Source organism: Antedon bifida, chromosome 6, assembly GCF_963402885.1.
Source record: "Antedon bifida chromosome 6, ecAntBifi1.1, whole genome shotgun sequence".
NCBI lineage: Eukaryota > Metazoa > Echinodermata > Crinoidea > Comatulida > Antedonidae > Antedon > Antedon bifida.
In genome coordinates this window covers 16,935,423-17,050,576 of record NC_136231.1, presented here as the reverse complement: position 1 = coordinate 17,050,576, position 115,154 = coordinate 16,935,423, and the positions used below count along the sequence as shown (strand labels likewise).

General features: G+C 35.2%; 10 protein-coding genes across 10 annotated transcripts; 5 read left to right on the top strand and 5 right to left on the bottom strand.

Moving 5' to 3' along the window:
• Positions 1-586: 586 nt before the first annotated feature.
• LOC144844600 (vesicle transport through interaction with t-SNAREs homolog 1A-like) lies at positions 587-7,023 on the bottom strand. Its single transcript, XM_078701579.1, has 8 exons — positions 6,887-7,023; positions 5,624-5,682; positions 5,327-5,437; positions 4,191-4,277; positions 3,831-3,915; positions 3,275-3,345; positions 3,059-3,120; positions 587-2,433 (listed from the first exon to the last, which is right to left on the bottom strand). The coding sequence occupies exons 1-8, from the start codon at positions 6,987-6,989 to the stop codon at positions 2,337-2,339; spliced, it is 675 nt and encodes a 224-aa protein (XP_078557705.1). The 5' UTR covers positions 6,990-7,023; the 3' UTR covers positions 587-2,336.
• A 906-nt stretch (positions 7,024-7,929) lies between these two features.
• Positions 7,930-16,400, bottom strand: LOC144844643 (dnaJ homolog subfamily B member 12-like). Its single transcript, XM_078701649.1, has 9 exons — positions 16,269-16,400; positions 15,481-15,673; positions 14,676-14,821; positions 14,161-14,301; positions 13,869-13,993; positions 13,616-13,725; positions 13,285-13,339; positions 12,615-12,723; positions 7,930-11,513 (listed from the first exon to the last, which is right to left on the bottom strand). Exons 1-9 carry the CDS (start codon positions 16,393-16,395, stop codon positions 11,395-11,397), a joined length of 1,125 nt encoding a protein of 374 aa, XP_078557775.1. The 5' UTR covers positions 16,396-16,400; the 3' UTR covers positions 7,930-11,394.
• Positions 16,401-21,413: 5,013 nt separating this feature from the next.
• Positions 21,414-22,893, bottom strand: LOC144845400 (uncharacterized). Its single transcript, XM_078702699.1, has 2 exons — positions 22,705-22,893; positions 21,414-22,341 (listed from the first exon to the last, which is right to left on the bottom strand). The coding sequence occupies exons 1-2, from the start codon at positions 22,842-22,844 to the stop codon at positions 22,041-22,043; spliced, it is 441 nt and encodes a 146-aa protein (XP_078558825.1). The 5' UTR covers positions 22,845-22,893; the 3' UTR covers positions 21,414-22,040.
• Positions 22,894-24,970: 2,077 nt separating this feature from the next.
• Positions 24,971-40,426, top strand: LOC144845371 (uncharacterized). Its single transcript, XM_078702655.1, has 17 exons — positions 24,971-25,099; positions 27,008-27,111; positions 27,262-27,390; positions 27,859-28,125; positions 28,282-28,560; positions 28,791-29,035; positions 29,714-29,866; positions 30,067-30,149; positions 30,441-30,567; positions 33,173-33,280; positions 33,726-33,965; positions 34,140-34,247; positions 34,791-35,069; positions 35,211-35,255; positions 35,376-35,420; positions 35,683-35,801; positions 38,840-40,426. Exons 2-17 carry the CDS (start codon positions 27,012-27,014, stop codon positions 38,910-38,912), a joined length of 2,400 nt encoding a protein of 799 aa, XP_078558781.1. The 5' UTR covers positions 24,971-25,099; positions 27,008-27,011; the 3' UTR covers positions 38,913-40,426.
• A 316-nt stretch (positions 40,427-40,742) lies between these two features.
• Positions 40,743-45,805, top strand: LOC144845385 (alcohol dehydrogenase class-3 chain L-like). Its single transcript, XM_078702677.1, has 10 exons — positions 40,743-40,917; positions 41,648-41,749; positions 41,940-42,169; positions 42,579-42,711; positions 42,835-42,921; positions 43,876-44,005; positions 44,500-44,630; positions 44,902-45,037; positions 45,225-45,363; positions 45,561-45,805. The coding sequence occupies exons 1-10, from the start codon at positions 40,897-40,899 to the stop codon at positions 45,583-45,585; spliced, it is 1,134 nt and encodes a 377-aa protein (XP_078558803.1). The 5' UTR covers positions 40,743-40,896; the 3' UTR covers positions 45,586-45,805.
• Positions 45,806-46,819: 1,014 nt separating this feature from the next.
• Positions 46,820-55,884, top strand: LOC144845827 (broad substrate specificity ATP-binding cassette transporter ABCG2-like). The gene is made up of 17 exons (XM_078703274.1): positions 46,820-46,945; positions 48,735-48,946; positions 49,176-49,235; positions 49,547-49,661; positions 49,951-50,103; positions 50,463-50,620; positions 50,880-51,031; positions 51,236-51,307; positions 51,624-51,781; positions 52,007-52,072; positions 52,413-52,498; positions 52,642-52,731; positions 53,003-53,127; positions 53,366-53,520; positions 53,835-53,924; positions 54,366-54,451; positions 54,705-55,884. The coding sequence occupies exons 1-17, from the start codon at positions 46,931-46,933 to the stop codon at positions 54,850-54,852; spliced, it is 1,941 nt and encodes a 646-aa protein (XP_078559400.1). The 5' UTR covers positions 46,820-46,930; the 3' UTR covers positions 54,853-55,884.
• Positions 55,885-56,838: 954 nt separating this feature from the next.
• Positions 56,839-59,714, top strand: LOC144845515 (prostate stem cell antigen-like). Its single transcript, XM_078702903.1, has 3 exons — positions 56,839-57,049; positions 58,795-58,925; positions 59,404-59,714. The coding sequence occupies exons 1-3, from the start codon at positions 56,992-56,994 to the stop codon at positions 59,632-59,634; spliced, it is 420 nt and encodes a 139-aa protein (XP_078559029.1). The 5' UTR covers positions 56,839-56,991; the 3' UTR covers positions 59,635-59,714.
• A 2,391-nt stretch (positions 59,715-62,105) lies between these two features.
• On the bottom strand, positions 62,106-73,226 carry LOC144845358 (dynactin subunit 4-like). The gene is made up of 12 exons (XM_078702628.1): positions 73,093-73,226; positions 72,186-72,256; positions 71,655-71,833; positions 71,520-71,563; positions 70,673-70,836; positions 70,283-70,398; positions 69,874-69,983; positions 64,505-64,578; positions 63,867-64,023; positions 63,387-63,487; positions 62,850-62,928; positions 62,106-62,476 (listed from the first exon to the last, which is right to left on the bottom strand). The coding sequence occupies exons 1-12, from the start codon at positions 73,219-73,221 to the stop codon at positions 62,348-62,350; spliced, it is 1,353 nt and encodes a 450-aa protein (XP_078558754.1). The 5' UTR covers positions 73,222-73,226; the 3' UTR covers positions 62,106-62,347.
• A 188-nt stretch (positions 73,227-73,414) lies between these two features.
• Positions 73,415-77,536, top strand: LOC144845360 (eukaryotic translation initiation factor 4E-like). The gene is made up of 7 exons (XM_078702631.1): positions 73,415-73,544; positions 74,281-74,486; positions 74,888-74,951; positions 75,273-75,386; positions 75,509-75,645; positions 75,880-75,934; positions 76,164-77,536. Exons 1-7 carry the CDS (start codon positions 73,509-73,511, stop codon positions 76,221-76,223), a joined length of 672 nt encoding a protein of 223 aa, XP_078558757.1. The 5' UTR covers positions 73,415-73,508; the 3' UTR covers positions 76,224-77,536.
• Positions 77,537-77,696: 160 nt separating this feature from the next.
• On the bottom strand, positions 77,697-85,899 carry LOC144845359 (uncharacterized). The gene is made up of 4 exons (XM_078702630.1): positions 85,886-85,899; positions 83,681-83,830; positions 82,246-82,348; positions 77,697-81,803 (listed from the first exon to the last, which is right to left on the bottom strand). The coding sequence occupies exons 2-4, from the start codon at positions 83,791-83,793 to the stop codon at positions 81,279-81,281; spliced, it is 741 nt and encodes a 246-aa protein (XP_078558756.1). The 5' UTR covers positions 83,794-83,830; positions 85,886-85,899; the 3' UTR covers positions 77,697-81,278.
• Between the last annotated feature and the right edge of the window lie 29,255 nt (positions 85,900-115,154).

The window sequence follows — 115,154 nt, the reverse complement described above, 5'->3', positions numbered from 1 at the left end:
GAAAATCACCCAAAATATAGACTTCTTAAAATTATGCGCTAATATTGCCATAAGAGCACGGATATTTCCCTATTACATCTTATGGTGTCATAGGACCACTTTAGGTCAAGGAATAAAAAGGTCAAAGTTCAACCATTTTCAATAAGATCCCTGTACTATAGTACAGGGATTATTTGGAAAATCACCCAAAATATAGAATTTTTAAAACTATGCGCTAATATTTACATAAGAGCACAGATATTGCCCTATTACATCTTATGGTGTCATATACCACTTTAGGTCAAGGAATAAAAAGGTCAAACCATTTTTCAACAAAATTCCTGTACTATAGTACAGGGATTATTTGGAAAATCACCCAAAATATAGATTTTTAAAATTATGTTATTGCTATATGAGCACGGATATTGTCCTATTACATCTTATGGTGTCATAGGATTGACTTACGATCATTGAAGAACTTATATAAATATGATGCATGTTTAAGGTAAATACAAAATGTGAGGAAGAAGCCACAAAAAATATTATAAAATCTTATTTAATATTTTATACACTCTAAACACATATATAGATATACTTTTTACAGCTAAATACATATAAAATAATGGGTCATACTATTAATATACCATCCAGCAGGGTTTTTATGATATTAAATGTCATACACGATGTTATTGTTAGCATGTACATTTTTAAAATCGTAAAAGCTACCAGGCTTGGTTAGTATGACCAGAATAATACACTATGTTATCATATTATCACACAATGCTGTATAATATTGGGTAGTATATCATACAATGTATAACCCACCTAGGGTATAAATACACCTGATTTACTGTAGGTGGGCCTAGAAAAATCTACAAAGTAGCCCAATTGGCTAGTTTCAAATACAAACAGGGTTTTTAACGGGGAGCGGCAGCATAATAATACAGTAATAATATTACTGTATAGTCTCTCTAAAGTAGATATCAAAAAGTAGTACAGTAGTAATTTTAGCTGTCAAAGGGGGAACATGACTTCCCCTGACAAACTTAATTTGTGTAGTATCATTGTATCTTGCAGTACATATTAAATCACATTCTACAACATACCACACTATCTTCATGTTATTGTTTAAGCAATAAAATAAAGTAGAGTATCGATTGTTGAAATAAATTAAAAAACACAAAGGTAACTAAATCAGACATGTACATTATACAGTATTATTACCCAATTAAATGCAATAAAAAAAATTATTTAAAATTGACCAACTCATTTTAACTACAGATTGTGGAAGTAACCAGAACCGTTTAAATACATAGTTGGTGGGATTTAATGAACATTTACAAATGAAATAACAAAGAATGTTAATGGAACAAAGTACTATAGCCATAAGTAGACACATTTCCAAAACAAACATTTAAAAAGACAAAAATCAAAATCATCAATAAACCAAATAATTCAATAAAGATCAAAATCATTAATAAAATCTAACTTTTAAACTTCTATAGTTTAATTTAACAAGGAAACTAATTCTGTTAAACATCACGTATAAAGTAAATATAATAACACTTGGTTACATGATTTGATAAAGCACTTTGTAGAGATAATATCTGCAACAACAAGTAAAGATTCACAGAGAACAAACTAAGAATACACCATACATACTAAAATGTGAATATTGCACATGTTATTTATATCTAAGACAAAACACACAGGCAGGAATAAGGCTTAACTTGTAGATTATTATGGTTATATTTGCTCTTTAATACTTGATTATTTTAGTGTAAAGGTAAAGAATGTTTTAAAGTTTATTATCCTGTAGAAACAAAATTTGTTTAAGATAAGTTTTCTACAACATAATAAATACAAACAAAAAACTGATACATACAGCATATTCTTACTATTTTATAGTACTGGAATTAAAGTAATTTAGTCCTTATAATCATGTTTCAAAAATTTTTAATTTTTATGGCCACATTTTAGGCATTGAGTATTGAAAATTCCTACTCTTGGTTCAGAAAAATGTATTAATATAACAAAATAAATAATAGAGCTAATTTTCATTCCTTACAATTATTATTTGAAATATTTATATTTATATTTATTTATACGAAGGGGCTGTATATCTCGATCACGTATACACATCATTGCTACGAAAAAGTATGACGTCACCTAGAAACAATAACAACAGATTTCCAGGAAGTAGCAGTGGACCGGATCACTTGTGATCAAGCCATCAGACAAGATGGCGAAAGCTAAAGAATGTGAGTAATTTCTTTTGGATTTGTCAAACAAAATTATTTATTTATATTTGTTATTCATTTCTTTTAGATTTAAATAGTTTTATGAACTAATAATATCTATTTATGTTTTTTAACTGAGAAGTAGATTCCTATAATAATCACAGACACTACTACCATTCCAAGGAAGATCATCAGAACTCGATTTTGAACAATTCTGCAGAATAAAAAAATATTGTTTAGTTAATTGTGTGGTAATGATTACATTAATAGGTTTGGTTTCGTAGCAATTTCACCCAAGGTCCACTGAATACTCAGTGCAATAAATTACCAATAACATGAGAAACATTTTTCCCAAGCACAGCATCAATTTGAAAACATTTAAAATGATTACTATTAGTTAGTTGATTCCTTTTAATAACATAAATATAAATTATTACTATTTCTACTAGGCCAAAATCTAAAACAAAAATAGGAGAATGTATAGAAAAATCAGTGATGCATGCAAGTTAAAAAAAAGGCGATTTTACTGGTCATTCTCGATGAGCTAACTCCCACTACTGTTATATAAACAGCAAATAGTTTGATAAGTTATACCTACTGATTATCTGATCAAAACAACCCAGTACAAATACGTCTATAAGGACATTGTCAATGAGGCCTAGGTTTAGTGATTAGTATTTGCTTTTTCTTTGTAAATGTTTTCTTGAATGCTTAATTACCAAAAACACTCTCAGAAACTAGATTTTCTTGGATTTTGGGATGGCTGGCCCATACACTAGCTCCTTGTATATAAAAGAATTATTTATTATTTAACCCTCTATAAAATGTTTAAGCATTACCTTCTTAACATTGCATTTAATACTCTTGAACTCTGACCTATCGTAGAATCCATATCTCTTAACTGAAATTCAAAAAAATTAATGAATTATTAAGGCTCCACTTTTTTTGTATACAGTACAATTTCTTTTATTACCAAATTACATTTTTACTTTATACTGCCTTGTTAGTACAATAAGATACACAGACAATTGTAGAAAAAGGGCATTTCAACTAACCCTTTGACGAGACTTGTTGATTTTCTCTCTATCGCCATGTAAATTATCTAAAATATCTTGACCGATTTGTTCTACAAGGACAAAGAAAATTTGAAATGCAATACTATATATTATTATTAATAGTAGATTTAATCATGGAGAAATAAGTTGAGACTCTATGATTTAACATTGAACGAATGAACAAAACAATTTTTATGTACAAATATTGTCTAGTACAAAGCAATAGTTATAGTATAACAGTAACAGGTGTTGGTTATAAAGTGTTTTATGAATAATAATAAAGTATTTTATTACTAATAACAAAGAACTAATTATTTTCTTTGTCACAAATTGTATCATATAGTTTAGTATATAATAACGCCACTTCATAAGCTTGCTTGTAAGCATCAGGTAGAAGGTTCTAATCCCATCATACAGATTTCTTATCTTTTTAATTACAAAAATGCATTGAGTATCCAATATTAATTATGTCATATTATTTTGTTTACTTATCATTTTAATATTTCAGAATTATTATTTAATACTGTTTCATTTGTTTTTTTTCTCGGATACTTACCGGTTTCTACAGTCATTCTATACCCTGCCTCTAATTTACGACCTGATCTTTCCAACCTCTCTGTATTATCTAATAATCTTGTTCTCTGGAAAAATAAATATTAATATCAATGTAAATGTAAACAAAGGTTACTTTAATGCATCATCATTCCAGTAATAGTTGATAATAATCATGCAGAAAGATGATTACATGATTGATTAATAAGTGATTATGATTTAACCAAATCAAAGTAAATACAGAATTGACGTATAAGATAAGCCTACTCCTCTTGAAAGAATCACATCCGGTTTTGGGCAGAAGGGGGTGGTCTTTAATATACCCACATCAATATGGTAGTGATACGATTGTGATAAGACTAACCTGATCTTCTGAACTTTGTACATCTTCTAATCCAAATAATTCATCTCTTCCAGTTTCTAAATCAGTAAATGCTATCTTAGATCTCCTCTAGCAAAAATGTAAAATTCAAACAATTATAAACAATTTTAAAAATCATGAAAACAGATAATTCATTAAAAAAAATAGATATTATCAGACACAAGAAGAACACTTCTAAGGGACCATGTCAACACTAGTTTCACTCTTTAAAGCTCTTTCTACACTATCAAAATAGTTTGACAAAAAAGTGTGATGTGCCCAAATATGGTATTGATATCATCATTTCCATATTCAGTGATATGGGCAAATTACAATTTTTTTGTCAATCTAGTTTGATAGTGTAGACAGAGGTTTAAAGAGTGAAAATACTTTTGAAAGCTTTATTGGGGGTCTTCATATGCATTCCTTTATTGCAGTAACTAATAAATTTCTACATTGGAACAAATCATACATTATTGCAGTAAAAATAGTAGTTACTGCACAGAAACAATACAAAAGATAATTTTAAAGCTCTATCTACACTATCAAACTTTATGTGACCAAAAAATGTGATGTGCCCATATATGAACATGATGATCACATCACACATAGCTTTATAGTGTAGACAGAGCTTAAGTCTGACCAAAACCATCAAATCTAAATGACGAATACCTTTTCAATACAATCATAATTTTGCAACATTAAGGATTTGCACAATCAACAGTTGTATTTACAATTCAGTATACAGTAAAGTTTGAAGGGTTTCACATTACAATATTTTCCATGTGTGCAAATAAGTCCAGATGGCTATTGTTAGCCAACATCACACCTAATTTGAAAATCTGTATTCTTTATCTTAATACATATTTTCAAAAAAAACAATTTAAAAATAATGATTTAAACATATTCTTTTTAGCAAGCAAGGTAACCATACTGCACAACTAAATATAACTAACTATTTTCTACGATTTTTCACTAGGTAACTACTGTAACATTAATTACTTTATTGTTAGAACGTCATACCTGAATGATAAATACAAAAACAATATTTAACTGAACAAACAAGAGTATTAAACACCTGTATATCTATTTGCACATGTTTTACCATCGTTTAAGTTCAGTTCTGTTGTTGTACTTACAAGGTCTTTTTCTAAACGTGTTAGTTCAGTCTGATAGCTTTTGACACGTGTACTGTATTTCTGGCGATCTTTTGCTGGAATCCCCCTAACTTCTAGGTCCATTTGCTCGAGCTATAAGATTAAGATATAAGATACCATGACACCAAAGTCCCTGTCACCAGGATATTTGTTTAATTAAATTTAATGAGTAATTAAGATGAAATTAATGGCCAGGGACATGCACCTTAAACAAAATCATTACTAGGTATTATTACATTATTGTTAACTTGTTAATGAATAATAATTTATTAATTTTACCAGTTCTTGAGCCTCATCCATCTGTTTTTCAGCTGAATTAACCAAAATTTTTTTTTCATCTGCAAAATAATTAAAGAGGGTCTAATAAATGGTTACCAAAAATAAAAGCTTAAATATGCCCAGTAGGGACTAGGCCTACCTAGGCAACATTATGATCCAAATTTAAATAAATTTGTATTATTGGTCTGTAGGCCTAGGACCAGGAAGGGTAGGCCTGGTTAGACACTCCCCCCCCCCCCCCTATTTTTTACAGTACTTCAGAATCTTCAGATTCTAAAATAATAATATTACTTAAAGATGTATTTTCCCTTGAAACACAAAAAAATGAAGGTCAAAATATTCTAAATTTAAATTGGCCATATCAAAGTAATATTAAAGTTATTCACTTTAAGTCGAAAATTCGAGCCAAAAACAACAAGTTTACGTAATTAACAGGTAAATTAGTTTGATTACATTTCGTCTGGAAAATCGTCGCGAGCGAAAGTAAACAAAGATTTCAAACCACTAGTACGCATTATGCATATGCTAATTAGGATTGTTTACAACTCGTCACAGTTGAGAAGGTATTTTCACACAGATCGTGAGAAAGTTTTATGAAATATGCATACAGAGTAGCCAAACAAGCGCGTTTCATTATGGGATATGTTTTGATCGAAAACTTTGACTGGAAGTCAAAGTTATTTTTTAAACAAAAAAAACGTCTGTATTTCAGTTAAATGATTTTTTTTTTCGACAAATTTTTGGTGAAAGTTAATAACTATTATGAATGATACTTCAAAATGACCCACCTTTTTTGAAATCTTTTATTTTTTTATTTTTTTAAAATTAGTCAAAGGGACAATACATCTTTAATTATACTATTAGCATATTATAGGCCTAACTAGCCTAGGCCCTAGGCCTATTTTTAGTATACAAACTAACTAAATAGAATAGGCCTAAATGTTACATTTCAATGTAGGCCTAGGGCTAGGCCTATCTAGGCTAGGCCTAGCCTTTTAATTAATGTAAAATATTAAATTGATTCAGTCAATGACATAACCAGGCATTACAAACCTTGCACATATTCAGATATCCTGGTATAAGACACGGGAAAGGTCACCCAGGCTAGGCCTAGCTGCTCCGTGCTCTCTGTGTTTGAGAGGCGTCCTAGCTAGCCTCCAACAGGCACAGTGCCCAGTACAGTGGCTTAATACTAGCCTAAATGTACAGGCCTAGGGTAGACCGCATTATTATGGTTATTATCACGAACAATTGAAAACTTACTTCCATGTTTTTTTGGTATATCGTTGATTTTACTTGTTATATCTGCCGATAAAGTGGCAAATTGATGTTCGAACTCCTCCATCGCTGTCATATCTGACATCATTTTGGCTGTTTGATGTTAAAAACTGTTCGCTCTCCCCGCGATCATATCATTCGGGAACACACACGGAGTTAAATTCGGCATACCAAAATGGATTTAAGACATGTTCGACAACTGGGCGCGGCAGAAACATGATTACAATAGTTATTTAATATTTTACACCTTTATAATAAAAAGTTCTAATAAAAAATTGTACTAGATCTGTAGATATATTAAATACTTACTTAACAATACATTTCCCAGAAATGAGACAATCAAGATTAATGAAATGAATGTACGACGACAATGCTCAGATCTGGACCAATAGAGACTATTTATAGGCCTTCTCAATGTAGCCTATTTGGGTGGGATTATAAGTTGCCTATTTTAAAGGGAGACTCCGGGTATTCATTAGTTATATTCTAATATCTTATTGAATATGCATTAGCTGTAAGTAAAAATTAACCTGACTCATCAAGGGGTGTAGGGGCATGTGGCGTAGTGGGTTGGACGTTGGATTACTGATCATGAGATGACTCATGCCGCATTGCTTGTATCCTTAGGCAAAACACTTTACTTACATTTGCCTCTCTCCACCCAGGTGTATAAATGGGTACCGGTTAGATCAAGACACAACCTTGTGCTGATTACTTGCTGCATTATTATGGGAGTGCTATGCTATATGAGAATGAACTATTTGTTAAGCGCCTTTGAGCATGTTTATTCATGAAAAGGGCGCTATATAAATGTGGTATATTATTATTATTATTATCAAAGAATATCACTTACCATAGAGCCGAGCCATCTGTGTAAACTAAAAAAGTGAGGCTAACTTTGAAGAGACAAATTTGGAAGACTGGTATCCTATCAACTCTCAGTGTATCTCAGCAACAGTAATGACACCTACAATAAAGGACATTCACTTATTGTCTAACATAATGATATATCAACAAAAACACAACTGTTCCCAGAGCTGATTAATTTTAATAAACCTTTAAAAGAAACATAAATCATATACATACAAATATAATGATATACAATACTACAGTAACTAAAACTACATTATCATTATTACATTAATAAATATCGCATGTATCATACACATGTTGTTATACAGTAAACTTTCATTTCTTATTAGTACCTATTTCAAATGTACTTCAACAAACATTTTGTATGTATAGTTCTAACATTTATATCCCAGCCCATCTTGCATTCTACCTAAGAATGACTCATTATTTTCACAATGTGCTAAAACTGTCTTTAAAATATTTCAACATGGGCTGTAGCCAACTAGTGATATGTTATATCTCCCATGGCTTTTCATATATAATTTGCAATTTAACTAGATAACATTCAGTTAAAAACCTAGCTTACAATCTTTTCAGGGAAGTGTGAAAGCATCACTTTTTCCTGGTCTATTCTACGGCAAATTTATAGCATTTTTATTTTACCGTACAACCAACATAACAATTTCATTTAAACTGTTATTGACAAAAGTATCAATTGTTTCAGTACTTTCCAAATATGCGTCAACATTCAATTGTGACATAATGCAAGTTAGGAAATAAAATAATTAGTAATACTAATTGATAGTATGGAATTTGTTCACTATTAAAAACACAGCAAATTTACGAGGAAACAGAAATAAAAAAGTGTATTTAAAAATTGCTAATTAACATTACAATAGATAGGTAGTTCCCAAGTCATTGTTTTCAATATTTACAACCCATAACAATACAAAAGATGTTATGTTAACACATAGAACAGTAATTGTTTTTTTGCCTGTGTAATAAAAATCTTGAAACATAAAAACTGAATACATCTAATAGAAATTACACCATTTTTCAAGTTGGGAATACTGTATACATAAATCAATACATTTGTTGTACATTTGTGGTAAAACTTTATATATATTCAATTTCTGTTAATGAATTTTATTCTTCATTCAGTAATTTGAATCATCATCATGCACCATGATAGTTAGTGGTGATGAGGATTGTAAAGCTATGTTTACACTATCAAACTTTATGTGACAAAAAAATGTGATGTGCCTATATATGGTTATATCACTAGCATATTTGGTCATATCACTACCATATTTGGGCACATCACTAGTTTGATAATGTAGACCGAGATTAAGGAACGTGATGTTGTTAACATTGGTTATATTCACCCTTGCAATTTAAAAAATCTCCTACGTAAATGCCACTTGACCTTTGACTTAAGTGAAATACTGACAAAATATCTTAACGTGATTCGGTGAATATAGCAACATCATTTAAAGCAAGTCCATATTTTCAATGAACTTTATGCAAATGTTGGACTTATTTTTGCACTGCAGTCCTACTCACCACACCAAACCAGCTTATCTTACCACTTTACAAATGGAATATAATGATACCTAAAAACATCACATAATAACCTCTTATATATACATGTTAATAATCACTTCAAAATATTATTAAAATATGATTGCACTGGTCTTATAGAATCTTATGCATCATCAATCAAAAAATAAATATTAATAATTCTAATAATCTGACAATATACACAAACAAATATTTAAGTAATAAATTTACCATTCACTGTATTGTAAAGTTAAAAATGTTGATGTGATGGGCGCGGTATATAAAAGAAATATGTTTAGAGTTCAGATTGGTAATCTTTGTAAATTTACACTACATGTAAATATTAACACATATCTCCACTCTTTCAAGGCCATAGCGAGATGTTAAAAACAGACGAGACAAAAATGCTTTAAATATAATTATTAATATAAAATATGACGATCTCTACTGGGGAATTTGGATGGGTAGTGAAAATGAACAAGCCCCTTGTTTTCTCTCATGCTGGCTATGGCCCTGTCTTTAAATAAGTTTGTAATATAGAGCAATTAAATATGGCCAATGAACAACAACCTTTGGTACCAAAAATATGTTATCATATCTTCTGACTCGTGAACAAAAATAGTTGTGGAATGTAACCCCATCAAATGTTATATTTACACAACAAATAAACATTTCTAATGCACAGTAGTAACAATGAGTGAATGTACTGTTAACTGCTTTTAAAAAATAAAACTTTACTTAGAGTAGCTTTTTGACATAAACTGGAAATTGTAATAATATTATAAAATGATATACTGTACATGTGCTGATAATTACATACATAGCTGGTATTTCAAATCTCATGGGATCTGAAATAACAGCTAAAAAGATACAATTTAGAAATTTGAATTTTAGGGAAAAAATAAATATTTCCTTTTCATGATTTATATCAATATAATATTTCATTCACATGCCTTTGCATAATATATAAACAGTCATGAAAGAAGCAAAATATGAATGAATGTAGTAGGTCATATCTAATACCCCTTTTCACATCTGCAAAATGTAACAACTTGTAACCAGGTTTGCATAGTGTGAAGACAATTTTCTTGGTTTTTTTTTCACACCAACAAGAGGCCTGTGTTTTTGTTCCGAGATGTTCTGAGTTCTTACTGCGCGCGCATGTATTGCTCTGGTATTAACTGACCAATCATAGCAATTAAATAGCGCGCAACTATTCTTTTTCTCCCGAGATCATGTATGAAAACATGTAATAAGTCAGGAGATCAAACCTGATTACAACTTGTTTCAAGTTGTAACAATTTTTAGAGATGTGAAAAGGGTATTAGACTTTGAAAGTATCTCATCTCTTGAAATTAAAGAATACCTTAAATAAATAATATTAATTAATATAGGTAATAATAATTATCAGTAAGACATATCATATAACTACTCTTATTTATCAGATGTACAATAAACAAATGCATGTGGTAAAGCATATGGATAAATAAGTTGACATCAATAACTGAATTACAGTAGATCCGCTATGAAGAGGATGCCTGCAGGACCAAACAAAGTGTCCCCTGAATAGGTGTTGGCAGTAGTGTTGAAACAAAGACAACATAGATTGCCTGTTCGTTTCATAGGAAAGTGTCCACTGAGTGTCTCAAACAGGGTAAGTTTCAATGTGCGTAAGCGTGGTTCCCACTTGGAAGCAATGCAAGGACCTAGACACAACGCAAGCAAGTTGACAAATGACAAGGGACAATTCAAATAATCCATCGTTTGTGATTGGTCAACCTTACATTACGTTGTGGTGTTGCGTCTCTAGTTGGAAACAAGCATTATAATACATATCCTCATTCAAGTTTAAACATTTGTAGTGAGTATTCATAAATTGTGAGGGAGTGGAGTATGTGTGTGCCATCTTTATGACAACACTTGTCATATTGCATAATTAGATAATCCTAGGCACAACATAATTCTAACCGCAGGACCAATAATCTTAAGGAGAAAGTTGACGTTATCCCCATATGCATGTATAATAATTAATATAAACAAGATTTTAAATGCAATAAAAGATACTATTCAATGATAGTGTATTATCTATTATTTTCCATATAGCTGTTGAACTTTGTGCAGCTTGGTGTTGTCTTACTTTGTGCTTGCTCATAAAGTTTCCTATCTCCGAAATATCTGGCTTTTGACATTAATCCTTCCCCTGGAAAAACAAAACATAAAATTATCACAATACATTAGGCAGTTCTCAAAAACATGTTGGGCAGAGTGGCAAAGTCAGGGTGCTATTTATAAAAACCTTCTCCTCTACCATTGTTCTGGAACAGGTACAGTCTAGTGTACATTTCTCGCTTTAAAGAACCCAGTGCATTTTAAAAAAAAAGAGAAGGGGCTAGTTCGGTGTATTGGTTCATATCGATCCCTGTCTTTCATAGAAATAAATCATGAAAAATGGTGGACCAGGTTGTTAGCCTGGTGTGGTTTTCACTAGGTAACACAAGGTTAGAAATATATCAAGGCAAATGGTGGACCAGGTTGTTAGTCTGGTATGGTTTTCACTAGGTAACACCAGACTAGGAATCTATCAAGGCAAGTGGTGGACCAGGTTGTTAGGCTGGTATGGTTTTCACTAGGTAACACCAGACTAGGAATCTATCAAGGCAAGTGGTGGACCAGGTTGTTAGCCTGGTGTGGTTTTCACTAGGTAACACCAGGCTAGACATATATTAAGGTAAGTGGTGGACCAGGTTGTTAGCCTGGTGTGGTTTTCACTAGGTAACACCAGGCTAGACATATATTAAGGTAAGTGGTGGACCAGGTTGTTAGTCTGGTGTGGTTTTCACTAGGTAACACAAGGCTAGACATATATCAAGGCAAGTGGTGGACCAGGTTGTTAGGCTGGTATGGTTTTCACTAGGTAACACAAGGCTAGACATATATCAAGGCAAGTGGTGGACCAGGTTGTTAGCCTGGTATGGTTTTCACTACGTAACACAAGGTTAGAAATATATCAAGGCAAGTGGTGGACCAGGTTGTTAGTCTGGTGTGGTTTTCACTAGGTAACACCAGCCAGACATATATCAAGGCAAGTGGTAGACCAGGTTGTTAGCCTGGTGTGGTTTTCACTAGGTAACACAAGACTAGAAATATATCAAGGCAAGTGGTGGACCAGGTTGTTAGTCTGGTGTGGTTTTCACTAGGTAACACAAGGTTAGAAATATATCAAGGCAAAAGGTGGACCAGGTTGGTTCTCAACTAGAAAACTGCATAAATAATTGGCAAATATAAGCAAATATACACATACTGTGAGACTTTTCTCGTATACACGCAGTCCGTAGATTCTGCAGAAAGTGTTCTTCAACAGACCTCTCAACATGATGAATACGCCCTGAGTATGTTTTAGAAAAATCCTCCTACAGATAGAAAATATAAATTGACCAATTTTACTATAAACCATAAATGATGATGTTTGTTTCCTAACTCAATTCTAAGCAAAGGGTGTCCATACAAACATTTATTATAGTTTTTTTCTATTAATTTATGCAACAAAATTATTATACTATGTTCTTTGTTATTTATATCACTTACATCACTAACTTGATCTTAAATTTATTTTCATAAAATTAACCACATATTTCATTAATTAATGAAATCAATGCTACAATCAATTACACATTTTTTGTTGTTGAGCAATTGAAAACAGGAAAATCTTTAGCATACTCTGCCAATAAGAATAGCATTTGGCAGGATACATGCCATTGTCAATTGGAATTACATATTATAATTGCATAAACAGTTACAAATTTTTACAAAAAATCCGTCCATTGAAGATTTACAATTAAATATTCTTTATTTATTAATCAAGATTACTTAATTTTATTGAATATAACATTGGTACTTCGTTCCATAACAATATTGAAACATGTCAAATAAAAACAATTCAATAAAAATTAAATAGTTTAAATATTGTTTACCTTAACATAATAAGTAACTTCAATGTCAGCAGTTTTACGCCTCATTGAGTATGGACTGTGAAAAAAAAGTAAAATGTAACAATTTTAAAATTTTATTTTCTAGCTAAACGTTTAGGCTAGGTAACTATATACTTTAATAGCCCATATACTATTTTTCTGGATGGGGAAAACATAGCTTAAAAATAGGTTAAATGTACATTATTTAGTACATTTTGCATAGTTTTGTTATTCGAGCTTGGTGGCCACAAATTAGAAAATTAAAATACATTCAATATACAGTGTGGTTGTTAATAACCTTCTAAAATATCAAATTATTATTAGCATTACTTACCCATGTCTTGTTAAACTGTATGGACTGTCATTGAGAAAATTTGCAGACAACAGAGACATTAACACTAACACCAAAATGGGCAAAACTTGTGTAAGAACACCATACTGTGTCTGAAACAAATACATGGTAAGGTAAATAACAATCAATTAATTTTTATCAATTCAATACGAGTTGACATATATATAAGTGAACTTTCTTAAGTCCTGTTTTCAGCAAATGACCCATAAATATAGTTGTATTATTCAGGACTTACATCTGAATGACCTGTTCTCCTTGTATGCCTTTCAAATTGTCGACCATTAGAATATACACGTACGTTACCATTTGGAAATCCTCCACCAAAAAACATATTAAATAGATCATCAGGTGAAAAGTCCTCTGAAAATCAAATAATTAATGAATTTATGTAAATATTTTGTAAAACCTCTTTTAACCAATGAGGGGCAACATATGTTTTAACACTATAATAAGGGGACACTGCATTTAAATTTAAATTAGTGTCATGCTACAGAATACTTAAACTGATTTACAGATTTTAAACTTACCATCAAAACCCCTTGCATCATAGTAAAACCCATTGTGACTATGACGTGTCCTCCGGGAAACGTTTTGCGTTTCTTCTCCATATAAGTCATATTTTTTTCGTTTTTCTGGATCACGGAGTACAGCAAATGCTTTTCCAATCACTAAAGAAAACATAAAAACCAGTTTTACTGCAGTACCAACTGTATGTACAGTTTTTCTTTATACTGTATATTATATAATTGTTAATGTTTCCAGACTAAGAGTAAAGGATTAAACAACCACACAGTTGTAAACTGGATCACAATACTATGTAAATCACAACGCATGATGAAAATTGTTTCCCTTGCTGAGTGACTTAGTAAATTGTACATTATGTAAGTTTAGTACCATGCTGACATAGACATAATTACACAAGAATAAGCTTACACTCCTCCACCATAAAAAGGAAAGAAAGTTGACCAACTACAATTGATTCATTGAAAAACATCTCTCAATTTCAGACCTAAATCAAATTCTGAAATGGCAGTATAATTACCTTTAAATGCCTCATCAGCACCAGGTGCATAGTTCTTATCAGGGTGAAACTTTAATGCTAACTTTCTATATGCTTTTTTTATTTCCATTTCTTCTGCATCTTGTGCAACACCAAGTATTTCATAAAAATTACTACATTTTTTAATTCTATAAGAAAACAAATTATTATTGGTACTATCATAGCTTCAAAGTACTTTTATTTTATTTTTTACATCATTAAAGCCTTATTATCCTACAGTAATATGTTGTTATCAAGTTAGGTTGCAAACTACAGTACTAGCTCTTTTATGTTTTGTCCACTAGCTTTCATTTCCATTTAAGGCCAATTTACACAGACGAGCGGTAATGGTAATACAAATATAGAATCTATGTTATTTCTTATGACCATTTATACACAGCGCAGAGCAGACAAGCAGTTTTGTCAGGATAGATACAGATTCTAAGTGGGACAAGCTACGCGTTTTTTTTGCTTACCGTTACCGCTCGTCTGTGTAAATTGACCTTTATGCTTTAAATAATCATTGTCATCACAATCTTGAAACATTTTTTTCTAAGTCCGTAAGCATACTAATCATCTAAATTGTTTGTTCTTAATCTTATTCAGAAATGGAAATAAATATTATGCTCACCACTCAATCCATTTATCTATTTTAATAAAATGTAATCATTAACATATATACTTTTATAGCACATATTTCTATAACATTTTATGTTAGTGGTGAAGTGGTGCTTCTATCAATCATCATAATAATAATAAATGAAAACTTGTATAGCGCCGGTGTCCCCCACCCATGTGAAGCTCATACCTATTTACACCTTCTGTCTGCTCCTTTGTATACGTCTTCTCCCCTGAAAACATTCTCTGTCTTTGTCTCGTCGTACTTTGTGATTCTTCTTGTGTGTGGTTTGCATCTGTTTCTTCTTCTTCTGTCTGTGTCCATCCATTTGGTGTTTCTTCTTTTGCTTTATTTATTAAATCATCAAGATCAACCAATAATTCTGTGAAAGTAAAAAGTACATACATACGCTGTAATTTAAGTGATTTCTATTGTTTTCCAAATTAACAGAAAACCAGCCGCCCGTGTGGGGTGGGTCGTGTTACATATTTCTGTAAGATTTTGTTATTGCTGGTAAATAATGAAGTCTATTTCATTTGACTAAATAATAATATACATTACTTAAGTTAAGTGATACTAATTTTAATAATGTAGTCTGACAAATGTTAAAATCTATTTTATCACATGACCTGACCGGCTGGATCTAGCCACTAAAAAAATATTTTTTTATTTACATTTATTTAATATAAAACCAACTCTGTGCTCTGTACTGTGAGACTAGGCCTAGTAGTACTATAGTAGTATTTAGTATCAGTGATTAGAATAAATTTATTTGGTTTAAGTCTAGAAAAATAAAACAAAAATCAAGCATAAAGTAGTCACTTCCTATGATTCAAACTTGGTCGGACCTAGGCCTAGTAGGCCAACTCCATCGGCATACCCAAACCTCAACGATGCGGGCAGACAAGCCTGACGAGCAGAAAAGTACTGTAGTTCGTTAGACGCAAGTAAGGCTTAGAAAACTGATAAATACTCACGTTTTGCTTCATCTGATTCATAAAGCTTTTCTGCTTTAAGAAGAAATTTTCTAGCCCTTTCATAATCCCCCTCTTTTATATAATTTTTAGACCTTTGTAAGCAAATTTCACTTTGCTCTTTATTCATGTTGATTTTATAATACGATGACGGAATAAAGAATCACGCCCTCAAGATTTTTTTAGCGCATGCGCAATTTCTCATTATGTATTGTTTACACAATTTTCTTAATCACCAGCCTCTGTCATGATCATCTTCAATTTTATTCTCTTCTCATATTATTGGTGCATTTATAACCAGAGTTTGTTCTGTCGTGTCTCTGATCCTCCTTGATCAATAATAATGTCAAGTAGCCTACAAACTCCGTTAACATATTTAAAAATTTCGGTTACTACCATGGAGTTGGATTTTAGAAACGGTCTGTTGCCGTGAGATGTGCAAAAAGTCACATTTGTGCAAACATTTTGCCCTCAAATGTGCAAACAACACCATTTGTGCACACATGTGCAAATCTGTATACATTCTAATTCACTTATAACATCACGCCGTTATATGTAAAAACGATCTTTGACGTGTGCAAAGGAAATTCTAAACGGTGCAAATCCTTTTTTAAGAAAAATCAGTTTAATCAACATCAAGAAAATCTTTTCTCAATTTTAATAACATGTTAATCTTTTACTTGCATTTTTTATGCGTAACAGATTATACTTTGCTTTTATCAAATACATTTAATGTAGGCCTAACTCATTTCATTATATTGTACATTTTATTTAAAATAAGAGAACCGTGTGGAAGTACTGTCATCTACAGCTATCACGTGTAGGCCTACGTACCAGTCTTCATCCCGGAACATCTTTGTGGTTTTTTTTTAACAAAACAGATTATTTCAGCCTGTAGAGGCTATAGGCCTATATCAAAAACATTATGTTGGAAAAACCCGTGGATATTTAGAATTAGGTTATCACTTTATTTTAAACTAAACTGATTTTAGTTGAAGGAAATGAGTTGAACATTTGTATAATTTTGTTTCTACATTAACGTTGGGTGTTTACATGTACATATTATTATAGTGGATTATGAATTTCTACAGATTTGTACATTAAGGGTTTGCACAATTTTGGTTGTTTGCACATTGAGTGCAAAATGTTTTGCACAAATGTAACTTTTTCACATTTCACGGCTTTCAAGGCCTATTGCGCAATAAATGTTCAAATAACACCGTGACATTAAATGTATCAGTAAAAATATATCATATAAAAATGGGGAACTTTTGGAAAGATTTTTAGTTTAGGCCTAAACCGCTTTTAAATTTCTATTCCATTGGGGTTTTTTTTAATATTATTATTATCATTACTATTATTCATTATTTATAAAGCGCCTTTCGAGATGATCAAAGAGCTACAGATTAACAGAAACAACAATAAACAAATCATTATAAGATACAAATAAATTTTTAGCAATTAAAAGTCATTAACATGGCCCTGTCGCACATACAAATAAAAAAAAACCGCAAGGGTGACTGGTGTAATTAACTTGGGTGTTCATTTTGTATCCATCATCTCTTGTCCAGTGCATTTGTTTATTTATGGGTATACATTTATTTATGAATAACTCACATTCATTCAATCAAAACAGCCACTAGTGAATTATACCACGCATTGATAATTAATACAATTGCTTTTTTTATTTTTAAATAAATAGGGCATCTCGCATCCGATGAATTTTATCGTGATGATCATCCATGTATGGATAATATTTATTATTATGTCTAAAAGTAAAAATAGACGCTGAATAATCTATAAATAGATGGGCCTTAATTGAGGAAAACAACTCACAACTGTTTAGATCAGCTTACGAGTTTCGTTTCCTCCTAATTAAAACACTGTATTTTCATTGGATTGACAACAAAGCAAAGCATTTAATTAAAACATAATCAAAATAATTTTGTCAAGTTAAGCGGTAATAGATGTAGGAAAATCCATTTTATAATCAGGGATTTTGTATTGTACATTCCTTGCTGCTCATGTGCATAACAGGCCTACTAACACAGGCCTCTGAAAATATTTAATAAAGTAATCAATTCTTCTTTACTTAAATTTATTGTCAATAACTATAATTTCTTAATCTAAAAAAAAATCTATCAAACATCATAAATACCAACAAGTATAATAACTTTCGTACCTTTTAACAATGGATGCCATACACCGCATTACAATGAAAGTGGATATGATTGGATCATTACTTGTTTGTTAGAACTTTGGGAATTTCCAATTCGTCATATAGGCCAATTACAATGAAACTACAAACTGCAAACACCATTTATCTGTTTAGGCCTATACATGGTATTCGCAACATTAAATCCCATTCTATTTCTCTAATTCAGTTATTTTTGGTAAGTTGTTTTAAAGTTATATTTTCAAAAAGGTATTGTGTTTTGTTCATTAGTTTTAATTCAAATTATCTATTAAACATTTTTACAGAAAATATTGTTTTTAATATAAAGATTTAAAATATCATAAAGCGCCGCGCTGTTATAGAAAAACATTTATTAAACATTTTGATGATCTGACTTTATCATTAGAAAATGATGTGTGTTATAATAAATAGACAGATTCATTGTCATCACCAACCAATTCTCTCATTAGCAGCTGTAAAAAACAAGGCCATATACATGGCTGCAGGCGCGTGCTCAAATTTAAGTTAGTGTTTACCGACCAACCGACCGACCGACATAATGAGCTGTAGAGACTAAAAATGTGCATACATTTCATTTTATTTCCACACAACTTTAAAGTTGTCTCTCCTATTAAATTGTGCGACGAGTGCATTGTGTGACGATGATCATTCATAATATCAACCAACGTCCAAATCGGCTACCCTAATTTTGGAAATAGGTCTCTACTAATCCATTTTTGTGTACTTTATAACTGTAAACTACAATCCATGATAAAATAACGGGTTCAGAATCGGATGAATAATTCTACCTGACATTTTTTGTCTAAAATATTTGTTATGCCTAAATGTAAAAAAAAATGCAATAGGCCTATATACGATATCTATATCTTTATAGTTATTACGAGAATACGATTAAAAAACAAATGATTTCTTGGCCTGCAAAGCCATGCGACATTTATTGTTTAACAAACTTTGGCAAAAAGACCCGCCGATGTATCTATAATATCCACTTGCACTGATGAAGGGCCTAAGTGTTGCCCAAAGGCTCTGATAATTTGTTTACTTATCATTTTGTTGATTTACTTCTCCATTGAAATCCAAGCACTGATACCCACAGCATTGTCATTTTTTCAGTAATTTGTCCTTGGATTTATACTTATAATATCCAAGAGTTTTATATCATCGTATTCGGAAATGCAGCTGATTTTTTCAGATCATTGCGATTGACAAAATAGAAGTATTTTTATAAAAAGTCTGTGCTTTATACCAAATCACGTTAAGTTTAAAAATCATTTTAGATTTTTATTTATTTATTAGGTCTACCAGGACCTAGGTCTAATATTTCCATTTTGCATGGTCCTAGACTTCTATTGATTCATTTCACTTCTACAGAATTTTCGATAGGCCTATTAATACAGGTAGTAGTTCGATTTTATTGTACAGTAAAATCTCTGGGAAATTCCAAGTTCTTCTAAAAATAGGCAAACAACTGAACGACATAAATGTATTGTAGAATAATGCGGGTGAGCAAGTACAGTACATTACGGAAAGTGTGACGCTTACCACCTGCTGGACTGCAATCTTTTTTGTTCAATAATCTAAAATGAATTTGTGGTTTTTGGTCAAATCCAGTCATTGCAACAAACGTTGCGAGCACGAGACACATTTTAATACTACATTTAAGGCAGAGAATATCTATATATTTAGCTAATTTTGCATGATAATGACCGGTTTTATATTTCATATAGTGTTTTGCTGCGTTTTATTAGAACTGTACTGCTAATGATATTTCTGTCTGCTGAAGCTATATTTCGTTTTGCTTAGTAGGATGATTGCTATGTCAGCATCATTGCTAATTTAACTCATGCTTTGCTATTTTTGCTTATTCTGCTAAAACTGTTTTATCGCGAGAGTGCTGTTAACTGTTATTTTCTTTTAGCAATGCTTAATTTCTGCTAAATGTTATATATATTACCTTTTCATTGATAGTTATCTCACTTTTTGCCTTCTGGACTACAGCAGATCAACAACTCCTATTAATAAAAGATGTATAAGCGTGATGTTTTTTGACTTTAATAAGTGTATTAATACAATACTAAAACCACATCATCTAATCTAATTTTATATAAATATTGTAATGTAATGATATATAGTTATAATCTTTAAGTTCACCAATTTGCCCTAGAATCGTCCAGTAAGAAATTGACCAGATGTTTTTGTTACGACTATTTACCTCCCTAAAAAAAACAGAACTTTCACATCGTAAAACAATTAGAGATTGACACATGTTTAGGTACAGATTTGACGACCATATCCATCATTGCAATACCTTCAGAAACCCTCCTAAAAAGTATCTGGATCAACCAATAGTTAAGCTCAGAGATGATGTAATGACATATGCTAATCAACATAAGCCGATACCCCAGTTTCAGCAGAGCCCAGACACACCTCACAGACACTTCTTCAAGCAAACACCTACGAAACTTCCTCAGAAGCACATCTACAGAGACACAGCTCGATTACAGCACCATTTATCCTCTGTTCCTGTATACTCCTGTGTATTATCTGGTGATATCCTGTAGTATAATTAAGCACGAATCAGAATAAATAACTCTGATATTGCAACCAAGCGAGTAGAGTCTCAATACAGCTAAAATTCTCGCACATTATATTACAATATTTTCAAACAATAGTAGGCTACAATCTTTATTATATTTAATCATTATATTGCAGAGGTTTGTGCTTTATTACTGACCATGCCCGTTTGTTGTCATTACTTGTCAGTGGCCCTTTACATACATGGATTACTATATTAACAAAACTTACTTACAACACCTACTTACACAGTAATAATGCGAGTTAGTTTTTAGGTATTAGAAAAAAGATTAAAATTAACATAGGCCTACTTTACTGTTGAAGTCGATCTTATAATAATAAATATGGAAAAAATGATATTGCTTTTTATTTACTACTATTTAGTTCATTTTTTTATACAGTATTTACAAATTTGTGCAGAATGTTATCATTTTAACTAAAAATATTTTAATGTAGTATAAAAAGTAAGCCTAGTGCTTGAATTGTACTATAGTCACAGTCATGCTCATCATGGTATATTTGTGCCAAGTTGATAATTATAAATATGGAAAATATGATATTGCAGTTTATCTACTACTATTTAGTTCATTTTTTTGTTTCATTATACACTATGTACAAATTTGTGCAGTATGTTATCATTTTAACTAATATTTTAATTATAGCATACAAAAAAATAAGCCTAGTTCTTGAAATTGTACTAGAGACATGTTCATCATTCTACTGTATATTTGTGCCAAGTTGAAGCATCATGTTCACACTTGATCATGATCAACTTGCTCATGACATTTCCATGGCAGTGTGGTTATTGGCAATCCCCCTCCATCTGACCATCTGCACAAAATATTATGTAATATTATTATATATCTTCATCATCAAAACTCAATTTTCTTTACTATGATTCCTAAATCAATCAACTACACCATATCAAAACCACAACCAAAGAAGGGAAGCCAATTGCTTATTTTGATTTGCTCCATTCATACCATTACCAGTGGTACAGTACTTCATCGGTATCTTGTATCTATAAAATCAAAGAACTGCTTAGCTACAGCCATGTAGCATAGGCTAGATGAAACAGCATATAAAACACTAATCAATTTGTCTGTTATTAATAACTGACGGACGGTGCCGCAGATTAGAATGGTTCCAAAATTAAACATTGCGCTCCCATAAACACTCCAAAGTAAACGATAAGTGTACGGCGCTGCTTTGAAACACTTCCTGTTGTAAAGGTAAAGACCAACGCCTAGGTGAGAATTGAACAGAAGTGCATTTGCAATGCCGAAGTGCCATGTTGGAAAAACTCTGCAAGTAAAACAAAATAGTGTTAATGTTAACAGATTCATTTAGGCAGGCAGATATAAATTTAATATTTTTAAAACACACAGCCTTAAAAGGCTTTTTTTTCTACCGTTATTTATTAGGCCTAGGCCTACCCATATTAATAAATTAATACTAATAGTAGAGTAGGCCGGCCAAGATAGAGCCTCTATTTATTAGAGGGCCATCTCTCTCTGTTAATGTTATGCAGACCGTACCACAATACTAAATAGTCTATAGAGAACAGTTAGTAGCTAGCCTACGACTAGGCCAAGACCCTACTCTAGGCCGAATCACCGCTAGGCCTAGCCTAGTAGGCTTATTTTATTTTAGGCCGCGCCTACTTACGCTGGTAAAAATTCTCTATTAAGTATATGTACAGAAAACGACATGTGGCTAACTACTCCTACGATTGGAAGATAAACATAGTTGATATCATCCAATGTTTCCTTCGTCGGGAAATTCCTGATCGATTTTGGAACAGCCATTTCTGTAGTAGGCCTATCGGATTAGCCAGCTCCCAGCTCTCTCCCCTTCGATATCTCTGGAATATCTCTCTATCGAGAGCTGCTCTGTTTAATTTTATAAATAATACGGCACGCCCTCTACGTTCGGATCAGGTGCCGGGCCGTTTTCGGCCACCTCGACTATACCATTATTATGATAGGGGTGTAGTGTATTATGTTTCATGTAGAGAAGGGGACGTGTCTATGGAATGGGAAGACAATAGTGTTCAGTTATGTAACCTACAGTACAAACTAAAACAAGGAACAATACAGAACAAAACTAGCAAGCATGTACTTTTTATAAGGCATGTTATTATTAGGTACATGTAGGTACTGTGTTACGGAATGCCAAGATTGTGTAACAAACAATATTACTATATAATATACTTACTTACATATAAGTAAGTGTAATTTGAACTATCCCCCCACTGATAAGAAAGTGCTTATTTTCAACAAGAATGTTGGCAAATGCCTCTTCACTTGATTTACCATCACCTTACTTGCAATTAATTTACATTTTTAACAAAATGGTAAACGAACTACAGTACTGTAATTTCTTATCTTCCTTTACACCAAGAAAAAAATCATTCGTAATCGTATATGTGGAATAGAAAGTTCTTATAAGAGGGGCCGATGTGTTTTGTACGTTGTAAATAAATCATATTTTTTATTTGTAAGGGATAAATCCCAACAACATGGATGAACCAAAATACCTGGCATCCGCGGTAGACGAGCATAATTGAAGATTCATTGACATTATAAAAAAGAAATAAGGATTGATTTTTGAAAACATTGGTCTGACAGTATATACGTTGTTCAATTAGAACATGTATTTCTACACAGAAACGTTTAAAAACGTTTTAGAAAGACCAAACCTAAAAACACGCAATTTCAAACGTTTCGATTACGTGCTTAAACAACGTTCTGTGTTTGCTGGGAACAAAATGGTACAGATTCATCATTGACATAATTATAATGTTTATTTGTTTTACTGATTACCAATAATCAGTATGTGATAGATCCTATTAAATGTACTACTGCCATCTATATTGAATGTGCTACTGTGTTATCGTTAGATAAATTATATTTTTTATTTCTGGAATAAAAACTAATTTCTTTATATACTTTCTATATCAATCAATCAAAATCAACATTTATTTCCAAAATGGTGGCGTCACCAAAAAACCAAAAGCTTGTGTCAGGGACGCCAAAACAAAACAAAAACATCCAAAAGCAAAAAGCATCTATAAATCCGTAAAAATTAAGGAATCCACCTAATATCCATATTATTATTAAAGATGTATTGTCCCTTGAAACACAAAAAAATGAAGGTCAAAATATTCTAAATTTAAAGTGGCCATATCAAAGTAATATCAAAGTTTTTCACTTTAAGTCGAAAATTCGAGCCAAAAACAACAAGTTTACGTAATTAACACGTAAATTAGTTTGATTACATTTCATCTGGAAAATCGTCACGAGCGAAAGTAAGCAAAGATTTCAAACCATGAGTACGCATTATGCATATGCTAAATTAGGATTGTTTACAACTCGTCACGGTTAAGAAGGTATTTTCACACAGATCGTGAGGAAGTTTTATGATTATGCATACAGAGTAGCCAAACAAGCGCGTTTCATTATGGGATATGTTTTGATTGAAAACTTTGACTGGAAGTCAAAGTTATTTTTTTAACAAAAAACGTCTGTATTACAGTTAAATTATTTTTTTTTCGAAAAATTTGTGGTGATTGTTAATAACTATTATGATACTTCAAAATGACCCACCTTTTTTCGAAATCTTTAATTTTTTATTTTTTTGGAATTAGTCAAAGGGACAATACATCTTTAAAGAAGGATACCTAAAAATATATAGAAATAAAGAGCCATAATAATATACTGTGTATTAACTCGAAACTGCAATTAATTCTGCAGCGTGCAGGGCGTAGTTGTTTTCCCTTTGTTGCTGAAACATAATGCGCTAAACAAAAGAATAAAAGCAGCAGTATTTTAACACATTAGCACACTAAATTAATAAATGGGGCACCCCTATTTTTCCATCTTTTTATAATGGTATAGTCCATACAAGTCAAGGCGGCCGAAAACGGCACCTGATCCATTTGACCAATAGAGAAGCTTTCTCAGGGGGAATCCCCTCTCTTCATTTTACCAGTTCATGACGACAAGCCTCATTCTGTGACTATTCACGTACAAAATTTGTGGAAAAACGACATATAAAGATGGTAAGTAAATACTAAATTAAACGCTACTGTGTCTTTTAAACTTTAAAGTAACTAAAATGTTAGATAAAATATTAAAATAAATGAAAATAAAGCGAGAATAACGTGTTTGCCTTCCCAACGCACAGCTGTCTAACAGTAACACCTACGTGTAACCTACACAAACCTGCACAAACAAAGCACTCATTTGTATTAATAATAGGCCTGATATAGTGACGGCGGGGATTTTCCATTTAAGTTATTTTGGCGGAATAGCATAACGGCTTTTTAATTTTATGACTAAACATCCAATAAAAAGTCAGCTGTATTGAATTGAAACATACAAAACACACAATGATTTACGTAAATGCAATTTTTTTGTTCAATTCAATATCTTAATATACATTCCATGAAATAAATATTAGTACTTTTTAGCATATATTTTAGTATTTTTTATATTGTCTTCCAAAGTTGATTTAATTTGTTTATTGTTGTAACTTTCTTGTAATTGTGATCCTGAGCTTGTACACATCTTTATGAGTGTGGCACTGTGCCATTGATGTCAAAGAGAAACAATAAAGTTCACATGATCACACACTATATTTTTTGTTTATTTCATAATAACTAGAACATTAAACCTGGAAGTACCCTATAAACTTTAATATTTCAATTGTTTGTATAGATATTGCAGCAGGATTCAAAGGTTGTTGCCCTAGTATCCTAACATAACAGATATCCTGGAGATTAAATTTCGTAACATGCTTTCTCCATTAGTCATTTTCAAGGATTTTCTAGAACTCAGAAAAAAAATGTACTTGATTGAAATTTGAAAAAATTAAATGATTGGTGATTTATTAAAATTTTTTTAAATTAAACCTAAATTTTGATACTGTCTCAATAAAACTGTACAATTATTTATATTATTTAATAGATACAAACTAATCTACAACTGTTATGCCGTTATTTGTACTTTACACTTACAGTTACTCATTAGTTAAACTTAACAACATAAAGAGGATACAGTCAAATTTATTATTTATTATTGTTTAGATTAACAATACAATCCCGGCACAACAGTACACTCATTCATTGTCAGTGTTTATATATATATTATGATTAAAACCAAACACCTACACCTACACCTAACACCTCTAACTATGACTGTCCCAGTATTTAAAGTTCTGTCACATAATTTTATCCTCCATTTTTACTACTGGAGGAGTTCAATCAAACCAGTGCTTATCCTTTGGCTTTCTGTTGCGAAATATTAAGCAATAACTGTGTGTATTTAGATTATTGTGAAAGGGGTCTGTTTTTTTTTTCATTATTTTATAATCATTATTATTTTATCATTGAATTTAAATTTTTGTTATCAAATAGAATACAAATTTCTATTTTGATGATGAAATCCATGACATTTCTAGATATTTCTTTTGATATGGTATTAACTTAAAACCAAATTAAACCAATTATGTCACAAATAAAAATAGAAATGTGACAATGACAGTATTCTGGTATTTTATCATATGATGAGTGAACACATGCTTGTCGCCCTGTAGTAAATCAAGAGGGGTTAACCCCTTCCTGCTATTTCTTATGTCTGTACTTTCACTTTGTTTTTTATTTGTAAGTATGTGATTTTAAAATTTCTAATTAATAATTTTTAAAAATTAAGTTTTAGTAATATTATTTTTTTATTAGATAATGATTATTTCACAATGATTGTTTTGTTACTTTTAAAATAAGTGAGTTTTTTTTTATTGATATGTTATTATTATCGACCAGAGATACCCATTAAATGATGATTTCAAATTACACAGTACAAAAATACTTTTGTATATAATATTGTGTTATACCATTAAAAAATGATTATAGTTACCTGTTATGCAATGCACCATAAGATCAAAGTTTAATTTCATATAAATTAAATAGAATTATGAGTAACCTAACATATCAAGAAGTCTTAGCAGAAAACAGAATACTGAAGAATGAAAATGAAAAACTTAAAAGATCCAGCGAAGGAATACATGTCATCAGTAAGTAAGATCCATTGTTGATACTATGCAATAATAAGAACAATACAAAATGGGCTTATTATAGCTTTGCATGAATGCATTTATATAGATACCGGCAATTCAATTTCACAACCTTTTAAACTCGCAAAAACTACTACTTTATATTTTTAGGTGAGGCATTGGTGGAGTCAAGAAAGGAAGGAGAGAAACTAAAAGGCACTATCCGAATTTTGACTCAGCAGTTGTCCTCTGTTTCATCATCAGAATCATGTAGTAATAGCATTTCAATGCATACCATTGGTAAGAATATTTATTGTTTTGTAGTATGGTTAATAATTGTCAATTATATCATTCTTCAAGATTATGTATTCCTTTAAAATGATTCTAATCTTTTGTATTCATAAAGTTTTGATAAAATGGGTTATTATTGATTAGGTATTCAGGATAGATTTATTTACAAATTTATGCCTGCATCAAATTAAAAATGTATATGTAAAATGAATGTAGTAGAACCCCTAATACTGTAAGTGTCCGTTGGTCGCAGTGTTTAAACATTTATTGTCCCGTTCATGTCACAAAAAAGTATCATTTTAATATGATTGTCCTAAAAGAGGGGTTCAAGTGTATTCCAACCCACTAAATTTGATTTCTTGAGGTAAGCCCGTCAAACATGATACATTTTGTGTTAAAAAAAGTGGCCATAAATCTTAAATCAGTATTTTGTTCTTAATAGTGAACCAAGTATTATTTAACCACTTAACATTTTAGATCGACAACCATCAATATCAGATCAAACTCTACTGGGTCTTGCTGATAAGTTTGGCTCCAATTGGAGAAGCCTTGCCTTCCGGCTCGACATCAAGACTGAAGATGTTGACAGAGTTCAAGAAGAGTACGAATCTGCCAAGGAACAGATCTTTCAAATTCTTCTCTTGTGGAAACAGAAACAAACTCCATCCTCAGATGTTCATGCTAAACTTGTGTCTGTGCTGGAAAGAACTGGACGTATAGATCTTGCACAAATGCTTCAAACAGGTATGGAGATAATGTAATAACAGATGGATCAGGTTTAACAATCCAATCATTATAAAATATCCTGACATCATAGACAACCAATAACACTATTGGTTGGGGTAAAGCAGATACAGTGTATTCCTTATAAAGATTTAAATTGATGACTTTATATTTTAGGTTTTTTTGAAAGAAATGAAACAACAAATTATGATTTGCCCTGGTTTGTTGATGCTGTCAGCTTTGAGTGCAACGATGAATGGCTGGAACTTGCAGAACAATTTGGTTTAACTTCAGAACAGATTGCTGTGAACTCAAAATTACCACCAGCAGAGAGGATATATGGACTCTTTGACATTTGGTTGAATACTCTGAAGCATGGAGATAATGTTATCCAGCTGCTTGCGACTGCATTGAAACACATTGGAAGAGAAGATGTAGCAGATAAAATCATTGAAGGTTTGCAGTCATTGTTAATCTGAATTAGTATCCCAAAGAATCATAATATCAGAATGCCATCCATTGTTCCATTTATGTTCTAGACTAGGCTTTTCTAATTTAAGTTGCATTTGCGAAACAATTTTTAAACTTCTAAAATTGTGTATAATTGTAAATGATTCACCAAGGGAAGTTTTGATTAAACTGTCATAGATGGCTACATAAGTAATACGCTATATTTACGTTTACAGCATCTAAACTCAGACCTAAATATGTGGAAGAGTGGAGTATGAAACATCAGGGGACATCAACAACATCAGATCTAAAGCCTAAATCATCTGAGTGTGACACAATGTCAGGAATTCCATCACTGAAGAACTCAAGTATTCATTCTACAGAGTCTACTGGTATTCAATCTATTGAGTCTAATGTTACCAAGCAAGAGTCTGTGAGAAGCTTTGGTGTTCAAGAAAGAATGGATTCTACTAACTCAATGGTAATATGCAAATCTTTTTCTGGATCTGGATCTTTATACTCCAATAAAGCGGGAAAACTGCATCACACTAGAGTTTATGACCCGACCTTTAGTTGTTGTTATGACTGGGTTGATTGTGGGTTGCGATATTTTCGTTATCTGTTATGCCGAAGTCCATTTTTAAATTGAGAAATTTTAACAGAATCCAATATGTTGTGTGGTAATTCATTCCAATGTTTCACTGTCCATGGGAAAAAACTATATTTGAGCAGAGTTGTTCTTGTTTGTTGGCGCTGGTATGTTAGTTCATGGGGTTTTTTTTGTTGACGCAGAGGTTTTTTCAAATAATTTTTCCAATCGATGTCCACCAATGAGTGACTTATTTTAAACATCATGGTTAACCACGTGATAATACATCTTGTCTCAAGGCTTTGCCATTTAAGATCATGTAGCATTGATTAACACTTGATTCCCGGGAATAGTCATTTTTACATAATCTCGCTGCTGACCTTTGGATCATATCTAAGCGGTATCTTTCCTTGTTCGTACTTGTACTTTTCATTTTATGCTTTCTTTCCTTAAAAAACCAATATACTTCATTACATATATTTCCAACAAATTAGTGAGCACAACATTAATACAAAATGTGGAAAATGTTACAGCAATTAAGATCATAGTACTATTCCATGTGTTTAATAGAGTGAGCAAGAACATGACACAAGTCTCTCATTGCAAATCAAAGACATTGAAAAGATTTGCAGAACACAGTTTGGGACCTCTGAGTTAACTAATGGATTGGCCAAGATGTTACCAAAAAGCATAGAACAGGACAAGCAATTGAAACAGCTAAAAGTAAGCATAAGATAATACTTGTTAGTGTTTTCTTCTCTCCTCCAAAGATGCTTATTATCCAAAAATAAACTCCACAGAAAGCTTCTCAAAATGAATTTCTTCTGTTATATTCTTCTTGAGTTAGGCATGGCAAATCTTTGATCTTCTTGTAAAGGTGTCTTCTGTGCATCATTATACATACATACCATATTTTTCTTTAGACACTCAGGCATGCAACAATTGAACAAAACCAGCGATTGAAGGAAGATCTTGAAGACAAGAACCAAACCATCAATGATCTCAGGTAAGTCTACCTGGCAACAGGTTAAGTTGGCATCTTTAACATTACTCAGTCATTTTAGTGACATAATGTGTTTCATCAAATTCTACAGACAAACTTCCATCACGTTCAGACATTGTGCTTTGATGCATACAGTAATGCTCTAATTAAGTAGAAATTATTAAAATAATATTTTTGTTTCTGTGTATAGTGATTCATTTGACCAAGATTTTGTCATGTGTTCCCTAATTTCAAAGTAATTTACTTTAAAACAGGTTTGTTAATATCTACTAATTTTTTGTAATGTAATTTCAGATTGGAAACAAGACGTCTAAAAAATGAACTTGAAGATTTGAAGAAAGTGAAAGAGGATGAAAACTTATATAGTTTTGAAGTTGTTACAACAGGTGATGCACATGCATTGAGAAAGGAAGAAAAACTGGTAAGTGAAGTTTATTTTACTGCCAACCAATGTCATGTGGTGTTGTCAACCTTTCACTGCAGTATATTTGCAGTTTCCCCTTTCAGGTTTTCATAGAAATGTATGCCTGACATATTATTAAAAAGATAGTAGTGTTTACAGTCACAATGTATTTGCACTGTACATATAATCAATAATCAGTAAAACGTGTTGATCTCAGAAATACGTTTACATACATTTCCGGCATAAGAAATGAATGGTGTTATACACAGAAGTGTACATTCCCAGGGTTCCTATTTTAGATTTTACATGTACAGTCATGATGGCTGTCTTTTATTATTGTGGCTATTTCTTGAAATACAACCATCTTAATCTGCTTAAAAGTTTAAAACAATTTAAGTGTGACAACACGCCATCCGAGACAGAATAAAAAAATACCAATCAATTCATACATGGTCATTCGCCCGTGAAGTGGTCGATTTAGTTTAGATAAAAGTTAGATTCTTAAAAGTTAAATGTATTTTTAGATAAAAAATGTTGATTTATTATAAAGCAAAATCTATTTATAAGCACCTGTACATTTTATTCCATTAAATTTAAAACACCTATTATTTCCTGCATCAAATTATAATATTTATGTTGATTATATCAACCAAACAGAACTATTCAGTAATATATATAGTAGTAAAATTCCCCTGAATTCTTATCAGATGTACAAACAATAGCAATCAATAAATAAATAATAAAGGTCAACTTTACTTATTTGCAATACAGGTAGGTAAAATTTAACTACAAAATATATTTATGTAAAGTAAATTTATAGTACTGTAAGTAATGAATTGTGATTTTCCAAATCATCTACCATGTCATTTATTATGTTTGCAGTGTAAATATTATTTTTTCATTATGATAAAGAAGAGAAAATGAAACATACCAATGGTTTGTTAGGTACATTATTTATTTGTTTCTCCTCAATTAATTTCTTTACACTGAACATCCTTTCAATGCAAATTTTAATTAAATTCACTAGATTGAGTTTTCTTTGTTAAGCTGTGTCTACAATATCAAACTAGTTCGACAATTGTCTCAAAATATGGTTCTGGTAGTGATATGCTTAAATATGGTAGTGATATGACATCATCATGTCCACATATGGACATATCACATTTTTTTGTCACATAAAGAGCTTTATAATTCTATACTAAGCTCAAGTGTAATATCCAAAACAATGTACTTACTGTAGGCAATATGTAACAAAAGCATGTTTTTGTTCTTATATCTACTAAAAATATCCGCTACATCATATATTTACTAAAGAGGAAGGAACTATTGAAACTTCCCTTTACAGGAATTACAGTGTACCACAAACATAATTTACTAGCTTCTAATATTAGTAATACTAATATTACTAATATAATCTTCTAACAGTATTGTATTATATTATTGATTGAAAATCAAATAACCAAAGTTTAAAACTTGGAAAAAACATAACCCATTATAAATTTGAATCTCAGGTTATACTTAAGCTCTGTCTACACTATCAAACTTTATGTGATAAAAAATATGATGTGCCCATATATGGAGATGATGATGTCATATCACTACCATATTTGGGCACATCACACTTTTTGATAGTGTAGACAGAGCTTAAGTAAACAAGAAAATATAATTAATATCAACAAGGAAATGAAGCCAAAACATTTGGGACTTTTCTGTTAAATTCCTTTTTTTCCTCTATTTAGATCAACGCTGATAGTTAGATCACTTGAACCTTGTACAGAACTGTTAGTACATCCTCTAGGAAATGGCTTTGTCAAAACATGATAAATACATTTTTGCACTTTATTATCATAAATTAACATATTTTATGTTCAGGCTAGGTTAAAGACAATGATCTAGATATTTTCACTTCTAATTTGATTCCTAAAAAAAGTAGTCTATATAATTTACCTTATATTAATCGTTAAATTTACAAAATTTTAAATTTTTAGTAAGAATAAATATTGAATGAAATGAATTAATATATGGAGCAAGGATTTATTTTAATTAGTTCTGTCAGTGGCATGTATTGTAGTTTTGCTTTCCAGTGACAAGGTCCTGGTTTTAAATCCTGTCTTTGTCACAGTACCAGTATTGTTTACTGCCAAAAAGTGCTAAGTAATATTATAATAATAATGATACTTAATTTATATTGCACATATAAGCAGGTACTCAGTTAAAAATAATAAAAACAAAAAAATCCCGGAATAAATAAATAAATAAATGATCTTAATATGGTATTAATTATGATCAAACTATATTAAATAATTATCAAATATCAATATGTTAAATATAATCAAATTCAAAGCTTTATATTAAATAAAGATTGGTTCTCACTTGGACTCAACAAAACAACATACGCAAAGAAACAACGTACACGTAACACAAGAGACCAATCACAAGTGACAGTTTCGGATGATCTGTCACATGATTGGTCAAATTACTTATCACAGTGCATTGCATCCAAGAAAGAATACATTTCTGGTTTTGGGAGAATTTTTCTTTTTTTAGTCCCAAGAGATAGTTGACTAATACACATAAATTATTATTAATATCATAAATAATATAATAATGATATACTTCACAGGATGTGGAGACAAAGCAAGGAGCATCTTCAGACGACAAACCACAAGACAACCTTGTTATTGTGAATCTAAGGAAGGAAAATGCATCATTGAAAAAACAGGTTGACGAGGTAGGAATAATATCAATATAACATAAAGAAAAACAAAAACGGCACCATAAAGGAATATGCGATACTCCCATTGCTCGGTGATACTTACAGGCACATTTATGTTAAAAATTAAGTTTTGATGGATTTGGAACTATATGAAAAGCATTTCTATATATGTCACAACAATAAATCTAGTTTGTATAATATTAAAACATGCATTGCCTTCTAAAAGTAAACAATTGTTTAAAACATTTTTTTGCACTATCTGTGGTTTATGAAGAATGTATTCTGCTAGTTTTAAGAAAATGGTTGGATTAAACAATCTTTAATATTTAAGGCCTTATTTTAATTTTAACGTTCTGACATATTTATCACACTCTAAATGGTTTTGAGCCACAAAGATTGTAATGACACAATAAAGTAGTAGAAATCCTGAAATTAATTTATTAAAATATAAAATTGTAAGATTCTAAAAGTGAACAATGAGTGGGACCAACATTATGCTGGAATGAAGTCCAGTTATGAAGCAAAGCTTAAAAAAGCTGAAGAAGTCAAACAACAATTCAAGCAAGATCTCGACCAAAAGCTGCAAGAAAGCATGCAACGGATGGCAGTAGAAAATAAACAAGAGTCAATTCTGGACAAAAAACAAAGAGAATTTGATCAGATGTTGACTCAAGCTAAAACAAGAATTGATGCCATTGAGGTAAGCTCTAACTTTTGTCATCGAGTCAACTTCAACATAACAAGTGTAACAAATAAATGCTATTATTTCATTTGTATTCATAACAATTGCTAGCCAGGAGTGAATATATATATATATGAATGTTTTTCCACAAAATGTTTTGATTATCTTAATTAAATAACATTATTTTTAAAGATTGAACGAGATGAACATCGAGACAGATCAGCAAGACTTGAGAAATGGGTTCACATGTTACTCAGCAAGAAAACTGAAAATGAAGGGGAAATCAGCAGATTGAATCAGGTTGGTATTCTGAAAGATCAGATGATTTAAATATATGGATAAGAGTGGGACACATCAGTATTGCTTGCTTGTCTAAGTTGAGGATTTTTTATTACCAAAATGCTGTACCATAATAGGAATAATGCACACTAAAATACATTGTGTTCTTATGTGAAGTGTATGAGTAACAGCTTGTGCTTTTAGTAACATCTTTGTTGGACGTAAAGATAATCTCCAGTTATTATTATTATAATATATGATACAGTAAATTTCTTGAGAATCTGCATAATTTGGTTGTTACCATTTTCTAATCAAATTGTTTAGGGTTTGGAACTTGAACAAAGCATGCAACAACATCGGGAGTTTGAAATTCACCATGGAGCAGCAGCGGCTGTTGGAGTTTTTTTCTATTTTCTTTTAATCAAATTGTTTGGGGTTTATTAACAGGAACTTGAACAAAGCATGCAACAACACCGGGAGTTTGAAATTCACCATGGAGCAGCAGCGGCTGTTGGAGTTTTTTTCTATTTTCTTTTAATCAAATTGTTTGGGGTTTATTAACAGGAACTTGAACAAAGCATGCAGCAACCTCGTGAGTTTGAAATTCACCGTGGAGCAGCAGCAGCTGTTGGAATTGATGAGATGAGGATTCCAAGAGGAGCAGACGATGATGTATCACAGAGAATGAAAGAACAAGTGGATCTGCTTCAGCAGCAGAATATGGCATTCCAGTCGGATTTCAACCAGGAACGGAGAGATCGTCAGCACACCGCCGGTCAACTTGCAGAAGCTAAAGAGGAGTTGCAAAATTTGAGGAAAATTGCAAAAGATCTGCAAGAACAGGTGCCTACTGATTTTGTGTTTTTTACACTTTAGCTTTTTAACTTTCTAATGTATAAAATATTTCATTGGATTGATTTTTCCATTTGTTGCATTCACCTAGTAATATTAAACCAGCCTAATCCTAATATTATTTATATTCAGGTGAATTACTATGAAGGTGACAGAAGAATCAAACAGCCACCACCGGTTAGTATGGAGTTGACACTACTTTATATTCCATCATATCTATTAACGATTAATAATAAAATAATCTATCAGGTATTGAGGTATAAATATTGACAGTTTTCAATATGCTTCCTCTTTCAGGGATACAAAAGTTATTACATTCATGAACTTCCTCCTCGGGGCAAGGTATGTGTTTATGCTTTCTCAAAACTTTTGTTTATAATTTATTTTAGTACTTTGGTGGTTATTAGCAGCAATATTTCACTTGACTTTCCCCTTCTCTTTACTTTTTGTTTTGTTAGAAGAAAGCTTTATAAATATGCCGCTAGTAAAAACATAATATTTCTGAAAAAATTGTATTAATACAGTATGTAGCTAAGTATATGTTTTATGTTTACATTTAAATGAAAACAAATCTTGACTCTATTTTGTGTTTTTTTTCTGTCAGATGATCAGACGTGGTGTAAACTATGGTGGTAATGATATGTTCATTGATGGTGATCTTGAAATTGATGGTGTGGATGCTTCTGGCCCTGTGTTGAAAAACGCTGACTCTGAATGTCCAATGTAAGTTGTTTTACAGCACTTGTTGCAAGACTGACCGATTGTGCTGTGTGCTGAACCGTAACATTCAGGTGTGGTTTGGTCTGAGAAAATGTTTGTAAGTTAGGTTACTTACCATCAATGCTTGTTTGTGGTTATACGAGTTTGAATATTATTTCAGAGTGTGTATGTTAAGTCATTGGTCGTGCATGAATGTACATAATGCAAACATCTAATGATGATACTGTAGTTGATAGAGATATATATTGAGTTTAACTAAGATTTGAATAATTGTAACTAATGTATGTATGTTTGTCAAACAGGCCACAACTTTGTGAAGGAATGTGCCTGTTCTATGTTTATGCAAAGAGCCAATAGAAAAGTATTAATATTTGATAGTTACAAGAACTTGTAGAGGCAATTTGCATATCAATTAGCAGGTGTTATGTACGGCATGCAAACCTTTTTTCTTGGTCTGTCTCTCAACTACTGACCATCGAACAAGCAGGACGTACATTTTTTATACCTACCGTTGTTTGTTTAACTTAAGAAACTTTGCGTATCCTGTACATGTACACAAGAAACATTATTATTACCAGAATATATGTGTATATAATTACGGAGCTAAATAAGAAGCTATTGACGATATTTGGACCCAACACAGTCTCTCACAACACAGTATAGTGGGTAAGTTAGATCTCACTAAAGTGGTGACCCCGACGTGATACAATGAGCGTGCTTGGAATATTTAAATATTTCTTTTTGTCATTGTTGCAAGATTACTTTGATTTGTCGTTGTTTGATACATGAATTGAATAATGACGAAACCTTCTCCGGGAAAAGCTACACCGATCAAAATGGCCGCTAGAATGGATGAGGCACCACCTGTGGCAGCTGCCGTAAGTTTAAAATTGCCGCCATTTTGGCCGAAGTGGAGGCTCAGTTTGTTACTAGAGGATCAATTACGGCGGAGGAAACAAAGTATTCGTATATAATTGCATCTTTGCATCATGCGCTTTCTCCTCACAGAAGGCGGGAAATGACCAAGCCAGCGACTAGAGACGGCGACAGCTGCTGGCGTTGGTGAAGGCAGTCGTCTATTTTTTATTTCTGATCATACTTCAGGACTCTGACACTGGAGCGGAGGTTAGCGTGTTACCTGCATCAATAACAGACAAGTTGCAAAGAAAAACTGACATTTTATTGCAAGCAGTAAACAAATCTACAATATCTACTTATGAGGAGCGTTCCTTAACAGTTGATTTTGGATTTCGACGTACGTATAGGTGGATATTTAATGTTGCTGATGTGCCTAATGCGACATTTTGGTTTTTCGTCTATTCTTACATTGATGACTTACTTATTGCCAGCATGGATACTGCTGAGCATGAATTGCATCTTCAAGCCCTTTTTAAACGTTTCGTTTATACCTAGATGTTCGGATTTGATTCATCCATTAACTGATTTACTTGCTGGTAAACCTTGCTGGCGATTGAACTATCTCTGACGGAAATTGAATCATTCAACAAGGTCAAGTATGCACTCGTCGAATCAACTTTTCTAGAACATCCTCATCCTGAAGTCTTGTGTTTGATGGTAGATGCGTCCAATTGCGCTGTAGGTGAAGTGTTGCAACAAATGGTTGCAGATATTTGGTATCCAATTGCATTTTTTTCCTGACGTCTAAATCCGGTTGAAAGGCGATATAGTACTTTTAGACGGGAATTACTAACTACCTATCTTGCAGTTAACTATAAACCTTTAACGCATGCATTACGTTCCAGCGCAGATTGTTATTGACCGCGAGAGATACGTCACTTAGACTACGTCTCACAGTTTAACACGGACAATTGTCACATCAAGGGTAGCGAGAATACCATAGCAGATGCACTGCCACGTATTGATTTGAATGCAGTGTCAGCTTCATCGGAGCTTTCTATTGATTATGACGTCATGGCTAGGCAACAACAAAAAAATGCGGAGTTGCTCGAACATCAGCATAAGTCTGTTTTCAAGTTCATGTTGATTTATTGTATGCGACGTCACTACTGACGATATTTTGACCCAACACATGCTCTCACAATACAGTATAGTTGGTAAGTTAGATCTCACTAAAAACTCTCTGTAGTGAAGAGGTAATATTGAAGAGGTTAACTAGATATTGAGCAAGAACACTGCCTGATGTATGTATGAAATGAGAAGAAGAGAATTGTGAAAGAATTGAGCCAGTGTGTTTCTGATGATCATGCTATCAAAGAGTATGTGTATAAGTTTAATTCTTTGTGATTTGAAGAATGAAATGAATTTGAAAGTATGAAATTCAGAAGACCTTAAAAAGTAAAACAAAATATTTTTGATGTATGACATGAAGAAGTTAATTATGTCTTGTGAAAAACTACATGTAATGAGATAACAATATCAAAGAGCTCATGTTATGAAATTCAGCATAAAACAGAACTGTCTCTGAAGGTTCAGTACAGTGCTTAATTTCGGGCTCCTAAGATAGTATTGTGCCTGATGTGTTTTGATGAAACAGACCACATTATTGAAGAAATTAACTGGGCCTTGAGAAAGAATGTTTCCAGGTGCAGTATACGTTTTCTAGAAAGAATATTGAAAAACATGATGAGCATGACAATGGCTTCTGGAAAGACAGTACTGGATGTACAGTACTGTATACTGCAATATGATGAAGTTAGTGCCTTATGACTTACCTAGACCTTATGAAACTTTGAATGAATTGTACCTCAACAAATTGAAAAGTAAGCAGCTAATAGTTTTGAAAAGAACAGAAAAGAACTACAGTACTCTAGATGACCTTCACTAGGTCTGGTGTATTTTTGTTGAAAAGGAGCCAAAATGTAGAGAAAAGAGCATAAATAAACTTCAGAAAAAATGTTGAAACTCTGCCTAGAAAGGAATTTAACGCTGATTATCTGAAATATATGAACACTTCAAATTATAACACTAAGGAAACGGGTAAGAAGGACATGTTTTCTAGTCTACTAATTGCTTAAAAGCACTGATTGTAATATAAATATTGTGTTTTTATTTGTTTTTAGATGCCAGAGATCTATTGCCGACAAGCAAGAATTGGAGAGACATGTTGAAAGATGTACTAACAATTTCACCTAGTTAAAAATGGTAAGATGATGATAGAATATCCAGTACTGTGATCACTATATAAAATAATATTCTATAATATTATATTAATATATTATTTTATATAGTGTAGTATGCCATTTGACATATATATTTATATAAATATATATGTCACACAGTATTGTATGTACACAAGTATGATTATGTCATCAACACGTTTTCAAACATTTGTTTGGCTTTTGAATGAATGTATTAATGTTTGCATGATGAATAGTACTATTGATTTAAACTAGAATGTTAAACGTTAAATATGTTAAAATGAAAAATCAAAATAAGTAGATGTTGAAGAGACAAAAGTGATGCAATATAAAACATTGCTGGTGATTTATGTTTTTAAAAAAATATGTATTTTGATATTATTACTTAGACTTGCATTTTGTTACATAGTTTTAAGTTTATTTTACTTCTCAATTTGTGGTTTATCTTCAGAGTAGTAGGCCTAGTAAATGGAAATGTTGCGGTTTGGAAGGGATAATAATTAACTATTGTTATTACTACCAAATAGAAACTTCATTGATATTCTACTCTGATAAGACAATATAAAGTTAATATAAACATATAATACTAGACAAACTTATCGTAAAAGATAAAATGTCATTAACATTACTCATTTTCAAATTTATATTATTATACTGTACCTTAAATACAATACAACTTTTTAATCACCGTAGTTATTTTACTCAAAAGAAGGAAACCATTTTGTTGATAATTTTGCTCTTAATGTTATAAAACACTAATTACTAATAAAATGTTTGTCACATGCGTAGCGTAGTTATGAAGATCTATTTGTTGTTTACTTGTTCAGTTGGCTGTTTCATAAAACACCAACAAACAAATAAAATAATAAATGTTCTAATAATATGTTGCTTGGGTCCGAATATTATAAAAAGAAAAAACAATTTGGAAAAAGAATACTATTCGAAAAAGGAAAAAAAAAGAATTAAGGAAAAATCTACAGAAAAGTAAAAAAAAAAATGATATATCGCACCACACTAATTATAAACGTCATCTATACTCCGCACTAATGGAAACATTAACTTTTTAATAATTGGGTTTGCTTATACCTTAAAAACAATTTATTCATTGAACTTAAATGGTATGTCGTAGGGAGTAAGTTTTTTAGTAATCGATCTTCAAGTTGGTGTTGGATTTAATATTGTAATGATAATGTATTTATCAATATCTAGCATTAGAAAAAAAATAGGCGTAACCAACATAACGTACATAACGTACAACATAACAACATTTGAAAGTGACAAAACGTATCTCACGTTGTGATATTATATGCAGTGTACTAAGTTTGTGATGTATTTAGAATGAAACATTTAGCAACGATAATATCAACTATCATACTCCAATGAGTTCATACTCAAATGAGTGCCGTGTGCAATGTGTATCTCCAATGGAGATAAGCCTATCTATAACTCGTTGCTATCTGTTCAATATGTTGTGTTTAAAGAATCAATAAACCTTTGCTTATGCTTAAATGTTGAGTATAATTTTGTTTTAATTCATAAATACCTGTACATTAATCAAAAAAAACATTTAAGAGCACTTGGACAGAATTTAGATAAGTTATCTCAATGAGGCTCATGGAATTATCAGTGAATTTAAAAGGGTTTTTTCTTCTTCTAAAGTTGTCTGTATGTTATAGCAAAGAGATGAGAAACACAGTTATTATTTATAGAGATTGTTATAAATATATAATTTAAAAAAAAACTAATCATCTATGTTGAAAGCCCGACCAAATTAGAATAGTACCGTAATAACAGAAATGATACAAATCCTAACCAAGGCACAAATTAACTATAGTTAATATATTGAGAAATGTACATCAAAATGAACTTTAAACTATCGAGGTCTTCGGATTTGTTTGTCTTTTGACATGCCTTTGTAAATAATGATGATAGTTCAAACGTTTAGATCAACAGTGTGAACAGTATACGACGAAAGCAGCATGGCATCTACTGTCGGAAAGGTACGTTATTTAAACATAAATTTACTTATACAGTAGTGTGATTTTTAAAATGTGTGTCTAGCTAACAGGTTTAGGCCTAATACTTTTTATAATAGTTGGCATTAATAGAAGTTCTTTGTTGATCCAGGTTTGTGAGCCATGCACACACTTTGGGCTACACTTTAGGATAGATCAGTTGGCCTTATAGAGAATGCTTCTAATCTTATAATTTATATTAATATTAACCCATCAAGAAGACGATTTAAAGCAGATCGTATCATAGTCACTGAAATGAATTATACTGAGTCAATCTCTCAAACATGGTATAGATCTATATTCACGTTTATGGTAGGCCTTCTACCATACTTTAGCCATCCGAGAGCTTAATTATGCATAAGCGGACACGTTATAATTCATGTCAGATTTGAGTAGTCTAAAAAATATATTAAATGACGTATACAGTAGTCAATGTGTATTTCCTTCCGTTCGTATGTGAACGAGGTGGCCCGAGCCAAGTTTATTCTGCAGCATCTTACCAGTAAATAATCTATAATAACCAGGGACGTGTTTGGGTAAAAAGATTGTATTCACAAAAGTTTTTAATAGATAAGAGTATTCTAAATTGAAACTGATATATGTTCTTGTAATTTTTGCTTAAAGGGTTACCCCTTGTCTCTTCTTGACCTCTGTTTAAATAGAATCCGTTTATTTACCCGACCACATAAGCTAATTTTTAGGTCTTATTTTACAGACGATTTCTTGCAAAGCAGCTATCACCTGGGATGCTACCAAACCTATGACAATTGAGACGATAGAGGTTGCGCCACCAAAAGCTGGCGAGGTGAGAATGAAGGTAAGTGTAGATAAGACATTTATTTACAGTTATGTCTTAGTATATCTATACCGGTACCTGTACCGCTTAGACTTCCACGAACGTAACAAAACGACATTTCTCAAAGGGCAGCAACAATTATATTTAAAAAAAACTAGGCTACTAACATTATTATAATTCCAAATAGTAACATACCTTAACTTCAATTCAGGTGAGTGCAACTGGAATATGCCGTTCGGACGAATTTTACAGAAGCGGACAAGAGGACAGACATCCGTACCCTTGTATTTTGGGCCATGAAGGGTCAGGGATAGTGGAAAGTGTAGGGGATGGAGTGACAAGTGTTGCACCAGGTGATCACGTCATCTCAGTTTTTATCCCACACTGCCGCAAATGTAAGATGTGTCAAAATTCAAAGTCAAACATGTGCACTGAAAACAGGTAGGCTCTTAAGTGACAGACATGCCATGCAATTAAAAAAGCATTTGAAATACGCGCTTCGTCGCAACGTCCTGCATGTTAAACATGTGGTGAGTTCTGATTGGTTGCGCATTTTCACGTCACAAAAAGTAGATGAAAATACTAATACGCATGCGCATTCATTAATACTTTCGATTCGCCTGGCGAGAAGAATCGGCTTTAAATTAAATTGATATTCAATATAATTCAAAACACAAATTACTATCAGAGTATCAGTGGCGGGATCGCAATGGAGAACGGTAAAGTAAAACGAGCAGAAAGAAATATCAGAGCTTTCTCAGTAGATGTTAATATTATAATATCATTATGGTGCACATTTCAGGTTCCAACATTTCGCTGTTGTGAAACATAATCTTTGATATGTTCTTAGTTCTAGTCGGCTAATAGGGTTGATGCCTGATGGTACGTCTCGTTTCACTTGTAAGGGACAAACTGTCTATCACACATTAAGTTGCTCGATGTTCAGTGAATATACTGTCATTTGTGAAATAAATATTGCTAAGGTAGGTCAACTACTTTCTCAAAATCGATAAATGTAAATAGTAACTACATAAACAGAATATAATTCAGTCAGAATACGCCTACTTGGTTTTTGTTCTTTCGATAATTAAAACGCTTTCTTTTAGATTGATAAAGAGGCACCACTGGATAAGGTATGCCTTCTTGGATGTGGTGTTTCAACTGGATACGGTGCACCACTGAATAATGCCAAGGTAGCAACAAAATCGAACTTCACCGACCACCGTAGTCTTTATCATCACAATCATCATCATAATCATTACCATCAACTTCATCATCAACAGCAGCAGCATCATCATAATAATCAGGGGCCGACGCAGGGGTTTTGCAACACCCTTAATTTCATACTAATTTTTTTCTGCCACTAAATTAAAATTTAGATCCCATTTCATCATATATATTAACCATTAACGTTTAGAAGTCCAGGGTTGGAAGAGTCTATATGTAAATTGACTGACTGCAGCGCAAAATTATTAACGACGGTCAGCGAATTTCATTTCTCTACGTCCGTAAAATTGGGCCGAATTTCCGTAGTAATTACGGACGTTCCTGAACTTTGAAATAACAGTGTTTAATTGTTTCTTTCTACTTTCTGGGGCTGTGCTGCAAATACTTGGTTTCTATTATGGCCCTGGACTCTTGGGCAACCCCCTTAAAATAGTCCTGCGACCGCCCCTGATAATCATCATCATCATCATCATTTACAGGTAGAATGTACCTCTACATCAAATGCTATATATTTAGGTAGAAGAGGGATCCAGATGTGCTATATGGGGTATTGGCGCTGTTGGCTTATATCATCATCAACTTCATCATCATCATCATCATCAGCATCAACTTCATCATTTTAGAATATACCTCTACATCCAGGTTCTCGTCAATAATAAACATTGTATAATAACCATGGATAATTAACTCTACTCTATAACGTATACCTTACATAAATGCTATCTGTAGGTAGAAGAGGGATCGACATGTGCTATATGGGGTGTTGGCGCTGTTGGCTTATTATCATCAACTTCATCATCATCATCATTTTAGAATATACCTCTACATCCAGGTTCTCGTCAATAATAAACATTGTATAATAAACATGGATAATTAACTCTATTCTATAACGTATACCTTACATCAAATGCTATATTTAGGTAGAAGAGGGATCCACATGTGCTATATGGGGTATTGGCGCTGTTGGCTTAGCTGTCATTATGGGCTGCAAAGTAGCTAAAGCCTCGAGAATTATTGCCGTTGATATTAATCCAGCGAAAGAGAAAATAGGTGAGCGAAAAAAAAACCCATGTTGATAACCACACTAAAAACAAAGTAATCCACGTTAATCTTCTCAACTATTATTGTATCATTATGAAATCAAACAATACCAAGTCAAATCACGTGCTTTGATCAAACTGTGAGAAGAAACGATTTCGAGACCCGAGTGTTTTTTTCCTCGGACTTCTATCGGCCTTTGGATTTCGGGTCGAATCCGAATACACAGACAAGAGCTAAAACAGTTTTAAAATCGTCATTTGCCACCGGACTCGGAAATTGTTGTTCACAGTTGCACTATAAAGTTCGTATGGCAAGTGAAACAGTGGAATAGGTAAACATAGAAACTAACAAAACCAATAAAATGACATGACGGCGTAGGGGGTTGTAGGATGTGATGATGGTGTAAAAAAACATTTATAATATTTATGATTATTGTATTGATGTTCAACTTAATTGCTAAACATCTTGCAATATTTCAAAGCGATGTATTTATTATTTTGCAGCTCGTGAATTTGGAGCTACAGATTTTGTAAACCCAAAATCCTTAGATACGAGTACAGTTCAGCATTTGGTAGCAATTACTGATGGTGGCCTAGACTATACATTTGAATGTATTGGTAATGTTCAAACTATGGTAAGTTAGCCTGGAAATGAAAAAAGATGAAAAGGTTTCGGGCCTAGTATCGCACACGTGTATCTGTGACAGAATAATAGAGATATGATACATTACTAGACCTACATAATATCTGATTATGTTTACCGCTGTGTATACGTATCCGAATGTGAACGCGTTTATCAAAGTTTATATGTACAATTATCACGATGTACCGATGATGAATAAGCTTGAAATAAGCAAAAAAATTATATGAGCCTTTTTAATTAAAAATACATTTTCTTCACTTAAGAGAGAAGCACTGGAGTCATGTCATAAAGGTTGGGGCTTGTCAACCGTGTTAGGAATATCGAATCCCAAAGACGATATCAAGATTATGCCATTCCAACTGGTTACTGGTCGAACTTGGCAGGGGTCACTTTTTGGAGGTAAAATAATATTTGTTCTTTTAAACACACAGGTATCTCAGTACGTTACATAGAGACATTAGAACTCTATATATACACTCAATAAGAAACAGGGCTGTTATACAGATCTATTTGAATGACGTTGGACAACCGCTAGACTTCTAACTTTTATTATAATAATATCAATCATCAATCAAATATTTGATAGGTTGGAAGGGCCGTGATAGTGTTCCTGGACTGGTGAAAGAATACATGTCTGGTGCCATTAAGTTAGATGAATTTATTTCACATAAACTAAGTTTGGACCGCATCAACGAGGGGTTTGATCTTATGCTTTCAGGAAAAAGGTAAACATACTTTCTTTGAAAATGTTTGGAATTGATTTACGGGATACAACGGTGCGTACGCACGTACAAACGTCGTACAAATTATTTTATATATCAGGAAGAAATGGGCACGGATGCAAAAAAAACAAAAAAAACCAATTATTACAAGTACTAGTAGGATCATACTTATTATGTTATTATATTTATTTTATTTACAGTGTTCGGAGCGTAATTACCATGTAATGTACAAGGTCATCAAGTATAATTATACTCAATAAAAATTAAGTATGATTTAGCGATAAAAGAAGATGGCCAATGGGGTTTATACTCCCATGAACTTTTAGTTATGAACAAGGATGCGGTTATATTATCCTAAATATATACAATTATTAATCCGAGGAGATGATTGAACAAAAGGATTGAGCATGCATGCATCTAGCAATGATGTAATTACATATAGGAACACACTTGTAGGCTATAACATAGGCCTAAGGCCGAGTTTGATCTTTTGTCCGAAATAAAAATAGTAATCGAATTTAATTATATCATTCGTTGTTTTATTATTTGTGAATTTGTAGTAATGAGAAATAAGGATGGGGACACGTACATTATCACATTGATCGTGAGGTTAGTTTATTTTTTATGGTACGGTCCTAACTGAGGAAGAAACAATTCAAATAAACTTTAAAACATTCTTTCTTTGTACATGCTTCGGCAATTTTTATTGGTGGAAAGTTTTAACATGCCGTTACACTTCCGCACGCGTCTCGTATCTTAAAAGTATACTGGATTGTATGCATGCGCAAACTTCACTTCCTACCGTCCCGTAGTCAAGCAATTTACTTCGATCGTAGGCCTACTTTTCATTTTGTTTTTTTTTTCGTTTAAGCTTAGAGGGAATCAACGATTTCATAAACGCTAGGTATCATCAGACGAAAAACAAAATAGATAAATGTAGTGATAGGCCTAATAGTATTATTGTAATAATAAATACAGAATATTATGGGCATCTAGGCCTACAGGAGCAATACCGGTAATTTTAAATTTAATAGCCGCAGAATTACATTGATAAACATATTTACACATCAAACAATCTAATATGTACATCAGCCATGTTCCAATCTGTGTCATTAGACGTAATTAATTACTGCAACAGAAGGCCGTGACTTTTAGATTTAGACGTAGATAAGTATACGTACTAAATCAAAATGGCTTAATATGTTCTTACACATGACAATTGTTAGCCTACTTATGATAAAAGGGCTTAATATTAGATATTGCGAAATTTGTAACGCATGTAAAGCAATCATGATCATAGTAGGCTATACACAGACATGTGACCTTACCTACTTGTATACATGTTTGATCATTTAATTCCCTTGTGTTGATAGTCTATTGTGTGAGATATAGGTAATAGTTTATGTCACCAGGACGTTATCTTTTCAAGCGGAACAACGAAATAGGTTATTGAAACAAACTCAACTACATGTAGACGTAGTAGATATCGATGACATGTTTAAAGTATATAAATGCTAGTACTGTAATTATATTCGGAGAGGACTTATTAACTTGCGTTTGAAAGTGTCTCATGATGACAGAAAGGGTAAGTAGCCTACCTGTACTTTATTATATTACACTCTGCATGGTCGTACTAGAATATTATGTAGTCCATGCCCGTCCATGCAAATGATTATACCAGCATTCACCAACACTCACAAAGGCATTGAAATGAACATGGGAAAGGGAGGTCGAATACGTAAAAAACAATTTATTGAAGGTATAGCAATTAAGATTGTTTGGTCCATGGATCAGATATAATTAAGCATACATTATACAACAAACGGATTGTAGGCTCCCAAAGTACCAGATATAATGTTCTTTTAAAACCATTCAATAAAAATGATCTTTTGGAGAATACAATTTTCACCTGACCCGGGTATAAATGGGGGTGTGCGAAGGTGTTTCTTTTTTATGGAAAGGAGACCAAATGCACTGTCTATTTATCAAAATTGTCCGGCTTAGGCCTATTCGACGAACCTTCACACTTTGATTTAGGAAACGTTGGTCATCCTTGCATCCGTGGGTGTTGTGATGGCCTTGATCGCAAGGTGCATGTTTATCACAGAAATCAATAGATTAAGATACGACAATTGAAAATGGTTTCTTTATTCATAATGTAGGCTAATCTTCAACCTTGGTGTGTCAGAAACAATTGACTAGTTTTTTACAAAAATAAAAAAGTTGAAACGCCCTGTCCCCTAAAAAATCCGCCGAGTTCGCCACTTATGAGTCAAGCGACAACACTCGATCAGTAGGGCAGGCCAATTTAAGGCCTATTTTAGAATTCTTTCCTTCTGTAATTCTCATTTATCTATCTCAACTAATAATATATCAACTATACATTTTAGCGAGACGTGTAATTAATAGGCCTAGTTCTTTGTTGTCATACCCTCATGCTTGTGTTTACAGTCCAGGGCATTAAATAAACAGCCATTCCTATGTTAATTGCCTAAGTCACACAGCTGACTTAGGCAGAAACACAAAAAACGATCTGAGCATGTGCAAATGTATATAAAAGCATAATGTATAATAATAATATAAATGTACAGAGGGCAGTACAATGATATAAGCAGTAAGTTAGGCAGATCATAAGTCAGCTCTCCTTAATTGCCTAAGTCACACAGCTGACTTAGGCAGAAACACAAAAAATATAGTATATTGATATAAGCAGTGAGTTAGGCAGATCATAAGTCAGCTCTCCTTAATTGCCTAAGTCACACAGCTGACTTAGGCAGAAACACAAAAGATATAGTATATTGATATAAGCAGTGAGTTAGGCAGAAAAACAAACAAAAATTATGACTTAGACACTTTTGTTATGAGGCTGTCGATATCATCTATATACAAAAAATGCTACCTTTAAGTAACAAAATTTAATAGCATCAGCTCTTCAGATTAAAATTAACACTGATGATTTTAGAAAAGGAAAGTAGCAAAAAAAGAGAAAGAATTTGTAACAAATGGGTTAAAAAATATACTATTTCTTATTTTATTTAAAAAATCATGAGTCTCCTCTCCTTAATTGCCTAAGTCATACAGCTGACTTAGGCAGAAACACAAAAAACGATGTACAGAGGGCAGTATAATGATATAAGCAGTAAGTTAGGCAGATCATAAGTCAGCTCTCCTTAATTGCCTAAGTCACACAACTGACTTAGGCAGAAACACAAAAAATATAGTATATTGATATAAGCAGTGAGTTAGGCAGATCATAAGTCAGCTCTCCTTAATAAATGTATTTTCACAACTTGTTGTTGTTGAAGTTTGGAAGTACAATTAACGGTCTATAGTATCCTGTATTGTATTATAGCTTTCTTTTATTATTATTAAAGACAAGTTTGCTCGACAATGGAAGACATCCAGAAGTATCGTACACTGGTGTTGGTGGGTTACATCCCAGTTACCAAGCGGATGACAACCACCACAAGGTGGAAGTTGAGTCCACCAACATCCATTCAGTTGTATCTTTCCACAATATATGTTACCGAGTTTTAGACAAAGCTGCTGGAAAAGACATGTACAAGAACATCCTGACAAACATTAGGTAGGAATACCTGGAGCCAAATGTGATCTTAAAAAAATTGTCTGACAATTTTTTCAGTCGGTTATTTGTGTAGCACAAATGACCGACCAACTGACTTGACCGACTGTATGGAAGGAACTAGTGTAAATCTACTTGTATTTAGAAATTCGATAATAATTATAGTTAAACACATTTTGCTCTTTTTGTTAATGTTTCATTGTATTCTTTATTTATACTTTTCACTTATTAGTGGTGTTTTTGCTCCTGGTATGAATGGAATAATGGGACCGACGGGTAGTGGCAAAACGTCGTAAGTATATACTGATAAATAATGATTACATATTGGGGAGGTAGAAAAAAGATAAGTATGTAAAAGAATGGGTGGCTATAGATGGATGGAAGGATACATGGAGTGATGATAGAAAGATGACTGGAAGAAATGTATGAATAGGGGAGGAAATATTGGAGGATACAGTAGATGAAAATAATGATCGGTAGATAGATGAAAAACTGGCGAATCGATAGAAGGAAGTGCTTAGATTAAAATGAACGGCAACCGAATGAGTAGTTGATGGAAGGATTTGTCCTCCATATCCTTACAAATGCTTCGTATTTCCTCAGATTATTAGACGTGTTGGCGGCAAGAAAGCATCCTAAAGGACTTTCAGGGGCAGTACTAATTGATGGAAAGCCACAACCAGCACAATTCCGGTTAATATCCGGATATGTCGTTCAGGTAGGTTAATGCAATTCTGTGCATCAGTGTTGTCAAACCTATATGGCCATGCCTCCTACCCATATGACTACACCTATGTGGTAGAAAATGCATTGTTTGTATGGCAAGTTACGATGTCTTTTATTCGGAAGACATGAAAGTGCACGCAGTAAGAGTTCTTAAAAATAACTCTTCTGCTTTGAGGAGTATGGTTCCCGCATTTATTATGTAATTAATTATATATAATATATGAGCAGTAGGCTATACGTTACTGAAGTTGAAATAAAATAATGTATTTTTATTCAAAAAGGATGACGTGGTTATGGGAACGATGTCAGTGAAAGAAAATCTGAGATTTTCCGCAGAACTTCGACTTGGAAAAGAAATATCTACTTCTGAAAAACGAAGACGAGTCAATGACATAATAAAAGAGTTAGGATTAACAAAATGCGCAGACTCAAAGGTATAAAGTCCTTTAATTTTACGGATACCTTTATTGACATTGTTTTCCTCAGTTTGTATGAAAGTATGCTTCTTATTTGTGTGTTTTTTTAGACAAATGAGTCAATGTTGATGATGTCGGCTGCCCTTTTCTTTTATACTTCCACACAATGTTAATTCTGTTAAATTTCTAATATCTTTGTTGCATGTCTACAGCTCGAAAATGATTGGAATCATTTCTATGTCGTGTAGTTCGACGTCTGGTTATTATGTACCGGTATTCTATATATCCACTACCTTCCCATCCACCCATTCATATATAAATTGTCCGCTCAATCTACTCACTCTTTTTTAACTAATCATTATGGTTGTTATCAACAGGTTGGAACTCTTTTCATCCGCGGAATTTCCGGAGGTGAGCGAAAACGAACAAATGTTGGGATGGAGTTGGTAACTAAGCCAAGAATACTTTTTCTGGACGAACCAACGACGGGTCTAGATGCAAGCACGGCCAAATCGGTGATGACAAATCTTGCTCAGTACGTTTTTTTTTTTATCTGTTCTTGCTTCTTTTGAAAAACGACATTGAATGCATGCCTCTATATTGCTAGATATTACTCTGTTTAAGAACCGCACAAACACAACATTATCCGTTTTTATGATGAAAACTGCACTAAATCAACGAAGCATCTTTGTAAATGGGCCTACTCAAATGTACTGATGAAACTGAAACATCAATGTGTTGTTAATCACACTTAAGCTTATAAAATGTAATCCAAGTTTTCATTCTTGTTACAGGTTGTCTAAACGTGGACGCACTATCATATTCTCCATTCACCAGCCACGGTATTCCATCTTCAGTCAATTCAATAAGCTACATCTACTGAGTCTAGGCCAGACGGTGTATCACGGACCAGCAAACGAGACAAATGACTTCTTTGGGGCCGCTGGTAAAGTTGATTCACTTTTTGAACATTTACTAATATAATAGATTCGGTCTATATTCAATAACAAAAAACACCACGAATAGACTTGCTTTTTAATTTAAAAAAAAGAAGAAAAAAAGCTGTCTTCACGTGGAATTAAAAACCGAATGTTTAACTTACTAAACTCTTTGGTCGTCATATTTTATACTTTTCAAATTTCTTTCTTAGGGTATCCTTGCCCTGAGTTCAACAACCCGGCTGATTTCTTTCTCGACGTTATTATTGAACAAGAAAAAAGTGGTATGTAGGCCTACATGTTATGCCTTAATTAGACAGCACTGTAGCATTTTCCATGACAATTCTTCTGTCTAGAAACGCTTTATTAACCATAAAGTAAATGTATTTAATACGTCCTTAAACAATTTATTTCAATTATGTTTTATTGCAGAGTAATGGCATTTTGGAAAAGTGTGACTGTACAAATCTTTCCTTGATATAATGTGCTTGTACTTTTTAGACGGTCTATCCCGCCGTGAAGTCCTATCCCCCAAAACAATGTGTAGAACCTTAACTGTATATTGACAAACATGTGTATATATTGTATGTTTTAAAATAGAAAATGCAATAGATGGTACCAAGTCATTGGTGGAATATTTTAAGAAATCAAAATACCACACAGTATTAGAGGAAGAGGAAAGGAAACTTACAGGTTTACACCGATCAGATAGTTTTGTTGAACAAGTTATTGACTATCCAACGTCAGTCTTCAAACAGGTAGGAAAGTAGTTAGTAAATACAGTTTTCACTTATCTGTCAAGTTGAGTAATTATTGATTACTTACTGAGTTCCTTGTTCCCTTAAAACAGTCAATCAAGCTGATGATCAGCTGACCTCTTCAGTAAAAAAATCGTTCTTTTAAAGGGCCCATTACATTACATTAAAAGCATGAAAGTGTAATTTATTTATCATTTATCTTGTTTCCACCAACTTCTGTTTCAGTTTGCTGTACTATCAAAAAGAGCTTTTACAAACATGATTCGCAATCCACAGACATCGTCCTTACAGGTAAACTGTTAAAGAGTCTTAGGCTCTGTCTACACTATAAAACTTTATGTGATAAAAATAATTGATGTACCTATATATGGGCATGGTGATGTCATACCACTACCATGTTTGGGCATATCACTACCATATTTGGGCTCGTCACATTTTATTGTCAAACTAGTTTGATAGTGTAGACAGAGCTTTAATATTAGGAGATTTTAGTAGGCCTATGTTGCTTATTGCTTCAATGTTCACATATCCTTCCAATAGTATGGCAGCAGAATTTACATATAATGTTCCGAGTAAAATTTGAATTTGCTAAATTGTACATTAAAAGAATTTGTTCAACTTCTTTCCACAGGTTTTGATTATGGTTGTGTTGGGTATCTTCGTTGGCGGCTTATTTTGGCAGCTTGATACCTCACAGTCATCAGGAATACAAAACAGGTTTTACAAATTAACAATATTCGCAAAACATTAGACAATGTGCTCCTTGTTGAGTTCTATAATAATTTACATTGCATCATCAAAATAGGGTAACGTTATGATACATAATAAATGAAAAAACAACTTTAATTCTCATATTTCAGAATCGGAGTTTTTTTCTTTATGATTATGAACGTCACTTTCGGAAACATGAGTGCCCTGGAGGTTTTTATTTACGAAAGAGTAATATTTAGGTAAGTTTGAAATGTTATTATATTGATATTGAAAATGACAACAAAAACTCCATAAACTGACAATAATAATGTATCAAAAACCAACAGACAAGTTAACGGCCACTATCCTCGAGTAAGACAGTTTATGCTTTTTACATTAAATGTAAAAAGTTATTATTATCAAAAGGGTGTATGTTTTGATAGAATCGATAGAGTTATAGCCTAAATTCTAACGTCAGATAGTCAACATTTACTAATTACGGTTTTGTTCTCCTTTCCTTCTCATTTACAGGCATGAATCTGCAAGCGGTTTCTATCGTGCATCTGCCTACTTCTTTTCAATGGTGCTTTGTGATCTTATTCCAATGAGAATTGTGCCTACAACCATCTATTGCTGTATCACGTACTGGATGATAGGTATATCACCCTCAATCAAATCAATCGATTTGTTAAAGAATAAGGGAGGACGTAGGCCTCAAATACTGTATTAACTTTTTTCTTTTCAGCGGTAATCAGTATGATTCATTTTAATTGATTTATTATTATAGCACATTAGATTAAACATCTCAATGGACTGTACAGTACAACATTTCAAATCACAAATATAAAAAGACTTAAAAATACAAAACACAGTGATTTTCTTTTTTCCCAAAAGGGTTGCAGCCGACTGCCACAAACTTCTTTATATTCCTATTGGATCTGCTGGTGACCACAATGACAGGCTGTTCATTGGTGTTTTGTATTAGTGCAACGGTTGGAATCTATGGAATTGCCGTCCTAATGGCAGCTATGTCTATGATTATTATGGTGGTAAGTATAATTGTACTATTTACTAAAATAGGACTGGGCCTACATAGTACGCTGTGCACCTACACTTACTGTGAAGTTAAGGTAAAGGAAACCGGGAAAGGGAACTTCTGGGCGACAAATAAATGAATGATATGTAGCCTAACCCGGTGAAGAAAAGATAATAATTCAAGAGTGATCGATTACCCCGATTTACACAGACATTTGAAGTTTGGCTCTTGTACTTGCAGACGCCCACCAATGTTAAATTAGTGCGTAATTAATAATATATTATTTTCTATCCTAATTACTATATTAATCATTATAATTATCATTAGGTTTTCGGTGGACTTTTTATAAACATTTCATCATTACCAGTATGGCTGCAGTGGTTACAGTATCTTAGCATGTTTCGATTTAGTCTTAATGTAAGTACATTTTACTTTACTAATATTTGTAATTATAAAATGTCAATCGCATTTTCCATGAGGGTCTCGGTGATTAATTTGAATTATTCCCTAAGTTACGTTATAATATTCAGATATCTAAAGGTTCAGTTTGATCTTGTTCATGACGCTAAATAATAGGCCCTAGCTTTCGATTTGCGACCACCTACAGCAGGACCGAAACAATACTTTCCTATTATTCTGTACAGTGTATTGTTTGAAGGTTTGCATGGCGAAAATAGTACAAATTCATCATCAGATACAGTACAGTATAAACGTACAGAAGCTCAACAGTTCTTTTCAGAACTACATTCATACGTGATGTACCTAAAACCTTATACAGTCACTATATTCTGTATAGAAGTTTTGAATTAATAATAATATATGTTCTCCAATAAAAGTAAATTATTACTTGTTTTACAGACGTTAACTATAAATGAACTAAAAGGAATGGTGTTCTGTGATCCGCCTTTGAATGCAAGTGCACATTACTATGACCCAGTTAACTGGTGAGTATTTTGTTAGAATAAAATAAACACTGAAGATGACCATAGTTTTTACGATTTCCATTTCATATTCATTCCAACTCAGATGTAAAACAGTTCAGTAGGTCTATACTGTACTGGGAGAGTCCCACAAAGTCTCCGAATATTATTCGCACGTATTTTCTACCATCCGGCTCCCCGTACCTCATAATACAGTATTCATATTGATCCAAAAGCTTGGTTCCCACTATTTTAACTTATACCATTTATTTTACAGTATAACAGGCGAAGCTTATATGGATCAGCAAGGCATTGACTACAGCACGTGGGGGCTTTGGCAAAATCAAATGGGCCTAGGAATCATGATATTAGTATTGTTGACACTCTCATACATCCAACTCCGTAGAATTCCAAAATACAAATAGAATATTTTCAATTGATAGTGAAACGTGCAAAATCATACCGTATATTTTTAAATAATAAAATATACGTAAAATGTAAATGTAAGGTTGATTTGAAATGAGATGCCTATATCTATACTTCCATCGACGGTTGGTTAAATGAGCATTATAGCCCTTTGAAGTAGGTCTTAAATTTAATATTTTTCGTCTTAGACGTCTTTTGATTTTAAAATTGTAGTCATATCTTGTATATAAACTAAAGCCTGTATTATATATTGTGCACTAAATATTCAATTTCTTAGTCGTATTATATCAGACTAGATATACAGTAAACCCACAGTATTAACCAAGTTTAGTGTGTATTTGATTGAAATGAGTTGTTTGTATATGTGCAGTTTATTTTCCGTACCAATGGTAAGCCTTAAACAAGATATTTTATATAAGGTAAATAAACTGTAATGTACATGACAGAAGGTATGTGATTTACTGTATGCTGTAGTTATGTTGAGACAAACATTTCAAAGACATACACACCATAATCAAAAGATATTCTGCGCAGGCGCGCCAAGGAAATTGTTGTCGAAAAGTACGTGCAAATAGCAGAATGATCTAATTATATTAAGTCTTAACTTTGCAGGCTATTATCGTTCTAATTAATAATCAATACCATTAGAAAAACAATGTTAATTGATGGTTTGAAGATACAGAAAAAGACAACGTTGCAGTCGAAATGCTCAGTTGTGTGCGACAAATACATATAGGTGACGATACTTTTAATTAATAATGTCAGACAGGTCGTCTGCCGGAAGTAAGATATTGATTATATTAGTATTATCAATTTAAAATTAGTCGTCCTGATCGTCTTTATATAATCGTTTTCTACCGTCAAAATGTTTAAGAATGTTTTTATATTCTTACATTGTAAACATTTAACAATAAAAAGAAACATGAGTTATTGATTTAATAAATTAATTTCGACGATTTACTAACCGCTTCCTCTTATTCATTGTTTCTCACTCCAATTATATTGCATACCCTCTCACATTCCCGTCTTTTAACCAATAATTTAACTCTATTCAATTCTCAACATTAAACAGATATGATAAATGTCTGTTCTCTACAAAACAAATGTCCAAAGCTCCGCGCTAATAAATTACCAAATAACACACTTTATACAATAACTAAATAAATTCCTGTCATTTGATTGGACAATTGTGTGTAATATGGCGTGCAATAGTACGCACTTTTGAACGGTCGTTCATTATTTGTATAATACCAAACATATCAAGAATGCACGTCATCCGAAGCTAGTCTGAATAAGGCACGTTGAGGTGTGGTTCTTTGTGAGATCAGAAAAGTGCAATATTTCAACTGCAAGCTCAATATGTTAACAGGATAACGGCGAGCTCTGATATGGGCGCTTCAAGGTACTGGAGGATGGAGCGGTATGGTTCCTCTGCTTTTCTCTTTATTTTCGGGTTATCTTAGGATATTTTATGGATCATATTTGTGTGTAAAGCGCTTAGAAACATTGTATTGGACGTTATAAGACAATCAAAATTATTATTATTACTGTATATATGTGCGGGTTTTAATACAAAAAGACTATTAGACGTTATTATGTAAGACAATCAATAATATTATTATATAAGTTTGCGGGTTTTGGTACAAAAAGGCGCAATTACGGTATGTTCCGCCTGTGGTGTGTTCTGGGGTAGGACAGATTTCAGAAACTCCTTTGAAAATAAAAAATATACAGCTTGAAATGCCAATAACCACGGACAAATATCTGCAATAGCATAACATCTATAGAATGCAAAAATAAATGTAATTTGTAAAATATGTTTGTCCATATTTCTTCAATGTTTACGCATGTTGGCTTTAAAGAGAATATTAGAGTTATTCAACGGAATAACAAATACAAACAGAGAAATTAATTTGCCATTACATGTAGTTATTGATTATCCATTTCTACTTGATGTCGCTTGAATGATTGCACGTTTTTACTCCTATAGGCATACTTTTTACACCATTAACGATTGAGTTCCTTAACCATAGCCAGGCTCTTGGATACATATAGCCTATAATAAGTTTTTGTCGCACATAACAGTTGGTTCATTGGCAATGATCTGATTTATCGTGTTTTAACAAGAGAATCAGGCGATGCGCATATTTCTAAATACTTTGTTTCTTTTCACATTTCTTCAATTAACAAGACTAGGTAAGTAACTGTGTGAGTATGCTGTATTCATGATTTCTGTTATATATCATGTATATATTATGTGGTGGTTTTATTTCGTTGTCAAACGAGAGAAACAATTATCTGTTTTGGTCGGGAATAGGCAATACGAGACCTATTACATTTAGTGTTACTTAGTTGAAAAAATAATGTGTTATCTATACTTGGTAACTATAGGTTGTTAGTGTCTTTTTAACTGGGTCTTTAGGCCTATTATCTAACACATGTAGGCTTTAGATTTGTTGTATTCACATATAGCGTTCCGTACTTAAACTTTTAGACACGATTGTGTTTTTTTTATTATAAAATAATTAGTATAACTGACATTGTATTTATTATTATCATAAGTATAGACTAACTTAACGATATAATAATTATAATGTCACAGGCCTGTGGCCTACTATTTCCTAAAGATGATTCTTTGTATGAAGTAGGTCTTATTCAATTTGAGCAAATAAAATGTAGACAACATTATTGTAGGAATACAAACAGTAAAAGAACCATCACAATAACATGCGGTTTATGAGATATTAAGTAGAAATTGATAACATTTCGAAATAAATTGATATCTTCTTTTGAAACATCTTATAGCAAAATTATTCATAAATAAACATGTATAATGTATAAAACGATTTGTCATTACAGTCTTGGCTTTATATACGTTTCCAAAAATATCTGCAATTAATATCTCTCTCTATACTGGAAAACTATAATATATATTACAATGTATGCTTTTCCAAGGACAGGTGTAATTCAAACAAACTCATATTATTACACTCAAAATAGCATTTATTATTTTGCGAAAGTGGAAAGATTCTTTATTTGCAATGTGACCAGAGAAAAAGATGTTGTCTTCTCTTGTTAGACCGATACAAGTTTGTTGATTTTAATACTTATTTTGATCCTCAAATAATACAAACAATGTATACCTCTATAATATTATAAAGCTTTTTTAAAAGATGTATTTTTGCCAATTGTACCATATTATAGAATGTAATGATAATAATGTTATATTATTTAATTATGTTTTCAAATGTCTTTTAATGTAACGCAGGAGGCCTAAACTATTCTTACATTGCGTGAAACAATATTTCGAATTTTGTATTTGTGAATAACTCTGCATTTTAAATGTCCAGATTAGTCTTAATTATTTATTATACAATACAACAATACACTATTGCAAGATCTTTGTTCAATATTTACGACTGTTTCTAACAGAAACGATCAGTATTCAATCATTGGGTAATAAGTTATAATTAATTAAACACGTTAGGTAAAAATAGAACTATACTAGTAGACTTATATTTATATAATAGGTTCTTGTGATATAGGATGTGGGTATATGGTACAGGACAGTACATGCAATTTTTTACAGGTTAATGGTCTCAGTGGCGTAACGCAGAGGCCTGAGGCCCCTTGATTAGGAATCTCCAACGCTGAAGGCCTCGGGCTTTTTTCGACATATTTTAATGCCCATTTTCCCCTGGGCAATGCTCAGGGGGCCCATAAGCTCCGGGGCCGGGCTCCTGGGTTTAGCCAGTGAACTCTAATAGCCGTTACGCCACTGGGTCTGACTCCTGATTAGTTCTTACGCTCGTCAAATTTGTCCGATTTCAGCAATAGGGTGTTTGATTTTCCTTCTTTACGTTTAGAAATATAATCATTCTTATAGAAATAAACATACAATGAATTAAGTAATGCTTGTAATAATCGTTTGTCTTTTGCAGGGCGATCGCTACGATGTTATGACTGTACCGCTAAATATTACAAATCTAAACCGTTAGGTACCGACTGTTTAGACAATCCCAACACAACATTTACACCAAGGCTCTGCCAATCATTTGAACATTCCTGCGCTGTAAGTTGAATATATTTTGATAACAAAAATAAATTGTATTGATGATCGGGCCTTATATCATCACACAGATTTGGGTAATTCACTTGATAGTTGATTAAGTTCACTTTTTGGATTTGTGTCTCCTTGTTTTTCTTTTTATTATAATTTATGTTTTTGTGTTTGAATGAGACGAATAAATGAAATGAAAAATAAAGATGAAAGATCTGTCAATATAATAAGATGGATACGCGTATTCAATATTTGTGAAGATGCACATCGTGTGTTCAGTTTACTAATCGTATACTGTGCCAGTACAAACTGTACTGAAGTTCATCTACCATTTATGTTCCACAAGCATTGTTATCGGTATTTAATAAACTTGAAATAGAAAACTTCTGTCACCACGGAATTCCTTTTTTTCAGCTCATTTTATTATAATTCGCTCCAGTCTGCACTATAGATCAGACTGTATACTTACAGATCATTTTTAATTTGTTAGATAACGCAGACGAAAGCTGCCGGTGTTCTCGTTGAATTCGTCCGTGATTGTTCCAGTAACTGTGTTGATGGATACTGTAAACACACTGGTCTCGGCATCACTACATCAGTTTGTAACTTCTGCTGCCGTACCGATGGGTGTAACGTAGGAAACACTGCTTCAAATCCGGGTCCTACACTAAGTTTGCTTACACTTGCACTTTCTGCTATTTTGTACAATGTTTTACGTTAATAATTTATGGAAAGGTTAACCCAAGAAGTGAATTTGACATTCATCGCTTTTTCGGCATATTTCGAGTTAGTTCAGCTTAAAGATGTATTGTCCCCCAAAAACATGAAAAATGAAGATTAATTAAACCAGACTTTGAATATTTTATAAAGTTAATCACTTCCGTAGAAAAAAAACCGAAAAAAATAATGTTTTCACTTATAAAATGACAAAATAAATGGTTAAATTCAACCAATTCAATTTGACCATTTTTGCTTTAAATTACAGTTTATTTAGGTAAATACATTTTTTTCGATCCAATTTTTGGTCAAAGTTGATAACTATTATGTTACATTAAAATGACATTAATTTTTCAGGGGGACAATACATCTTTAAATCTGTTACGGTTACTAACATGTTCATATAATAACGCGCTTGCTATTACAATGGAAGAGTGAAATGACATTACATCTTGCATTACATAAAGGTTAATTTCCTATAGTAGGTATATAATAATAGGTATAAGAGAGATTTTTATATTCACAATTTTGCCAAAGTATTTTTGTTGAGACAATTTTTATTTCGGCAAAAAGTTATTTATAATGTAAATAGATTAAATATAAAATATTTTACAATTATAATGTATATTTTACACCTTGCCATGTACACAGATCTTGCCAGTAGTTTTAATAATTATTATTACTGTTCTTCCTTTGTTATTGAATTCTCTATTCAATAGGCCTATAGTAGTGTAGCGAGTCAGTATAATGCGCAAAATAATAATAATAATTTGTGGGCGGAATACATAAGCCAATAATAGTGCTGTACCCGCTTGTTGTACAAGAATTGACATACCATGGAAGCCACAGCGGTTTGCATAAGCAGGAATTGTAAAGGGGACTTTTTTACTCATAACATAATTTTCTACTTTATCATTTTACACATTTACAGTATCGTAAAAACAGCCCCCCTTTAAACTCATAATTGTATCAAGATTAGCCCTATTTTGTGGTTTTAAAAGTATCGCGAGATTTGAACATGCAACCTCCGTCAAAAAGGGGTTTTTTGTTTGCTTTCATAGGTAGGTGATGCAAAAATCATGAATTATTCACTAGTTTAATCTAATTTATTGAATATTCACGACGTAATCATTGACTACCTAACAACAAATTGTTTATTGACAAGGCATTCCATTTTACAAAATTAGCAAAAACATTATTTTAAATAATCAAATTGCCTTATTTGCATAATATACTATTGTAAACTATAAAACAGAGATATTAATAAATCATAATGAAAAGATTCTGGTGTATTTATTATATTTGAATTATTCATTTATACAACTTACTATATTTTCATCACACATCTAATAGCGAGTTTGAGAATGTGAATTAAACTTATATTTTGGCAAAGAGAAAAATCCTAGTACTGGAAGAGGAATCGAACCCAGGAGACTAGGATTATAAGCAAAGCCTACTTTAAAGCATTGCATTACAACTATGATTTTAAACAAATATTTTATGGAATACATAATGTATGTATGTATCTATTTCATAAATTGGCAACAACAATCAACAAAATGTTTAATCAAAAACATAAACTTAAAATCAGTAAACAATTATAGTATAACAGCAATTAGAGGATGGATACCACAGAGCACTGATTAGAGAGGTCTTTCACAACTGTTCAGGTGTATCAAATCGAACAACAATGTTAATTGAACACAAGACTAAGGGCCTGTTCAGACCTACGGAGTTATGCTTTCGTATTGTACGCGGCGCACAACTCCATAGGTCTGATCCAGGAAAAGATTAGTGGAAGCCACCTCGTACGACACTGATCTTTCGTTTGTTACGACAGCTCAAGGTACAGGATTAGTGAACCCCGCTTACGATACGAAAGTCATGCATCAATGATTTTGACCTCTAACCAATCAAATTTACTCCTGCCTACCAGATGTTCACCCAAATCGGTGACAATTCAGTTTGTAACGAAAGCGTTAGGTAGGCAAATCTGAACACTTTGCTGTTACGACGCTAATTATAATATGACATTGCTTGCGATATGAAAGCATAACTCCATGGATCTAACATACCCATAGGAAGGTGATTTATACTAAAGCACCAATAAAGAGAATCACATAACTTTTGACTACATTGATTACGATACAATTTACTATGAAAAGGGTTTGGTTTGGATCACCTTAGCTCTAGATTCTAGCAAGTACACTACTTGGTTAACTGAATAAAAAATACTCCACCAAGGAGCATCTAAAAATAAATACAAACATGAAGTAAAAGTGAACCAAAATTAAATAACAAACATTGTCAGCCATTTATTCCTGACTGACTCAATGTCTTTAATATTGCACCAATATATTCAGATATAATATGATACTATACTACTAGTGTAATTCTGTACATTTTACACATAATAATGCATGGCTCTTTACCATACAATGGATTGAAATGACACTTCATATACATGATTACAGATCCATTTAGGAAAAGGCAGTATTTCCTTTTAGGTTCATTTTATTCATATTCATGTGCACCATATCGACTACCCTGGCCTGATATTGTTTAAGCATGGTGGTCTTTCTTAAATTACATAGCTGCAGATCGTCTATTGAATTTCCAATGTACAACCCATGTCTTATTCACAAGATGGTAATTATTAATAAAATAAAAATACAAACTGGTTGTCTTGTTATTTGGAACATTGAAATTGATATTAATTATTGACTGAGTGTACCTAGATTGATTGTAACTTCATTTTGTAGCCAGGAGATTTCAGGCACCTTCTCTTCAGTATTACGCAATGGAGTGGAAATATTCTTGAAGACATATCTCAATATGAAAGACACCTAGGAAATACAAATACCATTCAAACATGATTTATGGGAATATCATATTGCATTTTTATATGGATTAACAGCCACAGAATACATTCTAAATCACCTGGTGATACACTGAATATTAATTAATTTGAAATACATAAAATTTAAAAATTGTCTTAAGAAACCAGGAAGATTACATCAGTAATAATATTTATATTATTATACTTTTGATTGAATTCGTACAGATGAAAGTATAAGTTTTACACACTCAATACAGTTATTTTATATATTACACACAAAATACTTCAACTGTATTGATTTAAGCATTAAGCATTAGTCATTAATATAGACTGTAGTTGGTAAATCTTCTTAGCACATTAGTACACAACGTTGTACTTACTATTACATCATTAGTAGACGAAAGAGGTGTCACTTTAACTAGAATACCCAGCTTGTGAGCACGACGAAACTGCACAATCCTGAAAAAGAAATGTAGATGATCAAAGTTTCTTCCTCTAAACTACAAGATCTTCAATTACAATGTGCCTCAAAGCTTTCATGGATTTCATTAAAGATACAAATAAGTCTGTCAACTACAAAACCATAATTGGTTTTTAAAGCTTGGTTCCCAATAGTGACACAACGCAAGGGCATAACGTGATTTGACCAATCACAAGCGATGGATTATTCAAACTGTGGATTGTCATTGGTCAACTAACTTGCGTACGTTCTTGCGTTGGGTCTCTAGTGGGAACCACGCCTTATTAAAGAGGAAAATTATATATTATCGATATAATAGAACTGTAAAATCACAGAAACATACAGATAATTTAGTTAACTATAAGAACTCAGAAAGTGTAGTGGTAAATCATTTGACTTAAAATTCAATTAAAGGATAAATGAATATTATGTGGATAGACCTGTGTTTGTTACTTACTCTGGTTTATCATCAAATTGTGTTCCATCTTGTGGTTGGTCATCGAACTCTGCTGTATCATCTTTAGCAGCCAAAATGAGCTCATCCTCAGGAACAACAATCTACAATAAAATTAGTGAGTTAAGCTCTGTCTACACTATCAAACTAGCTTCACAAAAAAATGTGATGTGCCTAAATATGGTAGTGATATGACATCATCATGTCCATATATGGGCACATCACATTTTTTGTCACATAAAATTGATAGTGTTGTTAGAGCTTTAAGCTCTGTCTACACTTTCAAACTATTTTTTTGGGAAAAAAATGGTAGTGATGTGCCCAAATGGTCATATATGGTCATATATGGCCACATCACATTTTTTTTGTCAAACTAGTTTGATAGTGTAGACAGAGCTTAAAGCTTTTAAAGTTATACGGTATATTCATTGAACAGAAAGCATAGAGTTTAGCTACCTAGAAGCTGACCATGAATGATCTCACCTTAGAGTTGGCTAATGGGCTGTTTTCAGGCTCAATTGCTTCTAACTTGATGTTAGTTGTGTACTCCATTGGATTCACTAACAATAATGTCACATGACTCTCACGCTCAAAATTTAGATTGGGCACAAGAAATATGCGAACATCAGGTAAATAATGCCTGAATAAAACAATATTAGTGTAATAGTGTTATTTTACTGGCCTTAAGCCAGCCTACTTTTATATACTTTTCTTATATTTACTAGTTTCCTGTGTGTATGTAGAAAACATTTATTACAAATTATTCTTGGCCAACATGTATTTTAAATTTTAATTCTAAACCGGCCTGTGATTAAATAATTTAATTAATTAATTTAAAAATGATAAAGATGAAGAAATCTGTGAATAAATAAAATAGAATGAGAAAAAGCCAATCCAACCAAGATTCAAACTCAGAATCTTCTGCCTTATTTGCATATGTCATAAACATTAGACCACTGAGACTGGCATGGTATTATTCAAATTTGATTGGATAGCGAATCTTTACCACCCTTGTGGCATGGTCTGGCAGAATTATTCTTCTATAGATAAAAATTCAGCAATTCTTCATTTATTATTTTAATTATTTTACAGTGACTACAAGAAAAGGGAATTTTACTTACAGAGCAATTAACTGTAATTTAAACTTAATGGAAGAGGGATTGAACTCTGGTTTACTTAGGTTGTGTTCACATTCCTAAAATCAAAATAAAATAGTAACATAATAATAAATGCCTCCTGTAAAATTGCAAGATTTTGGATGCAAATCAAAATACAATGTGTTTCATGTTGTACAACAGTAGAACCGCTCTGTTGGGACATCCCAATTAGGAAAACACAGGTTTTAACACTACAAACCAACCCCTATTTAGGGGACACATCCCTATTCAGGGGACACATCCCTATTCAGGGGAGACACCTCTATTAAGGAACACTTTATTGGGTCCTGGTGGTGTCTTCATATTAGGGGTTCACTGTATAATCATTTTTACACAAACCAGCAGTGGTGTTGGTAGTCTATGAGTGAGATACCTACCTGTATAGACTCTACATATGCCATTATTCCCAATATGGACACCCCTCGAAAGGAAAATGGAATAGTCCAGGCGCCGTAGCGGGCCGTACAAACGTCTCTCACGCATGACATCGTCCTCATATTCCGAGATCCACGTGATCACGGCGAGGGGAGGCGGGAGGGATTGCTATACAGGTAGGTATCTCACTCATAGACTACCAACACCACTGCTGGTTTGTGTAGTCTATTTCGTGAGATCCCTACCTGTATAGACTCTACATATGCCAGAGTAGCACCGGCATCAGGAGGAGGGCGTGATTGTGACTAAAACCAAACTTACCCTACTTAGGAGGCCGACAAATTGCCGACGCTACGGTCGCCTGGGACGAGACAACGTCCTGAAGGTAGCACGATGAAAAAGTGGTCTGAGCTCTCCACCATGCCGCCGCTAAAATATCCGAAACGGGCACACCCCGAAATAACGCCCACGAAGCCACTGAGCCACGCACCTCGTGCATATGAGCTGGCGGCGGCAAGCGTGAAGATGCATACGCTGACTTGATGGCGGAAACGACCCAACGGGCTATCGTATCCTTAGAGGCGGGGCCATGGGGTTTTATTGTCGTCACAAACAGATGTGACGTTCCGTTTCGTAAATGTTGCGTGCGATTAACATATATTTGTATCGCACGCACTGGGCACCAAAGCCTGTCTTCTCGCACAGAGGAGTGCGAGGAAATTTTAGAAATAAAAATGGTTGGTGGAGAGTGGTTCAGGGTTTGGGTCTTTGCTAAGAACCCTGCTCGGAAAGTGAGACGAACACCGTTGTTCTCAAACCGAATATGGCCAGGGTCTAAGGAAAGTGCGTGAATCTCACCCTTACGCTTACATGACGCTGCGGATACTAGAAACGCAGTCTTAATAGAAATATCGAGCAGAGATGCTGAACCAAGGGGTTCGTATGGCGGCTTTGTAAGGGCCTCAAGGACCGAGTTTAAGTCCCACCGGGGAAGCAAAGACCGCACGGGAGGTCGAACATTAAACATTCCTCTTATCAGCATCGATAGTTCTAAAGAGGAGGATACTGACGATCCGTCGGGGAACCTCGGTAATACTACCGCAATAGCTGACCGGTACCCCGCTATGGTTCTGACCTGGAGTCCCGACTCAAATAGGCCATGGAGAAACCGGGAGACTTCGCCTAGAGAGGCGGAATGAGGATCGATTTCATAACCGGCACACCATTGATAAAAACGCTTAAGGCGGCTGTTGTATAGTGTTCTTGTCGACTCCCGTCGAGACTGGGCTGCCAACAAGGCAGGCCCGTCTGGAATTCCTGCACTTCTGAGGCGATTCCTGACAAGGGCCAGGCAGTCAGCGTCAGGGATTGCAGGTTGTGAAGGCCCAGCCGGGCCCGGGATTGAACTAAGAGATCGGGCCGAATTGGCAGGGTCCTGGGCTGAGAATAAAGCAGACTCAGCATTGTGGGAAACCAAGTTTGGCGAGACCACCATGGAGCTACCAGGAGGATTTTGCATTGATGGCGGCGAATGTGAGATATGACCAGAGGGATGAGGGAAAGAGGCGGAAAGGCATACGCCCACATCCCGTTCCATGAGATCGACAGGGCGTCGGTGGCCCAGGCCGTGCCTTCTGGGTACCGGGAGCAAAAAATCGGAAGTTGAGCATTCCGGTTCGTCGCAAACAGGTCGATGAGAGGTCGTCCAAACGTGTTGAAGATCTGTTGGACGACGGCTGTCGATAACATCCACTCGGTCGGAAGGACAGAGCCCTTGCGACGGGAGAGGGCATCGGCAATCGTGTTGAGTTTGCCGGGAATGTGAATTGCTTTTAGGTGGATCCCCTGCTGGTGGCACCAGTTTAGGAGCTGCCATGTGTAACAACACAGGGTTGGGGAGTGCGTCCCGCCCTGACGGTTGATGTAAGATACCACCGTGGCGCTGTCGGACAGCACCAAAACAGCCTCCCCGTGACATAAGTGGAGCAGGCTGTGTAGAGTATTTGAGACTGCAAGAAGTTCTAGGACATTTATGTGGAGGGCTGATTCCAACATGGTCCAGGTTCCCGCTACCTGCTCGGAAGGCGCATGACCGCCCCACCCAGAGAGGGAGGCATCGACGGTGACTCGCACCGACGGAATAGGATCGAAGAAAGGTTTTCCCCCGTCCAACCCTCCTGGTTGAAGCCACCACTGAACGTGAGAAGCTACGAATGTATTTAGCGGGACCTGGGCCAGAATGTTTCTGGAGGAAGGGGAAAAATGATAAAGGAGGTGGAGTTGCATCGGACGCATGTGAAGTCGGCAGTCCGGAACTAAATCTACGAAACTCGCAAGGTATCCCAGAACTTTCAGCCACATCAGGGCTGGAGATGATGGTCGGGACAACAGGAGTTTTATCGCTGCCCGACAGGTCTCTATGCGAGCTTGTGATGGGAACGCCAGGGACTGAATGAGATCTAGACGGGCCCCAAGAAACAGTGGGTACTGAGACGGGGTGAGAACTGATTTTTGATAATTGATAATGAAACCTGCGGCTTCTGTGATCTTCAATACAAGGCCGACGTGGCTTACGAGGGCCTGTTTGGAATTTGCAAGAATTAGCCAATCGTCCAGGTACATGAAGATTCTTACCCCCATCGAGTGGAATACTGCCCCCAGTGCCTTGACTACCCGAGTGAAGACCCGTGGGGCAGTGGACAGACCAAACGGAAGGGCTCTGAACTGGTATAGTTCCCCGTCCAGGAGAAACCGTAGCCAATGACGGTCCTCTGGGGAAATGGGAATGTGGAAATAGGCGTCTTTTAAGTCTAGAGATGCTGCCCAGTCCCTGGGACACAGGCCACGTAGGACCGTGACCAGCGTGTCCATTCTGAACCTTACCGGGATTATAAACTGATTTAAACTTCGGAGGTTGAGAATAGGACGCCAACCCCCCGATGCCTTTTCTGTGAGAAATAGTGTAGAAAGGTAGCCTTTTGTAAGGGATGTGAGAGGGACTCGTGAGAATGCTCCCTTCTGCATTAATTCTTTGACCCCATCGAATAAGGCCTTCTTCCTGATTGGGCAGGAAGGAATTTGAGTTGGCCTCTGTGGACCCATATGCGGAAGTGAGGTGAATTCTATCCTGTAACCCGCGTACAGGGTACTTACAACCCACGAGTCTACTCCCATGGACTCCCAGACCTGTGCCCATGAGAGGTGGGATGGAAGACGAGGAATGTGGCTGAGGAGGAGGCCTCGGTTGGCTTGGCACCTGGTAAGGGTTAGTGGCCCAGCGTTGCGAGCGAGAAGTGCGACGGTCACGACGCTTTACGCCGCCAGACGCTTTAGAATTGGTTTGGCGACGCGCCTCTAGCTCGCGGGCCCAAGCCTCTTCCCTTGATGCGAACAGACCAGAAAATAAATCTTCGGACTGGAAGGAAGGGGAATCCATGAACCGTTCAAAATGACCCGGATCAATAGACGACGCACGCAAGACGTTTGTGCGCCGGGCATCCCCTGCCGAGACCACTACGGTGTTGAACTGATCGGCAATAAGCCCCATACATTCCCGGAGAATGGTAACGGCGTCTGGGACCAACGTCGGAGCCGCCTCATTATCTGAGAGGAATGAGAGGAGGATCCCGCAGATGTTAACAGCGCGGATCCCTTCCCGGGCAGCCCTATCGTGGGTGCGCAGGGTACTTTCCAGGATTGCCTGCGTTTTATCCGGGAAGATGTTCGCTGATGGCTTTAATTGCTGATCATCCCGGAGCCGATTCTTAGCGGCCCGGGGTATCTGTGGTTCCCGAATCATTGTTGGTCTTCGGGAACGGGGAAGGTGCTTGCCAGGCACCGGGCAGATGGTTTTATGACCTTAGCGGTCCTTAATATTTTGGCCTGACGGTTAATTCGTCTCAGCAAGTCTGGGTGGATCCCCACAACAGGCACATTAGAGGTCGTCGCAGTTTGGGAGAGCGAGTCCCAACGGCCACCGCCCAGAGAACCTCCAGAAGCATCAGGTGTTTCATACGGGATTCCCAAGTGGGAAAGAATACCCGGTAGCGCCCTAGAGACGAGCTGGTGAAGTCCGGACGGGAGAGGCGTATCATCGTCAAATTCAGGCTCCGACCCATCATCTATGTCAGTGGAATCCCCACAGACCCGCACCTCGATACCTGGATTGTTAAGCGAGGGGACGGGAAGAGGTGCCCTGGACGATCCAGTTTTAATACGCTCCCTCTCCTCTAGGGTCTTACTCACTTGCTCTGATATTAATTACAGCATATCCGGGCTTAGCACCTGAGGTACAGGCGGCGGGTCAGGGAGTACGACCCCGGAGCTAACAGACATGGCTCTACCAGGGGGGCTAGAGTGCGCCAAGGCCCACTCATCGGCGGTAATGAACTTCGCCGCAGGCCAGCGTATGCATACCTCGCAGGTCGCAGATTGGCTGCATTTGCGGCAGCGCGGGCACGCCAAATGGCGGTCCAGCTTCGTGGACGGGCGGGGCCCGCCACACACGGAACAGGCTGCGGCTTTACGAGCAGACATGGCTACAAACAATACGGATACTGTTGGTAGAAGCTTCGTTCGCAAGAATGCTGCTAAACACAATAAGTCCACAAAGGTATGCGTTGCTAGCCAGGTGTCCTTTGTTATTGTTCTTTTAATTAGTTTTCCTTCAAGGTTTCAAGGTCACACGTCCGCTTTCCATGGAAAGCGAAAGGAATATGAGGACGATGTCATGCGTGAGAGACGTTTGTACGGCCCGCTACGGCGCCTGGACTATTCCATTTTCCTTTCGAGGGGTGTCCATATTGGGAATAATGGCATATGTAGAGTCTATACAGGTAGGGATCTCACGAAATAGACTAATAAGGGTTGATATCGCACAATAGGAATTCATGCAAAAGTGTGTAATTATATTACTGTACATTATTATTATATTATTAAATTAAGAAGAAACAACATACCCGGCATCTCTGTGACCTTTTAATTAGAAGGTGTTTGTGGCGTGGAAACAGTTCATTGATGTTTGAGCAACTAAACTCTGGTTGCATATGACGCTGTTCAATGGCTGCCACTACAAAAACAAATTTTGAAATTTTAATCCAAGTCATCTATTTATTTACCTATCCATAAACCATGTAGTTTTATTTAGAAGAAGCAGTATACTTTACTAAAAAATACAGAGCATAAAACATTAAAAAGGCATAATATATCAGACAAAAGTATAACGTAATTATGTCAATATACACTATACAATTGTTATTGTTTAATATTATGTTCACAAACTGTACTTGACTGAATGAATATCGTTTCTTCATTTGTTGATGAGGAGGCAAAACAATATTAATAATTTTGCTTGTGAAATGCGATTACCTTTTTCAAGAACGACAGCTTGAGTGTAAAATTTAGCAGGTAAAGGTTCAACTTCTTCTGATGCCTCGACTTCATCAACTGCTATCTCTTTTTCATTGTTTTCAATTGTTTTAAGCCTAAAAAAAATAACTTATTTGTAACTTATTCCGATCTAGTATTCTTACTACAAATTAAATCCAAGATACAGAAAAAGCTTTCCTTTGGGACACTCCTATTAAGTGGACACTTTCCTGTGAATTGACATATGGAAAATATAGGATATAGGAAATATATGTTTTAACATTACTATCAACCCTATTCAGGAGACACATGTCCTGTAGGAACTCTCTACTGTAGCAGATAATGTTATGAATGTTATAGCTACATTGTTAGTTAAGCTAATGTACTTACGAAGCAAGGGCACTCATTAAAGCACTACTCCTACGAGATGTACGACTGCTTGCTGACTTTTCTGGCATACTAAAATAAGTACGTCGCCGTGTAAATCTTTTTCGTTCACGTTCTTGTTTTTCGCGGATAGAAAGCTGTCTGTAGTATTCCAACAGGTCAGAAATCTGATGAGGAAATATTAATTATTATTATCCAAAATAGCTACAAAACAATAAAATATTGATAAATAATAACATCAATACTAATGCTCTGAATTGTGTACAGTACTTGGTAAATTTTCAAAGATTAAATTGGGATAATGGTATACATAATTGTTTAGCTGTTGTTCTATCATATTATTCTCATATAGACAGATAGCAAGGGTAGGCAGATAGCCAGGGTAGGCAGATAGCAAGGGTAGGCAGATAGCATTGTTAGCAAGGGTAGGCAGATAGCAATGGTAGGCAGATAGCAAGGGTAGGCAGATAGCAAGGGTAGGCAGATAGCAAGGGTAGGTAGATAGCAATGGTAGGCAGATAGCAAGGGTAGGCAGATAGCAAGGGTAGGCAGATAGCAAGGGTAGGCAGATAGCAAGGGTAGGCAGATAGCAAGGGTAGGCAGATAGCAAGGGTAGGCAGATAGCAAGGGTAGGCAGATAGCAAGGGTAGGCAGATCGCAAGGGTAGGCAGATCGCAATGGTAGCCATAAGTGAGTTCATTCACTGTCCTTCTTAAAGGTGGCAACCCTGTTTACAAAACAAACATAATACACATGATAGTCTTTATTGGCATCTGATAGGATTGGAACCCAGGACCCTGGGATGGTAGCCGAGTATCAACAAGCTAAAAAACCACTATATAATACTAACCCTTGTGGTGTTTGCATTCTCCTTTTCATCCCACTGCCCACTAGCTAATTAGATAAAGAAAATTAGATGAGTTTAGTTTACAAATCTTTAAAGTTTGTTTATTGTAAATCAAATCAAAATTAAAACATATATTACCCGCTTGCTTATCTTTTATTCCAATATCTCGAGAGCTCCACCGGCAGAATCCACATGCCAAGTAGTATACTTTTCTTGTGGTACTCTTCTTTTGATCCTCAACATCAGGCTGTGCAACGCTGGTCGCTCGTGTTGACAGTGTATGAGAACAGCTTGGACAATCAAAGCAGTTTGCACACCTGGTATTGTAAATATATGCAAATCCAAAGTTTATTTAGGTGTACTATTTTAATATAGGCCTACAATTTTTTGGGCAAATAAGCCAAAAGCATCAGCACATCCTAATTAGGTGGTAATCTGTTTTAAACATACAGTGCACTCAAGAGGTAAATGTACACCAAAAGTCAGTGGAATTGGTAGCCACCAGGTGTATCATTGTATTTTATTCACATATCATTATTAGTTCTACTGTAGGTTTGGAGTTTTATCCGTTGAGCTACTACCCGATGTTGGTGCTTGATAGCAGTTCCAAAAATAAATAAACTATCTAATATTAATATATAAAGTTATGAACTTAAGAATATAACAAACCTATTCTTTTTCAACTTCGCCTCTGCAGATGGCATGTTCTCGAGACAATTTGGGCAAAAATGAGAATCGACCTGAAAGAAATCAGAAACAATTTGTCTTTATACCAGACCTACTCATTTGCTTACCGTATAGACTCCCTTATAACTTAAGGGTTAGGTCTAGCCGGTAAACAGTTATTTTGGTCTTTATTACGTTGTTGCATCCTTTTCAGTTTCTAAACACCTTGGCTTCCTATACAATATGTTATTTGTATGAAGTTATCTCTAATACAGACAACATTAAAACATTATGTTCTGGTTTAGCATAAACAATTAAGCATACAATGTTAAAATACTTGGATATTTGAATTGTTTTGGTACTATCTAGAGACTAGGCAATTAATATAACAGTTTAATTATTAATATTTAATTTTACTCATCTCTTTGTCAAAAATGTAAATGAAAAATAATAGTATATTATTATTACATTTTAAAAATTATTATTGGACAAAATGCCACAAAATAATTTGACATTTACTCTTGCCCAAAAAATAAAAGAAAATAGTGTAATGCTGAAAATAAATACAGTTAGGCCTAGTGTCAAAATGGGCTAGGATAGTACATACAAAAATTGAAGTTTATTTTATTATTAGTTAAAAAATTAGCTTGGTCTTTGTCTAATTTATTTCAGAGCGCCCAACATATTATATAGTGATGAATTATTCTATGGCCTACTAAATATAGCAGACAACTCAGACAGAGAAGAGCAGTGGAAAATGACCACGCCCACAACCGGTTCCACCCTCCGTCCTGCTGCTGCTGCTGGCTCACTTGACTTCAGTTTCAGCAGTCTGGCTAAACTACGGCTGGCTAGTCCAGCAGAAATCGGATGCATACTCGCTGTACATTAATAAAGTAAAATGAAATACCTCGTGCGATACACATCGTTTGCATCTTAGTTTCATACAATGTTTGCAGAAATAAAGTTTTGTGATAGGTGAACGAATACCACAAGAACATAAGATTTGAACCTTTTCATATTGCTGCAAGTCTGCCATCTTTTTCATTTGTGGTGGCGATTTCACCCCTGACCTTTGTAAGATATCCAGACGTTTGTCATTTGAGATATTATGAGACAAGGAATGTAGATATTTTTAAGCAATAAAAACAATGATGATGTATTACAGTGAGTTATAAAAAAAATATTTTAATAACTATTGCTGTTTTTAATAGTTTACCAAGTACAACAACAAACATTTGTGTTACAGGAATTTAAGATACATCTGGAAATAAAAGGCTATCGACCGGTGTCACGTGGTATCGGAACATTGCTCATTCATCGAACATGGCATCTGGAGAAGTTACCAAAATACGTAAAGAGGTAATTATCAAGTCGATTATAAAAGCAAAATAATTCACTTTTTTATGATTAAGCATATAATATAATAAATCATTTATTAAAGCATTTTTGTATAAAAAATTACGTAATTTTGCGTTGATTTGTCAGAGTAATCTGATAATTTAAACATCGAGAAATCAGGAAGATCGAGTCCATCATGAGAGAGGGAAGGCAGTATCCTACCCTGTGCTGTGTGTGGCGTGTAGTATGACAAGAGAGACACTTTAGTTACCACACAGTACTATGCCTAGCTAATAGCCTATGATGAGGAAGTACTTTCTTGTTTTTATATTGTTTGTATGTATGTAGTACATACATACAAGTAGATATCTGATTAATGTAGTAGGTATCACACCCTGCACCTAATTTATAAATAAAAGCATGCCATTTTTGTTTAGAAATAGAGAGTTGTACATTTTTACAAAAGGAAATTTTATATTAATTTTGTATTTTATTTCTATATTTAATATAATAATAACGCATCTCTTATCTAGCCTACTACACAGTACTGTACCAGAGCAACAGATGATCGGACATATGCCCAAAAATGGGTCCAGTTTTTAAGGGCCAGATTGTCTTATGTGCTAGGAAAAATCGTCAAAACTTTAGTATTGGAAAATTCTCATTGAAACTATTACTATATTTTAAAGCCATAGGGTATCTTAAATACAGAAATTGACACAGTATATATATTACTATATATATTTTTTTTATAAAGGAGAAGGATGAAGCAGAGGAGGTTCCCGAAACAAAAGAAGGAAAAGAAGTGATTAAAAAAGAAATTGATGTCACCCCTGATCATGCAATCAAACATCCTTTAGAAAACAAATGGGCCCTATGGTTCTTCAAAAACGACAAGTCAAAATCATGGGCTGATAATCTTAGAGTTGTAACAACCTTTGATACAGTTGAAGACTTCTGGGCGTAAGTCATTTGAAGCATTGCATAATTCATAGCATGTTTCATTGTACATTATATCAGTAGAGGTTTTGTTCTATTCTAACTAATTATGTTTTTGATTGACCTATTTCACTGCACATCTTACTGTGATTATTGATACATTGTTTATAGGCTATAAAACCCCAAATTATTTAGGTGTTTTCAAATTTAATATTCTAGTCAAAATCAAACCGCCTACTGTAGAGAATAATTTCATTGATCAAACCCACACCTGAAGTGTTCATGTCTTTCATAATTTGATGTAAAAAAACATGCTATACAGTATTTTTAAAATAGATATTGTGCATAAATGTGTTAAACTATACAGTAACAATCCTGATTAAAATGTCAGTACAATAATCAGGTTTCATTTATTGTTTAATTAGGGTATACAATCATATACAACTTGCAAGTAAACTTGTAACAGGATGTGACTATTCATTATTCAAGGTAAACTATGACACTCTTTTTCATTCAACTATAACATTTGGTGTTTTCCCATTAAAAGATCATGACATAACAGTTTTGTGAAAGTCCTAATTCGCATGATGGTTGGTAAATGATGCTGTTTTGCACCAGAGGCGCTATACAGTACCTGTCATTTTGAGCATAACCTCACAACTTTGGGCAAAAAAAATACATCTACTATTTCTACAAAGCACATAATTATGTGACAAATTTAGTGCGGGTTTCAAGAATCATGGTGCTGTGGTGATTCCCTATGCCCCCCTGACATATATTTTAGCGTATTTTTTCTTTTTCTTAATAAAGGATGGAGTGAAACCAATGTGGGAAGATGATCAAAACAAAGCAGGTGGAAGGTGGCTTGTGAACATTGACAAAAGAAATCGTACTTCTGATATAGATCATTTATGGCTAGAAACAGTAAGTGAAATGGAAATATATGTTTTAAGACTATTGATAACCCATATCCAAGGGACACTTTGTGTGTTCCCTTAATTGGGCCTCTACTGTAATAGTAATACTTTTTTTTTATCTGTATGTAGTTATTGTGCTTAGTTGGTGAAGCATTTGAAGACCAAGGTGATCATGTCAACGGTTGTGTTATTAATATACGACCTAAGGCATATAAGATAGCAATATGGACTGGTTCACAAAATGAGGAAAGTGTAATGGCTGTCGGGTAAGTTCATTATTTACCTCCTCTCTACTCTAGTGTCTCGAGCTGATCTTCAAGAGGTTCATTGCATCATTGAACAAAAGTCAATTGTAATTGCCTTTGCCTCTAATTGAGTCATAGGAAAATATGCCAAATATGAAAATGAAACTGTGGAAAACAATTTACATTGACTTAATTAGCCTGTTAAATTGAAATAATCACCAATTAATAATACTAAATATAATTTATTTCTTTTAGACGAAAATTTAAAAGTAGACTTAACTTACCAACAAGAGCAATAATTGGATTTGAGGTAAGATAAAAACAAAATAGAGAAAAATAATCCTATCGCATAGTTAATGTGATAAGATCTGTTTTACTGTTATTGTTCATACTATAGTGTGTTTAAAAGCAATTGCAATCGCCTAAAAGGAGAGATAAGGTTTCAAATTTGTTCCTACTTTTACACTGCAATTACATACTGAGATGAACTTACTGTATTTGAATTTCATGATATAAAACACAATTATCTTCTTCTTCAGTCCCATGCAGATACTAAAGTGAAAACAGGATCAATGGCGAAACACAAGTACTCCGTATGATCAGATCTGAAGAACGAGGGACGATTAAAAAAACGGAGTGGATTGGATAAAACAAACTGGAATAACAAACCTATCCAAGATACGATACCAGCAACAGACCAAGATGTGTATAAAATAACTGGTGATCGAGAGCCTTTTAAGTGCTAGGCTCTGCTTGTTCTGTTGTGGGCACTTAATTAGTGAACCTGAGGAGGGGAGGAGTCAATGGCCCTGTAGCTACATAAAAGCTCAAGAAATGCTGGCCTAACTACTATAATAACCATATTAAACGTGAAGTTGATAACTGATTTATCACCGGTATGGTAGTGTACTGACATGACTTTAATTTTTTTTATTCTTAAAGCAAAATAGTATAGGTGTTAATTAAATGAGTCAGCTGCCTAATCATAAATTAAAAAAAGACTTTAAACCTCTGTGTACATTTTTAGTTTTGCCGATGCGTTTCAAAAACAAGATGTACCAACTAAATTAAAGTAAAGATTGCAAATTGCACAAATTAATCATTATACTAATGCATCTGCTAACATGTATTTTGCAGAGATATTTAACTAAAATGATTTTAAAAAGCATGTTTGTTTAAAAAGAAATAGTGGAGAGGGTGCAACTATGAAGCTAAATTAGAAAGTGTCATACATGATCATACTAATAGTTTATTTCACATTTTTTATGAAGGGATGTAATGCCTAAAAGAAGAAGACTCTTTATCTAGGCTTAAACGTTTCGGTATTGTACTTTTTGATATTCATTTTTTATAGTTAAAAAGTATTAACCTGAACTTATATTTAAGTTTTGCTGTAAGCACTGTTTGTGTTCAATTATGAAATTCTCCTAACTTGTCTGTTGTGTTGTGTATAGATCATCTCATAAATATAATCAACTAGTTTGCATCTCATTTATTTGTAGAAAAAATATTCTGTTATAAAAGAAACTGTAATATAGATAGTAGTTTAGGGTGATAAAGTTTGTTTGATAAGTTTACAATATACTTCATTATAAAACATACAGTAATTGGGTTTACTGCTTGAATTAGATCTTTCTGTAAAGGAAATAGTGTTTAATATTCAGATTTTAGACTTTATCGTTATTCAACTCAACATTTAGAATCAAGAGTTTAGGGCAAGTTTAGATAAGTTTTAAGATTTAAATCGTTATTTTATTAACTGGAAAATCAGTGTTTTTTTTTTAAATAATCGGAAATATCAAAGAATTTGTTTATATGTTTAATGAGTCAAGATTGATTTATCATTTTCTGTATTTAAGATGATTATTATTAAAAACCTAGTCAGACCCCCAACATGGGGTATTTAGCTTAATTTGGTGTCGTTTGTATGTACTGTATGGATTATGAGTAAAGCTCTGTTACTATCAAATATGGCAGTGATAATAGATCATCATGTCCATATGGGCACATCACATTTTTTTGTCACATAGTTTGATAGTGTAGACGAGGAAACACTAGGAAATCATTCAAAGAATCAACAATTACACTCTTTTGTGTCCAATTTCTTTTTATTAATTTAAAGCAAGAAGCCCTGAGAACAGTCAATTATAGTTTGAAGCGTACCAATTTGTGTCCAATATTCAAATTATATGAAAACTATTACATAATAAAGTAAAAAGTATAGTACCAGGGAAAAAAAGGCCAGAGTATGGCATGCCAAATCTGCCAAAAGTCCTCAATCCATACAATTCAACAACAATATATTCATCATCAACCCAAACCATTCATGTAAAGGCTTAATAGTTTACAAAGTTACTAGGCACTGAACATGATCCAAGATGGTGGTCTGAAAAGTAGTAATCTCAAAATCTTAAATGTGACCTGTGTTTTGTCTCATTCACCAGAGCAATTAGAGTTTGTCCAAAATACAATTTAATACATTAGGTTGGACAGTACAAACCATATTCTATAAACTCTAAATATACTACTACAATATATATATTTAAGACATGATTAAAAAATTCCCTTTCATTTTTTACTACATTTTGGTTTGACCCAAAAACTCACATTTTTTTTTCATCTTACAAAAAATATATGCATTGATTAAAGATGTATTGTCCCTTTGACCAATTCAAAAAAAATTTTTTTTTTTAAATTTCGAAAAAAAGTGGGTCATTTTGAAGTATCATAATAGTTATTAACTTTCACCAAAAATTAGTAAAAAAAAAAATTATTTAACCGAAATACAGACATTTTTTTGTTCAAAAAATAACTTTGACTTCCAGTCAAAGTTTTCGATCAAAACATATCTCATAATGCAACGCGCTTGTTTGGCTACTCTGTATGCATAATCATAAAACTTCCTCGCGATCTGTGTGAAAACACCTTCTCAACCGCGACGAGTTGTAAACAATCCTAATTAGCATCATGTATAATGCATACTCGTGGTTTGAAATCTTTGTTTACTTTCGCTTGTGATGATTTTCCAGACGAAATTTAATCAAATTAATTTACCTGTTAATTACATAAACTTGTTGTTTTTGGCTCGAATTTTCGACTTAAAGTGAATAACTTTAACATTACTTTGATATGGCCAATTTAAATTTAGAATATTTTTTTTTTCATTTTTTGTGTTTCAAGGGACAATACATCTTTAACTATTCTTAGATCTTTTTATTGGAAGGGAATATGATACAGTTATCTCTCCCTTGGGCTGGCCAATATATCTGGACTAAATGTGTATTATTTTTAGAATTAGGACCTTTTTGCCCTCAATACAAGAAAAGCCTGGTTTTGAAAGAGTTTCTGGTTTTCAGAGAGAGTTGTATTGGGAGAGTTGACTACATCATACATGTATGACAAATTCACTACGGTAATGTATTCACTCAATCAGCCGTCATACTGTAGGAACTTCAGTGATACCTCTGTATTAATATCTGTTTAAAAAACGATCTTCAAACTTACTTTGCACCAAAAGACTTTACATTTTGTATATATTTTATATAATTAATACAATGTACATTTATTTGCATAGTTTATTAGAATGGTAGCTTTTGCCCTTTATTTAGCACCAACTAAGCTTTTTGTAATTTTAAAAATAAAGTAGCAACAGCCAAATCAATAATGTATTATTTATAGAAAAAAATATATATAACAAGACTTTATTATTTATTATATATATATATAAAAAAAAACTATCTGATTATAATAATATTACTATACATTATTACTTTGCATGGCGACATTTACAATACATGGTCGATAAACAAGAAAGTTACCTTTCAATACTCTTCTGGATGTAACAGATGTAACATAAAAAAAAATTATTCAAAAAGAACTTGGCCTTTTAAAGATGAATTGTACCCAAACAATTATTGACAATAAGGCACATGTTATGTGCATTTTTAAATCATGGACCTATACAATAGTATTTATAGGTCTATGCTTAACATCCTAGAAATGATAGGAAACCCTCTATTTATGGGTAGCAGCCTTGCCATAATTAGGACATTCTTTACCTCAGAAAAAATGATATGCCATGCCATTGGGTCATAATTCATAATTACTCTGTAAAATAACATTCTGATCCGAAAATAACTTTGGAATTTTATCATAAGCGTGTTTTACCTTATCTCCAGCTTTTGATTTCCTAATGAAAATGCTTTTTAGTACACTAGTAATAATAATGACATTGATTTCTGATTATAATACTAATAGCACCAGTTATTATAAAGTGTTACAGTACATATTCAAATTGGGCAATGGGACAATACATTAGGCCTATACAATTTGATATGCCATATTCAAATATGGCACGATATGACAATACTTAGGCTTATACAATTTGATATGCCAGATCATTTTAGACTCGTTTCCATTAAATAGACACTTCTCCCACCCGCACCAATCCATTTATGACCCAGTGTACAGGCCTGTATATCCAAAGAATATATATAGTGTATAACATTAAAACGTACATAGTAATAGAATTTATCTTCAGGAACAACCTTTAGACTAATCTTTAATTTGAACATATATCCAAATTTATTTGCCACACCAGAACCTGAGAAGGTGTGTTAAATGGTTAAATTCATATGTTTGATCATTTTTTGCGGTAAATCATAAATCAAATAAATTATATATATAAAATAGAGACAATTAACAATTACTAAGGATATTTTATAAATAATTTAAATACTGCATTGAACTTAATACAATTGAAATCAAGTAATTAATACTATGACGAGTAATTATATATAGAATATTATATATAGAATATTTCTCCCTTTACATATTTGATACAGTTATTAAATTTAAATACATTATTTTCAAGTAGCCAAATGATACTAAAATAAACCCTTTTTTAAATAATACTGTTCATATTTTATATGTTCATCCCCTTCAATCATAAATATTAACATTTTAAATATGTTTACATACATTAATACAACATAAATAAACAATTAAATTATTATCATCAGTATTAATGAAAAAAAAATCAAATACAAAATTATTCTATTCCTTCATATACATAACTACATACACTCAACTTGCACACCATGTCTGTAAAACGAACTGCATATTCTTTTAATTTTATTAAAAGTTTTTATGTGCATGATTTTATGTCAAAAAGTTTTCATTTAAATACATAATTACCAGTAATAATTGTTTAATCAATATTTCTACATAAAGTACAAGTACAGCACATAAAAACACTGTTACGGAGGTAAGCCTTGCATTGCTTTTGGTCCCTGTTAGCATCTGAGCTATTTTATACTATTATATATGAAAAAAAACACTGTTTCAAACAGAGAAGAGTGAAATTACACTCACTTAACTCTTCCCTGGTTTCAAATGGTCAAATTGAACATTCATTGATCCCTGTGATGACCGGCTAAAGAAGTTGGTCAGAATTTTCAATTATACAAAATGTCACTAATTTGAGGGAATAGGGGAGAGAGTTGGTGGGATTATTTAGTATACAGCTTTTAGCATCTTCAAGCAAATATGTATATATATATATATACCAGTATAATAATTGCAGTATACAAGAAATTGAACAAGCTGTCCTGTAGAATAGAATATATAATTGCAGTGGTAAGACATTAACTATTTTATAATGCAATGCTCATTCCAGAATTGTTATCCTTTCTCATATTTTCTTCTAGTCGTTCTACTGCAAATGGATTGATATGTACTGCTATTCCATTCCTATCAATACCACTATCATTGTCGTCGATACCTCTTGGGTTTTCTAAAATGCTATTTTGTTTCGGCGAGTTACTAATGTTTCCAGATACACCAAGCTTGCCGTTTTCAACGTTTGTACAATGCACCTCCACGCTAACAATGATGGTGCTTGAGTTTGACACAGCGTCAGCAGGCATACTCGGCGTATTAGATGAATATGAATGGTCACTCTGACTAACTCTTTCCGTATCCGGTTTATCGTCAGGAGATTTACTTGATTTTACGTCTCCATTTTTTGAATTAAATTCATTAAGTTGTTGCGAGTTTTCTTTCTTTTCATTTGTAAACCTATTCTGTAACACTACTCCTTCTGCTATTTCTTGGTATGGTTCAATTGAATTGATCGGTGAATTTGTAACAACAGAAGAACTCAACTTTTTCCTCTTTGTCTGAAAAAATGAAGAAAACATGAAGAAGAAAACATGGAGAAAGTGGGGTCAAAGTTGAATGAGGTCAAAACAGCCGCAAACCTCTGATGTCAAGTAGAGCGGCTTCCGGACTTCACGGAAAGCTGTATTTTATGGGGCGGATACAATAACTGGTGGTTGGTAGCTGGCAGAATGCAAATTGAACGCGGACATTTCTTAACATAATAGACAAGAATTTAACATCCCAAAAGCAGCATAGATTAGATAGAAACTACTGTATTGTACTCTATACATATTAAAAATAACATATGTTATGTTACGAAATGAATGTAATAAACATATTATTTTCCCATACAGATTTAATATTGTCACTTGTGACTTATTATTAATTTAATATGAAACATAGCATTTGCAACACATATGTTACTCTTCTAATTGTAACTATACTTATATTGTACATCACCTCTACAGTAGTTTTCTGCGGTGCATCATCAAATGAAGGGTTTGTATAAACTTCATCAGGACTATCCTCGTCATCAACTACATCTTTTTTCGTAAACCGCCTCCTGGAAGAAAAGAGATAAAGATGTTTAAAGATGTATTGTCCCTTTGACTAATTCCAAAAAAATAAAAAATAAATATTTCGAAAAAAAGTGGGTCATTTTGAAGTTTTATATTAGTTATTAACTTTCACCAAAAATTAGTTGAAAAAAAAATAATTTAACTGAAATACAGACGTTTTTTTGTTTTCAAACAAAACATATTTCATGATGCAATGCGCTTATTTGGCTACTCTGTATGCATAATCATAAAACTTCCTCGCGATCTGTGTGAAAACATCTTCTCAGCCGTGATGAGCTGTAAACAATCATAATTAGCATCATGCATAATGCATACTTGTGGTTTTAAATCTTTGTTTACTTTCGCTCGCGACGATTTTCCAGACGAAATGTAATCAAATTAATTTACATGTTAATTACGTAAACTTGTTGTTTTTGGCTTGAATTTAGTAAATAACTTTAATATTACTTTGATGGCCAATTTAAATTTAGAATATTTTGACATTCATGTTTTGTGTTTCAAGGGACAATACAATTTTAAAATTTTACTGTTTATTCATATGTATTTTGATGTCCAATTTTGTTTTTTATGACCCATAGCAGTAATTTTTAAAAATTTTTAAAAGTAATTTTAACCAATTTTATACATATTTTGTAAATTGAAATGTAATTTAGCATTTTTCCGGCCTGCCATGTTTTTATCTTTTTTTTAATGAATAATACCAATGAATTATAAATGTATATCTTTTATGACAAATCTTGAAAATAATTAAGTACTGCAATACAACACTTTATACATGCAATACAAGAATATACATTACGTGAGTGGCCAAGCGGTTAAGACAATGGAACCGTAATACCTTGCCATATTAACATCGGCAAGGGTTCGAGCCTCACTCACTCCATGGTTCTGGTGGTAGAACGAGTCTTCTCGGATAAGGACTATAAACCGTAGGTCCAGTGTACACATCTGGCTCATGTGCACTTTAAAGAACCTAGTACGTCTTTCGAGATGAGAAGGGATTACCCCGGTGTACTAGTAGTATACACACAGCCACTGTCACTCATCAAGAGGGCCCCTTGATTGTCAGCATCTGCTGTTTAGGGTCACCCTCTATAAATAAGGTTTAATACAAAAACAAAAATACATAAAGCAAACATGCTTTTTAATTACAAAGTATAATACTTTTCAAACATATTTGGATAAGTAATGTCATTTTTTTCTATATAACTATATTATCAGGATTTGTCCAGGCTGTATTATTACTTATTCATTCATGCGCTTAATAAATAATTATTAATATTTTTAAGAATAAATAATAATATAGAGATATTTACCAGCATTTGCAGGTGACACAGCTTAGAATCATTACTACGGAAATGACAGCAGTTGTTAATGACGTCGTCGTGACAACAACCAAATTATCTTGGCCATCAACACTAATGACCATCTCTGCAATTTACATACTTGACATCTGTTTGTTTGACCTGAACATAATTAAAAAAAAAAAGTAATTTATCACATTTGTAGTTGTTGAATAAGCAATTTTAATGTCACATAAATTAATAATCTTTATTTATTTTGACAAAAAATTGGATCAAAAAAAGAAAATATTTGTTTACATAAATAACAATTGTCTATCAGCATTGATTTTACAAAAAAAGTTATTTTGTCTTTTTATAAAAGTGAAATCATTATTTTTGTTAAACATGAACTATACTTTAGGTAAATTGTCAGGTATTTTATATTTATTTGGTTTATATTAAAATGAAAGTATTTAAACACACCCTCTTGACTGCTATACAAAGGAAGTAATTAAACTGGTGTTTTAGCATATACAGTATGTTCATCTATTTATACCTTAGCAACTAGTGTTTTTTTCTATAATTAGTTCAAGGAAACAATTACAATAAAATGCTGTCTAACGAGCAGTGTTATTAACATTTTTACTCAGTTATTTTATATTCCTTTTAGTGGTTTAGGGTTAGAAAAAAGGGAGCACAAGTGAAAAAAAAAAGGAATTAAAGTATGAATTTCAAACATTCAAAATTTGTTTGATAAGTAGCGTGGAGTATGATCATTTAGACATTTGTTCTTCCCACTTAACACTAAGTTTACACCACCCCAAAGAACTTAAAATATCTATAACTGGTCTTTTAATATCTGCGGAAAGTAAAATTCTTCCAAGCCTGTTTAACAGTATTTGGAGAGAGTTTGCAATTTGACCAACCACAGTCAAAGTAATTAAAAAGAAGTATTACTAAAGCTTTAGCTAACATTTTGAGAGTATTTCCTGGTATGTAGTAGGTATGTAGTACTTTACACGTCGGATAACACCAATTCGTTTAGAGATTTTACATCAAATTGTCAATTTGTTCTGACCATGTTAATTTAGAATCAAAACACAACTCCAAGATATTTGAATGAATCTTTTGCATTTTTTTGCCAGATATAGTTACTCCATGTCCATATTGTACATATAGTCAAGAATTTTAGAACACATATTTTGTTTATTGAATTAAAATTTTATAATTATTCAGTCATCTAAAACAACTATGGCAACATAATAATACAAAACAAATTTTAAAATCTCTTCTAAATGAGGAGAAATATTACAAAACGTAAACCTTCTTAAAAGTCATGTTTATTTGCTGTTCTGTCCGCAACGCATACAATTTTCATAATAAAAATGTTTGTGTACAGTCTTAGAAATTTGTTTGACTTTCATAATTAACATTGGTCATGTATACATTTATTCAACTCTTGTATTCTTTTTTATTTCTAAGATATGGTTAGTTATATTCTCAAAAATGTCCCGTCCTTAACAAAAAAATAGGCCTACTATGGAATGCATCATAAATAAATAAAAATTGATATGTTCTTTGTAAAAACTACTGTAGATAGATACTGTAGCTAGTCTAGAAATACGTACCAGTCAGTATCATTTTGATTATATAAACAAAATTTAAATACGAAAGCATGGAGGTCTAAATAAATTATAAAATCTAATTTTATACCTCCATGATTAAAGAAAGTGATGCGTTCATTAATATTATTTTTTTATTAAATAAAAAAAATTAAACTCATCATATTCATAAGGTGTATCCTCGCACTCGAGATAATAGTTTTAATACACATTATTTAAAGTGACACTCGAAAACAGAGGGGTCTCATGTGCCTCGGATCCCATGTTTTCGAGGTCTCTGTTTTCGAAACACCGCGTACATGTAACTAAAGTGAAGGCTAGGCCTTCTCTAGGCTTGACAAGAAGAAGCAACAACAGGAAATCTCTCAATGTTATGCATGGATAACCTGCCGACGGCGTGTGTGCATAAGGCTTAAAATTACGAACTCTCGGCCTAAAAATCCTTAGTAGGAATATAGTTTATGCGTGTTAATCTAGCTTTTAAATCAACTATTCGTCAGTATAGTATTATAACACATCTTTTCAAAGCACTACTCTATTTAATTACTAGTATGTAATTGCTTTTAAACTATCAAAACAAAATCTTGCAAAACAAAATATTGTTTGTACTACTCACATCAACAATCATGAATCAGGCCCAGTGACCAAAAACACGACGCAATATCCGTCAACACATACTACCTCTGAACGCTGCAAAGCGTCAACAGGGAGCCTTTTAAAATGAATTTTCTTTTGTATATGTCATATTTTAGTGTCACAAAAAGTAATTGGATCAAGAAAAAGAAAATAGATAGATACGAGCACAGACCACCATATGGCAATACAATTACGTGTGTAGCGCATATAACGCATGCGTACGCGCGCTTAAAATTTTAAAAATACACTGACTAAAAGTTGAAGAAACTGTGTTTGTATGCAGTAACCACTTTGGTGCAGATACAGTAGATTATTGCATACCGCAATGAATTATAATTTTTTACTATGATGATTTGAAAATTTGACGCACTGTGCAAAGTATATACTTTTTACTTTAATATATGAACATTTTAAAGAATAAAGTTAATATTAAGTTTGTTATTTCGGCCCAAGAAAATGTCATAGTTCGTTTGATTGTCGAAATTAATTTTTTTCAATTGAATATATGCACAATTAATGATGACTTAATCAACTTTTGTTCTCTTAATTTCATAATAAATTATACATATGATACATACACTTTAAGAAAATGTAATGCAAAATAGGTGTTCCAGATCTGACGATCTATATCAATTTTAAAATTTAGCATATATTCACCATTTTGTTAACTTACACGTGCGTAGCCTGTCACTTTTGACGTGGTCGTATAACGCAATTTCGAGTTGAAAAGTGAATCAAATCAAATATGATGATATTATTAGAGAAAGGTTGTAAAACAGAAATCTGGCAAAAAGAGTGCATATTAACGTTTAACGCGCAGTCATGGCAATTTTTTAAATGCTTAAAATTGCCTGAAACGTACTCTAATTTCATCGAAAATAAATGTTGACAATTTTTAAAATTTTAAGCGCGCGTACGCATGCGTTATATGCGCTACACACGTAATTGTATTGCCATATGATGAAATATGACCTGAAATTTATGAATACCAAATTTTGTTTATTGTGATTCATGCGCGCTTGTGAAGATATGATTACAAACGTATAAATTGTGCGTAGACCGCGTACTTTTTAATTGCGCAACGTGAAAACATAACCACATCGATTCCTGGCCATAAGGAATATACTCTAAAATATTGACTTAGCTAGATGAAACTGATATCAACATGAACCAATGTTGAACTATTGGTTTTTATTTAAAGAAAAATTTTGGTTTGTCCAGTCTAAAGAACGCGCTCTTTCTAATCAATGTGTATAATACCAGTGATATAAAGCCGCTAACATCTCACTGGTGTCAGTACAGAGAGATGACGCTGTGTAGTGCGCGCATTTAAGAGATTATAGTTTCCAAGAGCATTAGTAATATAGTGGTATTCAATTGGCTAGTTAGTGCGCTCACCGCGCTTACAATAGAACAGCGCAACCATTGTTACGTCATCAAATATTCGAAAATAACTAACGAATATTCCAAATTTAAGTGAGAATGAAAAATTCTTTCAATCGATGAACAGTGATTTTAAATTGCTCTTCATTAAAACGAAATACAACCGCTTTTACCGTACAATTCAGTTTGGAAATACTTTACATTTATTTCCTATTACGTTTGCTATACTTACATCATCTACTTCCCTATAAACCGTAGGCTTAAAGTTAAAGATTTGCTCATGAATCGCTTACCCAGATAAATAACTAAGCCTGAATGGGTTAGATGCATTCCGTTACTGATTTAGTTTAGCACTGTGAGCTATCATACTCATTTTGATTGCACTCGCGCACAGTGATAATAAATAGGATTTAGTTTAGCACTGTGCGCTACCATACCCATTTTGGTTGCACTCGCGCACAGTGATAATAAATAGGATTTAGTTTAGCACTATGCGCTATCATACCCATTTTGGTTGCACTCGCGCACAGTGATAATAAATAAGATTTAGTTTAGCACTGTACGCTACTATTCCCATTTTGGTTGCACTCGCGCACAGTGATAATAAATAGGATTTAGTTAGGTACTGTGCGCTACCATACCCATTTTTGTTGCACTCGCGCACAGTGATAATAAATAGGATTTAGTTTAGCACTGTGCGCTACCATACCCATTTTGGTTGCACTCACGCACAGTGATAATAAATAGGATTTAGTTTAGCACTATGCGCTACCATACCCATTTTGGTTGCACTCGCGCACAGTGATAATAAATAAGATTTAGTTTAGCACTGTACGCTACTATTCCCATTTTGGTTGCACTCGCGCACAGTGATAATAAATAAGATTTAGTTTAGCACTGTACGCTACTATTCCCATTTTGGTTGCACTCGCGCACAGTGATAATAAATAGGATTTAGTTTAACACTGTGCTACTATTCCCATTTTGGTTACACTCGCGCACAGTGATAATAAATAGGATTTAGTTAGGTACTGTGCGCTACCATACCCATTTTTGTGGTACTCGCGAACAGTGATAATAAATAGGATTTAGTTTAGCACTGTGCTACTATTCTCATTTTGGTTGCACTCGCGCACAGTGATAATAAATATGATTTAGTTTAGCACTGTGCGCTACCATACCCATTTTGGTTGCACTCGCGCACAGTGATAATAAATAGGATTTAGTTTAGCACTGTACGCTACTATTCCCATTTTGGTTGCACTCGCGCACAGTGATAATAAATAAGATTTAGTTTAGCACTGTACGCTACTATTCCCATTTTGGTTGCACTCCCGCACAGTGATAATAAATAGGATTTAGTTTAACACTGTGCTACTATTCCCATTTTGGTTACACTCGCGCACAGCGATAATAAATAGGATTTAGTTAGGTACTGTGCGCTACCATACCCATTTTTGTTGCACTCGCGCACAGTGATAATAAATAGGATTTAGTTTAGCACTGTGCGCTACCATACCCATTTTGGTTGCACTCACGCACAGTGATAATAAATAGGATTTAGTTTAGCACTATGCGCTACCATACCCATTTTGGTTGCACTCGCGCACAGTGATAACAAATAAGATTTAGTTTAGCACTGTACGCTACTATTCCCATTTTGGTTGCACTCGCGCACAGTGATAATAAATAGGATTTAGTTTAACACTGTGCTACTATTCCCATTTTGGTTACACTCGCGCACAGTGATAATAAATAGGATTTAGTTTAGCACTGTGCGCAACCATACCCATTTTGGGTGCACTCGCGCACAGATAATAAATATGATTTAGTTTAGCACTGTGCGCCACCATACCCATTTTGGTTGCACTCGCGCACAGTGATAATAAATATGATTTAGTTTAGCACTGTGCGCTACCATATCCATTTTGGTTGCACTCGCGCACAGTGATAATAAATAGGATTTAGTTTACCACTGTACGCTACAATACCCATTTTGGGTGCACTCGCGCACAGTGATAATAAATAGGATTTAGTTTAGCACTGTGCGCTACCATACCCATTTTGGTTGCACTCGCGCACAGTGATAATAAATAGGATTTAGTTTTGCACTGTGCGCTACCATACCCATTTTGGTTGCACTCGCGCACAGTGATAATAAATATGATTTAGTTTACCACTGTGCGCTACCATACCCATTTTGGTTGCACTCGCGCACAGTGATAATAAATATGATTTAGTTTACCACTGTGCGCTACCATACCCATTTTGGTTGCACTCGCGCACAGTGATAATAAATACGATTTAGTTTAGCACTGTGCGCTACCATACTCATTTTGGGTGCACTCGCGCACAGTGATAATAAATATGATTTAGTTTACCACTGTGCGCTACCATACCCATTTTGGTTGCACTCGCGCACAGTGATAATAAATATGATTTAGTTTAGCACTGTGCGCTACCATACCCATTTTGGTTGCACTCGCGCACAGTGATAATAAATACGATTTAGTTTAGCACTGTGCGCTACCATACCCATTTTGGGTGCACTCGCGCACAGTGATAATACATAGGATTTAGTTTACCACTGTACGCTACAATACCCATTTTGGGTGCACTCGCGCACAGTGATAATAAATAGGATTTAGTTTAGCACTGTACGCTACCATACCCATTTTGGTTGCACTCGCGCACAGTGATAATACATAGGATTTAGTTTAGCACTGTGCTACCATACCCATTTTGGTTGCACACGCGCACAGTGATAATAAATAGGATTTAGTTTAGCACTGTGCGCTACCATACCCATTTTGGTTGCACTCGCGCACAGTGATAATAAATATGATTTAGTTTACCACTGTGCGCTACCATACCCATTTTGGTTGCACTCGCGCACAGTGATAATAAATATAATTTAGTTTACCACTGTGCGCTACCATACCCAATTTGGTTGCAGTCGCGCACAGTGATAATAAATATGATTTAGTTTACCACTGTGCGCTACCATACCCATTTTGGTTGCACTCGCGCACAGTGATAATAAATACGATTTAGTTTAGCACTGTGCGCTACCATACTCATTTTGGGTGCACTCGCGCACAGTGATAATAAATATGATTTAGTTTACCACTGTGCGCTACCATACCCATTTTGGTTGCACTCGCGCACAGTGATAATAAATACGATTTAGTTTAGCACTGTGCGCTACCATACCCATTTTGGGTGCACTCGCGCAAAGTGATAATACATAGGATTTAGTTTAGCACTGTGCGCTACTATTCTCATTTTGGTTGCACTCGCGCACAGTGATAATACATAGGATTTAGTTTAGCACTGTGCGCTACTAATTCCATTTTGCTTGCACTCGCGCACAGTGATAATAAATATGATTTAGTTTAACACTGTGCGCTATCATACCCATTTTGGTTGCACTCGCGCACAGTGATAATAAATAGGATTTAGTTTAGCACTGTGCGCTACCATACCCATTTTGGTAGCACTCGCGCACAGTGATAATAAATATGATTTAGTTTAACACTGTGCGCTATCATACCCATTTTGGTTGCACTTGCGCACAGTGATAATAAATAGGATTTAGTTTAGCACTGTGCGCTACCATACCCATTTTGGGTGCACTCGCGCACAGTGATAATAAATAGGATTTAGTTTAGCACTATGCGCTACCATACCCATTTTGGTTGCACTCGGGCACAGTGATAATAAATAAGATTTAGTTTAGCACTGTACGCTACTATTCCCATTTTGGTTGCACTCGCGCACAGTGATAATAAATAAGATTTAGTTTAGCACTGTACGCTACTATTCCCATTTTGGTTGCACTCGCGCACAGTGATAATAAATAGGATTTAGTTTAACACTGTGCTACTATTCCCATTTTGGTTACACTCGCGCACAGTGATAATAAATAGGATTTAGTTAGGTACTGTGCGCTACCATACCCATTTTTGTGGTACTCGCGAACAGTGATAATAAATAGGATTTAGTTTAGCACTGTGCTACTATTCTCATTTTGGTTGCACTCGCGCACAGTGATAATAAATATGATTTAGTTTAGCACTGTGCGCTACCATACCCATTTTGGTTGCACTCGCGCACAGTGATAATAAATAGGATTTAGTTTAGCACTGTACGCTACTATTCCCATTTTGGTTGCACTCGCGCACAGTGATAATAAATAAGATTTAGTTTAGCACTGTACGCTACTATTCCCATTTTGGTTGCACTCCCGCACAGTGATAATAAATAGGATTTAGTTTAACACTGTGCTACTATTCCCATTTTGGTTACACTCGCGTACAGCGATAATAAATAGGATTTAGTTAGGTACTGTGCGCTACCATACCCATTTTTGTTGCACTCGCGCACAGTGATAATAAATAGGATTTAGTTTAGCACTGTGCGCTACCATACCCATTTTGGTTGCACTCACGCACAGTGATAATAAATAGGATTTAGTTTAGCACTATGCGCTACCATACCCATTTTGGTTGCACTCGCGCACAGTGATAACAAATAAGATTTAGTTTAGCACTGTACGATACTATTCCCATTTTGGTTGCACTCGCGCACAGTGATAATAAATAGGATTTAGTTTAACACTGTGCTACTATTCCCATTTTGGTTACACTCGCGCACAGTGATAATAAATAGGATTTAGTTTAGCACTGTGCGCAACCATACCCATTTTGGGTGCACTCGCGCACAGATAATAAATATGATTTAGTTTAGCACTGTGCGCCACCATACCCATTTTGGTTGCACTCGCGCACAGTGATAATAAATATGATTTAGTTTAGCACTGTGCGCTACCATATCCATTTTGGTTGCACTCGCGCACAGTGATAATAAATAGGATTTAGTTTACCACTGTACGCTACAATACCCATTTTGGGTGCACTCGCGCACAGTGATAATAAATAGGATTTAGTTTAGCACTGTGCGCTACCATACCCATTTTGGTTGCACTCGCGCACAGTGATAATAAATAGGATTTAGTTTTGCACTGTGCGCTACCATACCCATTTTGGTTGCACTCGCGCACAGTGATAATAAATATGATTTAGTTTACCACTGTGCGCTACCATACCCATTTTGGTTGCACTCGCGCACAGTGATAATAAATATGATTTAGTTTACCACTGTGCGCTACCATACCCATTTTAGTTGCACTCGCGCACAGTGATAATAAATACGATTTAGTTTAGCACTGTGCGCTACCATACTCATTTTGGGTGCACTCGCGCACAGTGATAATAAATATGATTTAGTTTACCACTGTGCGCTACCATACCCATTTTGGTTGCACTCGCGCACAGTGATAATAAATATGATTTAGTTTAGCACTGTGCGCTACCATACCCATTTTGGTTGCACTCGCGCACAGTGATAATAAATACGATTTAGTTTAGCACTGTGCGCTACCATACCCATTTTGGGTGCACTCGCGCACAGTGATAATACATAGGATTTAGTTTACCACTGTACGCTACAATACCCATTTTGGGTGCACTCGCGCACAGTGATAATAAATAGGATTTAGTTTAGCACTGTACGCTACCATACCCATTTTGGTTGCACTCGCGCACAGTGATAATACATAGGATTTAGTTTAGCACTGTGCTACCATACCCATTTTGGTTGCACACGCGCACAGTGATAATAAATAGGATTTAGTTTAGCACTGTGCGCTACCATACCCATTTTGGTTGCACTCGCGCACAGTGATAATAAATATGATTTAGTTTACCACTGTGCGCTACCATACCCATTTTGGTTGCACTCGCGCACAGTGATAATAAATATAATTTAGTTTACCACTGTGCGCTACCATACCCATTTTGGTTGCAGTCGCGCACAGTGATAATAAATATGATTTAGTTTACCACTGTGCGCTACCATACCCATTTTGGTTGCACTCGCGCACAGTGATAATAAATACGATTTAATTTAGCACTGTGCGCTACCATACTCATTTTGGGTGCACTCGCGCACAGTGATAATAAATATGATTTAGTTTACCACTGTGCGCTACCATACCCATTTTGGTTGCACTCGCGCACAGTGATAATAAATACGATTTAGTTTAGCACTGTGCGCTACCATACCCATTTTGGGTGCACTCGCGCAAAGTGATAATACATAGGATTTAGTTTAGCACTGTGCGCTACTATTCTCATTTTGGTTGCACTCGCGCACAGTGATAATACATAGGATTTAGTTTAGCACTGTGCGCTACTATTTCCATTTTGCTTGCACTCGCGCACAGTGATAATAAATATGATTTAGTTTAACACTGTGCGCTATCATACCCATTTTGGTTGCACTCGCGCACAGTGATAATAAATAGGATTTAGTTTAGCACTGTGCGCTACCATACCCATTTTGGTAGCACTCGCGCACAGTGATAATAAATATGATTTAGTTTAACACTGTGCGCTATCATACCCATTTTGGTTGCACTTGCGCACAGTGATAATAAATAGGATTTAGTTTAGCACTGTGCGCTACCATACCCATTTTGGGTGCACTCGCGCACAGTGATAATAAATAGGATTTAGTTTAGCACTGTGCGCTACTATACCCATTTTGGTTGCACTCGCGCACAGTGATAATAAATAGGATTTAGTTTAGCACTGTGCGCTACCATACCCATTTTGGTTGCACTCGCGCACAGTGATAATAAATAGGATTTAGTTTAGCACTGTGCGCTACCATACCCATTTTTGTTGCACTCGCGCACAGTGATAATAAATACGATTTAGTTAGGTACTGTGCGCTACCATACCCATTTTTGTTGCACTCGCGCACAGTGATAATAAATACGATTTAGTTTAGCACTGTGCGCTATCATATCCATTTTGGGTGCACTCGCGCACAGTGATAATAAATAGGATTTAGTTTAGCACTATGCGCTACCATACCCATTTTTGTTGCACTCGCGCACAGTGATAATAAATAGGATTTAGTTTAGCACTGTGATACTATTCTCATTTTTGTGGCACTCGCGCACAGTGATAATAAATAGGATTTAGTTTAGCACTGTGCTACTATTCTCATTTTGGTTGCACTCGCGCACAGTGATAATAAATATGATTTAGTTTAGCACTGTGCGCTACCATACCCATTTTGGGTGCACTCGCGCACAGTGATAATAAATAGGATTTAGTTTACCACTGTACGCTACCATACCCATTTTGGTTGCACTTGCGCACAGTGATAATAAATAGGATTTAGTTTAGCACTGTACGCTACTATTCCCATTTTGGTTGCACTCGCGCACTGTGATAATAAATAAGATTTAGTTTAGCACTGTACGCTACTATTCCCATTTTGGTTGCATTCGCGCACAGTGATAATAAATAGGATTTAGTTTAACACTGTGCTACTATTCCCATTTTGGTTACACTCGCGCACAGCGATAATAAATAGGATTTAGTTAGGTACTGTGCGCTACCATACCCATTTTTGTTGCACTCGCGCACAGTGATATTAAATAGGATTTAGTTTAGCACTGTGCGCTACCATACCCATTTTGGTTGCACTCACGCACAGTGATAATAAATAGGATTTAGTTTAGCACTATGCGCTACCATACCCATTTTGGTTGCACTCGCGCACAGTGATAACAAATAAGATTTAGTTTAGCACCGTACGCTACTATTCCCATTTTGGTTGCACTCGCGCACAGTGATAATAAATAGGATTTAGTTTAACACTGTGCTACTATTCCCATTTTGGTTACACTCGCGCACAGTGATAAAAAATAGGATTTAGTTTAGCACTGTGCGCTACCATACCCATTTTGGTTGCACTCGCGCACAGTGATAATAAATATGATTTAGTTTAGCACTGTGCGCTACCATACCCATTTTGGGTGCACTCGCGCACAGTGATAATAAATATGATTTAGTTTAGCACTGTGCGCTACCATACCCATTTTGGTTGCACTCGCGCACAGTGATAATAAATATGATTTAGTTTAGCACTGTGCGCTACCATACCCATTTTGGTTGCACTCGCGCACAGTGATAATAAATAGGATTTAGTTTACCACTGTACGCTACAATACCCATTTTAAGTGCACTCGCGCACAGTGATAATAAATAGGATTTAGTTTACCACTGTGCGCTACCATACCCATTTTGGTTGCACTCGCGCACAGTGATAATAAATAGGATTTAGTTTTGCACTGTGCGCTACCATTCCCATTTTGGTTGCACTCGCGCACAGTGATAGAAAATATGATTTAGTTTACCACTGTGCGCTACCATACCCATTTTGGTTGCACTCGCGCACAGTGATAATAAATATGATTTAGTTTACCACTGTGCGCTACCATACCCATTTTGGTTGCACTCGCGCACAGTGATAATAAATAGGATTTAGTTTAGCACTGTACGCTACCATACCCATTTTGGTTGCACTCGCGCACAGTGATAATACATAGGATTTAGTTTAGCACTGTGCTACCATACCCATTTTGGTTGCACTCGCGCACAGTGATAATAAATAGGATTTAGTTTTGCACTGTGCGCTACCAAACCCATTTTGGTTGCACTCGCTCACAGTGATAATAAATATGATTTAGTTTACCACTGTGCGCTACCATACCCATTTTGGTTGCACTCGCGCACAGTGATAATAAATATGATTTAGTTTACCACTGTGCGCTACCATACCCATTTTGGTGCACTCGCGCACAGTGATAATAAATACGATTTAGTTTAGCACTGTGCGCTACCATACTCATTTTGGGTGCACTCGCGCACAGTGATAATAAATATGATTTAGTTTACCACTGTGCGCTACCATACCCATTTTGGTTGCACTCGCACACAGTGATAATAAATATGTTTTAGTTTAGCACTGTGCGCTACCATACCCATTTTGGTTGCACTCGCGCACAGTGATAATAAATAGGATTTAGTTTAGCACTGTGCGCTACCATACCCATTTTGGGTGCACTCGCGCACAGTGATAATACATAGGATTTAGTTTAGCACTGTGCGCTACTATTCTCATTTTTGTTGCACTCGCGCACAGTGATAATACATAGGATTTAGTTTAGCACTGTTCGCTACTATTTCCATTTTGCTTGCACTCGCGCACAGTGATAATAAATATGATTTAGTTTAACACAGTGCGCTATCATACCCATTTTGGTTGCACTCGCGCACAGTGATAATAAATAGGATTTAGTTTAGCACTGTGCGCTACCATACCCATTTTGGTTGCACTCGCGCACAGTGATAATAAATATGATTTAGTTTAACACTGTGCGCTATCATATCCATTTTGGTTGCACTCGCGCACAGTGATAATAAATAGGATTTAGTTTAGCACTGTGCGCTACCATACCCATTTTGGGTGCACTCGCGCACAGTGATAATAAATAGGATTTAGTTTAGCACTGTGCGCTACCATACCCATTTTGGTTGCACTCGCCCACAGTGATAATAAATAGGATTTAGTTTAGCACTGTGCGCTACCATACCCATTTTGGTTGCACTCGCGCACAGTGATAATAAATAGGATTTAGTTTAGCACTGTGCGCTACCATACCCATTTTTGTTGCACTCGCGCACAGTGATAATAAATACGATTTAGTTAGGTACTGTGCGCTACCATACCCATTTTTGTTGCACTCGCGCACAGTGATAATAAATACGATTTAGTTTAGCACTGTGCGCTATAATACCCATTTTGGGTGCACTCGCGCACAGTGATAATACATAGGATTTAGTTTAGAACTGTGCGCTACCATACCCATTTTGGTTGCACTCGCGCACAGTGATAATAAATATGATTTAGTTTAACACTGTGCGCTATCATATCCATTTTGGTTGCACTCGCGCACAGTGATAATAAATAGGATTTAGTTTAGCACTGTGCGCTACCATACCCATTTTGGGTGCACTCGCGCACAGTGATAATAAATAGGATTTAGTTTAGCACTGTGCGCTACCATACCCATTTTGGTTGCACTCGCGCACAGTGATAATAAATAGGATTTAGTTTAGCACTGTGCGCTACCATACCCATTTTGGTTGCACTCGCGCACAGTGATAATAAATAGGATTTAGTTTAGCACTGTGCGCTACCATACCCATTTTTGTTGCACTCGCGCACAGTGATAATAAATACGATTTAGTTAGGTACTGTGCGCTACCATACCCATTTTTGTTGCACTCGCGCACAGTGATAATAAATACGATTTAGTTTAGCACTGTGCGCTATCATACCCATTTTGGGTGCACTCGCGCACAGTGATAATAAATAGGATTGAGTTTAGCACTATGCGCTACCATACCCATTTTTGTTGCACTCGCGCACAGTGATAATAAATAGGATTTAGTTTAGCACTGTACGCTACAATACCCATTTTGGTTGCACTCGCGCACAGTGATAATAAATAGTATTTAGTTTAGCACTGTGCGCTACAATACCCATTTTGGGTGCACTCGCGCACAGTGATAATAAATAGGATTTAGTTTTGCACTGTGCGCTACCATACCCATTTTGGTTGCACTCGCGCACAGTGATAATAAATATGATTTAGTTTACCACTGTGCGCTACCATACCCATTTTGGTTGCACTCGCGCACAGTGATAATAAATATGATTTAGTTTACCACTGTGCGCTACCATACCCATTTTGGTTGCACTCGCGCACAGTGATAATAAATATGATTTAGTTTACCACTGTACGCTACAATACCCATTTTGGGTGCACTCGCGCACAGTAATAATAAATAGGATTTAGTTTAGCACTGTACGCTACCATACCCATTTTGGTTGCACTCGCGCACAGTGATAATACATAGGATTTAGTTTAGCACTGTGCTACCATACCCATTTTGGTTGCACTCGCGCACAGTGATAATAAATAGGATTTAGTTTTGCACTGTGCGCTACCATACCCATTTTGGTTGCACTCGCGCACAGTGATAATAAATAGGATTTAGTTTAGCACTGTACGCTACCATACCCATTTTGGTTGCACTCGCGCACAGTGATAATACATAGGATTTAGTTTAGCACTGTGCTACCATACCCATTTTGGTTGCACTCGCGCACAGTGATAATAAATAGGATTTAGTTTTGCACTGTGCGCTACCATACCCATTTTGGTTGCACTCGCGCACAGTGATAATAAATAGGATTTAGTTTAGCACTGTACGCTACCATAACCATTTTGGTTGCACTCGCGCACAGTGATAATACATAGGATTTAGTTTAGCACTGTGCTACCATACCCATTTTGGTTGCACTCGCGCACAGTGATAATAAATAGGATTTAGTTTAGCACTGTGCGCTACCATACCCATTTTGGTTGCACTCGCGCACAGTGATAATAAATAGGATTTAGTTTTGCACTGTGCGCTACCAAACCCATTTTGGTTGCACTCGCTCACAGTGATAATAAATATGATTTAGTTTACCACTGTGCGCTACCATACCCATTTTGGTTGCACTCGCGCACAGTGATAATAAATATGATTTAGTTTACCACTGTGTGCTACCATACCCATTTTGGTTGCACTCGCGCACAGTGATAATAAATATGATTTAGTTTACCACTGTGCGCTACCATACCCATTTTGGTGCACTCGCGCACAGTGATAATAAATACGATTTAGTTTAGCACTGTGCGCTACCATACTCATTTTGGGAGCACTCGCGCACAGTGATAATAAATATGATTTAGTTTACCACTGTGCGCTACCATACCCATTTTGGTTGCACTCGCGCACAGTGATAATAAATATGTTTTAGTTTAGCACTGTGCGCTACCATACCCATTTTGGTTGCACTCGCGCACAGTGATAATAAATAGGATTTAGTTTAGCACTGTGCGCTACCATACCCATTTTGGGTGCACTCGCGCACAGTGATAATACATAGGATTTAGTTTAGCACTGTGCGCTACTATTCTCATTTTTGTTGCACTCGCGCACAGTGATAATACATAGGATTTAGTTTAGCACTGTTCGCTACTATTTCCATTTTGCTTGCACTCGCGCACAGTGATAATAAATATGATTTAGTTTAACACAGTGCGCTATCATACCCATTTTGGTTGCACTCGCGCACAGTGATAATAAATAGGATTTAGTTTAGCACTGTGCGCTACCATACCCATTTTGGTTGCACTCGCGCACAGTGATAATAAATATGATTTAGTTTAACACTGTGCGCTATCATATCCATTTTGGTTGCACTCGCGCACAGTGATAATAAATAGGATTTAGTTTAGCACTGTGCGCTACCCTACCTATTTTGGGTGCACTCGCGCACAGTGATAATAAATAGGATTTAGTTTAGCACTGTGCGCTACCATACCCATTTTGGTTGCACTCGCGCACAGTGATAATAAATAGGATTTAGTTTAGCACTGTGCGCTACCATACCCATTTTGGTTGCACTCGCGCACAGTGATAATAAATAGGATTTAGTTTAGCACTGTGCGCTACCATACCCATTTTTGTTGCACTCGCGCACAGTGATAATAAATACGATTTAGTTAGGTACTGTGCGCTACCATACCCATTTTTGTTGCACTCGCGCACAGTGATAATAAATACGATTTAGTTTAGCACTGTGCGCTATCATACCCATTTTGGGTGCACTCGCGCACAGTGATAATACATAGGATTTAGTTTAGCACTGTGCGCTACCATACCCATTTTGGTTGCACTCTCGCACAGTGATAATAAATATGATTTAGTTTAACACTGTGCGCTATCATATCCATTTTGGTTGCACTCGCGCACAGTGATAATAAATATGATTTAGTTTACCACTGTGCGCTACCATACCCATTTTGGTTGCACTCGCGCACAGTGATAATAAATATGTTTTAGTTTAGCACTGTGCGCTACCATACCCATTTTGGTTGCACTCGCGTACAGTGATAATAAATAGGATTTAGTTTAGCACTGTGCGCTACCATACCCATTTTGGGTGCACTCGCGCACAGTGATAATACATAGGATTTAGTTTAGCACTGTGCGCTACTATTCTCATTTTTGTTGCACTCGCGCACAGTGATAATACATAGGATTTAGTTTAGCACTGTTCGCTACTATTTCCATTTTGCTTGCACTCGCGCACAGTGATAATAAATATGATTTAGTTTAACACAGTGCGCTATCATACCCATTTTGGTTGCACTCGCGCACAGTGATAATAAATAGGATTTAGTTTAGCACTGTGCGCTACCATACCCATTTTGGTTGCACTCGCGCACAGTGATAATAAATATGATTTAGTTTAACACTGTGCGCTATCATATCCATTTTGGTTGCACTCGCGCACAGTGATAATAAATAGGATTTAGTTTAGCACTGTGCGCTACCCTACCTATTTTGGGTGCACTCGCGCACAGTGATAATAAATAGGATTTAGTTTAGCACTGTGCGCTACCATACCCATTTTGGTTGCACTCGCGCACAGTGATAATAAATAGGATTTAGTTTAGCACTGTGCGCTACCATACCCATTTTGGTTGCACTCGCGCACAGTGATAATAAATAGGATTTAGTTTAGCACTGTGCGCTACCATACCCATTTTTGTTGCACTCGCGCACAGTGATAATAAATACGATTTAGTTAGGTACTGTGCGCTACCATCCCCATTTTTGTTGCACTCGCGCACAGTGATAATAAATACGATTTAGTTTAGCACTGTGCGCTATCATACCCATTTTGGGTGCACTCGCGCACAGTGATAATACATAGGATTTAGTTTAGCACTGTGCGCTACCATACCCATTTTGGTTGCACTCGCGCACAGTGATAATAAATATGATTTAGTTTAACACTGTGCGCTATCATATCCATTTTGGTTGCACTCGCGCACAGTGATAATAAATAGGATTTAGTTTAGCACTGTGCGCTACCATACCCATTTTGGGTGCACTCGCGCACAGTGATAATAAATAGGATTTAGTTTAGCACTGTGCGCTACCATACCCATTTTGGTTGCACTCGCGCACAGTGATAATAAATAGGATTTAGTTTAGCACTGTGCGCTACCATACCCATTTTGGTTGCACTCGCGCACAGTGATAATAAATAGGATTTAGTTTAGCACTGTGCGCTACCATACCCATTTTGGTTGCACTCGCGCACAGTGATAATAAATAGGATTTAGTTTAGCACTGTGCGCTACCATACCCATTTTTGTTGCACTCGCGCACAGTGATAATAAATACGATTTAGTTAGGTACTGTGCGCTACCATACCTATTTTTGTTGCACTCGCGCACAGTGATAATAATTACGATTTAGTTTAGCACTGTGCGCTATCATATCCATTTTGGGTGCACTCGCGCACAGTGATAATAAATAGGATTTAGTTTAGCACTATGCGCTACCATACCCATTTTTGTTGCACTCGCGCACAGTGATAATAAATAGGATTTAGTTTAGCACTGTGCTACTATTCTCATTTTTGTGGCACTCGCGCACAGTGATAATAAATAGGATTTAGTTTAGCACTGTGCTACTATTCTCATTTTGGTTGCACTCGCGCACAGTGATAATAAATATGATTTAGTTTAGCACTGTGCGCTACCATACCCATTTTGGGTGCACTCGCGCACAGTGATAATAAATAGGATTTAGTTTACCACTGTACGCTACCATACCCATTTTGGTTGCACTCGCGCACAGTGATAATAAATAGGATTTAGTTTAGCACTGTACGCTACTATTCCCATTTTGGTTGCACTCGCGCACTGTGATAATAAATAAGATTTAGTTTAGCACTGTACGCTACTATTCCCATTTTGGTTGCACTCGCGCACAGTGATAATAAATAGGATTTAGTTTAACACTGTGCTACTATTCCCATTTTGGTTACACTCGCGCACAGTGATAAAAAATAGGATTTAATTTAGCACTGTGCGCTACCATACCCATTTTAGTTGCACTCGCGCACAGTGATAATAAATATGATTTAGTTTAGCACTGTGCGCTACCATACCCATTTTGGGTGCACTCGCGCACAGTGATAATAAATATGATTTAGTTTAGCACTGTGCGCTACCATACCCATTTTGGTTGCACTCGCGCACAGTGATAATAAATATGATTTAGTTAAGCACTGTGCGCTACCATACCCATTTTGGTTGCACTCGCGCACAGTGAAAATAAATAGGATTTAGTTTACCACTGTACGCTACAATACCCATTTTAAGTGCACTCGCGCACAGTGATAATAAATAGGATTTAGTTTAGCACTGTGCGCTACCATACCCATTTTGGTTGCACTCGCGCACAGTGATAATAAATATGATTTAGTTTAGCACTGTGCTACCATACCCATTTTGGTTGCACTCGCGCACAGTGATAATAAATAGGATTTAGTTTAGCACTGTACGCTACCATACCCATTTTGGTTGCACTCGCGCACAGTGATAATACATAGGATTTAGTTTAGCACTGTGCTACCATACCCATTTTGGTTGCACTCGCGCACAGTGATAATAAATAGGATTTAGTTTTGCACTGTGCGCTACCAAACCCATTTTGGTTGCACTCGCTCACAGTGATAATAAATATGATTTAGTTTACCACTGTGCGCTACCATACCCATTTTGGTTGCACTCGCGCACAGTGATAATAAATATGATTTAGTTTACCACTGTGTGCTACCATACCCATTTTGGTTGCACTCGCGCACAGTGATAATAAATATGATTTAGTTTACCACTGTGCGCTACCATACCCATTTTGGTGCACTCGCGCACAGTGATAATAAATACGATTTAGTTTAGCACTGTGCGCTACCATACTCATTTTGGGTGCACTCGCGCACAGTGATAATAAATATGATTTAGTTTACCACTGTGCGCTACCATACCCATTTTGGTTGCACTCGCGCACAGTGATAATAAATATGTTTTAATTTAGCACTGTACGCTACCATACCCATTTTGGTTGCACTCGCGCACAGTGATAATACATAGGATTTAGTTTAGCACTGTGCTACCATACCCATTTTGGTTGCACTCGCGCACAGTGATAATAAATAGGATTTAGTTTTACACTGTGCGCTACCAAACCCATTTTGGTTGCACTCGCTCACAGTGATAATAAATATGATTTAGTTTACCACTGTGCGCTACCATACCCATTTTGGTTGCACTCGCGCACAGTGATAATAAATAGGATTTAGTTTAGCACTGTGCTACTATTCTCATTTTTGTGGCACTCGCGCACAGTGATAATAAATAGGATTTAGTTTAGCACTGTGCTACTATTCTCATTTTGGTTGCACTCGCGCACAGTGATAATAAATATGATTTAGTTTAGCACTGTGCGCTACCATACCCATTTTGGGTGCACTCGCGCACAGTGATAATAAATAGGATTTAGTTTACCACTGTACGCTACCATACCCATTTTGGTTGCACTCGCGCACAGTGATAATAAATAGGATTTAGTTTAGCACTGTACGCTACTATTCCCATTTTGGTTGCACTCGCGCACTGTGATAATAAATAAGATTTAGTTTAGCACTGTACGCTACTATTCCCATTTTGGTTGCACTCGCGCACAGTGATAATAAATAGGATTTAGTTTAACACTGTGCTACTATTCCCATTTGGTTACACTCGCGCACAGTGATAAAAAATAGGATTTAGTTTAGCACTGTGCGCTACCATACCCATTTTGGTTGCACTCGCGCACAGTGATAATAAATATGATTTAGTTTAGCACTGTGCGCTACCATACCCATTTTGGGTGCACTCGCGCACAGTGATAATAAATATGATTTAGTTTAGCACTGTGCGCTACCATACCCATTTTGGTTGCACTCGCGCACAGTGATAATAAATATGATTTAGTTTAGCACTGTGCGCTACCATACCCATTTTGGTTGCACTCGCGCACAGTGATAATAAATAGGATTTAGTTTACCACTGTACGCTACAATACCCATTTTAAGTGCACTCGCGCACAGTGATAATAAATAGGATTTAGTTTAGCACTGTGCGCTACCATACCCATTTTGGTTGCACTCGCGCACAGTGATAATAAATAGGATTTAGTTTTGCACTGTGCGCTACCATTCCCATTTTGGTTGCACTCGCGCACAGTGATAGAAAATATGATTTAGTTTACCACTGTGCGCTACCATACCCATTTTGGTTGCACTCGCGCACAGTGATAATAAATATGATTTAGTTTAGCACTGTGCTACCATACCCATTTTGGTTGCACTCGCGCACAGTGATAATAAATAGGATTTAGTTTAGCACTGTACGCTACCATACCCATTTTGGTTGCACTCGCGCACAGTGATAATACATAGGATTTAGTTTAGCACTGTGCTACCATACCCATTTTGGTTGCACTCGCGCACAGTGATAATAAATAGGATTTAGTTTTGCACTGTGCGCTACCAAACCCATTTTGGTTGCACTCGCTCACAGTGTTAATAAATATGATTTAGTTTACCACTGTGCGCTACCATACCCATTTTGGTTGCACTCGCGCACAGTGATAATAAATATGATTTAGTTTACCACTGTGTGCTACCATACCCATTTTGGTTGCACTCGCGCACAGTGATAATAAATATGATTTAGTTTACCACTGTGCGCTACCATACCCATTTTGGTGCACTCGCGCACAGTGATAATAAATACGATTTAGTTTAGCACTGTGCGCTACCATACTCATTTTGGATACACTCGCGCACAGTGATAATAAATATGATTTAGTTTACCACTGTGCGCTACCATACCCATTTTGGTTGCACTCGCGCACAGTGATAATAAATATGTTTTAGTTTAGCACTGTGCTACTATTCTCATTTGTGTGGCACTCGCGCACAGTGATAATAAATAGGATTTAGTTTAGCACTGTGCTACTATTCTCATTTTGGTTGCACTCGCGCACAGTGATAATAAATATGATTTAGTTTAGCACTGTGCGCTACCATACCCATTTTGGGTGCACTCGCGCACAGTGATAATAAATAGGATTTAGTTTACCACTGTACGCTACCATACCCATTTTGGTTGCACTCGCGCACAGTGATAATAAATAGGATTTAGTTTAGCACTGTACGCTACTATTCCCATTTTGGTTGCACTCGCGCACTGTGATAATAAATAAGATTTAGTTTAGCACTGTACGCTACTATTCCCATTTTGGTTGCACTCGCGCACAGTGATAATAAATAGGATTTAGTTTAACACTGTGCTACTATTCCCATTTTGGTTACACTCGCGCACAGTGATAAAAAATAGGATTTAGTTTAGCACTGTGCGCTACCATACCCATTTTGGTTGCACTCGCGCACAGTGATAATAAATATGATTTAGTTTAGCACTGTGCGCTACCATACCCATTTTGGGTGCACTCGCGCACAGTGATAATAAATATGATTTAGTTTAGCACTGTGCGCTACCATACCCATTTTGGTTGCACTCGCGCACAGTGATAATAAATATGATTTAGTTTAGCACTGTGCGCTACCATACCCATTTTGGTTGCACTCGCGCACAGTGATAATAAATAGGATTTAGTTTACCACTGTACGCTACAATACCCATTTTAAGTGCACTCGCGCACAGTGATAATAAATAGGATTTAGTTTAGCACTGTGCGCTACCATACCCATTTTGGTTGCACTCGCGCACAGTGATAATAAATAGGATTTAGTTTTGCACTGTGCGCTACCATTCCCATTTTGGTTGCACTCGCGCACAGTGATAGAAAATATGATTTAGTTTACCACTGTGCGCTACCATACCCATTTTGGTTGCACTCGCGCACAGTGATAATAAATATGATTTAGTTTAGCACTGTGCTACCATACCCATTTTGGTTGCACTCGCGCACAGTGATAATAAATAGGATTTAGTTTAGCACTGTACGCACCCATACCCATTTTGGTTGCACTCGCGCACAGTGATAATACATAGGATTTAGTTTAGCACTGTGCTACCATACCCATTTTGGTTGCACTCGCGCACAGTGATAATAAATAGGATTTAGTTTTGCACTGTGCGCTACCAAACCCATTTTGGTTGCGCTCGCTCACAGTGATAATAAATATGATTTAGTTTACCACTGTGCGCTACCATACCCATTTTGGTTGCACTCGCGCACAGCGATAATAAATATGATTTAGTTTACCACTGTGTGCTACCATACCCATTTTGGTTGCACTCGCGCACAGTGATAATAAATATGATTTAGTTTACCACTGTGCGCTACCATACCCATTTTGGTGCACTCGCGCACAGTGATAATAAATACGATTTAGTTTAGCACTGTGCGCTACCATACTCATTTTGGGTGCACTCGCGCACAGTGATAATAAATATGATTTAGTTTACCACTGTGCGCTACCATACCCATTTTGGTTGCACTCGCGCACAGTGATAATAAATATGTTTTAGTTTAGCACTGTACGCTACCATACCCATTTTGGTTGCACTCGCGCACAGTGATAATACATAGGATTTAGTTTAGCACTGTGCTACCATACCCATTTTGGTTGCACTCGCGCACAGTGATAATAAATAGGATTTAGTTTTGCACTGTGCGCTACCAAACCCATTTTGGTTGCACTCGCTCACAGTGATAATAAATATGATTTAGTTTACCACTGTGCGCTACCATACCCATTTTGGTTGCACTCGCGCACAGTGATAATAAATATGATTTAGTTTACCACTGTGTGCTACCATACCCATTTTGGTTGCACTCGCGCACAGTGATAATAAATATGATTTAGTTTACCACTGTGCGCTACCATACCCATTTTGGTGCACTCGCGCACAGTGATAATAAATACGATTTAGTTTAGCACTGTGCGCTACCATACTCATTTTGGGTGCACTCGCGCACAGTGATAATAAATATGATTTAGTTTACCACTGTGCGCTACCATACCCATTTTGGTTGCACTCGCGCACAGTGATAATAAATATGTTTTAGTTTAGCACTGTGCGCTACCATACCCATTTTGGTTGCACTCGCGCACAGTGATAATAAATAGGATTTAGTTTAGCACTGTGCGCTACCATACCCATTTTGGGTGAACTCGCGCACAGTGATAATACATAGGATTTAGTTTAGCACTGTGCGCTACTATTCTCAGTTTTGTTGCACTCGCGCACAGTGATAATACATAGGATTTAGTTTAGCACTGTTCGCTACTATTTCCATTTTGCTTGCACTCGCGCACAGTGATAATAAATATGATTTAGTTTAACACAGTGCGCTATCATACCCATTTTGGTTGCACTCGCGCACAGTGATAATAAATAGGATTTAGTTTAGCACTGTGCGCTACCATACCCATTTTGGTTGCACTCGCGCACAGTGATAATAAATATGATTTAGTTTAACACTGTGCGCTATCATATCCATTTTGGTTGCACTCGCGCACAGTGGTAATAAATAGGATTTAGTTTAGCACTGTGCGCTACCATACCCATTTTGGGTGCACTCGCGCACAGTGATAATAAATAGGATTTAGTTTAGCACTGTGCGCTACCATACCCATTTTGGTTGCACTCGCGCACAGTGATAATAAATAGGATTTAGTTTAGCACTGTGCGCTACCATACCCATTTTGGTTGCACTCGCGCACAGTGATAATAAATAGGATTTAGTTTAGCACTGTGCGCTACCATACCCATTTTTGTTGCACTCGCGCACAGTGATAATAAATACGATTTAGTTAGGTACTGTGCGCTACCATACCCATTTTTGTTGCACTCGCGCACAGTGATAATAAATACGATTTAGTTTAGCACTGTGCGCTATCATACCCATTTTGGGTGCACTTGCGCACAGTGATAATACATAGGATTTAGTTTAGCACTGTGCGCTACCATACCCATTTTGGTTGCACTCGCGCACAGTGATAATAAATATGATTTAGTTTAACACTGTGCGCTATCATATCCATTTTGGTTGCACTCGCGCACAGTGATAATAAATAGGATTTAGTTTAGCACTGTGCGCTACCATACCCATTTTGGGTGCACTCGCGCACAGTGATAATAAATAGGATTTAGTTTAGCACTGTGCGCTACCATACCCATTTTGGTTGCACTCGCGCACAGTGATAATAAATAGGATTTAGTTTAGCACTGTGCGCTACCATACCCATTTTGGTTGCACTCGCGCACAGTGATAATAAATAGGATTTAGTTTAGCACTGTGCGCTACCATACCCATTTTTGTTGCACTCGCGCAGAGTGATAATAAATACGATTTAGTTAGGTACTGTGCGCTACCATACCCATTTTTGTTGCACTCGCGCACAGTGATAATAAATACGATTTAGTTTAGCACTGTGCGCTATCATACCCATTTTGGGTGCACTCGCGCACAGTGATAATAAATAGGATTTAGTTTAGCACTATGCGCTACCATACCCATTTTTGTTGCACTCGCGCACAGTGATAATAAATAGGATTTAGTTTAGCACTGTACGCTACAATACCCATTTTGGTTGCACTCGCGCACAGTGATAATAAATAGTATTTAGTTTAGCACTGTGCGCTACAATACCCATTTTGGGTGCACTCGCGCACAGTGATAATAAATAGGATTTAGTTTTGCACTGTGCGCTACCATACCCATTTTGGTTGCACTCGCGCACAGTGATAATAAATATGATTTAGTTTACCACTGTGCGCTACCATACCCATTTTGGTTGCACTCGCGCACAGTGATAATAAATATGATTTAATTTACCACTGTGCGCTACCATACCCATTTTGGTTGCACTCGCGCGCAGTGATAATAAATATGATTTAGTTTACCACTGTACGCTACAATACCCATTTTGGGTGCACTCGCGCACAGTAATAATAAATAGGATTTAGTTTAGCACTGTACGCTACCATACCCATTTTGGTTGCACTCGCGCACAGTGATAATACATAGGATTTAGTTTAGCACTGTGCTACCATACCCATTTTGGTTGCACTCGCGCACAGTGATAATAAATAGGATTTAGTTTTGCACTGTGCGCTACCATACCCATTTTGGTTGCACTCGCGCACAGTGATAATAAATATGATTTAGTTTACCACTGTGCGCTACTATACCCATTTTGGTTGCACTCGCGCACAGTGATAATAAATATAATTTAGTTTACCACTGTGCGCTACCATACCCATTTTGGTTGCAGTCGCGCACAGTGATAATATATATTATTTAGTTTACCACTGTGCGCTACCATACCCATTTTGGTTGCACTCGCGCACAGTGATAATAAATACGATTTAGTTTAGCACTGTGCGCTACCATACTCATTTTTGGTGCACTCGCGCACAGTGATAATAAATATGATTTAGTTTACCACTGTGCGCTACCATACCCATTTTGGTTGCACTCGCGCACAGTGATAATAAATATGATTTAGTTTAGCACTGTGCGCTACCATACCCATTTTGGTTGCACTCGCGCACAGTGATAATAAATATGATTTAGTTTACCACTGTACGCTACAATACCCATTTTGGGTGCACTCGCGCACAGTGATAATAAATACGATTTAGTTTAGCACTGTGCGCTATCATACCCATTTTGGGTGCACTCGCGCACAGTGATAATAAATAGGATTTAGTTTAGCACTGTGCGCTACCATACCCATTTTGGTTGCACTCGCGCACAGTGATAATAAATATGATTTAGTTTAACACTGTGCGCTATCATATCCATTTTGGTTGCACTCGCGCACAGTGATAATAAATAGGATTTAGTTTAGCACTTTGCGCTCCATACCCATTTTGGGTGCACTCGCGCACAGTGATAATAAATAGGATTTAGTTTAGCACTGTGCGCTACCATACCCATTTTGGTTGCACTCGCGCACAGTGATAATAAATAGGATTTAGTTTAGCACTGTGCGCTACCATACCCATTTTGGTTGCACTCGCGCACAGTGATAATAAATAGGATTTAGTTTAGCACTGTGCGCTACCATACCCATTTTTGTTGCACTCGCGCACAGTGATAGTAAATACGATTTAGTTAGGTACTGTGCGCTACCATACCCATTTTTGTTGCACTCGCGCACAGTGATAATAAATACGATTTAGTTTAGCACTGTGCGCTATCATACCCATTTTGGGTGCACTCGCGCACAGTGATAATAAATAGGATTTAGTTTTGCACTGTGCGCTACCATACCCATTTTGGTTGCACTCGCGCACAGTGATAATAAATATGATTTAGTTTACCACTGTGCGCTACCATACCCATTTTGGTTGCACTCGCGCACAGTGATAATAAATATGATTTAGTTTACCACTGTGCTCTACCATACCCATTTTGGTTGCACTCACGCACAGTGATAATAAATATGATTTAGTTTACCACTGTGCGCTACCATACCCATTTTGGTTGCACTCGCGCACAGTGATAATAAATAGGATTTAGTTTACCACTCTGTACGCTACAATACCCATTTTAAGTGCACTCGCGCACAGTGATAATAAATAGGATTTAGTTTACCACTGTACGCTACCATACCCATTTTGGTTGCACTCGCGCACAGTGATAATAAATATGATTTAATTTACCACTGTGCGCTACCATACCCATTTTGGTTGCATTCGCGCACAGTGATAATAAATATGATTTAGTTTACCACTGTGCGCTACCATACCCATTTTGGTTGCACTCGCGCACAGTGATAATAAATATGATTTAGTTTACCACTGTACGCTACAATACCCATTTTGGGTGCACTCGCGCACAGTGATAATAAATAGGATTTAGTTTAGCACTGTACGCTACCATACCCATTTTGGGTGCACTCGCGCACAGTGATATAAAATAGGATTTAGTTTACCACTGTACGCTACCATACCCATTTTGGTTGCACTCGCGCACAGTGATAATAAATAGGATTTAGTTTAGCACTGTACGCTACTATTCCCAATTTGGTTGCACTCGCGCACAGTGATAACAAATAAGATTTAGTTTAGCACCGTACGCTACTATTGCCATTTTGGTTGCACTCGCGCACAGTGATAATAAATAGGATTTAGTTTAACACTGTGCTACTATTCCCATTTTGGTTACACTCGCGCACAGTGATAAAAAATAGGATTTAGTTTAGCACTGTGCGCTACCATACCCATTTTGGTTGCACTCGCGCACAGTGATAATAAATATGATTTAGTTTAGCACTGTGCGCTACCATACCCATTTTGGGTGCACTCTCGCACAGTGATAATAAATATGATTTAGTTTAGCACTGTGCGCTACCATACCCATTTTGGTTGCACTCGCGCACAGTGATAATAAATATGATTTAGTTTAGCACTGTGCGCTACCATACCCATTTTGGTTGCACTCGCGCACAGTGATAATAAATAGGATTTAGTTTACCACTCTGTACGCTACAATACCCATTTTAAGTGCACTCGCGCACAGTGATAATAAATAGGATTTAGTTTAGCACTGTGCGCTACCATACCCATTTTGGTTGCACTCGCGCACAGTGATAATAAATAGGATTTAGTTTTGCACTGTGCGCTACCATTCCCATTTTGGTTGCACTCGCGCACAGTGATAGAAAATATGATTTAGTTTACCACTGTGCGCTACCATACCCATTTTGGTTGCACTCGCGCACAGTGATAATAAATATGATTTAGTTTACCACTGTGCGCTACCATACCCATTTTGGTTGCACTCGCGCACAGTGATAATAAATATGATTTAGTTTAGCACTGTGCGCTACCATACCCATTTTGGTTGCACTCGCGCACAGTGATAATAAATATGATTTAGTTTGCCACTGTACGCTACAATACCCATTTTGGGTGCACTCGCGCACAGTGATAATAAATAGGATTTAGTTTAGCACTGTACGCTACCATACCCATTTTGGTTGCACTCGCGCACAGTGATAATACATAGGATTTAGTTTAGCACTGTGCTACCATACCCATTTTGGTTGCACTCGCGCACAGTGATAATAAATAGGATTTAGTTTTGCACTGTGCGCTACGAAACCCATTTTGGTTGCACTCGCTCACAGTGATAATAAATATGATTTAGTTTACCACTGTGCGCTACCATACCCATTTTGGTTGCACTCGCGCACAGTGATAATAAATATGATTTAGTTTACCACTGTGTGCTACCATACCCATTTTGGTTGCACTCGCGCACAGTGATAATTAATATGATTTAGTTTACCACTGTGCGCTACCATACCCATTTTGGTGCACTCGCGCACAGTGATAAAAAATACGATTTAGTTTAGCACTGTGCGCTACCATACTCATTTTGGGTGCACTCGCGCACAGTGATAATAAATATGATTTAGTTTACCACTGTGCGCTACCATACCCATTTTGGGTGCACTCGCGCACAGTGATAATACATAGGATTTAGTTTAGCACAGTGCGCTACTATTCTCATTTTGGTTGCACTCGCGCACAGTGATAATACATAGGATTTAGTTTAGCACTGTTCGCTACTATTTCCATTTTGCTTGCACTCGCGCACAGTGATAATAAATATGATTTAGTTTAACACAGTGCGCTACCATACCCATTTTTGTTGCACTCGCGCACAGTGATAATAAATACGATTTAGTTTAGCACTGTGCGCTATCATACCCATTTTGGGTGCACTCGAGCACAGTGATAATAAATAGGATTTAGTTTAGCACTATGCGCTACCATACCCATTTTTGTTGCACTCGCGCACAGTGATAATAAATAGGATTTAGTTTAGCACTGTGCGCTACCATACTCATTTTGGGTGCACTCGCGCACAGTGATAATAAATATGATTTAGTTTACCACTGTGCGCTACCATACCCATTTTGGGTGCACTCGCGCACAGTGATAATACATAGGATTTAGTTTAGCACTGTGCGCTACTATTCTCATTTTGGTTGCACTCGCGCACAGTGATAATACATAGGATTTAGTTTAGCACTGTTCGCTACTATTTCCATTTTGCTTGCACTCGCGCACAGTGATAATAAATATGATTTAGTTTAACACAGTGCGCTACCATACCCATTTTTGTTGCACTCGCGCACAGTGATAATAAATACGATTTAGTTTAGCACTGTGCGCTATCATACCCATTTTGGGTGCACTCGCGCACAGTGATAATAAATAGGATTTAGTTTAGCACTATGCGCTACCATACCCATTTTTGTTGCACTCGCGCACAGTGATAATAAATAGGATTTAGTTTAGCACTGTACGCTACAATACCCATTTTGGTTGCACTCGCGCACAGTGATAATAAATAGTATTTAGTTTAGCACTGTGCGCTACAATACCCATTTTGGGTGCACTCGCGCACAGTGATAATAAATAGGATTTAGTTTTGCACTGTGCGCTACCATACCCATTTTGGTTGCACTCGCGCACAGTGATAATAAATATGATTTAGTTTACCACTGTGCGCTACCACACCCATTTTGTTTGCACTCGCGCACAGTGATAATAAATATGATTTAGTTTACCACTGTGCGCTACCATACCCATTTTGGTTGCACTCGCGCACAGTGATAATAAATATGATTTAGTTTACCACTGTACGCTACAATACCCATTTTGGGTGCACTCGCGCACAGTGATAATAAATAGGATTTAGTTTAGCACTGTACGCTACCATACCCATTTTGGTTGCACTCGCGCACAGTGATAATACATAGGATTTAGTTTAGCACTGTGCTACCATACCCATTTTGGTTGCACTCGCGCACAGTGATAATAAATAGGATTTAGTTTTGCACTGTGCGCTACCATACCCATTTTGGTTGCACTCGCGCACAGTGATAATAAATATGATTTAGTTTACCACTGTGCGCTACCATACCCATTTTGGTTGCACTCGCGCACAGTGATAATAAATATAATTTAGTTTACCACTGTGCGCTACCATACCCATTTTGGTTGCAGTCGCGCACAGTGATAATAAATATGATTTAGTTTACCACTGTGCGCTACCATACCCATTTTGGTTGCACTCGCGCACAGTGATAATAAATACGATTTAGTTTAGCACTGTGCGCTACCATACTCATTTTGGGTGCACTCACGCACAGTGATAATAAATATGATTTAGTTTACCACTGTGCGCTACCATACCCATTTTGGTTGCACTCGCGCACAGTGATAATAAATATGATTTAGTTTAGCACTGTGCGCTACACCATACCCATTTTGGTTGCACTCGCGCACAGTGATAATAAATACGATTTAGTTTAGCACTGTGCGCTACCATACCCATTTTGGGTGCACTCGCGCACAGTGATAATACATAGGATTTAGTTTAGCACTGTGCGCTACTATTCTCATTTTGGTTGCACTCGCGCACAGTGATAATAAATAGGATTTAGTTTAGCACTGTGCGCTACTATTTCCATTTTGCTTGCACTCGCGCACAGTGATAATAAATATGATTTAGTTTAACACTGTGCGCTATTATACCCATTTTGGTTGCACTCGCGCACAGTGATAATAAATAGGATTTAGTTTAACACTGTGCTACTATTCCCATTTTGGTTACACTCGCGCACAGTGATAAAAAATAGGATTTAGTTTAGCACTGTGCGCTACCATACCCATTTTGGTTGCACTCGCGCACAGTGATAATAAATATGATTTAGTTTAGCACTGTGCGCTACCATACCCATTTTGGGTGCACTCGCGCACAGTGATAATAAATATGATTTAGTTTAGCACTGTGCGCTACCATACCCATTTTGGTTGCACTCGCGCACAGTGATAATAAATATGATTTAGTTTAGCACTGTGCGCTACCAAACCCATTTTGGTTGCACTCGCGCACAATGATAATAAATAGGATTTA

What these genes read in the sequence shown, in the direction of transcription:
- LOC144845358 (XM_078702628.1), bottom strand. Translation starts at nt 73,221, where the DNA reads ATGGCAGACTTGCAGCAATATGAAAAGGTTCAAATCTTATGTTCTTGT. An exon ending in AACGATGTGTATCGCACGAG is followed by an intron (nt 72,257 to 73,092) that starts GTATTTCATTTT and finishes GATTTCTTTCAG; the next exon opens with GTCGATTCTCATTTTTGCCC. An exon ending in AATAAAAGATAAGCAAGCGG is followed by an intron (nt 71,564 to 71,654) that starts GTAATATATGTT and finishes TTATCTAATTAG; the next exon opens with CTAGTGGGCAGTGGGATGAA.
- LOC144845385 (XM_078702677.1), top strand. Translation starts at nt 40,897, where the DNA reads ATGGCATCTACTGTCGGAAAG. An exon ending in TGGCATCTACTGTCGGAAAG is followed by an intron (nt 40,918 to 41,647) that starts GTACGTTATTTA and finishes CTTATTTTACAG; the next exon opens with ACGATTTCTTGCAAAGCAGC. An exon ending in CTGGCGAGGTGAGAATGAAG is followed by an intron (nt 41,750 to 41,939) that starts GTAAGTGTAGAT and finishes ACTTCAATTCAG; the next exon opens with GTGAGTGCAACTGGAATATG.
- LOC144845515 (XM_078702903.1), top strand. Translation starts at nt 56,992, where the DNA reads ATGCGCATATTTCTAAATACTTTGTTTCTTTTCACATTTCTTCAATTA. An exon ending in TCTTCAATTAACAAGACTAG is followed by an intron (nt 57,050 to 58,794) that starts GTAAGTAACTGT and finishes TGTCTTTTGCAG; the next exon opens with GGCGATCGCTACGATGTTAT. An exon ending in CATTTGAACATTCCTGCGCT is followed by an intron (nt 58,926 to 59,403) that starts GTAAGTTGAATA and finishes TTAATTTGTTAG; the next exon opens with ATAACGCAGACGAAAGCTGC.
- LOC144844600 (XM_078701579.1), bottom strand. Translation starts at nt 6,989, where the DNA reads ATGATGTCAGATATGACAGCGATGGAGGAGTTCGAACATCAATTTGCC. An exon ending in CACGTTTAGAAAAAGACCTT is followed by an intron (nt 4,278 to 5,326) that starts GTAAGTACAACA and finishes CATTTTTGCTAG; the next exon opens with AGGAGATCTAAGATAGCATT. An exon ending in TCAACAAGTCTCGTCAAAGG is followed by an intron (nt 3,121 to 3,274) that starts GTTAGTTGAAAT and finishes TTTGAATTTCAG; the next exon opens with TTAAGAGATATGGATTCTAC.
- LOC144845360 (XM_078702631.1), top strand. Translation starts at nt 73,509, where the DNA reads ATGGCATCTGGAGAAGTTACCAAAATACGTAAAGAG. An exon ending in TTACCAAAATACGTAAAGAG is followed by an intron (nt 73,545 to 74,280) that starts GTAATTATCAAG and finishes TTTTTTATAAAG; the next exon opens with GAGAAGGATGAAGCAGAGGA. An exon ending in ACAGTTGAAGACTTCTGGGC is followed by an intron (nt 74,487 to 74,887) that starts GTAAGTCATTTG and finishes TTGTTTAATTAG; the next exon opens with GGTATACAATCATATACAAC.
- LOC144844643 (XM_078701649.1), bottom strand. Translation starts at nt 16,395, where the DNA reads ATGAATAAAGAGCAAAGTGAAATTTGCTTACAAAGGTCTAAAAATTAT. An exon ending in TGATGCAAGGGGTTTTGATG is followed by an intron (nt 13,994 to 14,160) that starts GTAAGTTTAAAA and finishes TTTGATTTTCAG; the next exon opens with AGGACTTTTCACCTGATGAT. An exon ending in TATACGAGAAAAGTCTCACA is followed by an intron (nt 11,514 to 12,614) that starts GTATGTGTATAT and finishes TTGTTTTTCCAG; the next exon opens with GGGAAGGATTAATGTCAAAA.
- LOC144845827 (XM_078703274.1), top strand. An exon ending in CAAAATGCGCAGACTCAAAG is followed by an intron (nt 50,104 to 50,462) that starts GTATAAAGTCCT and finishes TGTTATCAACAG; the next exon opens with GTTGGAACTCTTTTCATCCG. An exon ending in TACTATGACCCAGTTAACTG is followed by an intron (nt 54,452 to 54,704) that starts GTGAGTATTTTG and finishes TTTATTTTACAG; the next exon opens with TATAACAGGCGAAGCTTATA.
- LOC144845400 (XM_078702699.1), bottom strand. Translation starts at nt 22,844, where the DNA reads ATGGCTGTTCCAAAATCGATCAGGAATTTCCCGACGAAGGAAACATTG. An exon ending in AATAGAGAATTTTTACCAGC is followed by an intron (nt 22,342 to 22,704) that starts GTAAGTAGGCGC and finishes TTTTACTTGCAG; the next exon opens with AGTTTTTCCAACATGGCACT.
- LOC144845371 (XM_078702655.1), top strand. Translation starts at nt 27,012, where the DNA reads ATGAGTAACCTAACATATCAAGAAGTCTTAGCAGAAAACAGAATACTG. An exon ending in AGCAGATAAAATCATTGAAG is followed by an intron (nt 28,561 to 28,790) that starts GTTTGCAGTCAT and finishes TTACGTTTACAG; the next exon opens with CATCTAAACTCAGACCTAAA. An exon ending in TGAAAAAACAGGTTGACGAG is followed by an intron (nt 33,281 to 33,725) that starts GTAGGAATAATA and finishes TAAAATTGTAAG; the next exon opens with ATTCTAAAAGTGAACAATGA.
- LOC144845359 (XM_078702630.1), bottom strand. Translation starts at nt 83,793, where the DNA reads ATGGTCATTAGTGTTGATGGCCAAGATAATTTGGTTGTTGTCACGACG. An exon ending in TGTGTCACCTGCAAATGCTG is followed by an intron (nt 82,349 to 83,680) that starts GTAAATATCTCT and finishes CTTTTCTTCCAG; the next exon opens with GAGGCGGTTTACGAAAAAAG. An exon ending in CGCAGAAAACTACTGTAGAG is followed by an intron (nt 81,804 to 82,245) that starts GTGATGTACAAT and finishes TCATTTTTTCAG; the next exon opens with ACAAAGAGGAAAAAGTTGAG.